Source organism: Columba livia, chromosome 1 (genome assembly GCF_036013475.1).
Source record: "Columba livia isolate bColLiv1 breed racing homer chromosome 1, bColLiv1.pat.W.v2, whole genome shotgun sequence".
NCBI classification, from domain to species: Eukaryota; Metazoa; Chordata; class Aves; order Columbiformes; family Columbidae; genus Columba; species Columba livia.
Genome location: NC_088602.1, coordinates 148,625,664 through 148,769,842, shown reverse-complemented (window position 1 = coordinate 148,769,842; position 144,179 = coordinate 148,625,664). Strand labels below are relative to the sequence as shown.

At 42.8% G+C, this 144,179-nt stretch overlaps 3 protein-coding genes and 1 long non-coding RNA gene across 6 annotated transcripts; 2 read left to right on the top strand and 2 right to left on the bottom strand.

Moving 5' to 3' along the window:
• Positions 1-37,827: 37,827 nt before the first annotated feature.
• LOC135575924 (uncharacterized) lies at positions 37,828-97,206 on the top strand. Of its 2 annotated transcripts, none has more exons than XR_010467375.1 (3): positions 37,828-38,063; positions 46,168-46,252; positions 94,933-97,206. It is a non-coding gene; the product is annotated as an uncharacterized LOC135575924 (long non-coding RNA). The 2 variants fall into 2 exon arrangements; XR_010467376.1 differs by lacking the exon at positions 94,933-97,206 and adding an exon at positions 69,622-69,820.
• LOC102087146 (tyrosine 3-monooxygenase) lies at positions 40,867-70,232 on the bottom strand. The gene is made up of 11 exons (XM_065037278.1): positions 69,604-70,232; positions 66,101-66,189; positions 63,895-63,962; positions 62,951-63,001; positions 58,883-59,028; positions 53,937-54,072; positions 53,216-53,285; positions 51,462-51,518; positions 48,297-48,392; positions 42,672-42,805; positions 40,867-41,085 (listed from the first exon to the last, which is right to left on the bottom strand). Exons 1-11 carry the CDS (start codon positions 69,776-69,778, stop codon positions 40,926-40,928), a joined length of 1,182 nt encoding a protein of 393 aa, XP_064893350.1. The 5' UTR covers positions 69,779-70,232; the 3' UTR covers positions 40,867-40,925.
• On the bottom strand, positions 76,034-131,668 carry PAH (phenylalanine hydroxylase). 2 transcript variants are annotated; one of them, XM_065037262.1, is made up of 14 exons: positions 131,493-131,668; positions 121,088-121,765; positions 116,551-116,658; positions 101,700-101,883; positions 93,213-93,301; positions 90,883-90,950; positions 87,870-88,066; positions 87,365-87,500; positions 86,002-86,071; positions 84,764-84,820; positions 83,666-83,761; positions 83,219-83,352; positions 80,083-80,198; positions 76,034-79,460 (listed from the first exon to the last, which is right to left on the bottom strand). In XM_065037262.1, the coding sequence occupies exons 2-14, from the start codon at positions 121,127-121,129 to the stop codon at positions 79,417-79,419; spliced, it is 1,341 nt and encodes a 446-aa protein (XP_064893334.1). In that variant the 5' UTR covers positions 121,130-121,765; positions 131,493-131,668; the 3' UTR covers positions 76,034-79,416. The 2 variants fall into 2 exon arrangements, with proteins under 2 accessions (XP_064893334.1, XP_064893323.1); XM_065037251.1 differs by having other exon boundaries at positions 121,088-121,214; positions 131,493-131,661.
• ASCL1 (achaete-scute family bHLH transcription factor 1) lies at positions 130,170-132,839 on the top strand. Its single transcript, XM_065037292.1, has 2 exons — positions 130,170-131,375; positions 131,566-132,839. The coding sequence occupies exon 1, from the start codon at positions 130,703-130,705 to the stop codon at positions 131,351-131,353; it is 651 nt and encodes a 216-aa protein (XP_064893364.1). The 5' UTR covers positions 130,170-130,702; the 3' UTR covers positions 131,354-131,375; positions 131,566-132,839.
• Positions 132,840-144,179: the final 11,340 nt, after the last annotated feature.

The following is a 144,179-nucleotide window of genomic DNA, read 5'->3' as shown; positions in this document are numbered from 1 at the left end:
TCTTATGTCAGTTAGGAACGTTTACAGCAAAGACTAGTTCTTATCTGATTTATGGTGTGGGCCTGCATTTTTCAAGGCAAAAATGGCTGGGCATAGAAAGAAATAAAGGATCAGGAGCTCCTTAATTTAGAGGGGGGGAAGCAGCATGAAACACTGGCCTCAGAAATACAGTCTGGTTTAGAATTGTAGAAGTTGTTACTTTTTTATTTTTTTAAATAGTTACTTGGGGCTGGAGGGGGGAGGTTCAGTGGTTGAACCCAAAATAAATATGTACTTGAGGTCAGCCCAAAATCAAATTTTTGTGTGAGTTGAAACAAATAGTCATTGCCAGTAGGAATGTCCAAACCCATATGGAGAAAACGCAGTTTCTAGGGTCTGATCTCAACAGCAGAGGTTCCCAACAAATATTCACCTTTTGCACCATATGCTTTCATGACCCATTGTAACCCCACATCCTGTTGCTGTGAATAGGAATAAAGGCTTTCCTATACATGTTTTCATTTTTCCTGTTTCTGAAAGAAATGAGACTTTGTTTAACAGCAAATCTAATTTGGATGTGATTATTACTGTTGAGAGAATAACTGCTGGCTGGCTGGGTAGGGAGCCAAGAAAGGTTTCTAGCCACAAGCAAAGAAAACAGCAAGATGGGTCTCAACAACTCCATGCCCTTGCCAAAAGGGTAACACCAAGTTTGAGGGAAGGTCATTGCATATTGAGTATTGGAGTATGCCACTGATTAATTACAGTCTTAAAAGACCTGTAAGCAAAGTAGAAAGACCACATAAGCATCTGGTATTTATGATGAGAAGATAGATGGCAAAGGCACAGGACTGTTGTTACTCATATTTTTTTTTTCTGAGGAAGACTTGCTCCATTCACTAATACCATCTTGATTGTGTGTATTTTGAAGTAACTGGGCAAAAAGGGCTGAGCCACTGTGTTTCCTCCACCCCCACTAATATGACACCTGTATACAACTCCAGGCTAAAATAGCCCTGTATGAGAAAAGTAAATAACTATACGATATCTGTAGTGGTAGGGTGGGAGAGATAGTGGGGAAGAGAGGGAGGAAATCAGGATATAGGTTTACCTCCCCCCTCCCCTAGCCATCCTGGTAGAGGACCACATTGGTAAGAATGGCAAGCAAACTATAAGATCTTAGACCCTGGCAAGCAAGATACTGAACTCCACCCTAAAATTCCTTAGATTGCACACAGTCCCCAGGCTCCTTGGAAATTTTCTTTGGCAAAATTTTTAATGACAGTGGACAACAAGTGCAAGACAAAGTGAATGTAAGAGAAGACTGCTGAAAATTAGTGTCTAGTGTATGTACTCAATAGGTTGTGTGAAACTACATACAAGATTCCAAAAGCTTTGTTTCACTTTAGATGGTGGGCTTGCTCAGAGTTAGTTACAATCTCTTCTCTAATGCTTATACTTCCATTGCATGCTTGTATCACCGCAGCTGCAAACTACAGTTTGTGCTAAAGAAGTAGCTGTTGCCCTGCATGCCTGGACTAGTAACAAGACTGAGAACTATCCCCCAGTTAAGCCGAATGGACAGTATTCAGTAGTTCACTGTGGGATTGTTACTTATGATAATAGAAAGCATTACTTACAACAAAAATTGTCATTGCCTATACACTTCCATTAACTTATAAAGGTTATGAAGAACTCACCATTGAAATTATTTAAATAATTCAGTTGGAAATGCTTTTCCATAAGAAAATGCAGCAGGAAGTGAAAACTGGATGTATTTTTTAATAGTTTTATTTGTTTATTTTTAAGAAAACATTAAAAAATCCCCTACAGAAAGCAAGTATTGTTTGTGGGGGTTTTTTTGTTGTTGTTTTTGGGGTTTGTTTTTGACAAATCCCCCATTTTCTGTCACACAGTTTCAACAAAATTTTTCAAATAGCACAAAGAACAAGAAAGATCAAATGAAATCTGTGAAGTGCTCTTAAAATTGAGAAGAGGGGTAAAATCCTACAAAGAAAAAAAAAAATGTTAAGCTGTTTGTATCACAGAGGAATATTCAGGGAATGATACCTAAAATCAGCAATTAGTAATAAAATAAGTCTATACAAATAAGGGTCATAGATTTTAGCCATTTACTAGGTTAATAAGAATAAGGTTAACAGATGTTAGGTGTTAGACAGCTGTTAAGTCCCAAGAATGGTATTTGTTAAGTAGGAGAAGACTAGGAGACAATGACCTTGCTCTCAGAAGATAAGGTGGTGACACCAGCACAAACTGGTTACAGCTGAATAACACAGGGTTGTAATGCATATGCAAAGCATTTCTTGAAAATGTAATTAATGTGAATGGTCTGGATGGATATAACCTGTGCCTGGAGCTTCTTCCACGGCTCCCCACCCCTGGAGGATGGATCCCCTGGGCTTGGTGGTGTGGCAATAAAAGGATGCTTGCTTTTAAATCCTCAAATTTGGGTTTTAAAAGTTTATTTAATTGGACTATTTGCAGTATCAGGAGTGTGCTAAACACTAAATTCAGGAGTTTGCCCTGAAACTGCTAAACAGCTAATGAAGAAAAAGTTAAATTCAAAGAGTTTAACCTAGACCTGACTGAAAAAATACCTGGAGAAAAACATCTCAATATCAAATGGCTTTTTGCAAAACCAGAACTTTCAGGAAAAGCTTTCAGATTCTTCTAAACTTCCACATTTTTTTTTTTAAATTGGAACCAAATATTTTGGTCTTCAACTCCTCTCTTTTTTCCTTTTTCCCTTTTTTTCCTTTTTTTTTTTTTTCCTTCCTCCCTGCACCCTGTTTTCTTTTGCCACTGAATACAATGTAAAGACTAATGTCTATTAATTCCCAAAATATTCTTTAAGTTTGTTTGTTTGTTGTTTTTTCATTTGTGACCTTCCAAAACATTCACAACTTTGGAAAGGTTGGGGACTAACAAAAGGGGGCTGAAGAGGAAATATGTGTCTCTTTGTAACCTGTAACTTTTCCAAAATAGAGAAAACTTTGAAAAGTTGCAGGATAGCAGATTTTCTGCTGAATAAAATTAATTATTTTCACAAAAAAGGAATGGGCTCAAAACCAGAAATTTAATTTAAAATTTGGAAAAACTCCATATGTCAAGTCACATATGAAATAGCAATATCAATATCTTCTGTAAATATATTTTTTCCAGAGTCATAGATTTCAGTGTCAGGAAGGACCATCAGATTACCCAGGTTTCCTGTGAAGTACAGGCCATAGTGTATCACCAGCTCTTTCTGTGTGAATTTATTAACTGTGCCAGATTAATGTGGGGTTTTTGGAATTGCTAGTGGACCTTCATTTTCTTCATTAGCTTTCCAAGGTTGGCAGGTGTTGTTGACCACCACTTGAAACTTGCCTAATAATTTGACCAGCAAAGAGAGCTATAGGCATGCTGTGTATTTCCCTCAAATCTTACAATGCATTCACAATAATGCCTGAATTTCAGTATAGATGTGCCTGGGGTCATTCAGAAACAGCTAGATTTGGTACCAGGATTTGTGGCTGCAAAGCAAACCTGAGGACCTGGATAAATGCTTAGACACTTGGTCTGCACTGAGCTCCAGCCTGATGCAGATAAACTCCTGCTGAGACACCTCAGGTCTTTCTGTACAGTCGTTCTTACTGCTGAACAGAGATAACTTTAGACACAAGATTAAATATTTTACTAAGTCTAGACCTTAGTTAATATAAAATATCAGTCAGAAGAGCAATTGAGACTTTGGGAAAACAATAAACTGGCATAATCTATGGTCAGAGTGCAAATGAAACATGGATGCTAATAACAAAGTCACACTGAAACATCTGAAACAGATCCTGAAAGGACAGCAAATTTCTGCTGAAGGTCCTTCAGTGATAGTCAGGTGACAGGCTGTGAATATGCCAGGCTCTCATTGAAGTCTCACTACAAATTTCAAGGTTTTCCAAGTTTTCCAACCTGCCAGTTGGCAATCAACAACTGCATGGTACCACTGCCATGGAAACCATCTGACATTGATGAAAATACTTTCTTCTACTTGCCTTGGTTGTGAACAACTTTGGTGTTAACTGTTACTTTTGTTTTATTTGAAAATGGATAGTGGAGAGTCTGAGAGAAGAGTTAAGGGGCACAGACACAACAGACAATAGAATGGGGCTATGATTATTATATAAACGGGAAAGATTTTTGCAGTATACAGAATTTTAAAGAATAGGTGCAGAAAAAGCATGTCAAGAGAAGGCAACAGTTAACTGTGAGACTAGGAAGAAGTCCAAGAATGATTCTAGATTTTAAACAATATCTGATCAAGATTAAAGGCTAAAGGAAGAAAACAATCTCAAAGGAGTAAGAGAATCAAACAGAAGAGCTTTTTGTAGTTGTGAGGAAGGAGGAAAAATATGTAGAAGAGAATTTAAAGTAGAGAAACATAGCATAGGAAAGAAAAGTAATGATTTGAGAAATGTGTGTCAAAGTTGATGCAGAAATAATAGCTTTGAGTAGGTGTGAAGGGAAGGAAAAAGATCACAGAGGAAGTGGCAGGGGATACAGAAAACACGTGAGGATGAGAAACGAGTCAGGACCTCAGAGAAAAACAAAAAAAAAGAATTGTGAGGAGAATATTTTTTTTCTTTTTGGTTTCTCCCCTCCTCTCCCCCTTATATGTTCTCTGCTGTTTGCTTATCATAGAATAGTTTGGGTTGGAAGGGACCTTCAAAGTTCATCTAGTCCAATCCCCCTGAAATTAGCAGGAACATAGAGTCATAGAATCATTTCAGCTGGAAGAGACCCTAAGGATCATCAAGTCCAACCATAACCTAACCTAACTCTAGCACTGAACAGTATCCCTAAGAACCTCATCTAAACATCTTCAACTAGATGTCATTCCTCAGAGCCCTGTTCAGCCCAGTTTGAACATTTCCAGGGGTGGGGCACCTACCACTTCTGTGGGCAACCTGTGCTGGTGTTCCAGAGTTTTACCACCCTCATTGTAAAAAAATTTCTTCCTTATCTAACTGAGGACAGTGGGATCTTTCGCTCTCTGACAATGCTGCTCATGTTACCTCTAGCTTTGCTGGTTTAATAACCATACCCATCACTGAAGGATTTGGTATGCAGAAGCTAGAAAATGACTGTACATCCTGTCAACCATGTGTGCTTAGCTAACAGCATGGGAATCGAGCCTACCCTGTCTCTAGCAAATTAAGCAATGACAGAGAATGTTCCTGGGAGTTGAAGACCACTTTTTTCTGTTAAATTGTTAGCACGGATGCTGGCAACACTCCGATCCAGGTCAGATAGCACTCTCCTAGACAATTCCCAAAGATGGCTCGAGAGTTAGTGCATGTCAAGGACAGTTCCCAGTAGGCAGTTTGGATGCACTCACCCCAGTTTGGCGGGTAAGGGAAGTGAATGGGATTGAGGCAGCCTGTTTTGTTCCAGATGCACTGTGGGCCAGGGAACATTCCTTAACACTTCTAGTTTACTAGTATGGATGCAGCCAAAGAGTGCATTGTTTCCTGTCTTTGAAAGAGAGGATGCAGTTACTCCTTAGCTTAGAACAAGGTCAGCTTCCTTTAGATAGGAAAAGGCAAAGAGAAAGGTGCTGGAAGAGCAGCCCCGAGTCCTTGAAGGGTAAGAGATGAGCTGCACACAGAAGGGCAGAAACACCTCCAGGCAATGAAAGAATGGGGGACTGTGGAATTACAGGTGCTTCTATAAATCTTGGGTGGAGGGAAAGCAGGGAACTAAAATGAAACCATCGCCTGCCATGCTGAAAAGTATGAGTGTTGCATTTGTACAGGTGATAATGTATGGGGTCTTGTCCATGTCCACACTCATAGGCACAAGGGGAGAATATTACACATCAAAGTGGGTGATGTTACTTGTTTAGCGTCTTCTGTAATGGTCTGTGCTCATGAAAGTACATGTAGTGAGTTGTGGTGCTGTAGGCAGGACACACAGTCAAGAAGCAACATGCATCTTGTGTCAAATGACCAAATGTTGAACCTGCAAATTGGCAGATGATCTTGTGGAGGAACTTGGAGGTTAGGTACAACTAGATCTGAAAGTAAGTACACAGCATTTGTTAATGTCCACATGTTGAAGATGAAAGATGCTTTATAAACTTATAATTAATGAATTAAAAAAAAAAAATAGCTTACTGGTTTACGTCATTTGTGCCTTTGTGCCTGGATCCAATCAGCCATCTGAAATAAAATACTGAGTAAAAACAACTTTTAAGGTGAATACCATGTCAATTAATACAGCCTTCTGTTGTGCCAAAGTGTTGCTCTTGTGTGTTAGCAAGCAGAGTCTGCAGGAAGATTCTGCACTTTTGCAGGACACTGGAGAGTTTAACAATGGATCTCAGTGCTGTGATCTTGTCAAACAAAATCCTCTGGACTTCTACTCTCTGTTTCCAGTTGGGTCAAGTGCACATGCTTTTCCTTTATTACTGTCTGTCATTGTGTAACAAAAACAAGCCCCACCTGAAATCAGCTCCTGCCCATCCTAGATACCATATAGAGACTCATACTAATACACAGCCCTTAACTCAGAGTTTATAGTCCAAATGGCTATGACAGAAAAAAACCAAATGAAGTAAAATGGCTTTACAAGGAAGATCAAAAGCTACAGTGCTAGCAGATTAAGTTGAAATCCTGGCTTCCTGGCCTCATGACAACAAGAGTTTTGTCATTCATTTACATGTGACCTGGATTTTTTTCCTGTCTGACTTGTCCAGAACTACAGGGGAAGTCTGCATAAGAGACAGGAATTGAACTCTGAGTCCCCATCCAGTGACACTGCCCTTCCTGTCAAAGGGCTAGGATGATTCAGATGAGCTCCATGCATGGTGTGTTCAACAAAATTAACGGAAATTGTGTATGTTGAAGGCCTACAGCAGGGCTGTCAAACTCATTTTCACCAGAGCCCACATCAGCTTTGTGGTTGCCTTCAAAGGGCTGAATGTAATTTTAGGACTCTGTAAATCTAACTACTGATGCATTTACACAGTCTTAAAATTACATTTGGCCCTTTGAAAGCAACCGTGAGGCTGATGTGGTCCCTGGAGAAAATGAGTTTGATGCCTCTGGCCTACAGGCTTGGGCCATTCATCCCTTGTACATCTTTTCCTTTCACCTCTTGGTAGAACCTCCGAGTTCTGGTTGTGAGAGATGAGTAACTCAGCAGGTTCACAAAGAAGACACATGCAAACCTTTTGCAGCCTGAGTGTGAGCTTAAGGTTGGAAGGAATCCAAAACCTCAAAAGGAAATTCAGCTGAAATGACCAAGATTTTGCCTGGTTTGGGGTCAAAACCTAGTGAAAACAACTCTTCAGATGGTTTCCATATGAAAAACCATGAAGCCACCCAGGTTTATAGAAAACCACCTCAAAATTTCTTACTACACAGCCAGGTTCGGAAAGAAGGTATGGAAAAATGAGTAATACTGCTCAAGTTCCAGGTTGATGGCAAAGATTCAAAATATTTTAAACCAGCTCCACTCTAGGCTCATTTCACTTCTAAGGCTTGGCATAAATCCAGCAGCTACCTAAAATGGTATAGTACCAAGATACTTACCAGACATTTGTAGTCTTGTCTATCAAGCCATTTGCTAAGTTTGGTTGGTTGGTTTTTCGTTAGTTTTTTTTGTTTGTTTGGTTTGGGTTTTTTTTGACATTTATATTTAAAACTCCTTCTTCAGGCACTTACGTTGATCCTGTCAAAATCTCATTACTTCCAGTGTTCCCTGGAATTTTATTCTCAAGAATTTTGATTCCAGATGGGTCCACGCCAGTGAAGGGTATAAAATACTAAGGTCTAAATTAAGTATATTCCAAGAGTTCTCCTTAATGATAAGTCACCAGCCTGTGCCTGTAAAAAGACAAGGCTACAGGAATGCAGCAAACCAGGTAATTTGGTAGAACTAGAGCTCATGAAGTCTTGTTCTTGCAGCAGTAGACAGCTGTCAGCTTCAGCTTAGGTATTCTATGAGGCCTTTGTTTTCTTGGTGGAACGTTAGAAAACACACGTGTTTGCTGAAGCTTCATGGTGTTAGATAAAGATCTGTGAACAGTGATATATCAACAGTGATAAGCACAGCAAGATACACGTAAAAGAATAAATTTACCTCTAAGGGAAATGGTCCTGGTTCAAATCTGACTGAAAATATGTGCGCTAGTTTCTTCATAGAATACAAGTACTCTACTTGAGTCCAAACTAGATAGTCACTAGCATGTAATTAAGAGAAAAAAAAAATCACTATGATTTTTATGAGGTCTTTCTTCTTTGAAAACTCTACTAGTGGTGCCACTCAATTGAAGTAGTTGAAAAGGTAAGAATTTGAATTCACTAAATGTGATTTAAACCTCTTCTCTGAACAAAAAGGTGTATGCACAGACATACATGAGAAGAATTCTGGGTAGAAGTTCTAGTATCTCTGCTTTCTGTGCTGTCTGTTACCCATAATGAGTTAAGAAATACTGCCCGTCGTGGCATTTGAACAATGTTCTTATCACAAATGTGAATCAGGGTATTACCTTTAGTTCAGGAATAAAACACAAAAGCAGATAATACACAGAAGAAAAGTAGCTTCTACATGAAGCAGCACATTAGTTGCTGTGTATGTGTGTTTTTAGTAGTCTTCTGGTTGTCTTTAGTCTTCTCTGGACCAAGAATAAGTTTTTCCCAGGAAAAACAACACTGCGTTTTCAGTTTTACGTAATTTAAAGCCTTACTAAAGTTAGCCATAGCAGTCACTTTATATGAATACCATTCCTTCTCTTTTATAACGATGGGAAACAAGATTAAGATAGATGAGAGAGAAATAAGGGGGATATAAATTGCAAGTGAACTGGGTGACACTTAAGCTATGAAAAAGAGGGCCTATCTTAAATTATTTTACCTATTTTTCTTTTGTGTTTGCTGTCAGATAACGCAGTAGCTGCTAGGATACAGGTGACCTAGGGAATTACCTGCAATTAGATTCTACAAATATTACAAATGAGGAATTTTGTCCAACCTATGAGACTGATAAGTGCTTTGATAAGAAAACTTCTGATTTCATTTCAGTGCTACCATCTGGTGGGCAAAATGCAGACAGCAAAACTCACATTGTTATAACACTGGAACATTCTGACACAGTGAGTTTTTGTTTTATTTTGCGAAGGAAACATAAGATATTATTAAAACAACTTGAACATCTGGTTTGGGGATAAAGTCATTTTGCAGTGTTGCTGCCAAGCCTCAGGGCCAAGCACAAAGAGAACAACCTTCCCTTCCAGCCTCTCCATAATGCATAACTCCAAACTGTAAAATTTCATCTCCAACACAATGAGGAACAAAATATACCAGAGCTATAGCTGTACACATCTAGAGAAATTCACCTGATGACTTGAAAGCCACGGAACTGTATGAGATTAAAGCTGCAGAATTTTAAAAGCCAATAGCAGGGAAGAGGAATCATGTTTATTTTAGTAAGTTAAAGACAGTTACATCAGGCATTCTGAAGAAAATAAGCGGAAAGGAAAATCACTAGGAAATCTTGGTAATTAGTTCTTGAAAGGCTCTATTAAGATGCCATAACGAAGAGCAGTGCTGTTTTCTTTGGTATACTTAGAACTTAGAATGTGAAGGTAGAAACAAGGATCAGATCTGATCTTCTCCGACTACTGCCTGAACTTTTGGGATCTGGAAGCAAAGGGACTAATTGTTCCAATTTTGTATTACTTTTAAATTAGTCTGGCCCAAACCTCAAACATTTATGCAAACTTCTTGCCTGTTAAAATGTGCGTAACTGTCATAACCACATGACTTTATGTTTTACAAAAACTTGGGAGAGATTTTACTGAAAACACTTCTTCGGGGTTGAATTCTGGTATCATTAACCTTAGTGTGGCTGACATTTTACCACAGCATTCTACATCTTTCCTGTACTGTAATTTTCTCAGATGTAAATAAGAACTAGCCTCTGATGTTTCAAATGCTTCCAGTTCCTTGCTCTCTTTGGCCTTCTGCCTGCACCCAATAATGCACTGTCTTTTAAAATGTGATTGAAGTTGTATTATACCATCTAGGATCACTGTGACCTTTATCCTGGCATAAATCTATGAAAACTAAATCCAGCTTAGCAAAATTTAATCAGTAATGGGGGTTTTTTTGGAGCAGGTGTGAATACACCGTTACTGGTGTCTGAGACTGATACATTAAATCCTTTGATTTAACTCAGCAGGCTTTATATAACAATCTTCTGTGTTCAAGTGCTGATAGTGGTATTTTTTGAGTCTTGGGTGATGTAAATCTTCTACTCCAGAAGGTCAGCCAGTAGGTGACTTAATGTCTCTATGAACTTCCACTAATGAGTACAACAGTAATTCATGATAATTTCAACCTTGGTAATAAGGTTCACAGAGATCTGGTCAAGCATTCCAAAACTCCAGCTTCATCAGGAAGTCTGTACTGTGGTTGAATGAGAACAAATAAGCGTTTTCTGAGATTTGTCTCATATATTGCTCTTCTGAGTTCCTGCCAGCCTGTCAACTAGAACAAATATCCATTCTTCCAATATAGATTAAAGTGACTTCTTTTTTCCCTACTACAGTCTTGGCCCTTGACTTACAACTGATAGTGATCAGATGCAAGAAAGACTGAGATGAGTTACTATGTTATATGTAGAGAAATGGAAACAATTTTTTGACTTCTGATGAAATATGTTTCTGAGGTTTGAGCCCCTCTACACATTTTATGTTGAAAAGATGAACAAATATTACAAATTCTCAGATTTTAGTGCCAGAAGAGCAGAAAAAACAACTGCTGTTTATTTAATCTGGTTTCCTACAGCAAGTATTTCGAGGGCATATGTAAGTTTGGGTTGTATTTTGGTTTGTCTTTTTTTTTTTTTTTTTTAATGCAAGTGTATTATTGTTATCTGTGGAAAGATCTCTTTTTGCAGTACCCCAGAAATTCAATTATAGCTCCTATAGCTCCTAGACCTTCGGTAGATAGGAAATGACACATACTGGCTCAAAGATGCTGCTTCACCCATATACAGTGTTCTGTATTTTTTGAGGGGCAATACTGATTGAAACAACTTTTGCCAAATGCTGAGCTTGAAAGGACCTCAGCATGTACCTGGGACTTTAATACCATGTGCTTTCCCTTGCCTTAAATGGTTAATTAGACATCTCTTGCCAGAGACAGGCTACTGGGCCAGGCAGAGCTTCTCTGAGCCTGTACAGGTGTCCTCATGTGTTTTAGTATGCTTATGTGAGACCCGGTCACCTGGGGGGCAATGATTTGCTTTCCTTTGCAGCAAAATAATTTCAAAACCCCCAAGTCCAAAAGAAGAGGTGCTGTAATCCAATATGGTATGGTCCTCCCACTGTGGGAAGCACGCCTGCCTGTCTCCCTGGACTATGATCTCAGAGGAATCTGGGGACTAGGAGCAGCTGCCTCATGCCAGAGGCCATATTCTGGCTCTGTGGTACTGGCTTTCAGTTCCAGCTGAATTGAAAGTTTACCATATGCCCTAACTCCCGTAGGGATGGAGTCTTCTCTGTGTGAAAAGCAAATGATTTTGGCTCCCCCTTATACTGAACTATACTGAATTCCTATCTTCCCCACTTCACTTCAGGCCTCTCCTGTATGAGGCCAGCCATAAATTATTCCCTAGGAATCCCTTTTTTAACATATTTCTTCTTTTCGATTGCTATGGTATATTTTAGACAGAGATCCAGTTCCAATTTGAAGACTTGATCTGATAAATATTTCTTCCACTCCTCAGCATTCAGTAACCCGACTACATATGTGTGTATGCATTTATTTATTCCTTGGCTTTGAGATGGGATACTACATGGCCAGGGAAAAGATGTAAATAACGTGCCCAGAGGAAAAGCATGAAAAGAAAACCATAAGGATTCCTTACTCAGGTTTTAGTGCCTTTTGAAGAAAAATTGGTTTTGACATTTTTCACAATTTTTGGCTTGCTTTTCGTGGTAGTTTACAAAAAACATTTTGAGCTAAGTATTTCTTGTAGAGCAGGACTGAAAACAACATCTCTACATCAGGATAAGGTGCTGGTAGTACTGTAGGAACAATATGCCGTTGAGATTATCCAGGGGATCTGCTAGGTTTTTCCCTTTCATCCCACCAGTTTTTTGATGAGCCACATAGATAAGTACATGAAAACTATCTTGGGCTCTGGTCTTCCATAGGCAGCATAATTTTCACCATCAGAATTACCTGCTCTATATGAAGCTAGTCTGACCTCATAATTTTCTTCATTACAAACCACAGAAATATCAGTCTTGATGCTAGTGTCTGTGTCATTAAGTGCACTCACAGATATTAAAAAAATAAGCAAATAGAGTTGTTTGCTTCCTCCACAGGGAATCCAAGTTGATTTTTAAACTGAGAGTAGTGGAGATGGAGTCCTGCAAAGACTATGTATTTTTTGATATGTCTAGCAATACCAGATTTGAGAGAGGCAATTTCCTGTATTTAATGTTTTAGCATGCTGAGTGGCGAAGTAATGACTATTTTCAATAACAGCACTTTTTTTTTTTTTTCCAGTGGCAGCTCTTTCCCTTTTCATACAGCAGCTGCTTCCTACAGGACTACTTTAAGGCTACACATGTTACAAAGAGATATTAAAAGCCACAATGGCTGGATGCTCTTCAACTATGTCAGAAGAGAAGCCTACAGGCCTTCAAAGTGCCTGGGATGGATGGCATAGGATCAGAAAGTGCAGACTGGTACACCTATTAGATCTGAAGCTGCAAGAGTCCATCATCTCTAGGCTTTTGTTATTATTCTGTGCATTAGCAATAATTTCACATACATTCTGCCAATTCCCCAGGTTTCTTTGCTAGTAGGGTTCATTCCGCCAGATTTTTCGGCCTTCCTTCTGGACCCCTTCTCTTGGGGATCACTCCCACCTCCTTTATGTCAGAATGGATAACAAGGCACTTACCTCAGTAAGCCAGCAAAGTTTATGCAACATTTCCCAGCAGGCTTCACTTTGGATAACAAAGCAGGTTGTGTCTGGCAAGGACTAGTGGTCTGTGATATAGTCCTTTTAAAAGCTATGGTAAAACAGCATTTACAGTGATACTGACTATTGAGAGTTTGGTTTCTCTGGTGCTGTTAACAGAGTTTTATTCTCCTTCAGTTTTTTTGTCTCTTAGCAATAGTATCCATTCATTTCATGAACTTATGAATACTCTTATGATCCTTCTGTGGCCAGCAACAATGTCTGGCACTAGAACGTTTGATTATGGACAGCAGAAGAGAAAGTGAAAATGTAACCTCCCTATAGAAATTGTAGAGTTTTCAGGGGAGAAGATGTATTAAATATACAGGTTACCTTCCTGTGTAACTAGCTGGCTTCCCAAGCTTTTGCTATCAGTGTAGTATATAATAAATAACATTATATCACCATTTACCTTCTTTCTGCTGATTTTTCTGAACAGTACCACAGCATAATGATTGAAATTCTTGGATTCCTGCACTAGCTTTTTCAGGACCCGGTAGACTCTAGTGAAATTCCTTCTTTTTTTTTTTTTTTTTCTTTTCACTTTTCTATGCTGTCAAGCATTTCAGCAGACCTATGGAACACATTTTAATGGCTTTCTTTCTTGAGTTTTCCATTACATTTCATAGATGAAAGAAAAAAAAGGGTGTTTTTAAAACACTAATCCCAGTCTTGAGGCAGAACTGGTTATGCCTGTTGACATTTTCAAATGTGGAGGTGCCCAAAGTTTAAGAGTTGCTTCCTGCCCTACTATCTGTGATAGGACTCGGCAAACATGAGATTGTTATGCTTGTTTAATTAAACATCATTCTAATAAATCCCAAAGTATCAGTGATATAAAGGCTGTGTATATTCTTATTCTTATAGGTGATTTTGTTTGCATGTGGTCAGTAGGTACTAAACTGTGTCATTTTACACACTTCTAGCTAGATCCCCTTTTTATGGCAAGAGAACAAGCTCAGGTTTTTGATTCATGGGAAAGTTAATGAACAGTTTGGGGCAAACCTTAAAAGAGTGCCTGGAGATTAAGCTAATCCTGTACATTGGAAGACTTAAAGCTAATCTCCACTGATCAAATATATGCTTAGGGGGTGACATGGTAAGTTTTCCCTGTACTACTTCCTGATAATGATCAAGCTTGGAGAAAATGTCCCATATTCCCTAACTTAGCAGATGCAGATGATCTCAGTGAAATGAGAGAGTCTCCTGGCCTTCTTAACCAGGTAGGTAGGAGCAGGGCCTTGTGCATTAAAATCCAGTTGAAACACAGAAGGTTAAATTATGTAAAGGACTAAAGAAGAGCAAATGGTATCATGTCCAAAAAATGTTATTTTTTGGACCTCTCACAAAAAGTTTCACTACCATTTAAGTCAACTATTGTCACTTGAGGGTCCTGAGAGACAACATTTGCAAGTTGTATTTATATGGGCCTCTGTTAAGACTAATAATTACACACAAGCTTCCTGGTACTGCATTTGCAATCACATACACCTTTCCTGTGCTTCTCTGTGTTGAAACCAGTTAAAGTCTGATTTGGGGGCAGAATAATTGCCTTTCTTTGAATGTCAACACAATAGTTTGATTATTCATTTTTCATGACTAATTAATTCAGAGCTGTAAGGATTTCCTTTTTTTCTTTTTCCTTTTTCTTTTATTTTTCCTTGGAAATTCCTAATCTGGAATAAAAAGAAGGAATTATGTAACGTTACATATGATCTTGTATATTTGTGAGTTCTTCCTCAGTTGCAGCACCATTCTTTGCCCCATAGGTAGTGTGTGGCCTAAATGAAGCCTTCAAATGAGAGATCCTACAGAAGATGAACTTCATGCCTAAGGCTAGTCTCTTTTAAAAGTCTTAGTTAAAAGTCAATGGAGTGGTTAAAACTGCCTCTGATTTCACTGTACTTGGGATCCGGATGATGAATATACATTTCCATTGTAAATCCTTTCATATACCTGTGTTTGTAGATATAGTGTCTTTGTAACACAGGAATACTCAAGTCACAGACATCTGTAACACAGACAGTAGACAAAACTACAAGCAAGCAACTAAACAAAACAAAAAACAAACAAACAAGAAAACCCACCAAAAAAACCCCACCAAAACCACATAGACAATACATTTCCATAAAGGCAAGATAAAGTTCAAAGGGAAGCTGGGCTCAGACATTCAGTTATAAGAGAGATTTATGACTGTACTGGAGAAATATTTAAATATGACAGTTCCTATGTTTATGACCAAAATGCCAACTTCTCAATGCAGATAAATAGAATGCATTTCAATATTTTTATGCTAGTTTATATGAGTTTATGCCAGAATTCAGACTAATGAGAAGGATTTGCTACTGCAAATAACTGAAGATTAATCCAGATGTTCATGTTGGTTCTTAGAGAAGTACAAAGCAGATGGATTGAAAGCAGTGAAGCTGCTGTTGACGGTTTCTTATCTTTAGTATTACATTTTGTGACATGTGGTAGGGATGAAAGCAGTTCATAGAATGGATGAAAGCAGTTCATAGAACAGTTGAATGATATTTCAATGGGTATGGAGCAGTTAGCAAGAAACAAACTTTGTGCTGGATGGTGGATTATCATAAAGCATCCAGTCTTTCTTCAGTGCTTTTGTAGAATACTGTTTTTATTAAAAATCTGATTCTCCTTGTGTCTTTTTTGTTGTTATAAGGGAAAACATGGTGGCTTTGCTGTTAAGTCTTGTTTTTTTACCATATCTGAAAAAAAAAAAAAAACAACAAAAATCTGTTGTTTTGCTTTGGGAACTTAAATGTCTTGTTACAGAGTAGGATGGAATGTGATCCCTTCAACTCTACTATGGATTACAGGATAATGTAGGGCAAAAAGTACTCTTAGTGCACAGAAGGATGACTACTGCTCACGAAATGTAACTTCCTGGGAACCATGGAAGCAGGGGTCACCACTCAGTCTGATAACCAGTTTGTACTGCTGGATCAGATTTGCATGAGAAAAATACCAACAGCAACTAGAGGAGAAGATGAAGGACAGAGAGCAGGAAATGCAGAGAGAGGAGCACCAAAGCTTCACTCATTCTTCCAAAAGTTCCAAACCTCCTACTTTCCAACGTAAATTTAGTCCCAGCCAACTTACAAACACTGATACTGTTATTGTCTTTAGATTTTCAATTTTCTTCTCTGTATTTACTTTCATACGTTCCCTTATGTCTGCTGAACTTACAATTATTGGAACATCCAGCAGCTTTTGTTTTGCTAGGCTAAACAACCTATTGGTTTAGGTCCTCTTCTGTGGGGCAGGCTGTGATCAGCTGTGTGACCACCCTCTGTACCTGCTTCATTTTCAGTACATCTTTGTTGCAAATGGGTGGTCAGAATTGTATTGTATTCACAATGGAGGCTTGCCAAAGCTTTTTTGCAATGGCATTAATACTTCCCTTTCTTCAGCAAGACATGCTAGAGTCATAGCTGTCATCTTTGTTGATATATCTCATTAATGACTAATCATCAACCTTTTCCCTCTTCTCCTGTCCTGTTAGAGATGTCCTTATAAAATCTATAACTGTGTGCTGTGCCTAATAAGATGGATTTTGCTGCACGGTTATGCTTGAATATTGTAATAAAAGTTTCAAAGGAGAAGTTCCGTCTGTTTGTATTTTTCTGGCAAAATTCACTGCTTGCTCTGACCTCAGGAGCCAAAAGATTATTTTAATAGGTGTGGTGTTTATGGGTAAAGACTCAAACAAGTGGGGTTGGTTTTGTAGGGTTTTTCCCCCTGTTTTCATCCTTTCCTTTGATTATAACAAAAGATCCAGGAGTAAGGTGAGTAGAGTCAGCCCATGGCAGATGGTCCCACTTCCCCTCAGTTTGTAGAGCAGAAAGAATTCATCAGCTAGAGTAGCAGGACCACATTGTTTAGGTGACCTACCTAGGTCCTCACCTAGTGCCGTAGTGCCACTTGGCAACTGTGCACATGGTCATGGCTGGTGCTTGCTCAACCCTGCCTGCCTTCCCTCACTCCTACCTAGAGGAGCTGCCTGGGTCAGCGGCATTATTTTTAAACAGGCAACTGTGCTGTTCTTAAGGAATACACAAAAAATCACAGGCATGATGGAACATAAAAGCAGAATTTCAGTAGGGGTCTCCTCATTCTCTCACTAGCACACGTCTTGATGCTCCCTGCTATTTCAAAACACCATCTGCTCCCTAATGGGTCAAAATGCCCATCTCTCAAATTTACAGCTCCAGAATGCCTGTGCAACAGCAGAGACCATAGAATCATAGAATGGTTGGGATTGGAAGGGACCTTTAAAGGTCATCTGTCCCTCTTCCAGTGTCTGACTGAAAAGTCAGAGAAAATAAGCCCTAGTTGATGTTCTCAGAATGAATTACATGGAATCCATTAGGACTCACTAGAATTCCATCAGGAATTCATTAGGAATAGAGTTTATCTCTTCAAAGCCTATTGATATATTAATGCTGCTACTATTACTACCATAAACATCACAGCTTATACAGTATCTGAAGGACACTTAAGGCTGATATAAAACACCTTGTATATTTTGGATAACACTTTATTCAACATTTCATGTAATGCATGTTCAATTTCCTTGGACATTTGTTGTAGACATTGGTTATTTTTTTCACTGTATCCAAAGTTGTTCTTCAAGGTGTGATCCTCTGCCTTTCTCTCATGATTACTTTGTTTTGCCTTCCAAGTTTTTTTTCCTATGGGTGGAAAATTCAGCCATCAACAGCATCTGACTCTTTTTCATTTAAAGCACAGGGCTCTCTTTAATAGTAAGAACACTGTGTTTGTGCAAAAGTAGTTTTACTGTGATGCTCACACTCCCATCATCCTACAGCACTTGAGATCAAGTCTCCCAGTGGTTTCTCTGCCACTGGAAGGTTCCTGTATTACACCGCTCATAGCTCCCAAAGGGCTGTTTCTCTAGCTGAGGAGCAATAAAAGTATTAGGTCTTTCCAGTTAAAACATCATTATCTCACTACCCTGTCCAAGGCAGGGAGGTGAGCAGAGTGCTACTATATTCCAAAATTACCATCCTCCAAATCAGAGAAATTGTCCCAAAGGCTGTGAAGCCAGGTGTGAGGCATGTTTATGCCACTGGCCTGCTGCACGGTAGTCTTGTTGGAGCTGGCAGGCTGGCCTGGACCATAAGTGTATTCTGAGAGGCAGGCAATTCAGAAACTCAGGAGCCACTTCTCTGTGCTGGCCACAATTCCTGCTTCCCCTGCCAATAAGCTTATGGTTTGGCATTTGTAGACACACCGCAGCTGTCCGGTTGATAAACTGACACACTCTGGGTGGCCCTCATCTCTTGAGATGTTACAACTGCTGTTTGCTCCACCAGACATGAATTGAAGTCTTCCAAACTCTCCCACAGAGACTTTCCTGGTACTCTGGTGTCAAGTTCAGAACAAGAATCTGGAGCAGACATTTTATTACTAATAACACTTGTTTTCCTACACTGTTGATCTCCTTCAGCCAACTGGTGCCTGTAATGAACCCACACTTCTGTCCACTGGTTTGACCTGCTCAGCAGTAGTCAGGAGATATTTACAGTACCCTCCAAACCAGTAGCCCTCTGCACTTGAAGGAGAAAGGATTGTGTATGCTCTACAGTCAAACTCAGGATTACAGATCAAATGTATTGCTGGGCATGTACATTTATATGATCCTTGGGCCTCTTCCTGGTGTTTTCTGCGTGCTCACTGTCCAGGTTAAAGAATCAGCTATCACCCACTTACATACAGTAAAACAGTGCTGAAAAATGCAATGTCCTCAGCAGAGATCTTGAGAAACATAGCTGCTGGACTGTCTGCATTTAAGATGAATTTTGTAGTAGCTTATAGTGACTTATATGTGTCTTCGATCTCTCATTCAATTCTTGCTTTACTCACGCATTACTCATGGAATACATAGCTACTTCATCTAGTAGAAAAAGAGAAAAGAAATTTGACGCCCATAGGTGATGATGTTTCAAGCACAAGGAACTGAAATAGTTTCAGTTTTTAGTGGCCGCTATCAAAATATTGTCAGTATTGTTCTTTTCTGTCTCCCACACCATGGCATTCAGGTAACAGTGAATATAGATTTACGGCTAACTCTAATTTTATGCCAAATTGATACCATAGTAGAGCAACTGTTGGGTCGCGGACACAAGGAGAGGTATTCATTTCCGTTTGCTTCTGCAGTGGATTCATTGAAATGTGTTAGCTCAGCTGTGTGCATATATGCTGATGTAATCAAGCCAGGTGCATGCACAGGATTTTCTAACAGGAGGTGGAGATGAGTCTGGATCACGTAAAGAGGAGATGGAGAGCTGTGCAGGATGTTTAAAGGTCACAAGGATGCTTCACATTTTGTACCAGACATGTGAGGCGGGAAAATAGCACAGGGGCACACATTCCTTAGTACATTGAATGGCAAGAGAGGTACAAGTTTGGCATTTAAAGGTCCAGAGTTCCAGATCATTTATGGTGCAAGGGAGACCGGAGGAGACTCTGCCACTTTGTGAGTTTAGATAGAAAAGATTAGGGAACATGGGTTGCTTATAGGAAAGGCAGGGAACAGAGGCAGGGAAAGGAAAGGCAGGGAACATTTTACTATGCCACTTGAACCCAACTAGAGTTTTTAGTAGGCAAATGTTTGCTTCTAGCAAAATGGACTCAGAAGCAGATCTCATAAAATGTAGAAGGCTTTTTTCAGCTGGCCAAATAATACATTCTAGTTCAGTATGTTATTTTTCAAGGGAATGTGGTTTTTCTTTGCCCTCACAGAAGCATAGAGAGATGTGGGACAAGGGTGTACAGGAGGACACATGGATAAACAAGGCTGAGCTTGTAGAGAAAGCTCTCCAGCTTGAATCTTGCCACCAGAGACTTGTATACCACTAAACTTCCTAGATAGCCTCTCAGATTGTATAAGTGAAAAAGACATTACATAAACTGCCAGCATTTTTCTCTTATTCACTTTGAGAACCACCCTTGTGGGACAGTTGTAAGGAATTTAGTAGGGTTGGCTCTAATAAGTTTCTGGGGGTAGTGCTCTAAAAATGCAGACAGAAAAGGAAGCAATGCCTTTTTTTCTGGTTTTGTTTTTAAACAGTTATATAATTCTACGAAAGAGATAATTATTTCAAAAGTTTTACAGGATACTGTGTGAAACCTTTCCATTTTCATTTTGTCCTATTACACTTTCAGTATAGAGCAGGTGCCATCAGGTATTTTCAGTGGAAGTGAATATGTGCTTTCAGGTCTCACCAAAAACTAATTAGACTATGTGCTTAATCCCAAGCCTTCCCCAGCTCCCTATGTTCACCTTTTCTTCTAGGTAACAACTGCTGTCTCTTAATACTGGCATCTCATGAATGGCTTCAGTTCCAATCCCAATGGCAATAGTCTGGGATAGAAGAAATCCTTTTTTTCTTTTATAGTTTCAGTAAAAGTTTCATGACCCATGAATACTTGCATGAAATCCAAACCTACTTAGTTTAGTTTTCATGTTATATGGAGGCCTGAGATCAGCTTCTCCCAAAGAACTGTAGTTTGACATAGCAAGTAATGGGCATGAAAAGCACCACCCTTGCCTATTTCAACCTAGAAGCTGCCACGCTAGTGCCTGCCACTGACCTCTGTGGGATGCAGGGCAATGCATAACCTCCCACAGAGCTCTGCCACCAGGTCACGTGGAAAAGCTTTGGCTCTTACCTGTCCCACATAATTTCTCCTTCTTGTTGCCTCATGGGGTTGCTCAAAATGAACTGAATTATGCAAAGAAAGCTGACAGAGGTCTCTTTTGGTAAATCCAGTCTTACAGGCCTTTGCACAATAACTCCAGGATCAGACTTTCCATCTTCCAAGAAATTTGATAGCTAAAGATTATGACAACTTCGCAGAGTAACTTTTCCAGATCAGTGACCATTCCCTACGAAGGTTTCATCTGTCACTGAATGTTCACGGTGACTTCAGAAGGAATTTCTTGTATCCCTTTTTACCCATATCATTTTGGAATGACCAGTGTTTCTTCCAAGGTCAAATCTATACCCACATTCATTTTCATGAGAATCACTAGTTACCTCTCAAAAAAAATGACCTCACAAATGACAATATTTGTCAAAGGCATTTAGAGGAGAATGGTACCATAGACAGACATACACTCAGCGGCTGGGAAAAAAGAAAAAAGGCTCTTCTCAGAACTTCTCTTCATGTATATTTTTTGTAGCCAAAAACTAGAGTGGGAAAGGAAAAGATAACATCTGAGTTGGGATGACCAAAGAACATAGAGAGAACAATTTAGTCTCTTAAAACAATGCAAGAAGTTAGATTCCAGTAGTAATTCAAGTGAAGGCAGGGGGTTGGGCCATATCCAAATATCTATGCTGTCCCAGTGACCCGAACGATCACATGCAATATACCTCACTTTTTTATTTGCTTGTTTATTCTGAATGACTACAAGGGCACTTGATGTGATAAAATGTGGACAATGTCCTGAGTTCAGCTGGAGAGAGTTAGGATATTATCTTTCTGGAGCTTCTCCCTGCAGTAATGACGATACCTGTTTTGGGGTTAATTTTCTGTTGAATAAGCACGTCAGGTTTTAAGGCACTGGTCCAGACTGTAAACAAGTCAGTCTCTTTGGAGCCTGCCTTGGCAGCTCAGCTGAGGTTACTATTTGTATTAAAATATTTGCTAACCTATTCTTCATAAAGCCAGGTATGTTTCCATGAAAAGGAGAGGCAAGGTTGACATCTGTCCTCTTGCCAGCATAAGTAATCATGTTTCCTTGTTATCTCAGCTAGCACCCCCCCATGCTGATGCACTAACTAAGAGACTATTGAAATTCTGGGCTGGAGCTGATTACATTTCTGCTCCATACACAACTCTGACTATCTGTGCAAAAGGCAAGAGAAATTCAGTCCCCTCATTCCAGTGGCACCGAGATCAGAAAAAACCTTACTGCTGAGAGAAATCAGTGATAGAGAGATCTGGAATGTAAATTTTAAATTAGGTAGAGATTTTTCACATGTGGCTGACAAGCAATTTAAAGCACTAAGGAGAGTTCAAGAGGGAGTTAAGTGGTCCATGTAGATATACAGCTATTAGAATAATTTGGATGCATTTAGGATGCAGGATAGACAAAGAATTCATCTCATCCCCAAGCTGTTTGGAGCTGTGACTACATTTTGGTTTTCTCAGCTTGTAGAGTTTTCTATAGCAAGACTGGTCCCAACTATAATAGATCATTGTAATAGCTCTGTTCTTATTATGAGGTTGGGGAGTGGAAAGCAAACAATCTAAACAATGTAAGACCACTGCAATTGCTTCAATTGTTTTTATAGGTTACCCATAAAATTGTGGCCACTTTTCAGGCATAGAAAAAGGCATAGGCTCAGACTTAGATCTTCTAGCCCAAAGCACAATCCTTGAACTTTCAGAACTGCCATTGACTGTGGATAAAATTATCTACAATCATCTAGATCAACTACCATTGACCTAGGATAAAATGCAGGAAGTTCAGGATGATTATTTATGCTCCAAAATTAAATTAGGTGTTTGCAAGAAGAAAAAGGACTAGCTCTGGGGGACAGAAGGTTGCTGTCCCTTTTGTATAAATGTGCAGTCTTAAGGCACAGGAGTTTTTATCAGGTTGGGATTATTTGCGTTTTGATACTTCAGTTTGCCATTGGATAGAGTAGGCCGCAATTACTTTGCTTAGACTTGCTGTTCTCCATTTCTTTGCATTTGATATACAGTTCAAAATCTGATAAAGAAATGTTAAAAATAATTGGTGTTTTTCCCACAAACAAGGAGTTAAATCAGACACTCTATTTTCTGATTTTTAAATGATGGGAGATTTACACCTCTAAGGCAGAGAATTTTTTTCTTTGAAATAGGCAAGATTTTTCAAAGCACCTGGGGCTGGCCTCATCCCTCTCCCATCAAAGTGAAAGGTCAATGCTTCCACTCACTTCAGTTGGAGCAAAGGTGGGCAAACGATGAGAACATTTGGGAGCATTCCATGTAAAGCAATTAGAACTAAGCATGCTGCTGCCTAGATTCTGGAGTGATTTATCAACTAATAAAAACTGATATGCATTCGCTTTACTCAGTGTAGCTGGATCAACTTATATCTGACACTCTGTTCTGGGAATTCCTAGTGATGGTATCGATATAGCTATGATGGGCTAAGTATACAGGCAAAATAAATTTTGTGGGAAGAGGTGGTACATTTGTTACTCTGTCTCATATTGCTGGAATATCAGAAAAACTTCAAGGCATACAAAGTCTTTTTCTACTTCATACTTAAAAGTTGGCTGATATTTCTGAAGGCATGTTTGCTTTTTTTCTAATAGTATTTGTTGGACCGATGGGAGGTGCTATCTTTCTCTGCAAGCTTCAATATGGAAATTTCTTCAAGACACGACTGTGTTGCAGCTCTTTCTCAGGTATCTATCTAACACAAAGCAGCCTCTTTTTTTTACTCACTGTTCACTACTATCAATTACTTCACTTTTTCTTCTCTTCTTCACGCTTCTGTCCATTCCCATCCATTATGGTTCCCTTCTTGTAATCATCATGTTGAACTCCTATTTAACTTTTTCCCTTATTTGGTGGTATGGATGGGCTTGCTCCACAAAAGACAAAACACTCCATAGTATCTTTATTATTGTGTTTTGACATTTTTCAATTTTCATGTAATTATAGGCTGAGTTACTTCGATATGGACCCAGTCCAACATCTGAGTATTTTTTTGGTTTGCATACAGTCAGTGTTAAAAATTACTTTTTTCTTTTAAAGTGACAAACTTCCTTTATTTTTCCCATTTGTTTTCATTAACTTTGCTTGATGGTAGGTCAGGTTAGGTTCTTTGCCATCTCTGCTGCTTCTGTCATCTCCTAATGTTGTAACTGCCTTTTACAGAGGCTGTTTTTCTTATCTTTGAGCTTTCAGAGCAATGTTTGTATGTGGGGTAGATTTTTTTTTCTCTCTCTGTCATCTTTGCTGTCTCTGCTCCTTGTCTTTTTGGTTTGTCTTTGGCTTTTGTCTTTCTGTTTTTTTGGCTCAGCTGTTCAGTAGCAGAGGCAAAGTTATTGTTAGCTCTGGCTGAAGGAAAATACAGGATGGAGAGATGCTTCTTTCTTCCACAGTTCAGTTTGATGCAATTCTTCCATTATAAGCTTGATTTTGAATCCCACCCTGAGTTTTTCAAGCTAAAATTAATCTACCTGAAATTTCACAGGCAAACTTTTATGTCAGACTACAATTTTTCAGGAAAATTTGGCTGATACTAGGCAAAATATTTGGGAGATAAGAAGATAGTTATAAAAGTGGATTGATGTCACTTTCTGGATAATTTACTAACTTTTATTTTAAAGAAATGTCATGACTTAAAACTATCTTGACCAAGAAACTCCAAATTTGGGTTACTTTATTGTCCCTGGCAAGGATAGGTGCTTTGGACTCAGTATGGGCATGCGGGTATAATTTAGATATTAGTAACAACAGTGTATCCATACATTAGAAACACATCAGCTTTCTGAATACCACATTCTGGCTTGTTCATTGTTTATAAACCACATACCAGCAGCCTTTGTGCTCTTTAAGCAGCATGCAGTACTACACACACTTTAGGACGCACATAGCCAAAGGCTACCAGATGCCTGAGCAGTTGCTGTTATATCCATCAAGCAAGATGTAAGAAACACTCAGTTTGAAGCATCTTCTGATCTCCACTGGAGTTTCTACAGTGTCTGTCAACTTCATGGGCATTCTCAGGGTTGTGCATGCTGACAAGACCCCTCAGTGCCTCTCTGGGTATATCCCAAAAGCAGGGTCTCAATGCACTCTGTTCCTAGCCTAACACTTCGTTGTGTGTAGCTCCCTGCATTAACTATGGCTTTTACGGAAGCACTTACACATTTCTCTTAAGCCCCAGAATGCTGAAATGTGGCAGTTCCTTAACCTAGAATTAAGTCTAAGGAAAAAACAGTAGTTAAAAGGTCAAATGAGGATGTGGAGGTACTTGTGGATAAAAGGGTAATCCTGAAATAATGCCATTACCTGAACTCAATTACTGGCAAATAAACATATGGAAAGTACAGACTTAGGGTAAACTGCCCCTAAACATCTTGAAAGAGAAAATGACTCTGTTATGCCCGATCTTAGTACATTCAAAGGCAACCTGGTCTACCATGAAAGCTCTGCACAGTGTATATAAAATCTTATTATTATACATTTATTATTTATAAACAATATGTTGATATAATAAATATATAAAATTATTGTTATATATAATAAATATAAATATTCGGGTTTGTAATTCCTGAAGTCCCACGTCTGTTGTTTTGGGGTTCTCCACTGTTAATCATAACTGATGTAGGTCAGGCAAACACTTTATGAACTGGCATTACTATGGCACATCGTAGGATATCTTAAGAGTGAGCTTTGAGTGAGCTTTGATTCCATCAAAACATCAAGGTGGCAGACTTGGCTTCCAGCTGCAGATGAGTGCCAGCAGGGAGAGTCTGGGCATGGGAGCAGAGAATTCAGCAGAGGCTGCAGAACTCTCCCAAGATGGCTAAAGCAGCCCTTACTAAGCTCCTTGCTGGCACAGTGAGACAGCTACCAGTGGACAAGAAAGGCGGCTTGGGTTAGGTAAGTTTACATTACAGAACGTTTCTGTCTGCCATATAGAGAAATGCTGAAACATTTTGAAATTCCTCTAATGGCAGTACCTTTATTCATAATGAGTCTGGGATAATATACCACCTTGTAAAATCATAGTCCAGAACTTACTCAGAGTTTAAATACTTACAGTAATTAAAACAAACTATTGAAATGTAATCTACTTCCAAAAAAGGAGACCAACACTTCTCCAAGATACCACTTCAAATGCTTCTCTTTTGAACATCCCAGTTGTCGTGGGGAAAGTAGTGAAACTGGATATGAAATACTGTTTCTGAAATACTCCACAGAGCAGTGAACTTATGAGGAAGGTCTTCTTGTTGTGAAATGCATGTGTTTCACTATTTTGGCCCCAAGACCTCTGTTCCACTCTGTAGAAATGAGAAACAAATTTACTAGACTAGTGAAATGGGCAAATGGGTATGTCTCCAGCAGAGACCTTCTGTACTCCAAGGATTAGATTTGACAAAAGTAAATGAAGCTTCAGGCAAAAAGTAAATGAAGTTAACAAATGTAAGCACATCCTCTGAGAAGCACTAACTATCTTTTACCTTTGGGAAGGTGAATTTTTTGACAGGTTAGGATTTTCTAGAACACAGAACATGTAATTCCTCCAAAATCAGTCTCAACTGTGCTTGCTGTCTCTTTCAAGCATCATCAGAAACACTTTGGGGATAAAGGATAATTTTCTAGAGAATACTTTGTTAAGATGAAGGGTCTCTAGCCAAATATGACAACAGTCAACATAGTTCCTTGTGTACTTCACCGTTAAGAAATCTTATTGAAAGTTCAAAGGATTGGATTAAATTCTGCTTGGATTTCCTGTGATAATCTCAGTTGGATCATCTGCTCTTACATCTTAGAGCTCAGCAATGTCTGACTCTGTTAAGGAAAAATGACATTTATTAGAAACAACTTTCCTTAACAAACTTTTCTTATCTGGCTGGGACAATTCATGCTATTTAAAGGACTGTCTTGCATCTAACAAGAGTTTTGTATAGAAAACCAATAAATATCAGATGGGAAAGAATGAACTGCATTAGCCCTTTACCTGAAAAAAAAAAAAAAAAAAAGAAAAAAAGAAAAAAAAAATATTTTGGACTTGGTTTCTCACCCTCTGTTTATCTGTTTAATGTATACTGCAATTTCAGTTTCTGTTAGCAAAGACTGAATTCATCCTGCTTTGCATTGCTTTAGGACCTGGTTTTAAACCCTCATGTCATCCATATTCTTTAGCAGCATACGAGAAGTAGTTGCACGGAATGATCATTTTCAACATTTGCGTGCCAGTCCGAAGGTCCAAAAGGAGGTTCACAACAAGTAATTTGGTGAACATTCACAGAATCACAGAATGTTAGGGATTGGCAGTGTCAGAGCCTTTGGATATAGATTTGTATTTCAGGACATGTGGTTTGTGGTTATTGAAAGACAGAACATGAACCAAATGGGAAGTTTTATGCAGAAGATGTACTCTTTGCGTTTGCCCGTCTTGTCTTTATTGGTATCCTCCATTAGCTATTTTTAAGGGCATCTATACTTTGGGAAGGATAACTTTTATGTTTGCTCTGTTAAAATCTATGCAGGCAAGTACTAAATGTTCATCTAATATAAATCAAGCTAGCCCCACTGATATTACATTTACTCAGCTAAGCTTCTGTTTTGCTCTGTGTGAAGCCACTGGAAGTTTTGCTGTCAACTTTACAGGGCCAGATTTCACTCACTGTTTCAAATATTTGAATAACAATATTTAGGAATTGCGACCTTCATGAGTGTTTTGAATACACCTGATAAAGGAAATAAGTTTGTGATGTGTTGTAGCACGTGCTGAGAATGCATACGTTGTTTTTTTGTTTAGTTTAGTCTATTTTTATAAAGGAGAGAATCAGTAAATTTAGATTCCTGAGGAAAAATCCATAAGTTTGAATAGTTTAGTCTACTGGTTAAGTAAGCATAGTGATCTCTGTTGGGCCAGAGTATTTTGCTTCCTTTATTTCTAATGTAGGAGTTCTCTTGTAAAGATTTAGCTATATGACAGAGGCAAAGTTACTAATTCTGTTTATTAGCAGATGCAGATTTTGCTAGAGCAAGATTAAGTGACTGATAGTGATCCATGTCATGACTCAAACACAAGTAGGGAAGAAAGTTTGTGCTGGCTTCCCTGAAATAAGACCTTTGCTGATTTTTATAGGCTTCATCCAAAACCCAATAAGAGAACTTTTCAGTGCCATTAGAGAGGCAGAAGCATTTCCAAGAAAAAGGAAAATTTTAAAATCTGCATTTTCAGCAGTGACTAGTATTGGTTATTCCTCAGTTTCAAAGTTCACAAGCAGAGAATTCAAAGGAAAATTTGGAAGGAAATCCAAAATGGAAAGGGGCCCTAGTTTCAGGTTGTTGGTACTTTCTGCTTTTCAGACTTCTCTTTTGAAGTGTCTCCAGTCAGGCATCTGAATTGCTAGTCATTTTAGAACTTTCAGGCTCATTCTTTTCTTTTTTCCTCATCTTTTTCTCTTTTCCTCTTCTCTTTTCTGTTAAGGTCAAATCCTGCTTCTCATGATGCCAATAATAAAACTCCCATTGATTTCAACATGAGCAGGAAATATGCAGTTTGCTATTTACCACAACCACCACAATGAATCTCTGGGAAGAATTCATTTATATTCATTCCAACAATGCCATGAAAAATGGGTTCTTGCTATTTTATCACATCCAAACTGTTGCTCTAACTCTAACATCCTAGCTGTTGCTAACAAGTCAGTGATGATTTGTAAACCAACAATTTATGGTAACCACATTCCATCCCCATTATGATGTGTGGTTTGGAAATGGAAAAGTAATCAAGACCTCCTGTTAAGAGACTATTTCAGTTGAATGTTTCTGTAAATAAAGGCATTTTGAAAGGAGCATTGCTATATGTTTCTAACTCGAAACTGTTCATTTGATCTAGACCTCATCTATGCTCCAAATTCCTGCCAGGCTCTGTCTGTCAGGAGCGTGAGATCCCCAACGGTGGCAGAAGCATATTGGCAAAGCTGTTTCCATCAGTACAAGTATTTTCAGTCAACTGGATAGTTTCACTAGGCTGGAACGGCAGTTCCATTTCTTGGAGACAGCTACATCCATTCCCTGGAATACTTCATAATATTTTATCAGCACACTATAAGGGTATTCTGACATAAATAAAGGCCTCCTACTACAGTTACGGTAACAGATGAAGAATTATAGTCAGATCCATGGTATGCAGTAATGCCCTTGGGAACTAAGAGCCTGCGTAGTTTGTGCAACACTTTGTCTTGGTTGTGAGGATTGTGGGCAGTCACTGTGAAACTAAGGAGGATTTTCCAGCACTTCGGTGGAAGACCACCTAGAATTACTGGTAAATAGACTCAAACAAGGGAATTTTGTTCCAGTGCTAGGTTCTGATACGAACTAGGTTCAAAACCTTCTTTTGATCTCTTTGACACTAATACATTCTGTCCCTTCAACCCTGCATAAAGAATCTAGCAGCCAGGGTTTGAGATTAGAGCCACTTTGTCTGGTAACCTGCTGAAGGAGATATCAAATTAGGCAGTCTAGAGAGTGACCTGGTTAATCAACACTAACTATAATGTGATATGAAGATAGAGACCACACTGATTAGGAGATAAAGCTCTCTTCCTACGCCTTCCTCTTCAGTAAAAAATCACTACTTGATTAGTTTACATATCCCAGGACTGAGCACAATCGCTGGGGTAGAATGTCACCTCAAAGGGTTTATATGAATGCCCTAATTTTCTGTTGAACAAAAGACTGACTACTAAAAGTCACTCTCAAACTAGTATTAAGAGGTTTTTAGCATATATAAATCCCCATGAGGTGTTAATTAGCTTGTCTATGTTGTAATAAAATTACAAAAAATTAACAAGTATTTTGTTGTTAAGTAACATTAAAAGTAGTGATCTCTATAACATTAGTGTGAAATATGTATTTTAAAGGACATTTTACCTCATTTGGTACAACGTACTGAAAAATAAGATGTGAATACTGGCAAGATTGCTCATTCACCATGGGGAACTTCAGCCACAGCTCCATGATGAAAAGTGTTCATGGGCTTAACTTCAGTTTAATTTGTTCCTTCCCACTCCTGACCCTCTGACCCTCTGCAAGCACAATGCATTTTTGTTAACGACAGCACAACCATTCACGAGCCTGTGTTATGAGTTAGACCTCTGAAATTTGATTGAAAAAAAAAGAAGTATATGTAAGGGGGAAACTAATAATGTTGAAGTAGTTTCCTTGTCTGTCATTGTCATGCTGCCAGGTGTAGTGGGCAGTAATGAGCAGTAGAAAGTGGAAGGAGGTTGGTAGATGGGACTGTCTGAAGCCCATAGTAGTGTTGCCAAAGGCAAAACTATACCCTAAATCAGCTTTAGAAAACAGATTTGTTATTTCACCAAAGAGGTGACCAACACAGGATCCTACAAGATATGGGTTCTGGTGGGCCTTGAAAAAAGTCTGTCTGCTATGACACACTTTCCAGCCAGAAAGCCAGTCAAGTATGATGTTAGGGGCCATTGCAGCCCAGCCAGTTTCATTCCCCTTGAGCAGAATTTGATCATATCTGTCCTCAGCAGTTCTGGAAGCAAGACAAAATCTCAAAGCTAGGTTACATGATTTTATCCCTATCACTCATTCTTTCCAAACAGACCTTTTAGGCACGGAATATATTTCTGTTTCCTTTATTTTCAGAAGTGTTTACTATCCCGATGTATATGTCTTTGGTCTAACATATCAAGCTATTGTCTAATTAGAAAGTTAACAAAAAGAAGCAGCTTGTCAACATTTGTCCAGTAGTAGGAGCCTCTCAGGTAACCGGGCAAGAGTTAAGCGAGCCACCATGTTTACAGTAATGCTAATGCTGCGCTACCACCTGGTGGACAAAAGGTAAATAGCACAAAGCTGTTCCACACGCAAACACACTAGCCTTATGAAATAAATACAGCAGTGGTTGGAAAGGTGACAGTGGACTGACATGGACGGTATAGTTCGAATCCTCCAGATTGTGCCAGTTCAGAATCTGAGCAGCCAGCAGAAGCCAAACAGATTTTGAAAATCCACTGGAGTTTTCAAGTGTGATAGCAGGTGAAGGGTACCCCTCAAAGGGATATGACCATCTCATTCTCCTCTAGGATACAGAGAGAAGCAAGTAGGAATTAAATAATATTCCTATGATACTAGACTATCTATGCCTTTAAATAAGCAACTCCTCTGACCTGTTTCCTCTCAACAGCAATCCTCAGAGCTACTTGCAGCATCCTTGACTGTCTTCTACCTGCTAGCTCAAATGACAAGTCCTTTGGCAGTTGATTACCTTGAAGTCTTGACTTCTCCATGGTCTTCTTTCCACATGTTGGGATCACAGCAGCTCTCTTTCCTTTCAATGCTGTGCTTCAGGGAAGAAAAGAAATCAAAACACCACCTAAAATTTCAGTTACTGTATATGTTATTAATAAGAATATTTTTGGTAACCTCTTCATCCCATCAGGATGAAGTGCCCTATGGCACTTAACAGATTCTCAGAGAAGAAGGTGTGTTCAAAACTTAATCTTCCTTTTCCCTAAAACAGAAGGAATCCCCCTGCAGGTCTGAAACTCTGCACAATCAGGAGATGTACTGTGTGACATGCCTCTTCACACATGAACTACAGAGGGATTAGAAAAACAAGTATTACACAGACATCTCAAGTACATGTCAAAGACGATTAGCATGGTCTGATTTGGGTCTTACATGGCTGAAGGTAAAAGCTTTTGGGGGACTTTCCTTCTCGTTAGTTAATCAGCTAGAGATCCAGATTTATACTGATGTCAGATTCTCTCTATGGTCTGATGTGACACAAAATCAAACTGAGGCTTTCCATATCCAGAGAACATGTCCAAAACTGCACTTTATTTGATTCCACAGAGCAAGCCTTCCTCTGCTTTTGCCAAGAAAGCTTGGACCAAATGATGCTTGTGGTCCCTTCCAACCTGGTATTCTATGATTCTATGATGTTTTTTGCATGGTTAATTAGATATCTACTGGAGCGAGCACATGAACTTGGGTCTCTAACATGACTACAGATTGCCTTAATGGTAGGCAGTAAAATTCTTTCTGCATTCCTTCTGCCTTACCTCCCTCATCCTCTACAATTTTGTAAGACAGTTTGAGAATTTTTTCCAGGATTGCCTCCTCCAAGCTCAAGAACGGTCCATCCTGACATACAGGAAGCCAAGGAGAGTTGGCAGCAGGCCTGCATGGATGAAACAAAGAGCTCCAGACAAACCTGAAACATAAAAAAGAAACATGCAAGAGGTGGAATCAGTTTCAAATCTCCCATAAAGAATGCAGACACATTATATCATGCAGGGATTAGGTTAGGAAATCCAAAGTCCAGGTGGAGCTGAATCTGGTGAGGGCAACAAGAAGGGCTTCTACGAGTATATCTGCAGGAAAAAAAACAACCAACCAACCAACCAACCAAACCCCACCACACACTGGGGGAAATGTAGGCATGTTTCTGAATGGGGTCATGGAAAAGGCTGAGGAACAAATTGATTTCTTGGATGGAGAAATGTGACAAGAGGAATCTCAGGAAACTCAGTTATGGGCAATATCCTGCACCCAAGAATGATTAGCCCCATGCACTAGTGCAACCTAGGGGGATCCATCAGCTGAAAAAAAAAAGCTTGGCAGAAGAGGTCTGCTGGCCTGGGTGTACTGGTAGACAACAGGTTGACTGTAAAACAGGAATCTGCCCTTGAGGCAAAGATGGGCAACAGCATCTTGGGCTTCATTAGAGAGACCATTGCAGGCAGGTGGAGGAAGGTTATCCTTACTTACTGATCATCACTGGTGAAACCCCATCTGGAATGCTGCAGCCAGTGCTGGGCTCCTCAGTACAAGGACATAGACATACTGTGGCAAGTCTAACAAAGGATCATGAAAATTATTTAGGTATCAGAGCATGTGACATACAGGGAAATGCTTGGAGAACTAGGACTGTTCAGCCTGGAAAAGAGAAGGCTCAGTGGTATCTTCTCAATGTGTATAAATACCTGACAGGGAGAGTAAAGGTAGAGACAGACTCCTTGCAGCAGTAGCCTGTGAAAGGAAAAGAGGCAATGGGCACAAATTCAAATACAGAAATTTCCATTTAAACATAAAAAACTCTATTTTACTGTCAGAGTGGTCAAACACTAGAACAGGCTGTCCAGAGAAGTTGTGGAGTCTCTGTCCTTGGAGATATTCCAAGCCTGACTGAACACAATACTGAGCAACCTGCTCTAGTTGACCCGGCTCTGATTAGAGTGTTGCACTAGACAGTCTCCAGAGGTCCTGTTCAACCTCTGTGATTCTGTTCAGTACCATGTTCATTATTCCAGACACAGTTCTGACAGGAACAATGCTCCTGTGTACAGCTTCTTTTTCCGTTTTTGGCAAAGAGAGGAAAAACATTTCTATCTTTTGATTCTGCTTTCAGGATAACATTCAGCCCGCAGGTATTGTGGGACATGAGTGACTCCTTGTGCTTACTTCAGCACTTTTTCCTGCCCTAATTCTCCTGTTGCCCAAATAAACTTATTGAAGCATCACAGCCCTCTTCTGGTTCCAGGTCCTGTCTTACAAGGAAAGACTAAAGTATATATACTATTTTTTGGTGTGGCAGAAGCACAGGGTAAGCTTAGGACATGAGGGGCGGTAAATGCACTGCAGAAGTTTTTCCACTCTAGTCCTATGGAAGAGCAGTCCTTTAACTCAGGATTAGATCCCTCACCCCTTGCTCTGCCTCAAGCACAGCAAAATTGCTATATAGGAATACTATGGATCTAGGACTCTCTCTCATTTATGCTCGCATGCCTTCCTTTTGCTTCTCTCTTCCACTGACCAGTACTGAGCAATAGCAGAGGAGCAATGGAGAAACGGGTTATATACCATAGACCTTAATGTTAAAGATGTGTTTATTTCATCTTCTAAGATCTTCCTAGTGAAAGATCTTCATGTCATGCCAAAAATAACAACTTCTTTACTTAGGATGGAAATCTGGTAATGTGACAAATGCTGAATCTGTTTCTCTGGAAAGAAGTTGTGAGCAGAAGACTGTTACGGTATTATAGGAGGAATTCAGAGCAAAACAGTTCTTGCTGGGTTTGGTTGGTGCCCTCAGCTAGAAGAGTACATTCTTCCTCAGTTCTGTGACTTGGGTTCCTTATGCGAAATCTATTTCTCTGTGCCTCATGTTTCCTAAATGATATAATTTATATTATTCTGTCTTGCACACAAATATGAAGAGGATGCCATAATCTAAAAAGCACAAAAGCTAAACTTCCTTTCCTGAATTCTCAGGCAACATGTAGCCTAGCCTAAGACAGCTCTTCTGAAACTGGTGGCATAATAGCATTTTATATCAGGTTAGGATACATAATTAAGTCATCAGTGGGAATCATGCTGGGCCCAAAAGTCCTCTGTAATAACTTCAGTTTCCTCAGCTGTTTGTCAGCACTTAAAGTTTTTCATAAAGAGCTGGAATGTGAAGAACAATTTGCAAAAAATAATCAGGAAAGTCGTTGTACAACCCATCTTTGCCATTCAAGTAGTAAAGAGTGAGGTGCTCTCTAGCTTTCTGCATAATGACATCATTGCTTCTTTGCTTCTTGTTTTTGGTCTGGTTCCTGGGCAGAGATGCCAAGGCAATAGAAAAGTCAGTTTTCTCCACCCATTTTTTTTTTTTAAATCTTCTTTAACTCCAGTTAACCAAGAAAGATAGCAATGTGGAAACTAATGATGTATTACAAAGTACCGAGAAAATGTCCTTGAGTGGTTTGCCCACAATCCAAACAAGCAATATCATAATGAATTTATTACCACTGTAGTGATGGGGTAGAAGTACAATAAAACTGTGTTCACACTTAATAGCGCTATTGGATGATACATTTGTAATAGAAAGTCTATTCTGGTAACCTTTGACTTGTTTCCTGCCTAGGGATAAAGATTGGTAATTGGAAGAAAGTTACAACAAGCAACAGTGACCAGCAATTTTCATTTACGAAACTCCTTCCTCCTCAAGCTCCCTGCAGTTAAAACAAAGTTTCACAAAGAGGGATAAAATTCAGATTCAGTTACAGATTCTGCCTTTGTAGGCCACTAGAGACATAAGAATCGAATGAAATCATTTTGTTTACTCAGATTTAAACCAAGAAATGTGAACTAACGCAAGAGTCAGAACCAAATTGAAATATCTGAAGAACAAGACTTAAACACTGTACAAAATTTGTATCATCATCCAACACACATTCCATTTCTAACCCATCAGTTTTGGGATTCATTCAGGAAATACTTAAAAACAGGCTTCTTTTTTTTTTTTTTTTTTCCCTTCCCCTTTTTATGGGTTCTATTGAGAATGTTTCTAACACCCTTGTGCAAAATATAATGATGATCATCTGTGTCATCTTGTGAGATGTTCTTGAAAGACAGCATTTGTTAATTAACAAATTAATAGATATTTTCCTTCTATGAGTTCATTTTAATTGTCTATTTATGTCAGAATATTTAAAGTGTGCCAGTCTACCACTTCAAGGAATATTTCTGTAATACTGATAGTTGGGGTTTTTTCTCTATCATTAAGTACAAGAGCAAAGTACTAAATGCTGCACAGTGATATGACTGTAAATTGATCCTTTATTTTTACTTCCTCACTTTAGCTATTAGCCTGTTCAACAGAAATTTTGCTGTTGATTCAGAGTCTGTAAGTGGGATCAGAAAAACTGGCTTCACTAAATTCAACAGCATATCCTGCTTTATTGCCCATCGTGTTCAGACTCCAAAATTTCAGCAACAGCTGAAATGGGCCACATAATTGCAAATGGTATCCAAAATTTTTACAAAGCAGCCAGTTCAGACACTGAACTTCCAAACTGGAGGATTTTTCTAGTTACTGTACCTGACAGGTGTTATGTGCTCTATGTTACATTTAGTAGTTTATGTTTAAATCTCCTCTGTGTAATTTTGTGCAAGATGCACCTTGAAGGCAAACACTACTTGTTGTGGGCAGGAGTAGAGATTTGATTTGCATATATCAAGTGGTAGTTGTCACCTCTTTTATCCAAGTGTAACCATTTTGCCAGGTCTTGATTGCCTTCACCAAGGGTCCAGTTTAAGTTCAAAAGAGCCCATTTCTTGTTCAAGTTCTACCCAAAAACCTGGGAAAAATGATATTGAACTTTCTCACATTCAGTGAGCTAATTTTCCCTGTTTGCAAGCACAAGTCACAGAGATCAATAAATAACACGTTAAATAAAGGGGAAAATAAATCTCTTAACGAAATAGTTGAGCAGGGTAAAACACAGCACCTAGCATACAGTTATAACACAAGCAATATTACAGTCTTCTGTGGAGGGACAGTGTTTGGCCAGCTATTTGCTTTCCACTCCTAAGGTAGCCTTCACTCAAAATTTAGGACTTTTGTGTCTTGCAGGGCAGCAAGGCCTGGTCAGCTCCAGCTTTCCCACACACCACATAAAAAACTCTTTTCTACTTTCTAACCTTTGTACTCCATGCTGAAAGTAAATGCTTTAGATAAGGCTAACATTTCTCATGCACAGTTAAAAAGTCTGAACCGACCTCAACTCCTCTACACTTACAGGTACACACTTTCCTGCTTTATGCTAAAAAGCTCCTTGACAAACACAAATGTTTCTCAAATATAATGAAACAACATAGACAAACCAAACATGTTTTAGGCCTGTCTACCAGTCCTTTCCATTCCTTGTTCCCATGCTTTGCCAGTTGTCAGCCAGACTCCTTTTCTAGTCTGATTTCCTTTCCCCCTGAGGAATTCTTGTAGTGGGAGACAGTGCCAGAGATTTTCTTTCACTGCAGGCCTCAAACACCAGCGTTACCCAAAGTTAATGTATATTTAATATAATGCAGCCAGTATCACTTTCTGCCAACCTCTGATCACGTGCCAGCTGAGGAATGCTGCAAAATAATGTCCTCTAACTAAATCTCAAAGCCCATGTATAAACTCCTGATTAGTGGTGGGTGAGATTACTAGGGATATATGTATGTACCCCTCTGTTTCTTTGCCAGCTGGAATTTCTCCATGCTGTAGGATATCTATGGAAGCAGGCTCCAGAGAACCTTCTGTTTTTGCAGTATGTGTGTAAGGCAAAGCTACCAGAGGGTTTTTCTTCATTTCCTGTCTCAAGCAGTCATGTAACACTTCTGTGTATGATTAATAGACAGTCATGATTTACTGGGTAAGTTATGGCATTTCAGTGATGAGTGTAAGGACATCTTCATGTGTATAGTTGTACATGGAACAATTTCATCTTTTTGGTTTCTTCAGGAAGACACTACCATTTCCATTGAAGTTTGATTTTTGTTGTCGCTTGCTTCTTCCTTCTTGGGTCAGCAGAGTCAAGGAAGAACGAGTGTAATGAAGCTTTCTTTCTTGGAAGGGTTGTTTTTAAATTATTTTTTTCCTCTCTGGTATTTCTTAAATTGTGTAAGTAAGGTTCATGTTCACCAGGTAGTATAAAGGTCAAAATATTACAGGAACCCGAGGGAAGTGAGTGAGAAGGTCTTTCTGAGGATGACAGCTCTGCCTTGTAATACAATACTATTTCTCATGGGAGTGGGTGGGAGGCCTGCCTAAATTTCGTCTTCCTGTCCTGCCAAATTCCCCAAATTGCACAACTGTGTATTCTCCTTACACAGTGGTACCCTTGGCATCTCTAGTAAATCTGCAGGGAAGCAGTGAAGCAGCTGGAGGCTTGAAGGAAGACCAAAATTGGTAGAGGACAGACTTGGTTAGCCAAAAACCAAAACAAACCCAAAGCCATGAACAGAATTTACTAACTCTCCCATGTATAACAGAACAACACAATACAGATTTAATAACATACACTATTTTCTTCTAAATACACTCCATCTAGGAAAAATAAGTTTATCGGGATAAGCGAAGGACCCATGGGGAGTTCATCAGTTCAGTTTCAAGTCACAAGATGTGTTTTACTTGGCTTCGCAGCCTTCTTGTGCAAGAGTAATATGAAACTGCTGAAGTGCAAACTGACAAAAAGACATATTTTTACTGGTTGGTGCTTTTTCCTGTGTGCCATTATTTTCATCAATAGGCCCCATGACTGCCTTCCTCATCACCCCTGCCTCAGACTGGCTTCTGTGAGGAAAAGAAAGAACAACTATTGGAAGAGCAGCATGACCACTGTACCTCATAGGGATGTAGCCCTGAAGGCCTTTGATTTGTCACTACCTGGAAGCAGAAGAGAAGAATTTGGACGTCCTTAGAGGGGAGTGTCAAACATGGCTATCCAGGGGTAGGTTTTGCCTGAGCAAGGCGGGAAAGGTATGCCTCCTTTGGGAAAAATATTTGTGGTTTTTAAAATTCAAGTAACTGAATTCACTACTTTTGAAGCTTTGGTAAGCTCCACTGGGGCCTACTCTAGCTGATTATGCTGGCTGACTGTCATTAAGACAATAAAAAAGCAAGTACACTCACAGAGGTTTTGATAATCCTGCTCTTATTTTCTGTGTACAGCACCTTAAATAGGCTCAGCACTTTGGCTGGGATTGCTCGAGAGATTGGGTACTACTCAGTCTGTGTAAGGGTGGGAGAATCTGGCTCCAAATGGTTTCTTTTTCTCTCCTTGCTACAGGAACTGGAAAAGACAAGGGTGTGTGGGCGGGCCTGGAGTCCCTCCAAGGAAAGTGTGAGGCCTTGGGCAAAACAAATCCATCAGGTCTCTCATTTCTTCCAAATATAGGTCTGTTCTGAGCAATAGCCAAACTCAAGTCTAAACTCCACATTCAACTGTTTCAGAGGGAATACATGAAAAAGACCCTATGGCCTACAGAGTCTGTCTATAGAAAATATTTTGATAGCTCTTCCTCTCTGGCATTATCTTCCACTTAAAAGAAAGAAAAAGAAAACACACAAAAGTGGAGCACACAGTTCAATTTTCACTGTAAAACAACTGACTGATGAAAATAATACTTCTGAAAACAATCTGTTGTGAGCTATCGAGAGTTTTTGCCTATGCACCAGTTGGCAGGAAGCAGACAGATAAATTATTACAATATGTAACAAAACAAATTACTCTGAAGAGAAATGGTATTTCTCTGTGTGTGTATGAGCAGGATAAGTAGAATTAAATCCATGAAAGTATGCTGAGAAATCATCCTCCATCACAGCAATAATATACTGGAAGCAAGGAACTCATTTCAGATCTATCCCTGTCCCTGAATCACTGGCAAAAAAAAAAGGTTTATGATATGCAAATTTTCTCATGGAGTAGAGTAGAAGAATCATGGACCTAAATGAAGAAGAAGAAAAGGGGAAAAAAAAAAAAAAAAAGAACTAACGAAACTGGATATTCTTGCTGTTCAGGGGAAGGGGTCTCACAGCCATTTTTCCCAAGATACTTCCAAATTTTTCAGGCACCACCACATTTTAATGAAATGGATCAGTTACAGCAGCTCCTCAGATCTTGAATACTCTATTACTGCCCATGGGAAAATTTTCTGAAATGCCTTTAGACATGAAGATTTAAGAGACAAAATCCCATTAACTTTCAATAAGACAGTTTCTTTAGAACCTGGCATGTGGACAAATTACAGTGAGATAAGCTCTGAATGAAGTAACATCATGTGAATTGCTCTGTTGTGACTTTCTGTGTACATGCTCCTATCCCACAGTGACCAGTTAAGGCAGAAATGATGACTCTTTTTCTATCAAGAGCCAAACCACCTCACATTCACCTCAGAGCTCAGACCATGTACACTGGAAGTTAGTGGATAGCAGTGGACAAACTTGCTGTTTGCCACGTGCTAAATATGCTTTTGAAAAAATAAGTAGAGCTTCTAAGTTGCATAGAATAAATCTACCTTGACATTTGTGGATCACTGTCACCCATCTTGAGCCATGAGATCCATATTATTCCTGCTTATGACATACCTATAACATGCACTGACTCCATCTGTTCGTACTGCTGCTAGGAGGAGAAGGAATCCTTCTAGGCATGAGCCTCGTCTTCTTTTCCTGAACTATTTTCTACTTGTGGATCGTAGAGGAAGGAGGGGGACACAAAGTGTGTGAAAGTCTAGAAAAGAAAATTATGGGTTTGTTTCTGGGAAATATGACCTATAAAGTGTAGAGAAATTTCAGACCCATCTCAGATAGAAACTGGAGAAGGAGGCAAGAGGAGTCTCGTGCACATATCTGATATTGTTTCCATAGCAAGACAATATGGCTGCTAGTAATTACCTTAGGTTTTACACTAAATGTTCCACAGATTTGGCCTTTTAGTTATTACTACAATCATCATTACATCAATATGAAACAAAGATTTTTAAAGGTCTCCAGCAGTATCCAAATCCCATGAAAAACCAATATGGTTCTCTTTCTTAAAGGCTTCTTTGAAAATCCTTGCCTACACCCAAATTTCTTTCCCAGAATTCAAATTTCCCTTTAAAATTATGTATCCTTGTATGTGAGAGAGACAGAGTGTCATGGGCCTATTATTTCCTGCCTTTATTTTAGCCAAGGGACAAATATTATGTGATCTCAAATATGACAGGAAATTATTTCGCCATGTTTGAAGGCTACAGAATGAGACGAGTATCTAAAAAATAAATAAGCAGAAGTAAAATGCTCCTCTTGCAAAGTCTTGCATTTGCACATTGTAAGGGAACCATTCATAATTTGTGAGCACAATAGCTGATAGTAATTTCTAGCAGAAATGAGCTAGCTGCAAGGACTTCTAACTGTAGGCAGCTAGACAACCTAGAAGATTGTGATCATGTCATTTAAGCAGCCAGTAAAAGACTGTGCAGCTGAAGAGTTATTGTGCTATTTACTGACAACTTGAAAAGGTGGCAGGTGACAAAAAAAACCCTGTAAGAGTCCAATAATAACAGATAAATACACTCCAGAGAGCTGTAGCTCCTATCACCTACCAAAAATTGGAGTAATTTGGTCTTTTTGTCATCGAAACATACTCAATAGGAACTCATTAACATGGCTAAGTCAGCAGCATAAATTACAGTGGAAAGATTAGCTTGACAGATCTATTTTGTGTCTTGAAGATTTTTGCATGCAACTACAACTTAATCACTAAATCTGCAAATGCTGGAACCATCTACAAATATCCCAGTGCTAGGTTAGAAGTACTACTGTAGTTTCAAGAGAGGTTTTCAAGGGCCAAGCAGAGGTTTTTCAGTTCCTCTTTCATTTGATGGAGTGCCCTCTTGACTTTCTGAGGTGTGTTCATAACCTCTATGCTGCTGGTGAACGGGTTGTAGTGTAGAGAAAAAGGTTTCTTGATCTTCATTGCGTAGTTTCTGTGGGTGAAGAAGACAGAGCTGCTAGCTCAGAAGCTAGTTCCCTAAGTGTAAAAGCTGCAGGACCTAATTTCTCAGTACGTAGACATGGACTTATCAGGGTGCAGAGGTTGCTGTGACATCTCCTCCCTGTTGCTCCTTAACTTTGTCTGGTACAGTACATCCCCCCCACGGCTGAACTACCTGCAGCCCAGGAGATCTGCAGTGTCTTGCTTTTCAGCGTGGCTGGCTCAGACCTGTCTGTGCTCTTAGAGATCTAACACAATTCAGAGTTATTACAACCACAAGCTGAGGAATGCAGGAACACAGCATGTCTGCTGCCTTCACTTCCAAGAAATAACCTAGAGTAGCTCTTTCTACATAAAATTCTAAAAGCCTGTTGATACTCAGCATCCTGGGCTATTTTGCTGTCTCTATTAAAAGAAAAAACATGGTTGCTTGCCATTTTAGACAAAGTTTCCGTTAAGTACATACTGATAGGAACCCCCTGTACTGATGGTGTACTGATCTGTTCTGACAGATTCTTTTGCCTTTGATTATTCTCAGCAGCTTTGGCTGCGCAACTATCTTGAACAAAATGTATGAAAAAAATTAGAATCTGAGCATGGTGTATTCCTTGTCCTTGTAAGTTCTTTTCAGGTTTGCCTGAATCTAATGCTCTTGAAAATCCTCTCTTCTGCCAGTGATTTCTCAATCACGTTTTTACACACAGTAATAATTTAATGTGAACCTTCATATTTAAGATGAGGGGCCCAATTTGCCATTGTTATGACCCCAGCAGACGATACTGCTGGGGAAGGGGTGGGGGGAGTAGGGAAGAAGTCTGGCCCAGGTTCTCTTCCTCTAATAAATTATTCATTTCAGCTCCTACATGCTCCCCAGTAGCTCCACAACCAGCCTTCTGCCTCCAGCCAGAATTGGTCATGTTGTTCTAACTGTTGGAGATGACAGTTGGAATTTAAACTCTGCTTACTTTAAAAAGAAATAAATTTTAAAAATCTCCTTACTGCATAACATAACACAGTCAAAGAAATGCATTTAGAAACAACTTGAGCTAATTTGAAGTAATGTTATTTAGATTGCAGTCAGCTACTTTGTAGAAATTAGATTGCCTGTGAATGCTGACTCTGCATTTTATGTACAGATATAATCAGAGGAGAAAGACAATATTGTTTTTAAGCCCCCTGCAGATCCATGTTAATTCCTGAGTCTGCTAAAAAATTTCCATATGGCCTTGAGTAAATCAGTTCTTCATGACCTGCTATCTGTATGGACTAACGCACAGGCACCCCAACTGTGGAATTGTGCTCTACTTGGTTACAGAATTTACTGCAGAAATTGCTAAAATGAGGCATTGCTGAGATGAAGCATGGGGCAGGGCATAGCAATATATAGTTATGATTTTTTATGAAGCTTTTCTGAGATAATCTCATATTTAGCCTTGTTGTCAAAAATCCCGCTGTGCAGACGAAGTGTGCAGTGAGATAACTTGCATGGTAACTGCAGTAGTGGTAGATGTGTTTGAGATTAGGATTCAAGCTGGTGTGCCCCCACTTAGTGAAAACACCCACAAACACTTTACTTACTGAAGCTTGGCCTTGGCATCTTCCAGATTTTCTGCTATGAAATAGACAGGCTGGAAATCTTGATCTTGATAAGGGTGAACTGCAGTCACTTCTGGATCAAAAGGCTTGTACTCTGGCTTGTTTGATAAAGCGTACTTTGTAAGGAGAACAACACAGGTTAGAGCAGGTGAATGAACATAGCAAGAACTAGTGCCTACTGGGCCTTGAAATGCCCTTTGTGGTATAGTTAAAGGTAATATCAAGTTCTGTTCTTTCAGAGGTGAAACCTGCTTTTCATAATCAGCAGTCAATAAACCAGCAGTCAATAAATCAGCAGTCAATAATAAATAATTTTTTAAAAGAGGAAAAAAAGAAAAAGAAAAATCTATTTCCTGTATTAGAGTGACATATGATTTGGTACCATAGCTAAGTTCTCAGACAGGGAGGGGAAAGTCTATGCCACCTCCCAAAATCTGAATATCTAAAAGAAAAAATAATATCATGCTGCTTTTTTCAACCAGTATCAGAAAAGATTCACAGCCCTATGCAACACTGTTTCTGAGTTCTCAGCCCAGGTCACCAATCTCACATTTCCTGCTGCACTGAAGAACAGATAGAACACTCCTGGTATTTTCTGCACAGCTCCCATGCCAGTTAAGCAGCCTAAAAGCTTCCCTGAAACCCAAGATGTAAATATGTACTATACCCAGAGTGTGCATGTTTGTGTTTTGGGCCCACAGAGGTTCTTCTATATGTTTTGCTCAGGTTCTTCTACCTTGTTCCCTGAGGCAGACAGGAGAATTATGGAAGTCGTTTATGTCAGCTCATCTATCATTTGTTTACACATACTGGAGATACCTTTAAACAATCCAGTAGCAGAGCTGGTGACAGTGTGATTGTATAGGTATTGGTGTTGGTTGTTTAGTACTTGCACAGGGTCCTGTCAGGCTTAAAGCAAGTTCCTGTACAGTTTGTCTGTCCCTGAAACCCAAATGAGATAGTTTAAAACTATCAGTTTAAAACTCAGCTCCCATGATGTCTGAACTGCACCACAGATGTGCTTAAAATCTGGTTTGGCCTCCAACTGGCCAGGTTGGTGAGTGCCATGGCCACTTTGGTGAAGTGTCCTGGGTACAAACAAAAAGGAAAAAGGTAGTCCATCCCAGTCAGTGCTGAAAACTTTCTTCCCACCTTCTGCCTGGACAGTTGGCACCGTCCACCTAGAGACAGTGTTCCAGCACCCACCGCTTCTTTGAGACCTGTCTGTCTTTCTCTCTTCTTCCCCAGTCTTCAGAAGGCTCCTTTCACTATCTTATGATCCAAAATGCCAACTCCCATGGTACTTGTAAATAACTGGTAAGACACTAGTAAGAGCGGGTGACACTGCACAAGACTTTCAGCTCAGTCTGCTAACTGGAAAGAACTCAGACAGTACCCTTAGGCAGACTGTAGACATTTCACTGAACTGAGGCTGAATTCTCCACCACTAGAGGCCTGCCTTAACCAGCAGGCCAATTTGCTGCAGAAGTGGTGCAGAATTTTTTTTTATTATTTTTTTTAATGGAAAATGAACAAGATATAAAATGCTAAAAGATAGTGTTTTTCCAGTTCTTCATTTGCAGTGTGTAATTGAAGAATAAACCTTGGAGAGTACTCATACAGTCTAAGATGGATGATATACACAATCATGAGGCTGCTTTTATAATCTTAGAAGCTCTGGGGACTAATGGGAAAAGATTTCAGAAACTCAAAACCTGACAGGGGTCCTGCTATGCTGTCAGTATTCAAGCATAACTGAAATCCCATTGATTTCAGTGGAAGTTCAGCTTGAAACCGGATGGCCTTAAAGGCCTCTACAAGTTAAGTACTTGTGCTGCAAGAACAGCATATGTAGCACTGAGTTCTGCCAGAAGTGTGGTATGAGCCATAGATTTTACTGTATGTAGGACAGAGTCCAGCTGGGTGTTAACAGGAGAAGCATTTTGGATAATGTAGAACAGCTGACAGAATATAATGAAATAAATAGTGGAATACCAATAGCTGTTGGGGAGGAATTCTTACAGTTCAGAGGAGGCAAGTTTGGCCAGCAGTCAGACCCATTACAACTGTTCAGTTTAGACTTAGGTATGGTTATCCTGTTCCTTCTGATACCTAGCTGCTGCCACTAAATGATTTGTTAGATAACATGGATTCAAGTGCAAGTCTCATGCAGAAGATGTCTAGCCCTGCCTTTCTGCCTTTCTCCCAAGTTATGCCCTGAGTTTAGGCAGGATCAGTTCATCCACAGAAAATAGTTATCTGAAGCTGAGTTCGAACTTGTCAGACTGCATGCTATGGAGAAGAGGAAAACATTTTGAAGATTTCATAATCAGGTTGTGGTTCCCTGGGTTACAATCACACCCCCACGGACTATCGGTCCAGGCTGCAGCTCAGGGATGTTCCCAGACTCCTTGCTGATGCTAAGTTTTCACTTAACATCAGTTGCACGTATCGCTGCTGACCCTTTCCAGCTGGTTAGATGTTGTCTTCTCGTAGACAACCACTAGCCTTAGTAACTCACGCTTTTTTTGCCTCCTCAGTGACCAAATCATCCTGCTATTCCTGGTTCAGAAACCTTCCGTGATGAGCAAACTCCTCCTTTGCATGGGTGGTTGTAACATGTCGCCTCTGTCACATGAGCTGCAGTGAACCTGTCCGTGCCAAATATGCCAATCAGTTAAATTATATGGAATCAAGTTTGGGGCCTCCATGCACAATCCAACATCTGGACCCATACTGAGAAGACTAGCAGATCATTATCAGGATGGACAATGGCTTTCTCCTAAGCAGTAGCAAAGCTTATCCAGAGCTTTCTCAAGAGCCAGTCTAAGAATGCAAAATGAGCTTTGCAAGAAACTGAAGGCTATCATGCGCCTCACTATCTTCCAGTCTTCATCTTCTCTAACAAAACTGTCTAGCCACTGCTATATTTCTAAAAAAATCCCTTCTTCAAAATAGACATTTCACCACATATTTTTCCTCTCTTCAGCTGTGAAAGAAACAGTTGGTATACATTTTCAAGTTGCTAGCAGGTGCTTAGGACCTCGGCACTTTACTCACACTGCCACTGCCTGTACAGAAGTTAGAATCAGATGCTTACGCAGACTAGAATGATTAAATGGAAACATTTCTGTATTTCATTTTCATTCCAATTAAAAACCTGTGACATAATCAGTCAGCTGTAAAAGGAAACTTCAGCAATGAAGGCCATGGTTATAATTAATTTGTGTATGAGAAGTTTCTGATTCTCAAGGTGAAGTGCACAGAACTCACTGAGCTGCTGCCCCAAAAGCTACACAGTGATGAACTTGTTGAGCTCACATAGGGATTGTACAGAGCACATAGCAGCATTGCTGGTGAACTACTTCCCATCTTCAGATTATCTTAGGTGTTAAGTGAAAGATGGACACACTTTTGGAAGGGAGATAATCCTTTTTCGTTACTTACTGTATGCTACCACTTCCGCATGTAATTTCAGGAATATGATGGATGAAGACCTAGGTGGACCCAGCTGTACCAAAAGTTTATCCTGCAGCATTACCGAACAACAACTGATGATAAAGGTAATGACAAGAATCTACCCTTTATCAACTTGAAGATAGTTACTACTTCCATTTTCAACCTTAGAGGTAGGGAATTTGAGATGCAGTTATAATTTTGTGTTATATAGCACAGTTTTGTGAAAAAGCAGTTCTTGCCTACAACTTTAATCAAAAGCAGAAGAGCTTGCTGATGCTTGGTGAATAAATGTGTAGAAAGAAAAGAGAGAAAGAACAAGCCTGGTACACTCAACTCTAGCCACCAAAAGCAAGCATTCTGATACAATTTTCACCTTTATCTTTGTTGAAATTAAACAGAAGGAGGAGATAACACCATGTGGATAGATTCTGTGGTGCATATTACTATGAAAGCTATTAATACATAGGTATTGGAGACATGATTACATCTGCCCTTCAGTACCCTGATTTAAAATTATAAAGTATTCAGGCAGGTAGAGTAGAATAAAAGTTGCCTTGAACTGTACTTTGATATAGGACATTTTCAGTTTTACCAGGTAAATAAAAGCAAGCCTAGGTTTCCTGTTTGTTGTCTGTGAATATAGAAAGTATTGAAGGATTTTCAGAAAAACAGTTGCTTCAGCCTTGACCTAGAACAGATAGACATAAAGCAAACACATTGCACTGGAGTGTAATTTGTAGGGGAGCTCACTGATTTGCTGTTTCAAAACAATACTTTCCACTGTTCTACAGATGAGTGCTGCAATAGTGCTAGCAGACTTCTGCTTCTGTCCATTAGCAGTCAGGCACAAGATGTGGTTGTTATGTAGAAAGGAAGACACATTTATTTTTCTAGAGGACCAATGCATGTGCAGATCTCCCAGCTTATCGATAAAGAAACCTTTACAAATCATATACCTCAGAGTTTCCTCCCAAAAGTCTCCAAATTGCAAGTGTTGGGAGAAAACCAATGCTAAACTAGGCAGGTGGTAAAATGAAGGTTGTTGTCTGGGAAGATTCTCCTTTCTATATGTTAAATCTCAACTACTCCTCTGTTGGGACTCCTGTTATAAACGTCTTGTGATATGTTAACATGCTGTTGCTTCCCTCTGTCAATCGACTGGGGAGCAGGCTGACCTGTATGCCATTAGGAGAGTTTTGTAGTACATTTATCATCATGATGATCCAACTCTTTCCAGTTACGAGAGTCCAAACTGTGCTAATCCAGCAATGGTTCCATGTAAATGCATCGTGTAGCTGGCTGTTAAGCTGTTGTGTCTATGTGTTAAGCTTAAACTATATCTCACATGAAAAAAACTATTTATATTTTATAAAAATGCATGAAAAGAGTGCTTTTTATTTTCCTATGCCTCTTACTAATCCAAATAAATCATCCAATATCTGCACAAACTGAAGCTCTTGAGAGCTACTGGTATCAGTTTAGGGGTTTTGCTGTCAGCTGGTTGTCCAAAGAAGGGGAAACCCGTAAGCTTTCTGTAAAGGTGCACAGTCCCTCTTTCCACAGTTAATCCGTGCAGGAATGGCAGTATCAAACCTGCGTACGCAGATTTTCATCTACATAAAACTTGGGCTGGGATTAGTTTTGAAACTTATTTAAGAATGTAAAACTCTAAAGGATTTTCTTTTTGTCAGTGTCCATGCTATTTACAGTTTCTTCACACTTTATTTGCTCCAGTCAGTCAGTGCCTTTCTGAGTCGTATGTAAATGAATGTCAACGGCATGGATAAAGTAGCAGAGTTCATAACAGGCATGATATTGCCCTCTAGTGAGTAACTCAGAAAGGTGCAAGAGTTTTATGTTAAAGTCAACTGTATTGCTACTGGCCAGGAGCTGTAAGAAGCAAATCTATTTCTTTACAAGATGGTTGCTTTTGTTGCATTTCTTTTCTTTAGGTGAAAGACAGGTACAATCCTACATAGTTTTTCCTCTACTCAGTAGCTTCTGGGAAAGGAAAATGAATTTCTTTGCAAGAGATAAATAAGTATTTTAAATTATGTTGTTATGTGAGGAAACAATATTTTGCTTTTACCAAAGAGTTCAGAAAATTTGATTATAGAACTCTTTCAATACCATACGTTTTACACATACCATAAGCTCCCCGTAAGACGAAAGCAGTCCTGCCCCATAAGCTTTGATCGATCCATTTTGCTTGCAGAGACCAAACTCCACAGTGAACCAATAAAGCTGGTAATAAGAACAACTTGTGAAAAACAGTTTCAATGGGCAGTTCATTTTTAAGCTGCTCATTTTCCCTTTAATTTTCTTTTATCCTTATTGCTTAATGTCTTTGTATCTTTAAATTTTGTAGTTGTATATTTTAAGAAAATTATTTTTTCTTTCAAACACGTAACACACACATAACACACATGAATTATAACATCTTTTTTCAAAACTTGCCATCCTTCTTATTCTCACTCCCCTCACCAAAAAAAACCAAAATCAAAAACAAAACACAACCACAAACAAACAAACAAACAACAATGCTAATGATAATTACATGGATAAATAAAGCCATAAAGTCCTATGACCTTCTTTCTTTGGAAAATGCTACATATTACCTTGCAACCTCTTAGCCCTGAGCTTCATTTCAGTCAGTGGAAGCTGACAGATATCAACCTGTAGTCCCTAGAAGGACAGGTAGACCCCTGTAGAGGATTCAAGACCCTAGGAAAGGTCCTTGAAAGGACATTTCCCTCCATCTTTGTCTGTGTGATAGCATTCAGAAGAATTGAAGAATGCCTTATCATTTAGCAGCAATGTGCCCTTTAAGATTATTCCAATTACATCTTCAGCATGCTCCTGTAGAAAATAAAGATACACCTCTCTGGGCTTTTCTTGCAATTAAGCATGCTTGGGACAATACTTTCTTTACCTGCTGGACAACAGTGGGATAAAAGCAACTCTTGGCTCTGTTAACCTGTTAGTCCTTCCCTAATTATAGCATCTAAGGAAATGAACAGTGAAGGAGCAATTTTGGACACAGCCTGACACCTGAGCAAATGGATAGGTGTTGTGCAAAAGAAAACCATGGATAACATGGGGCATTTCAAGAATATGGCTTTGTGTCTCAACTCTTCAAGGTTCCTTTAGGGACATACAGCTGTTTGTTGCCTCATAGGTAGGGCTGGACCTTGGCTTTGGTTTAGCCATAAGTATTGCGTTCTCAGCACCCTTCTCAAAGAACTGAAGGCAGTTTGTAAAACAATGTGAAACTATGTTATTCTGTCTATCCTGCCTTTTACCTTCTCTTTCTTTCTCCCACCCTATCTCACATGTCTTGTGATATTCACAGCTTGGTTCTAGTGTGCAAATTCACCTCTGAAGAAACAACATGCCAGGATCTTTATTTCTGCAAAATCCTGAGCTGTTTCCTCTGAAGTTCATCTAATAATTCTGCATTCTTGTTGTGCTAATAATCTTGATTCTTACGATTTCACAGTGAAAAGTCTTTCCAGTATCTCCCCATTTACCAGACAGTCTTTTGGACTGGAGAATGAGACTTGGGAGGAGGAGGAATTTTTTTCAGTGTTTCCTTAGATATCTTGTATTTGGCTTAACAGAGTACAAGACACAGTACTAGTGGCACTCTGTGGACAGCATGAATACTATCAATTTCCCATTTCTTGTGCACAGACCCACCTACTTGGAGAAGTCCAGGAACTGGATGAAGTAATGGCATTTTGAAGTTTGTCTTACACATGTTATAGACCATAGCAACCAGCAAAGTTAAGGTTCTTTAAATAATCTTTTAGTTTGCTTAAATGTTGCCAAATAATATAATCTAGTTACCTACATTCTCTTTATAATGGATAGAGAATGACAGGAACTTCCAGAGAGAAAAAAGAATTTATGTTAGACATTTATGTCAGGATAGAAAATACATTACAAGTTCTTCTCTACCTTCACTTTCTAGTGAAGGAACCTAATTAATAAGACTAAATCAGATGTTTAACTTTTAAACAATTGAAGACTGAGAATCCAGAATCCAGAATATGTTTACTGTTTAGAATACTTGAATGGCTCTTACAAAATTGTGTTCTCACAGATCCTTAACTGCAGGTAGTCCTTTCAAAAAGGTGCCCTTATTCTGTCTCTCCAAACCCTAGATGATGCTGTGACAATTTCAGGTATGAGACCTATCATTCTTCTAATCTTAACCCTACTTCTAATCTAGTCCTAGGCAGTCCAGGCTCAGAGAGAGGTGCTTGCAGAGAAATGCTATGTGAGCCACTGGCCTTCACCCAGTCCCAACAAGACCTGTGTAATGATGCAATACAGCTCTCCAGGATGCCTACTTCTTTAAATCTTAGCAAAAGCATGGATCTTAATCTTACTCTAGCCTCTCTAGACCCAGAGAGGGCAAACTGCAGGGGAAATGTGTGCGTGTCACTGCATAGTTCCCTCACATCACCAGCCCAGGACCTGGATGATGCTATGAAAAATTCAGCACTGGTACCTTTTGCTCTCCAAACTCTAAAAATACTGCTAGTCTTATCTAGTCCTTACCCACAGACAGATATGTGCAGGTAGATTTTAGGTGAGCCATGATGTCCTTCACACAGTGCCTTGTTCCACTTCACCATGAGTGGGGCTGTAGGCTGGGTGAGGAATTTAAGGAGTGACACTCTCCTCCCATCCACCCCCTTTCTTGGATGAGCCTTACTCATCTGGGTGAGGGTAAGGCTCCTCTCTTCCCCTGAGAAAATCATCAAGACTGGGAAATGGCTGTCATTATCAGGAAAAAAAAAATAATCATTTTGATAGATGTTATACAGACTAGTCATTCAGAACTGAAGGACAGTACCTGCTGTCAAATTGCTTTAAAAGCTTCACCTATTCTGTGAGATTAATGAATACAGGGTGCACCAAATTCTGATGGTCCCTTGTCATTTTCATAGGAGAAAATGTGGGAATCACTTTGGGTGTCTAGCCGATTAGGTGAATCTGGAGAGTGAGCTGGGACCCTGCTGTGGCTAAGTTGTAGAAAATCAGCTTCAGCAATATATTCTCATAGAAGCAAAAACTATAAGTATTTTCTCGGTTGGAATCACATGCTTCTAGGCTCCCCCAGAGGGACTCCAGTCCCTGCTCCAGCATGTCCCTAACCTGTGGATGAGAAGACACAATCCTGCTGATGCTCCCACATTTGTGGCTAATCTCAGACACTAGAGAAGACCTTTCCCTGCACAGTAAGGGATATGCAGTGAATCGTTTGGGTTTTGCCTCGGATATTAAACTGCCATCTGCACTTACTGTGGCCAGTTTCTCAATCTCCGCTTCAGATGATCCAAGAGAAGCCAGTCCAATATCCTAAAGCAAGTAAGCAAGCAGGCAGTGTTACACTAGTGTGATTATTCAGCCCAAGGGAGAGAAAGAGGGGAAGAGGGAGGACCACATCATTTCTAGCATGAATAGCATGAACTATTCATTGTTTTTGTCACCCAAAATGACCTTCCGTGGCTTCCAGGATGCCTACCTCTCCCTGGCTCCCAGCTACATAGCACTGGGAGCCACATTAGATGAGCCTTTAATCCTCGGCATTCTCTGTGTAAAGTTAACCATGTCTTGGCTTAATGCTTGACTGTCCGTGGCAGAGATTTATAGGGAGGCATGAGAAAGAAGAACAGCAAGGTGGGTTTTATCTTTGACATTACCTTTCTGTCTCTCACTCTCTTTCTGACAGCTCTTACAAGTGGGTCAGATCTATGCAGGGAGGATTCTGTTTACTCTCGTCTGTGCTCCCTGTTAATTGTTATTCTCACAATAGGAATCTCTAGATGTCTCTTCTTAGCTATCCCAGGAGCCATATCATGCAGCAAACAAACAGAACCAGGGGATTTTCACCATTCATTGTCTTATGTTGAATGGAACAAAAAACAGTTTTCATGGGATGAATTTCAACTGTGAAAATACTTTGGGGGAAAAAGAAAAGTGAAATGTGAAAATTCATTTAATGTGATCCCATTCCGTATAGTCTGTGTTATAGATGGGAAAATAGGAAAGCTGAAAATTTTGAAATTGCTATAACTCTTATTTCTAATGAGCATTCAGTTCTGGTATTGAACTAAACTGAAGAGATTTCTCCCTGAATAAATTATAGACCACTAGGACATTTTAAGTACTAGTCAACTGAATCAAATAATAACCAGTATTTATGACCAAAATAGAAATTGGCATTTATTCAAGTCAACACAACTGGAAACCACATTATATGGGGTGAACTGGCATTCTTTTAAAGATATTCTGACAAGGACCTGCATCATGTAACCCCTCTGATCTTATTACCAGTTTCCATACTGACCACTGACCGATAAGCCTAGAATATGAGTTATCTTCTTTCCTCTGCTATGGTTTTGAGGCACATTGATAGTTCTGAAGTCTTTCATTATATGAGGTCATTGAGTTCACTTCGGTTTGACACTGACTGATCATACTAAATAGCCCTTTATTGTACAAAGAAGCTCTGTTTGCTTTTTGGAGCCTTCTCACCAGTGTGAGCAATACTGTGATAATCTGGTGAGCTGCAAAAGGAAAAACATCTTTAATGAAAGACATGGTGATGGACACAACTAAAGCATCATGTGAGATAAAAATGTACATCTAGAGACAGAATCATCCTGGGCGCTCAATGGCTGTTGCTGGTTGGGTTCTTGTGGTGTAGGAACAGAAGTCAGGGGAACAGCGTGGTGGGTACAACTCAAACATGCAGCACCACAGAGGCTCCACTGGCATCCTTCTGCAGACTGACATGGCCCTCCCACAGAGAAGTCTCACAAGCACTGTCTGCCCTTTCTTCTACATCACGTCCATAGGGACAGTGCTACCACTCCCTTGGAGTAAAAGTCTCCTGTGGCCCTTCTAGCCCGCCCCACTAGAGGTTGTGACTCAGGCATAATCAAGTCTTACTTAAAGCAGAATTTGAAATATGCTGAGCTGCACACCTTTGAGGCACTTCTGGTCTGCTATCTGGAGCAGTTGATTGACAAGCAGCAGAACAAGCTTCTTACCTGTGAGAACTGGGCAAACTCCTTGTCAGCTAACATGGGAACATGACCCAATAACTCATGGCAGCAGTCTCTGGAAAACAAGTGACCTTTGTGTTTAAGAAATGTCTCTCTTCCTGCCCTACGTGAACTTCCCATGAAGGACTTTAGCCAATAGACCCCTAAGTGGAGCGAGTGTGAGTGCTGATCCACGGTAGCTGCCTCCATACCTGGCCTGGCTCTGGGGGGAGCAGGACAGAGCATTCCCTTTTGCCTGCCATAGGGAGCCAGCAGCCCCCCACTACCCTGGCTATTGTCTCACTTGGGATGGCACGGGCACTAGTCTCCTATGTCACAACAACTTTGAAAGGCCCCTGTTTTGTTACAGCATACAACAAAAACGTCTCTGTGAACTTGTAATTTCTCATGAAATGTAATTGCTGTTGTCTGGCCAGCACTTACTGGGAGAGTTTCACAGCAGGGAATCAAACCCCAGCAGATGGTAACTGAAGGCAGGATGAAAAGATTAAACCAGATATTCTCCAGTCTTTTCCTTCCCCAGACAACTTTGCAAGAGAGACAGAGACCCACACCCTCTCATGCATGACTTCCCCTTCTAACTCTCCAGCTACCAGCTTCTCAAATTGTTTCATTCTGTGGACTACTGGATAGAGCTCCAGAGCTGTTCCCAAGAGAATCATCCCCAACACATTAAGGATGGATTTTGCCAAAGCATCAAACTTACGGTTCTGGGGAATGCATAGGAGAAGAGAAATGCCTTATATACTGTGTGCTCTGGAAGACACGAAATGCCAGGCTGGCAAGGAAGTCACGAGCAGACAGCAGTCCTGCAGCTGGTCTCAGCTGAAAACCTGTTCTCTCTGCAAAGGGAAGTGAGACCGAATTCAGATGTTTCTAGGGTAAACTACATGGCACACTTACTTCAGGTAAGCAGTTTTGGAGGACCTTCATGCTCTGTTGCAGTAGCTCCCTCCATCTAAGCGTAGCAGGAAGGCCCTGGCTCACTGGCTTATCATTACCAATGTGCCTCTGTAATGCTGAGTCCAGTTACTACAATATCAAATCACCTAGCCCTTCATCCTATGTGTATTCACACAGCAATTATATGAGATATGGGAGTGTTGCCTACTCCAGTTTACATTTTTAGCACATTTACACAAAACCACTATGTTTGTCTAGAACTACACAACATCCCAGTGATGTGATCATATGTGTTTTGCTTTGCATGTATCTATAGAACAGGACAGAATAATGCAATACTTTTGCACTGTGATCTCAGCTTGTGCTATCACTGTTATCCCAGGACTCCCTGCATTACTACGAAAGGTCTGTGAGGGACAACTAATAAAATAACCAGTCCTATGTTCAGCAGAACACAAAAATCTACATTTCCATGGGAAACATGTTGGTGGTCTGTAAAGCTAAGAGAATTGAAGATCACTGCTTTAAAAGAGAGACAATAATAATCTTTTTGAAGTCCTATATTCAAAATCTGTGTTGCATTCTCAGCTCCCATAAATGACATGCCATCTTCTTTAAAGTATAAAACTACATTTAAAAAAAATCAGAAATGGCTTTATTCTGCCTTCTTTATCCATATTCTATTGTGTCGTGAAGCCTGGAATCCAATTTATTTTATGTAAACAAACAAAAAAATCCCACCCAGAAACCAAGCAATTTACAAGATTTGTTTTGTTTTGGTTTTTAATGTTCCTTCCAGCATTTCTTGTCTTGCTCTGTCTGGCTATTAGCACTTTTCCCATTATTCAAAAAAAAAAAAAAAAAAAAAAAAAGAATAAAAAAAAGGGCTTCAAAGAATTTGAAGTGACAAAAAAACATCTGAAGCCATACAGTACAAAAGAAGAGTGGACAGCAAGTAATGCTTCTCTCTGACAATATGAGGGACTAGATGGTTAGTATTTGCCATGGTTATCTTCTATTGCTCCACTGAATTCAATGGTAATGGATACAGGACTGCCTCAAAACTGAACAACAGCAAAAGCCTATGGAGATTATGTCTTTATGTTTGTCCATATCCTGAGCAACGACATTAGAGTTAACCAGGAAACCAGAAGAGATAGTAAATCAGCTTACTGTTCTCCCCCATCCTCAGTTAAGAAAGCAGGGAATTTGCAGGAATAGCCAGACCATCAGCTATGCCTCCTTAGGCAGCAGCCAGGAGCTGGCACAAGAACTCCCTTGCTACTAAGACAATCCAGAGGAACATGAAAAACTGAGAATCTGGTCATCTTTGGGCTAAATTCTGAGTCTGAGTGAAGTGAAAACTGCACCAGCTGAAAAATATATCAGGCAAGCACCAAGCCCTAAGTAATTCAGTTTTGGAAGGACTATGAAAAAGTCTAGGGAAATTTATATTGCTTTAGCGTCCACATTGGAGGAGCAGAAGGGAAAATGAAAATTACAACTTATGTTCCCTGAGATGCCCTTTTAAATATAGGCCAGTGAATCAGACAGTCTGCTGGTGGAACAGACTTGGCCAGTTGCCTTGAAAAGCCATAGGAAAAAGTTATCTGCTGAAGGTAATATCTGCAAAATCTGAACTTCTATTTCATTACTGCAAAAAAAGCAGCAATCAGAAGAGAAGTGGGGGTGTGTCTGATTGGACCTGCTGCCCAAAGATCTCTTAAATTAAAGTGTCTTGAAGAGAATGTCTTGAGCATTTGACCTAAAGTGATCTGCAAGGCTTAGTTCTTGGCCTAAAAACCTCATGTATACAGGCCTGTGTGTTGTAGTGTGAGCTTGCTTGAGTTCACTGGCTGTAATTTCTTCCAGCTGTGAAGGACAATGAATGCCTAAATCCAAACATCTTTCCTAGAAAGAAAAATGTGCCTAGGTCCATCTAGTTAACCCTTTAGGAAAACACTCATCATGGTAAACAATTAAGTCACCCTCTAAGCAATCATGAAATACTCATGATATAGAGTTCATTTCTGTTCAAACCAGCCTCACTAGTAGGCCAGGTGACACTAGACAGATCAATTGTATTAAAGTCAAAAGGAATTTCTTGCCTCAGTTCACAGACCTGACTGAGTAAAAGAGAAGATGGAAGTTTATCTGTCTGTGTGGGCTGGTTATAACATGATGACTTTCCAGGATATTCCTCTCTTTCTCTTTCTGCATCCCTACAGTTGATTAAATAAAGACTTTATCATCATGTATGCTAAAGAATGATCCAGTCCTTAGAGGCAGTATTTAGCAAAGATAAATTTGAGTCCTATCTGGGAGAATGGGACAGTTCAGGGCTCACTCAGAGCTAACCAGTGAGAGATGGAGCTGTGCTATGCATCTCCACATAGGTTGTAGTAGCTGAAACACATCCGCTGTATGCCAAGGAATCTTGGGAGACACACCACAGTCTATAGTTTGGCTGAGGTTTGTTTGGCTGAGCACTGCACACCTGTAACACAGGAAAGAACCTAAACACAGAGTTGATTAATGAGTTGTAATGACCAAAATTTCTGGCCTTGCTGATGCTGGTGGTAAAGCCACCCAAATTGATTTTAAATCAGAATTCCTTATAAATCTTACCTCTCATCCTGTGAATGCTTGGCATGTGATTTAATACAGATTTTACAGACCTTGCAGATGCTTCTGAGTTAGACTGAGTTTGTTACAAAAGGACCTTGCAATAATGTCAATCTTCATGCTATTCTGCAAAGTAATATGGATAGTGAAACTACCTTATTAGAGGTAATTATTGAAGATAAGTAAGATATCAGCTCAAAGCCCCACATAACTAAAAGGCTAAAATATCTTACTCACTCTTAATTGTGTCTAGCTGTATACACAGTTCTTTTTAACAAACTTTATTCTGTCTATGCATAATCTTTTACAAAGCCTTTAGGCCAAAATAATCTGGGTTTTTGTCTACAGTTTAAGGAGGGTAAGACCATCACTCCCAAGAGCCATTATTTCAGTTTTGCTTAGACACCCATTCCAGGACAGAATAAAATGCCTCTGAATTGCCTGTTTCTCATTCCCGGTTAGAATAGTTTGGACAGTTGGCTTACAATAGACACCCCACGTTTACGGTAGGTGCATTGAAACTCACTGTGAAGATCTTCCCAACCCTTACTAGCAGAATTTTAAGAATGACCATTTTTATTGCTATTTAATTTTTTTTTTCTTGGGGCAATTTGTATGGGATAGAGAATATTTACAACCAGAGCCCACAAAAGAGGCCCAGACTCCAGGCAGTCAAATCCTGTCCACCAATATGAGTAATAGAAATAGTATTATGATAGGATATTCTTACGTTATCCTAAATCCCCACGCTCCCTGGCCCTCCCCTTTAAAATCACCTGATTCACTTAAGGAGTAGGAACATTTGGGGTAATCAAATCAGCTTCACATGATTTCTGGAGCTCCCTGCTGTCAGCTACTGTGTAAATGAGAGAAGATGAGAATAGCTACTTCATGAGAAAAAATATTTATAAGCTCAGTTACCATAGGAGAGAAGATGGATAGCTGAATAGAAAGGAAAATACATGAGAAAATGCGGAATGCATACATGGAAAAAATCCTACATCTGGATGTGAAGGCGCTTGAGAGATGCTTTTCACATGCCAAACCTCCATTCCCTCATACTAAAGGTGCAATAAAAACTTTGCCATCGAACAGCTTAATCTTCCCTAAAAATGGCAATGTCTTAGAAAACTCTTCAGCAACAGAAAACTTATTCAAGGTTACTAAAATCACCTGCTGATACACGCAGCAGGTCACGTGATTTTCTGAATATTGAGCTTAATTTAATTTATTTAAAGTTAAACCATACTTTTTGTTATTTATTTCAGCATAGTACTGAGCTGTCCTCCACTCCCTGGTACATCTCCTTGTTACTGAGAAGAAGCAAGGGCTCTTTAAAGACCGTCATTCTGGATAACAGTAGGAAATCAGCTGTTTGACACAAAGCACCTGGCCTTGGGAACAAATGCAGCCTGTGGCCTCATAAAAATAATGCAGGTTCCCTTCCCCTCCTGCCTCTTGCTAGTCAGCTCCCAGCTAACAGTAGGTGGGCCAGTCTAACAGTCTTATGTGTCCTTTCATCTAAGGCCACATTTTTGTGCATTTACAGGCCAGCATTTCAGTCTTTCTGCTCTCCTATCAGCCATGTGACAGGTATCAAAGAGTTTAGTCTAGCAAGTGGGGCCATGGAGAGTGAGAAGTGTATTTTCCAGGTAGCTGCTGATTGACTAGCAGGACCTCCTGGAAATAATTTCTTTTAAGAGACATTGCCATCCTGTCTCATGCATCAGACTTGAGAGGTATGTACCTTTATTTGTGTCTGGGTGTTACTAGCAGCATAGCTTTAGATGCTCAAATTACAGCCAAACCCATAGAAAACCTGCATGTGGCAGTCATGCTGTGTGGTGTGCTGCTGTGGCTGTACTGCTGCTGGTACTGGAATTGGCTGGTCAGTGCTACACCAACTGCAGCCACTCACAGAGCAAACACAAGTGTAGTTACAGCTTGGTCCCTAGATATGTCTGTTATTAATGCCCAATGCTACAGATCATCTTGCACAAGGGAACTCTACAGCTAATCAACTCTGTTCACCAGCTTGGGCCCTATGCGATGCTTTGTGTGTGTATGTGATACTCAAACATACCCAGGAAAGCCTAGAATAAACCATGGTTCATAATGACTGACCTTTTAAAAATCTGGAGACATCCTGAAGTTGAGGTATGTGATCCTCTTGGTAGCCACAGTATTTCTCCAGCTGCCGAAAGGCATCCAGGTACTGCATACAGGCGTGAGTAGGGTAAAGGCTGTTCAGTTTCCTGTAGACTTCTCTCCTGAAAACCAAAAACCATAGAGCATGACCCACCTCAATAAGGCAGTACTTATCTGCCCTGTCTACAGATCCGCAGAGAGTCATAAACCCCTTGCATAGGCAATGGTCTTAAAGTCTGAACTCAGTACAGCTGGTGCTTGGAAGCTGCTGCCTGGGTGGATGTAGCAAAACGTAAGGGATTTTGTTTCACTTTTCCTATAGAAGGTGGGCTATCTTCAGCAAATCTGGTTTATCCCTTCCAATACCCTCCTTTAATGTAACAGGACTATAATCCTGATTCAGAAGTGTTTATTGCTTGGGCATAAGGGTGTCATAGGTACCAGGGAAATCCTAGGGAAAAGCTAAAGCTGTGACCCTCTCTATGTTGCCTGACTTGAAATGCCAATCCCTTCATCTCCATGCTGAAGCCTAGAGTGTGTTCGACTCGTATCAGCCTCCTCCAAAAAAAAGCACATTTTCTGATACTAAAAAGTAATATCAGGACAGGCAAAGAGGTTCATACTTTTGCATTTCAAAATGTCTGGCATGGGCTGTGTATTTGAAAGACATGCCAACTTCCTGAAGCATTTAGCCCATTATACAAAAAGAGATCAGCTGAGGAAAAATATATATAACCAGATTTGGGCACAAGTTTCAAGCTTCCCCTAGACTTAATGGTGCTTGGATTTAGAGCTGTGGTTTGGAATATATTTAGCTGTTGCAAAATAAACAAGTAGTAATAGGATGGCAAAGAACCTTATAGAAATGGTTATTTTTGTTCAAACATGGCCCTAGGGTGTTAAAAATTTTATAAACATTAGTTTATGAAAATTGAGATCATTCTTGGAAATGCTGGCTACAGAAATGACCTTTTGTTGTTTTTGTATTGTATTTTTTTGTGTGATGCTGTTGTTGCTATGGAAGTGATTGCCAGTCCCTGGTAATGGCTCTTTTCATTTGTACGAGTGTATTACACAATGTAGGAGCAAAGAACCAGAATGAAGGGGGGCAGGAAGACCTTAGGAGGAAAAAAAAAAACTAAAAGAATCAAGTGAAACAGTGACTGCTGTCATTATTGCTGAAGTCACAGAAGACAGGGCCATTTCCACAGAAGAATTAGGAAAAAATGAGTAGAACTGCAGTTCAAGTGTTGCCCTGGCTTATTTCTCTGTAGAATACTGGTGACTTCAGTGGGATTGCATAGGATCTTAGCCAGAACAGAGTTCATCCCCAAACCAGAGTCTAGAGAGAGCAGGCTTGTTTATGCTTCTGCACATATGGTCTCTTTTATCGAAGTATTAATATCATTCTACTGTGTGTCCGAACATTGACTACCACAGAAATATAGGCAGCCTCAGAGACTAGTGATGAATTATTCAAAGCTGAGTCCCTCCTTTCTAAATACCTCTAAGGCGATCACCTAAGTTCACTCTGAAGTCAGCAGAGCAGCAGATATTTGCAGACAAACATTAAGCTTACCCTAGTGTAGTGTCTCAAATAGGTGTAATGTCTCACTGTAGGACCATTAAGCTGCTGCTTGATGGTGCTTCAGTCCAGAGGTGGAAAGAGAAACTGCTGAAAGCACAGTCCATGAAATATTCTAGAAAGGAACCTCATAATGAAGGATAGAGACAGCCACTTGAAAGACTTTAAAGGCAATGAGCTTGTTTTATACAAATGTCATTATTCTTTTAGGAGAAAAAAAAAAAAAAAGTAGCAATATTGAGCTTTATTATGAAGATGTGACAGATGCATCCCCAGAATTATTTTGGTTGGAAGAGACCCTCAAGATCAAGTCCAAATATTAACCTAACTGGCACTCTGGCAACCATGTCCCTAAAAACTTCATCTATACATCTTGTAAACACCTCCAGGAATGGTGCTTCAACCACTTCCCTGGGCAGCCTGTTACAGTGCCTGACAACCCTTTCCGTGAGGAAATTTTTCTTAATATCCAATCTAAACCTCCACTGGCACAACTTGAGGCCATTTCCTCTTGTCCTGTCACTTGCTACTTGGGAGAAAATTTTGTCCTAGATTCTCCTTTTTTCTTATATAGCCTTTACCCATAAGACATCTTTTGTGACCACTTAGTTTCAGGGCCTTCCAATAACCCTTCTTGAAAACAGAAACTCAGGTCATCTGTACCTTCTGTTTACTGAAAATTGTATTTCTTCACTTGATTACTTTTCATTTTTATAAGCATGTTGCTACAAACTGAAGGCATCCAACAGCTCTTCAGAGTGAACACCAAGGGAATTTAGTCTCCGCTACAAATTTCTGGTTCAATTGCACAGCGCTCAATTAAATTGTGCTGTAATGCAGCTGACCTCAGGGCATAGCCCCCAGGGGTTGTGATAACCATTATGAGGTCTAATTTTGGAAACAGTTTTACATAACAAGAAAACCTGGGTTGCTGGGACTGGCTGTTTGGGGAAATGGGCAGATACTCCTTTAAAGGTCTATTCCGTTACCACAGTGGGACTAATTCTAGGTGGAGAAGAGCTGGAATGACAGATATTGGCAACAAAAGGGAAAAACAGGAAAGAACACAAAATTAAATTTTCTTAAATATGACATTCCCACACATCATCCCATGCCAAGATTATTGGCTGGTGGTAGCAATCATGAGCGTGACACTGACCATCAGCCTTTGTCAATTGAAAGATGCTGTAAAAAACTATGTGAGGTTAATATAATTGCGACTGCCTGGATAAGTTGGATGCAGGGTTTCTGTGTGATTGTGGGCAATGCCTCTCAAGCTTTCTATGACATAGTAGATTTTATTTAAAAGAAAACGATCACCAAAAAATATGGGATGGCCCTGTGGTTGAGGTTCTGGAATTAAGTGACATCTAGTGTATGGATTTAATTCCTGGCATTGGCGTAGACTTTCTGTATAATTTTGGGCAAATCACTTAAGCTCTAGCTTTTCCAGTTGCAGTTATTAAATGTTGTCATCGTTGTTCTTCTTTCCCACCTTTAGGCTGTATTTCAATTTCAATTGTAAACTTTTCTAAACAAAGACTCTCGTTATGTGCACATGTAGAACTTTGCACAATCCTGGGACTCTGTTCTTAGTTGGGACATTGGGACGTATTTATGTTTGTAGTATCATACAAACATGTAATTATTGCTGCTTACTGAGATTTGGTAAAGTTAGTGGGACAAAGTGGGAACAGGGGTATAAGAAATAAGAACCCTGCTTTCTTTCAGATCTGCTATGTATTTCACATAAAGTCTGCAGACATACTTTGAGTTGAACTAATTTTGTTTGGTCGTTTGTTGTTCTTGTTGGTTTTGGTTTGGTTTTGGTTTTGGTTGTTTGTTTTGAGTGGCAAATCTTCAGGACAAATGAAGCTCCGGTGAAGAAATGCTGCATCCATGTAAAAGCAACTTGGCACTATTTTGTATAATATCTAAGGCTTTTTTTTTACAGCGTAAACAATGTATCCTGGAAGGTCACTCCAAAATTTCCTTTATCTTACTTTGAGAGAATGATATATATTCATATTAACAGCAATAAATGCATGCAGAACAAGCAAGGCTCATCTGTCCTATGAACATTGAATTAGCCACATCCTATGAGTAAATTTCCATCCTGTGAGTGGGCATTTTCTTCTGGTAACAGATTTGGAAAGATGATATTTCTGTCACCACATTAGCTATGGTTAGTCAAAGGTCAGTTAGAATAAGTTATACTGTAGGCTCTAGGTGTTTTCTGGTTTTTGATATCTTGATGCGATTGCCAGGCAGAGTCATGGTCAGGAAAATGAATTTTGCTGTAGAAAGTGCTGAGTTAAGACCGGCCACTATGGATGGCTTTCTGCAAAACAAGTTACCAGAAGGTGACACTTAACCAAGGAGTAAAATTTGAGATTGCCAGTCTTTCCTGGGACTGCAATGGAATGGCCCAGGAGTTGGAGTATAAGTAACAGACTCACCAAGTTGCAGTCTCCTGTGCTGTGTACTCGATGTGAGGCAAAGGATCTCCTCTGTAATGAAAAGAGGAAATAATGTATGTGCCTGAAGTAGATTTCAAGTTCAGTTTCCAAGTATTATTTTCTTTGCCTGCACCATAAATATTTGCTGTAATGAAGACAGAAACAGCAAAATAGCACATAATTAACAACTTCTTTGTCTCCGTAGTCTCTAATGCATGCATTTTCATCTTTTTTCCAGTGTGCGAAGGAAAAGGGATATGGTAAGAAAGGGAGGGACATTCTGCTTTGTAGAAGACAAAAGAAGCCTTTAGGCTTACCCTTACCTCTGCTAAGGCAGTCTAGCAACCAAAATGCAGTGTATGCCTGGAGGGTCCATCCCTGAAGGATGTGATCAGCACAGCATCATTTCAGAGAAACATTCATAAACTCATCAGCAGAGAGATGCCCAGGTATACATTGCGTGGTTATCACTAGTTTCTCTGATGGGCCATCTCCTCTTCCTTATTGTTGCTTCTTCAGGAGCTCTGAGTCAGTTCAGTGTGTGCTTTTGTGCTATTTTGCACCGCATTAACTGTGATATATGGTTGCAGTGAGAAAGCTGTCCTCAAATAGAGATCGCTCAACACTTGGGAGATTTCACCTGTTCTTGGACACCGTGAAGCCCATAAACCACAACCAGCTCTACCTGTACATCTGGTTGACTCTGTCAGACAGCAGTGTGATTCTGGTGAAGTTTTACACCTAAGACAGAAGCATTTCTTATCATCCATATGAGACATGACAGGGTTTTAGGAGTGAAAGCTTTTGTGGCTGAACTCTCTTTTCTAAAAGATAGCCGCATTCATACATCAACAAAAGATCAAGGCTCTGGTATGTCTTGCACGCAAAGATGTCTGAAAGCACATATGGACCACTGAAGTCTCCTCCAGCAGCCTTGTACTTACGCTCTGTAATTAAAGGCAAGGTCAGCAAAGAATGCCCTCCGTTTCTTATACTGCAGGTCAGCATATCCCTGAGTTGGAAAATAATTAAAAAAAAAAAAAAAAAAAAGTTTTACATTAAGAGAGGTTTGTGAACATATGTAAATTTGCTAACAGAAGCATTCAGAAAACCTAGGCCTCAAACATGTAGTTTTCTCTGAGGCAATGGATCTTGAGCTTTATGAACAGGGTAAGACAAAGGCTTTCGGCAGCTACATCTCTGACGTTTTGATGAAAACTTTCGGAGCTGTTCAGAAACACTGTATCAGAGATTATTACACTTACAGTCAAATTTAAATGCAAATCACATTGAAAATGGAATTGTAATTTGGGTGTCACTTCTGCTGGGGAAGAGATGAATCTCTGAATCAATTATTTTTTGGGCTAAGCATAAAGACTGCAATATAGGGCTGCGTTGGACACAATGGTACCAAGCCTAGTACCGCCTCACCAGGGACAGCATAATATAGCTGCACAATACCCTGCACTTTGGCTGAAGAAGGGGTCCTCATTGGTTAGAAATCATTAGAGCCATCACTATCTGCAGAAAGGAGAGGCTTTCAGCTCAGTCACCTTGCCCATTTATATTACCAAGTTATGATACAGACAGATTCAGTGGTATCTGTTTAAAGGGGCAGTTTACTTATTTATTAAATACCAGAGTTTTCTTTTTGCCCCTTCAGTGTGTACTAGAAGTTGAGCTTCAGGCAGGCCTCTCCAACTATTAAATACAAATAGAGATGTGGAATTAAATTCCTTTGAATTTTACATCATTCACAATAGGAATAAAATCTGAAATCTGGCACTGTGTTACTAATATAACTCATAAAGCAGCGTTGATCAGCATCACTGTACAAATATTTATTATTCTAAAATATTCAGAATTTACTGGAACCACTTTGGATACTACAAGCCAAATTTTTCCCTTAGGTTTATTCACATAATTTTCAGTGTAGCAATAATACCAGTAATACTGCAGTTAATGAGTATTGTGTGCGTGAATCTGAGGAAAGAACTGGATCCCAAGAGCATGTTTATTTTTGTCATGTGTTATGGATAACATGTTCATTCGGATGCCACCCTTGCTTGTCAGTAGTTGTAACAAGTCCATGTGAAAAGACATGGGTCCAGACTAGCATCAATGCTGTGACCTGTCAGCTTTGTCCCTGCTTTCCCAGGGCTCTGTATCCACCACCAGAGCAGCAGGAGCCTCCTTAGGTGATCACTACAGCCAGGGACAGGATGCCCCAGAGACTGGTGTCACAGTGTGATCGATTTGCTTTTCTGGCCATTAAAGTCACAGTAAAGAACAAAGTGAAGCTGTTGAGATGGACAGCCTGAATTGCCTATTTGGTAGTAAAAATATATGCAAAATCTCTGCTGAGCTACCTGCTCATCAGCCTCCTTGGTACTTTCCTCCAACCTGTCAATTTTTTAGCCGTGCTTAGAAACACAGTAAATGAGCCCATGTTGTGCTCCCTCCTGCCACAGACAAATGATTTTCAGTGCCTGAGCTAACTTGTTTCAAGCTAGTTTAGGTGTTTCTATGTCACACTGCATCATTCTGCAGTGTGGATTTATCCCCACTCTGTACTTTGGTAGCTCTGCACTGTTGGTGCTGTCTCTCATCCTCTTCAGTGCTCATATCTCCTATTTGGCAAAGTAGAAGAGGAACTTAGCCCAGTTCAAAGAATTCTTAATGTGCGTTTGTTTATCTAACGAAAAATAGTTTCAGGGCTAGCTCTGGAGAATGACAAATACTTAGACTGTTGCTATCAGAAAGATATGAGGAAGAATGAAAGATGTCCTACTTAAGGAATATATGAAGCTCTTCAAGAGCACTGTAGTTTAATAAGTGATTCTTAAAAACAGAAGATAGACTTGGAAAGTTTTTGTACCACACAGAGCTGTACATAGAAAACAACATTAATTACTTCAGCATGTGTCTGATGTTAATCATATGTAGCTTGATGAATCAGGACCCATAAGCTTTTATCATTAAATTATTCATTCTATACTTCCTAATATTGCTAAAGACCAGCCTTTATCTGATCCCTTACTTTTTCTGTCCTTTTATGAGTATTTCCTTCCTCCTGAAATTTTCCTTACAAAAAATTCTCTACAGAGAGTTTCTCTTTTAAAAATGAAATAACAGTGACATCAAACTTACCGGATGACCATGATCTAAACTGGGTTCATACTTAGTGATCAGATGATGACACTTGTCCAGATCTTGAATTTTTCTGGGGAACCAGGGCACTGCAGAGAAAGTAGCAGGAGTTAGATAAGAAAGGATCAAATAATTTTCAAAAGACACAGAAAATAAAAGTTGCGCGAAAGATTACAAGCTTTCTTTACATCAATATCTAAGAATATTCACATCCATGTGTTACCATGTCAGTAATTGAATTCATTTGCCAGCCAAACCGGCAGATTGGATGAAAAATTATCTGAAAGTAACTTGCAATTATAATCTCTCAGTTTTAATTACTAGAAACAATTTTTAAAGGCAAAGTCTTTTCCTATTAGGCCAAATGAGATGTTCTGTATAACACAGTACAACACATTTATTTCTATATTTTGGATTTAAGAAAATATTTTGATCATTACTAAAAAGTAGTCTTAAATTTTCATATCTTTAAAAGTGAAAACAACATTTTAAAAGGAAAATGGGAAATATGTTGTCTTTGAGATTTTTTCTTTCTGGCTCTTTTTTTTTTTCTTTTTCCTCAGCAAATTTTTTCTAGCATTAGCCGAATTTCCAAATGATTTTCTTTCCCTGAAGTGGGGACCTTGCTAGTAACTAAAATAAAATTAAATTATGCTCATTTTAATTTAAGTGCTAGCATTTACAATCCATGAATCTAAAAAATACTGAAAAAAAACCAAAGTTGATACTGCTATCTGAGGTCTGACTGATGTTATGATCAGACTTAGTGTGTTACAGCTCAGAAAAGATCCATTTGGGGTCACCTTAATCTCATACTTGACAAAAGACCAGGCATCTTTGTACTGAATGGCAAATCTAGCTTTAGCCCTGTTATATTATATCCAGACGCAGCCAGTTCACAAAGGTACAAGGCTACACATACACACCAATGTTGGGAAATTCCAGTTCTTTCATGCAGTTATGGCCAATTCTGTGTTAAGAAGGAAGAAGTACTAGTCTGACAGATGTCTTCCATCACCCCAGATTACTTTTGTTGAGCCTTTGTCTTTGGCTGTACTGATGGTTCTGCTTGGAAGATGCCTGCCCTACCATCTATGGCCATATCTCCTTAAAACCTGTACCTGATCATCAGTCTTCCAGTGTATGTCCCCATACACATCCTGCCTATCCCTTACCAAGTCCTTGGAGAGGACAGACAGGTTAAAGGGGAGGAGAGGAAGGACCATGGCAGAATCCTTGGTCTGGTCACAGAAATAGATGCAGCCAATAAAACAGGGATAGTGCTGACGGATGTAATTTTTGCTGCATCTGTCTCTGCTGCATGGAAGCAGAGAAAACCACTGCTTTTCTCAACTGTACCAAATTAATTTGGGTTAAAGCCTCTATGGCCAGGGCATTGTCTCTTCTCTGTCCTTTAGCAAACTGCCTGGGAAGGCCTATATGGCTCACCTGAATAAAAAGTCCAAAAAAATAAATTAATCTAGGAACTGGAGCCTCAGATGATGGGTGTAGCCAGAACACACATGTTTGCCTCTTCCCAGAATAATAGTTGCTGACCAGTAAGCATGTCTATACAACTCAGATATCTCCTAGTTACCAATATGCTCTGACTGGCATCTGCAAACCTCACTAGAAAGTGAAGCTTCAGCTAGCCTCTTTCAATAAGATTCACCACCACTTTCAATAAGGTATATCAGTAAAATGGGCCACTAGCCGATCTTAGACCTAGGGGATAGCTGAACTGAAAGTCCCCTGACACTTTAGCACCCCTGAATTCACCTACATAGGTCCAAAACCACAAAAACTTTAAAGCTAAAACCTCCAAATCCACAGTTCTTCCTGGTGCCCATACCTAAGGTGTCTCTGTGCACCACAAATACCAACTCTCAGACCCTTTCATCTTAAAATCAAATGAACTGCTTAGGGAACTATTCAATTCTGGGTTTCAAATACCCAGAAAAGACTCCTTACAAACTGAGGAGTGCTGTGTGTAAGTCCGAGCTAACTTAGAAACAGACTTTGTCCGTTTTCATGCCAAGTATATTAATTCTAGCATTATTACCTCCAAACCAAGCCTGATTATTTTTGTGATTATTGTTCAAATCCATAAGAAAAAGGGAAATGTGAAGAAAACTGTGTCCCTAATATTCCTCTGCTTTAACCATAAACACACCCTCTTTTAGCAGTCCCTTACTTTTGTTGTAGGTCCCAGTTCCAGCACACATGTAACTAGTTGCTACTTCTTAACACAAAACTCTCAAGTGCCAAGAAAAACCTAAAGAAATGCCTCTTCAGCTTCAATACCCTCTTTGGTTTTCCAATTTCCCTGATGACAGCAATATCCTTTTGATATCCCCACAGTTCCTGAGAACATCTTGCCTGTCATCACTAGCCTGAAGGTGAATTTCAAGCAACACCCAAAGGTTTTCAAACAGGACTGTATTAGCTAAAAGGGTCCTGGGGATTTCTGCCTGGCCTTGTCAAGGGTGGCAAACCTCTTGACAATTATGTATTTAGATAACTCAATCTGTGAGCTGGACCCTCAGCCTTCTCATCTATAGGGGCACCTCTGCCATCTTCAGGATTATACTGAAGGTCTCTAACAGCTTATTGTACTCATTGATTTCCTACCTGTCTGTAAATGGGAAAAATACCCATCTACCTCTGTCAAACTCGTTTTCCTTCCCAATGACTGGTAGGGATGGTGACTCAAATACAATGGAGGCAGAGGAGTAGCTACTTGAAGCACTTTGCCAAGTGAAATACTGTTCCTGCAGTACAAACTCTGAAGCTGCACAATCTCCAAAGAAGCTTTTCAGGTGCCTGGGAAAATGCCTGATGCTCTGTTACTCTAAATTTGGTAGTGGGTCTGTGCTCTACAAAAAGCTCTTCCCCTGTTTCTACCAGCCTGCCCTTCAAGGCTTTCTGCTGACCCTCTCTCTCTTGCCCTCTGGAAGCTTCTTTGAGCTGGTTGTATCTAGTTCTTTTCAGTGAAGGAGCAATCTACCTACGGACTAGACTACTTGACTTAGATGGCAGTGGACACCTTAAACAGACAGCTACTGCTTCTTTTAACAAAACAAACACAATACACTACAAGCAAATGAAACATTCAGACCGTCTGCTGTATCATGTATTCCTATCAACTATCTGTGTTCACCTCAGAGCAGTCAGTTCTCTGCCCACCTCTCAGCCCACAATCTTCCTGTCATTGAGAAGTTCCCGGTTACTCCTCAGCTTCCTGTTTTGCTGGTTTAACCTTCTCATCTCCCTTTTCACTGGAATGCTTTTCTCACTTCAATTCCACCAGCTATGGTGAATTGCCTCTGTTTCCACACCAATGGTAATGGTTTCAATTCAGGGAAAACTGTCATGCAGTGAAGAAAAACTAATGCATGCTCACTTGCTTTCCAGACTAATTAAATTACTGTTATGGTGCTAATGGTAAAAAAGTTACTGCACAAAGAAACAAAACAGCACTATCAGGTGCATACTTTTCTTACCTTCTTCTTCTCTGATAGTTTTCACATCCTCTGCTACTCTCCTTAAGGAGGTGATAATGACAGCAACATCAGCACTTCGAACTTCACATTCAACAAAAATGTCAAGATCATCAGCAGAGTTCTTGGTCTTTTTGGCTTGTCTGGTTTCAAAGTGGTGGATCTGAGTTTCAAACATCTGCAAGAGATGTTCATATGAAGAAGCTTCTCCAAAGACTGACAATCCAGGTAAGTCTAGGTACACTTCTACAGTGTCTTTAAAAAGTGGCTAAAAGAGATCTTAACAAGAAGTGCATGTTAAGCAATGAAGCCTAATAATGCCCAGATTAGAATGAGCTAAAAAACAGGCAGAGCTAAAGATTAAACATTGTACAATAAGGTAGAGATAGGTGGAGATGAAAGATGAGATACTGTTGACTGTAGCATTTAATCTGTGCTGGAATAACAAAGGAGTGGCTGGGTAGCTCTTATGACGCTGGCAGAATAAAAGAAGATCTATTGATGTGTAATAACACCCTAATCATTAAATAATTGCAAACAGTTAAAAATAAGTAACAAATATAAGACTTTTGTTTTGAATTATTCATTTTCACAGATGAGACTGAGCACCTGGTATGGACACTTCAAGTGCCCAGAAGATACAATGCCTGTATGGTTTACAGCTCTTGTGTTCTCTGTATCTCCTGCCAAATATGCGGAGAAAATTCATTGGCTTCTAATATTCCCCCCAATCTGAGTGTTTGATATGCTGGCCTGTTGTTTAGTCACGACTGGCCACCATAACTGCTAGAAAGAAATAATAGATTGGTATCTGCTCTAAACAGCCCTTATATAAAATTATTATGCTTCTAAATGACTGTGTCCAGCTGCTCCCTCCCTCCAGAGCACTCTCCTCCTTCACCTAGAGAGGTTAGCCAGCCTCTCAGGGTACCTGTAGCAAAGCAGGGACAGTGAGAAGGGGGGAAGGCAGGTGGAGGCACAAATCAGGCAGGGAGCAAGAGAAGGGTGAGAGAGAGTGAGATGCAAAGTGGGGGATGTTGAGGCAATAGGGACAGAAGAGGTCTCAGTGAAGGAAGCAAAGGGTGATGTCTGTACCTCAAAGACTTTGGCTGCCTTAGAGAGCTCAGTCTTCCTCACATTGGAAAGGGTGAGGGTCAGGATGAGACTGGCTCTGCCATCCTCCCTGTTGGAGTCCATGTTTCCTTGCCTGTTCAATGACTCCATGCCACACATCTCCTTCTCCTTGCTGGCCTCTTCCTTTTGGCCTGAATCCCCCACTAAGTTGGTCTTCATTGGGAGACAGAGGAGTGGATTGCAATTGACAGATGTTGAGTGGAAACTGCCTGAGGATGTGAGTGTTTCTCCCAGAGAAATGGATGGGGGTGTGGTGAGACTGGAGATGCAGTCTGTATATGTGTGTGGTGAGATCAGCACCACCAGACAGCAGCAAAGTAAGTTGATTGTTACTGTGATAGGTGTAGGGACATTTATGCTGGCCATGCCAGACGCATCAAGGGAAACCGCCTGCGTAGGATATGCGCAAAAGCCCAAGAGAACCCTCCTCCTCTGGGTAACTTCAAAGCATGACCCTCCTGCTCTGTTTGAAGGTGTCTGCAAGCTGTTCAACCCTGAAGATGGGCTCCTTTGTGGAGAGGCAATTAAAGTGAGCCCCATTTAAATCGCCCAGTCTGGACTGCCCTGTATGATATTGCCCTTCCTCTTCCCCACTCTCTCTTACCTCACTGGGCTCCTCTCTGCATTGACCTGAGGAACCAAAAAGGCTCTTCCCCCAAACCCTAGACCAATCCAAATGGTGTCCCCTCTGCACAGGCACAATTTTGGGAGTGCCAGAGAGACCCGAGCGAGTGACGAAGTTTATTGCCTACTTCTGAGCTTTTCCTACCCATGGGATCTGACCTGTTCTACCCTAGCCCTACAGGAGCTGAATACTGCCTCCAGGCTAAGTACCTCTGTTAAAATTATGACAGAAACAAGTTCTATCTCCAGTGAAGTAGACTCTCAAAAAGACCAGGGTCACATCTTTCTCACAGCTGGCAGGACAAGCTCAGGAAGGGTTCAACTCTACCTCTGTCAGGGCATGGCATCCCTTGACATCCACAAATGTGTTTCTGGGTTTGAACAATGGTATCTTCTTACCCCAAGTTATAGTGTACTGGAGCCTCTGTGAAAGTCATCTTGCTGGCCTACAGAGAAGACCACCTCTCTGTCCTCCCTTTGCAGATGGAGCCATTACTAATGTGCCCCTTAGGTGATCCTGTCTGGGTCATACACCCCAGTGCTGTGTTGCTCTTACCTCCTCCCTGGCCAAGGAAGATAAGACAGTGCAACCAAATCATGTTTTCCAGAGACCATAACAGTGCAGTGTTTGCCCTTGGCTCAAGACAGAGCACTGGGAAGGTCTTGATTTCCCCATCTATTACCTGGCTGAGACACAAAATTCACGGTGAGTTTTGAACCACTAAGACCGGGCAGCAGGTCTCAATGTCCTGAGGAACATCATCCCATCCAGACCGCGGGCACTGCGGGATTTGCACAGCTTGGTAAGTGCCAGCCCTGGGAGAGGTCTCCACGGGCTGTACCCAAACCGTGCCCCGACCCGGGCAGGGCAGGCTGCTGTCCGCGGTGCTGAACCTGGCCTGGCTCCGGGCTGCGGTACCCTTCGCTCCGTGGGCTGCCCTGGGGCCCCTGCCTCTGGCCCATTTCATCTTCTGGGGGAAACCGGGAGGGCAAGGTGGCACTGCAGAGGTGGGTGAATTGCAGCTGCAAAGTGAATGGGACAGGGGAGAAGAAGTGGGCTTTAACCTGGGGGGGAAAGGCTCCTTCCACTCCCACATTCCCCCAGCACTGGTGGCAAGTGGAGTGGAGAGCAAGCTGAGCTGAGCCTGACTGAGTCCATACTGGACCTTTCCCATGAAGAGTGGGGGCATGCATCTCCATATCCTTGGAGGGACTAGGTTAATGATTGGACTCGATGATCTTAAAGGTGTTAAACAATTCTATCATTACATTCTACTATTCTATTTTGGCCACAAGCATGGAACAAACAACAATCATGGAATCATAGAATAATTTTAGTTGGAAAAGACTCTCAGAGTCCAGTCATAACCTAACTCTAGTACTAAACCATGTCACTAAGGACCTCATCTATACTTCTTTTAAACACCCTCAGGGGTGGTGACTCAGTCATTTCCCTGGACAGCCTGTTCCAATGCCTGACAACCCTTTCTGTGAAGAAATTTTTCCTGATATCCAATCTGAACCATCGCCGGCACAACCTGAGGCCTTTTCCTCTTGTCCTTTCTCTTGTTACCTGGGAGAACAGACCAACATCTTCCATGCTACAGCCTCCTTTCAGGTAGTTGTAAAGAGCAATAAGGTCTCCCCTCAGCCTCCTCTTCTCCAGGCTAAACAGCCCCAGTTCCCTCGGCAGCCTCTCACAAGGTGTGTTCTCTAGACTCCTCACCATCTTCATTGCCCTTCTTTCAACTCACTCCAGCACCTCAATGTCATTCTTGTAGTGAAGGACTCAAAGCTCGACACAGCATTTGAGGTGTGGCCTCACTAGCACTGAGTATAGGGGGACAATCACTTCCCTCGTCCTGCTGGTCACACTATTCCTGACACAAGCCAGGATGCTGTTGGCCTTTTTGGCCATTTGGGCACATGGCTGGCTCATGTTCACAGAATCACAGAATTTTAGGCATTGGAAGGGACCTCAAAAGATCATCTAGTCCAATCCGCCTGCTGGAGCAGGAACACTTAGATGAGGCTACACAGGGATATGTTCAGGCAGGCTTTGAATGTCTCCAGAGCAGGAGACTCCACAACCTCCCTGGGCAGCCTGTTCCAGTGCTCTGGCACCCTTACTGTGAAGAAGCTTCTTCCCAAATTTCAGTGGAACCTCTTGTGTTCCAGTCTGAACTCATTACTGCTTGTCCTACCATTGGTTGTCAGCGAGAAGAACCTGGCTCCATCCTTGTGACACTCACCCTTTATATATTTGTAAACATTAATAAAGTCACCCCTCAGTCTCCTCCAAGCTAAAGAGACCCAGGTCCCTCAGCCTTTCCTCATAAGGGAGATGCTCCACTCCCTTCATCATCTTTGTTGCCCTGCACTGGACTCTCTCCAGCAGTTCCCTGTCCCGAACTGAGGGGCCCAGAACTGGACACAATATTCCAGATGTGGTCTCACCAGGGCAGAGTAGAGGGGAAGGAGAACCTCTCTCGACCTACTAACCACCCCCCTTCTAATACACCCCAGGATGCCATTGGCCTTCTTGGCCACAAGGGCACAGTGCTGGCTCATGGTCATCCTGCTGTCCACTAGGATCCACAGGCCCCTTTCCCCTACGCTGCTCTCTAATAAGTCATTCCCCAATTTATACTGGAACCTGGAGTTGTTCCTACCCAGATGTAAGACTCTACACTTGCCCTTGTTATATTTCATTAATTTTTTCCTTGCCCAATTCTCCAGCCTGTCCAGGTCTTTCTGGACAGCAGCATAGCCTTCCTATTCCTTCATCCAAAACATTGATGAATATATTGAATAATGCCAGCCCCAGTATTGACCCTTGAGGCACTCCACTAGATTCATGTTGATCAAGACACCCAGATCCTTTTCCACCAAGCAGATTTTCAGACACTGCTCTCCAATCCTGTAGCATTGCCTGGGGTTATTGTGACCAAGTGCAGGACCTGGCACTTGGTCTTGTTGAACCTCATACAATTGGCCTCAGCCCAGTGATCCAGATGGTCCAGATCCCTCTGGAGAGCCTTCATACCCTTCAGCACATCAACACTCCCACCCAACTTGGTGTCATCTGCAAACTTACTGAGGGTGCACTCAATTCCTTCATCCAGGTTGTTGATAAAAATATTAAACAGAACTGACCCAAATACTGAGCCCTGGGGGATCACCACTTGTGACCAGCCACCAAGTGGATTTGACTCCATTCACCACAACAATTTGGGCCCAGCCATCCAGGCAGTTCTTTACCCAGGGAAGATTATGCCAGTCCATGCCATGAGCTGCCAGCCTTTCCAGGAGAATGCTGTGGGAAACAGTGTCAAAGGCTTTATTGAAGTCCAAGTACACAACATCCACAGCCTTTTCCTCATCCACTAAGTGGTTCACCTTGTCATAGAAGGAGATCAGCCTGGTCAAGCAGGACTTGCCTTTCATAAACCCATGCTGACAGGGCCTGATTGCTTGGTTGAAAAGTGGCTTGATGAGCACCTTCGCCAGCTCCCTCAGTAGCATTGGATGGATCCATATGGCCCCATAGACTTGTGTGTGTCTAAGTGGTGTATTGGGTTGACAACCATTTCCCCTTGGATTATCAGGGTTTCATTTTGCTCCCTGTCTTCCAACTCAGGAGGCTGAGTACCTGGAGCACAACTTGTCTTACTATTAAAGACTAAGGCAAAGACATAATTTATTACCTCAGCTTTTCTCTTGTCCTCTTTCACTATGTTCCCCCAACACATTCACCAGAGGGTGGAGATTCTCCTTAGCTTTTCTTTTGTTGCTGATATATTCATAGAAGCATTTTTGTTGTTTCCTTTTACAGCAGTAGCCAGGCTCAGCTCTAGTTGGGCTTTGTCCCTTCTGATTTTCACCCTGTATAACTTCACATCATCCTTGTATGTCACAAGGTCTCCTACTCCAGCTATGTGTGGATGTGCAGATGAAAGCCCTAGAGCTCAAGATGCTTGTTTAAGGCATTGGTCGCAAATACTGGCAGACCAGGTCACCAGGGTCCTATGGCTGTCTTTATGCCCTGGTGTCAGAGTCCCATCTCTGTCTGCTGTACAGCACTAATCATGGTTCTGTGTACAAATTGAGGCTTCTCTATAGAGCCAAACTGGACTCATCAGTCAAGATAACAGTTGAAGCAATACAGACAGAGCTTACAGCACAACTTTGTAGCCCACTGCAAAACCAGCACAGAGAGCCTTGTTTTTCCAGTTGGTGACAGGCCCATTCCCAGCCAGTGGACACTCTAATACTACCTTGAATCCATGTTTGGGGCAGGCCCAGGAAGGCCTTACTCATGCTGTCATAGTGTAAGTCAGCTCTGCTGAGACATCCAAAGTCCTGCTTTCAGCACTTCTGGTGACCTCTAGGAGTGCAGGAGGAGAGTTTTGAGTCTGGGTGCTACAGCTTAAAGGGCTATGCAAGGGCTGGAGCACAGTGTGCCATCCTTTCTCATGGGACAGACAAATTCTCCCTGCATAAGGTGGGGAGACCCCACACCAAGAGTAGACTCACCCCCTCTCATGCAGCCCCTGAGGTGGGTGTTTTAAAAGGCCATGGCTGGTTGGTACAAACAACCTGCCCATTTCTGATCTCTTCCCATGCAAATATCTCCACCCTGTATGAGCACAGTGTTATTCATTTGAGATGGATGCAGCATTAATATTTCTGTTTATTTAGGTTAGTTTATATGGTTACATTTGAATATGAAAAAAGTCTTCTCTGCCAGCTGCCAGACTGGTTTGAAGCAGTGAAAAGACAAGCTTTAAAATAATGCACTCTTGTTGAGTCCTTTTGTGCTTAATCCCTCTTTGAACAATTTCTGCATCTTTGGGGAATAATGCATCCTTACTCCAAGGCTGCCACTGTATCTAGGTATCTTAGGAAATTCAGAGGACACCACCTTTCTGTACAAGCTGTGCTGACAACTCCCTGCTCCATCACCATCACTGACCTTGGCCAAGGTCACTGCAAAGGAAGAGGGCCTCATGAGTGTTCTTCTTTGGTCACCTAAAACAGGCCTGGAGATGAGGACATCAAGAAATGTGATCATAGTGGGACAGAAGAGATGAAGGTTATATAGAAGAGTAGTTTGGGATAGGTTAGTCAGAGTAGCATACAAACATGTCCAGAGTATGCAAAGGTATAGCAATCAAGGCTTTGCTCTATATTTCTAGGTAATCACATAAATCAAGAATTTTTTTATATATATCTAATTTTCATGATCTTGTCTGGATGAGTGATACTCAACCAGTGCAAGACAGCCTTTTTTGAGCTGGAACCCACCTCAAATGGGCATGCCACCTACCTGGGTATTTAATACTGATAGACCTGTGTGGTTACCTAGCAAAGAGAAATTACACTGGCCAGATAACTGGCCAGTTTGCTACACTACTTATATTTTTTTAGCATGGAAATAAGAAGTCACACATTAAGAAGCACTATTTAAAATGCAACTTATTAAAGCACATATGCACAGGCTAATTTGTTCTGCGAGAAAATCTGCTTTCAGTATACTTCCTCTGTTTTTAAAATACCGAGCATTTAAACTTTTCCTCTTCTCTCAGTCTTGCTGAACAGCTGTGTTAAGCTGCTTTGGCTGGAGTTATTGCTCATTTAAACCTGCATTAAGGGACACAGAATTGGATATGTGACATCAATACTCTTAAACCATTCCACTTGCACAAAAAAGACAACCATAAATCCTGGGTTCTCAATATCACTATAGATTTGCTGCTGCTGTCACTCATAACAACAAGCATAAGCAGAGGAGCTTGGAAAGCTGTCTGAGGATTAGTCTGAAAGACTTCACCCTTGAGATGAATTTGTTTCTTTGTGATACACAGTTGCCTTATGAGTCCTATTATATTAAGAGAGAAAAATATGGGCTCCTTTCACACTGAAAATACGTGCCAAGCAGGACTGAAAGATCTACACAGACATTGTCATGAGAAAGAAAAAAAAAAAGAAAAAGAAAAAGGATAGAGAGATAAAAAAGCTTACTTCAAAGCACCAAAATGATACCATTTTGCATAAGTATATGTCTTTTGAAAAGGGTTCCAGCTGGTATGCTTAGATTAATGTTATTACCCACCATAAATATAATGGAAACAGATGTACTTTCTGTCTTCCTAAAGGATGATGCTTACATTAAAGCTTCATTGATTTTCAAACTATAAATACGAGAGTAATACAATAGTAGGTACAAGACCTGTGGACATTCAAATCCCTCTCCATGTTTGGATCTCCTAACAGGAACATGACTCCTGAATCATGTTAGTATCATGACACAGAATTGTTTCAAATGCTGTTCTGCTTTGCTTTGCTCCGTTCTGTTCCAATGTAGCAGTGCTGATCTCCTTCCTCCTTCAACTAAAGAGCTACAGGGAGGCATTATACAATGTGGACTAGTCCAAGAGGGCATTTAGCTGCTTTCAGTGAAAGTTGTTGGATAAAATACTGAAATAGCTCTTTGAACAGACAAGCTCTTCTGTCTCTATGACTCAGCCATTGAGTTAAGCTGGATTCATCCTTGCTTCCATTTGCTGCCTCGGTCAAGTTGTACTCCAGAAAGAATAAAACTGCTTTAAATGAAAAAGGGAGAGTAGAGCTCAAGTGGGAGAAGGAAGGAGACTCCAAAAAGTATTATGACTTAGGACCTGTCTCGAAATATATCAGGTTTGGGTTCAAATGCACTTAGACTGGGACACAGCTAACCCAGGTCTTCCGTAGCTTTGGTGGGGACTCTGGCCACAGATACAGTGAGTTAGGAGTTGGAAGGCTCTGAGACCTTCAGATGCATTGTAAGAACCACTTCTCCATGTACAAGGTGTTGGTATCCACCTCCTGGATTGTGAGTCCAGAAAGTTAGAAGACAGCTTGTAGAAGTTCTGAATAAAACACTCTCAGAGAAGGACAGACACAACACAAAGTAGACTTCACTCATCAGCCTTCCACAGTGAGTAGCTGATTATATATATTAAGAGAAGTGTCCCCCTTCTGTAAGCTAGCTGGTCCTGAATCAGCTCTGAATCTATGATGTTACACAATATTGCAGCCAGCACAGCCCTGAGACTGGACTATTAATAATAAGGCCTTGATGTTATGTTAAAACATCTGCATGGTTTCTTGCTTGCATGAGGTATTGACAAACTGACCTCACATCCAACCACAAAAAAACACACAGCCTTGCCTTTATGTAACTCTCCTCTGAAGGGTTTTTTTATGGGTGCTGTATTGAGGCACAGACTCCTTGCTCTGGATAGGCAGCGTCAGTGCCTTGCTCAGGAACTCTGCTCTGCAAACTAATGTCACACCACAGCATACAATGTTCTTGACCTGCAAAGACCCTTTCAGGATTGGTGCTTGTGCAAGTACAGTGTGTTTATTCATGGTGATAAATCTTTGTTAGTGAGGCTGCAGCATACTTGCAGTCTCTTCCGTTGGCATCTGTGCTTTGGATCAATGGCAATATCTTATTTTTAGGAAAAAAAAAAATCAGGATAGAAGTGCTTGTGTGCAGAAGTAGAGCTACAGAGGGCCAAGTGGTATATGTATACCCCCTGATAGGTGTAGAATTTGGGAGTCCATGGGAACCTTGCACAAAGGTGAGGAACTGGAGGGAGAACAACTGTGAAAAAAAATCAAGGTGGATTAGTCTGTTAGTCATTACTATCCCATCCCTGGCCCCAGGGTGGTAATGCAACTTCACAGCTGCAGCAGACTATAGCTCTGCAGGGTGGAGGTCTTATTCTGTTAACCTTTGGCATAAGAGACATGGAGACTTTCCCCAGATTCCCAGTATTAAGGTCATTTTTATGCATTAGTGATAAAAATTGGATTAGTGTCTGAAGGCCAAAAGATTCAAGGGTAGCATGCAGGTGTCTCTTTCTCTGCTAATCTATAGTAATTAAGATACATAACATAAGCATTCATGCAGTACACAGGAAGATAATAGACTGAAACTAGATGAAGACTGGCATTTGCACATGGCAGCTTCTAGCCAGTAGCCAGCAATTAGCAAGTTATAGCAAATCTTCACTTTATCTTCTGCAGGGCATTGCAAAGGATCCCCATCTCACCTGAAAAGAAAATAATCAGAGCAGTTAATCCTAAAGCTGGCCCATTTCTAACACTCTTGCATGTATTCACCCTTTATATCCATTCTCTGAAAGAATAAGGTGAAAAAATAAATGCTGGATTGGACACGTTTATTAGGCTCTTAGTGGAGTAAGGTCTGCAGAGTCAGCCCTTTGCCTCCATCAGCCATACAATGATGGCTCACAGGATCAGAGGTGCTGGCTTTTAGCAGGCTAGACGATGTTAAGGGGTAAATGAATTAGGAAAAAGGCTAGAATGGCAAAATGAAATATGATTAAAGCCAAGCTTTTCTTTTTCCTCCTTATTGAGAACAGGTAAAGCACACATCAGAATCCATCATAAGGTCCTCTGGCCTTTCCTAGCATCTCCACTAAAGCATTCTTACTGGATATTTCAGACGTAACCAACTCCAGTCAAGTGGAAAAACTATTTTGAATCTTGGCTAGAATCAGGAAGCAATTTTTCCAACAGAAAAGAGATGTGTATGGCTTGAACTTGGTCACGCTGAGAACATTAAATGCAACCAGATGAAATCTGCTTTGTGGCTGCTATTTCTGATCCAAGTTTTGAGGAATTCAAGGTAACAAATCTGTAGTTCCTTACTATTGATAGTGTCAGCTAAGTTCTTCAGCTGCTTTGCATTGTCCAAGACTTCAATCCTTTGGGTGTAGGGATTGTACCGAACAGAGAAAGGACGAGGGATCATTTGAGCAAATTTCCTGAGGCAAAAAAAACCACAAAAACATAAACAAACTTGAAAAGCTTATTTTTGCGGTAAGTCACGTTTTTATTGGTATGTGCATTTGATGAGGAGAATAAGAAAACCCGTGAGAGGAAATAAATTAAATTCCTGCTAAGTGATCTGAGACCTACAGCATTCTGTAACACTCTTGAATCTGAATTTGCCCTTACTACACTTTTTTTTTTTCCAAACAGGATTAATTATGTAATTGGCATGGCAACACTGCTCCTGGTATAGGCCAACTACGCAGCTATTTGGATTTGAACTTGAAAACCTCATTTTCCTTTCAGTAATGCAAAATATAAGAATCCTTATCCAAGTCTGCAATTTCTGGGAAAGTAAGGTCAAGTACCTATGCCATGCTGACATATTAAGGAACAAGCAGAATGCTAACATCTGGCATGGTTGGTAGTGGCTTTCAGGCCATTGCAAAGATAGGAGATAGTCAATGGAGTAAAGCAGTATTCTTGTCAACCCTTATCTGAAGCCTTCCTTTCTGCAAAATAGTTAATTCCATGGCAGACTCTGAATGGGATGACATGGTCAGAGCTATTGTTCCAGGCTCCTTGTAGACCCCAGCAGGATACTGGTTTATATATCTGTTTTGGATTACTGAAGTTATTGCTGAAAGAGGAAGGAAATCACGCAGGAGTTGATTATGGAGCCCCTGATTGTGAGTCAGTATGGCAAATCCCATATACCCAGAACAATGGAGTACACTGGATGCCACCTCCACATTTCTCTTTCAGTTTATTCCTAATTAGCATCAGCTAAGGCCATTGTCTCAAACTGCAGTGTGAGCAGGACACAAGGTGTGACAGTGGGGTAAAAAAAAGGTTAGCTAGGATGGAAAATTGTTTAGTGGTATCAGTCCAGTTTTTCTAAGGGGAGAGATGCACATTAGAAGACAATCTTCCCAAATCTCAGCTGAAGGTAAGATCCTAATCAGAAGATGAATGCCTTAAGATAAAAAATATTTTAGTCAGCCTCAGTATAATTTTTCAGGGATGTTTTCCACTGCATACAAACACACATGGCCAGGTGCATGCCACAAACACAGGCACTGGATTAACCCCCAGACACTAATTCAATTTAATCAATTTTCCAGTTTGGTCATTGAAACAATTAAAGAAGTTCCAAGATTGTTTTTATAGGCAGCATCTTCTGTTTTCTCAAAGAATTTGCTACTGAGTTAGAGTGTACAGAGAAGAAAGGAACCATGTGTAGGATATTAATAGCACAACACAGAAAAGAAGGCCACCTTTCTCAGGTATTACCCCAAAGAAAATGGCAAAAGGAGAAGCTACAGGCTTATGACAACTGAAGAAGCAACAAGGGAGGTAGCTAGGAAGACTTTGGAATTGGGGAATGTGGGGGCAGCAGAATATCCTGGATCTCTTTATGTGTTTATCTGTGAATGGGAGAGAGGGAGAGAGAAGAGACTGCAGGTCTGGGGCAAGTCCCTGTATGGCATCTCCAAGTGAAATATTTGTTAAGTGTGTACCAAAGCTAACCCCTAGTGGCTTGACTAATATCCAGAAACATAGTGGTGCTTTTTTAAAGAGAAACAGAAACATTGTTGTGAGGTGGAACCCAAGCTGAACAACACAGTCTGAGCCATTTCTGTTTCAAAAACCAGAACTGAACCTGGACTGTTATTTCAAAGTCTTGTTGAACTGGACCTGAGTCTGTATTTCAGTCACAGATGACTGAAAGATTTACTGTGTAGCCCTGTAGTCTTGTAAACACACTGCTGGTAGCAAGCTGGAGGCTCTCTATTAAGCTAACCACACAAGCCTTAGGATTGGGGTTATTAGGATTGCTTGGAGTTTTGTTTAGTTGTAATAGCAATTGTCTAATGACCATGTGGCTATTACCTCATTTGTCTTAGTTTTGCTTAATTCTGAATAATTGTGTGCTATTATGCCTGTTGTTAATAGTTTTTATATAGGCAAGAATAGCAAGTAGTTACACTGTACATAGTATTAATAAACTAAATCTGACCCTAAAGTAATCACAGAACCATAGAATGGTTGTGGTTGGAAGGGATCTCTGGAGATCATGTATTCCAACCCACAATAATGTAGCATAACAAAGCATCAGCATGGGCTGATACAAGAGGCCTTGAAGGTGTGAGCACAGGATGAAGCTGGGGTTCCCCAGGCTATCAACAACTCCCCACTGGACAGTTATTTATAGTAAAGCAAACTTAGGAACTGAGAGGGAAAACAAAACAAAACCACCAACAACAACAACCACAACCAGTTTTAGAGGAAACAAAGGGACAAATATTTTACATAAATTGTGAAGTGAGAAGCAACACAGATTTGCAGATCAATGTAGAGAAAGAGCAAGATGTAAAGCATGTTAGAAAACATAAAAATGGCCCTGAGGAAATCTTGGGCTGAGGAAGAAGAAAGGAAGCATCAACACCACCTGCCTCCTCAAAAAAGAGAGGAAGAAACCCCCTTCATTAACATCACAGCCCTGCTCTGAAGACCTCAAACTTCTGATCACTTGACAACTCTACCCCACACCATCAGACAGAAACTGTTGGCTTAAGACTCAAAAGAAAGTGTTAGGGTGAGCATAACTTCAGAGGAAAAGGAATAGATACTAGGAGATTTTTTATATTAGAACTTTCAACTATAGCATTGTTAAAGAGACTTGTTTTGCATTAATTAGCTAGCTTTGACCCTAAGTGTTAGTATCATTGCAACTGGACTAATAATTTTTTGCTGCATTTTGGTTATACAGATGAAACTAACAAAAAACAAACTCTAACAAAAAACTCTTGACTTCATGTATAAGGTATCTTCCCTCCATTGTCCTTAACAACATTTTGAGTGCAACAACTACTCAGTCTCTTTAACCAATGCACATTTTTTGTAGTGTCTCTGAAAATATTACTGTCAATCCAAGACCCATTACAGCAATGAGATCCAGCGCATTGTCAATGGACAACAAACTGGTTCTTCTGTGGAATGACTGGATTACCTTAGCTTTTCTTTTGCGTCTTTAAAACTTTCAGCAACATAGTAGACAGGCTGGAACTCAGTAACACGGTACTTCTGCACAGAAATCTTCTCCAGGACAAGAGGCTGAATCTCAGGCTTACTTGATAAACAATACTATGACAAAAGGGTAAGAAATTTATTTCAGTTAAAAAGTGCTTGAATTTGCTGTGAAAGAAAGAGCTCTCAATGCCACCCAATTTCAGACAGGAAACAGCCGTTCCTGTGGAATATAATGATAACGTCACCTACAAGGAAAGAAGCAAGTATGTACACTGTGTACACTGACACATTTACTAGAGCTCTTCCATGAAGTATGACATTTCATGCTACTTCTATGCGCAAAATATGAAGCAAAATAAGAGTCTGAAGGCATTCAGAAATTTGAGCAACCATAAACTTATTTGAAATGCTGTTTTACAGAACATACCTGCAGTTCCCCAAATGAAGACAGCAGTCCTGCGCCATATGCCTTGAGTGAATCACCTTCCTTACATAGTCCAAACTCCACTGTAAACCAATAAACCTAGCAAGAAAATTATACAGAAGCAAACAATTAATGCATCATAAAGAGCAGGCACACATCATTGATTTGAATATATTTGCACTTTTCATTTCTAATTAAAATGTTTCCATGTGTCAAATATCAACTGCATAAATACAAAAAATATCCCCACAGACTGAAATTCTCCTGGAAGGGGCACAGTGCTAGACTTAGTGTGCCTGTGAATCAGTTCAGTTCCCTGACAAACACAGTTGTGTTTTACTTGCTTACATTTGTCAGCAGAGCAGAAACAATGAAACTATAGTAAGAAAATTTCATTTTGGCTGGCCAGCCCAGTTGAAGTCAGAACCTTAGCTGATAGAAGTTTGTGTCCTGTTTCACACAGAAGTTGTCCAGCAAGAGAGGGAATAAGCTGTTAGTGCAATATTGAAGGAAGATGATCTGTGGCTTAGTATGATATCCTGGTCTGTCATTTTGAAGGGAAACCTGCTCAGGCTCAGAAGAACTACGTCATCTGTCAGAAACAGTACAGATGGTGCAATGGTTTGCCCAGGCACTGAGGATGCTGATCTCATAGGCAAATCCCTGTTTTTAGTTGAAGCTTGCGACTCTGGGTCTCAGTAGTCTCAGAGTAGGATTAAGGGTAGGCACACTGACTGCAGAGTGCATCATCTGCCTGGGAAAGTGGAAAAGAAAGGACATTCACAGGTAGGACTGCTACCAAAGCTGCCTCCTGAGATTTCCTGTGGGGATGTAGTAACACATAATATCTTCTTGCCCAATATGTTTGTGCTGGAGGAAATCTTGTCTAGGCTTCTGTGTTTAATCACAACTGTCACTTTGAATAAGGGGTGCCAAAGTTATTTTCCTTTAATGCAACTGTTTCAGGGTGGGGTTTTCCAATCATGGACTTCACTCCATTCCCATTCAACTCTATGGGAGTTCTATCAGTGCTTTCAGTGGCAGAAGAATTAAGACAACGCAGGGTGCTTTGGAAAACTGAGCTCTCATTTATTAAATTACCGTAGCGAGTTTCTCGATGAAATCATCTGGAGCTCCCAGAGATGCCAGTCCAATTTCCTGTAACAATAAACCATTATTCTTCAAGCTGTTTATTGCAAACATTCTTCCTGTCTCATCTTATGTAATTTCTCACATTTTAAATGTTACCATTGCTTACTACCACACACAAATGTTTACAGGACATGTTCCTATCATGCAACATCAATTTTAAACCAGAAATCTCTCCAGAAATGAACAAAAGGTCCTGTCCAAATGTCATTTACAAGGCATGATCCTTTGTGTCTGGTACAAAGCCCACTGAGGTCAAATAAAATTCTCTTTTTGCTTTGACAGGCTTTTGATCAAGCCTACAATGCACACCCAAGAGAATGATACAGTCAAAAGGAAGTAAATCAATCACACCTACACACCTGAAATATTTCTCTTTGTTTGAACAGGCCCTGATTGCAGGAGTTTTCCTGGACCTTTGAATGAGTTATTTTTTCTGAAGGACAGGGCATGATTTGAAAGAGCTTGTTCATTCTTGGCAGCTAATGGAGACTTTCCTGGGAGGCTTGCAACAGCTGGATTCAGAAGACAGCCACCCAAGACTGTATATAACCAGACACCTTTCCCAGTTTGTTCCGATGAGGACTGCACAATGCAAAAATCAGAGCACCTCACACACACACCAAGAGCATGGGAGCAGCCATCACCATGACAAATCCTAATACGCCAAGATGCAGTAGGGCTTATCTTAGAGGAAATCCTCCATTCCAGGAAAGGACAGAGCCTGAGTGCAATACTGAGTGCTTATTAACTACATGAAATTGACTTTTGTCTTGTGAGCTGGATGTTACATAGCTCATTTAGCCTTCTTTCCCTCTGTCCTTTTTTCCTTCCTCTCTCTCTTTCTGTGTCTGTCTGCCCTTCTGATTCTTTCTGAATTTCTCTCTTTCTATCTTTTCATGTTTTCTCATAAGATACAAACAAAAGTTTACTCCTTCACTTCTTTAGCTTTGCAAAAAGTTTGCCTGTAAAAAACCACCTCACACAAGACACGTTTCATGTTTGGATGTATAAGTTCACCTAAGTGATTTGTGTCAAGATTTCAAGCAATAAATAAATCAGCCTCAACCGCTCTTAATACGCTTGAAGGTGAATCCACACCACTTCTCATAGCTCTTGGCTCATCCTCTGAATAAACTAGTCTCTTGTGTGATCAATTATAAAAACAGTATAACCACTGAGTAACTTACCTGGGAAAACTGAGCAAAACTGGGATCAGCAAAAAGAGGCACATGTCCTAGAAGCTCGTGGCAAATATCACTGCAAGAAAACATGACATCTGAATAACTTTAATTTAGGAAAAGTTCAGCAATGCTGGATGAATGCCCTAGAGTCAGAACATAGTCAGGAGTGCAGTGCCTTTGCTCCTATCAGCAAATAATGTTCAGGACTCACAGGAAAACATTTTGCTCTAAAATGATTCTTGTGTTGAAAAGGGTCGCACACTCCAGGGTTTTCAGTGCTTTCATCATCATACATCCCTCAGAGGAAGGATGATATATTATTCATTTTTCCTTATGGAAGAAAACCATTCATTCAACTGCCCACCTAGCTCAATAAAGCTCATAAAGAAATCCCCCAACTGAAGGGAAAATGGACTTTACAGTCACAATGACAAGAAGCCTCTTTAGATCAAGTCCAAGATACTAAGACACCATGGTGTCAATGTGTACCACAAGAGCTCAACTCCAGTTCCTGTTCAGACCCACAGCCTCCCACTGAGAGGTGGAAGCTTGCCCTTCCTCTGGTAGGACTTCTTTCATTGCAAGTTGAAGCTGGCAGCTGGGCAGGCATGTTTGAGGATGGACTCACCTAGGGGCTTCTAGATTTTTCAAAGACAGAGAAGTGGTTTGATGAGAAGGAAAGGGGAGAGGTATAAGATGCTCTCAGGAGGGCAAGTCTATGGAAGACATTTCAGCCTGGCTTTGTGCATGATGAGAAGGGGTAAGGAGAAGCAAGGAGGAAAATCAGAAGTATGAGTGATGGAAAAATGGAGGGGAAAAGGAGGCTGTGGAAAGGACTAGGAAGCAAAGAAACAGTAAGGGAGAGGAGAAAGAATTACAACAATATGAAGCAGAGGAAGAAAATTGTTTTGAAAATAGCAAGTGGAAAAGGACAATGGACAGGGACAGAGAGAAACATTGCAATATAAAACCGAAAAAGAGAAGGAAACAATGATCTGAGTTTCCTCTGTCTTGCTGCCAGAAACTTGCTTGCAACATGTTGAGTCATTCCTGCACAAGATTTCACACCACTGTTTGGGTGTTAATAGCCTTTGTACACTGCTCTCTTGCTTCCCAGCCACCATGCAAGCATGCCTTCAGTAGCAAAACTGTCTGATCAGTCCCATAAGAATTTGCAGAAGAGGATGCAGCTTGTTAAAAAGAGTAGAAATCTTCTGAAAATGTTTTCAGAAGAGAGCAGTTGCTTGGCCGCTCTCCATTAGCTCTGTTCCCAGGAGCACTCCAGAGTCCCACATGGTTATTATCAGTTGGGCTGACCCTGCTGTTAGTCTGCTGCAACTTTACACACTTTCTGTGTCAAAGTACTTACGGCTCTGGTGTGTACATGGGTTTGGACGCGTGGCGAATATACTGCGTAGAGTGAAATACTCGGAATGCCAGCCCAGCCAAGAAGTCCCGAGAGGAGAGCAAGCCTGCAACAGGACGCAGGCGAAATCCAGTGCAGGCTGAAGGGACAAAAAATGGAATCTTAAAAAACAGCTAGTGTGCTTGATTTTTCTTTGTCTAGACTGCTCACAGTGGAAGACATTTGTTAGTTGTTTTCTTTGCTCTCCCCATGCCAAACAGAGCTTAGTTGTGAGAGAGTAGGGAATGTTCTACCCATGTGTACCACCATCACAGTACCTGAGCATCTGTACCATCATACCCCTGGAAGTTTTAAAGAGGGACCTGGGACACATGGATGTAGTGATGTGCCCAAGCACCACAGGGAGCCTGTGATAAAGCAGGGACACTTTTCCGTCTCTGGAAGCACCACCCCCACTGACAGTTGAGGCCTTTCATTTGATTTCAGTTTTTATATGCTTCAAACTTACTTTGCAAAAATTTTGAAACATCCTCAAGTTGTGGAATGTTATCCTCCTGGTAGCCACAGTACTTCTCCAGCAGTGGGAACACGTGGTTGTGCTCATAACAAGCATGAGTTGGATAGAGACTCTTCAGCTCCCTGAAGACAGTGCCCCATGTTTTCTTTTCTTCTTCTGTGTAGGTGACTCGAGGAATAGGTTGGCCACTGAAAAGAAAATAGATACCCTTGATAGGAGCAACAGAGAAAATGTTCTATACCAGCAGCATTATACTCAGGAGTTTTACATTGGCTGGCCAGGAGCTGCTGGTGCAGAGGGAGAGTTGCCTTTTGTCTGAGAAACAGGTGCAAAAGGAGACTCACTTGCCCCTAGGCACAAGCTTGGAAGTACCCTACTGACCTCAGCTGAGATACTGGCCTTTAGACAACTCCTTTTATTAATGTGGTAAAAATAATGTATTTCTTATTTGTGTTATCAAGATGTTATTCTAAAAATATTTGCTGGCTGATGGTTTCAATTTATTTGCATTTCTAGATATGGAGCGTCCATTGTATTTCTTGCTCTAATACACATAACATTGATTGTTTTGTTACAACAGGGAAATCATCAGCTCCAGAAACCTGTTTCATGGAGATGCGGAGGAATTCTGAGCTGTGCTTCATGCTTTAACACATGCAGACTTAAGCCACTTTGATGCTATTTAATAATAAAAAAAAGAGTAATTTTGAGTCAAATCCCACCCTCAAGCCTCTATGTCTTTAGCTCATGTTGAACCTAGCAGGAATTAGAAAATCACAAGCAATATAGTTTGGCCTCCTGTGAATAGTCAATTCCTTAGCAATAATGATAGGGCCATAGGTGAATCCAGCAGCTTTGAAAAATCAAAGGGGTTTAAGGAACTTAATAGGGTTAACATCACTGCTGGAATAATGCTGGAGCCTTCTAAGCCCCAGAGATCCATTGTTAAACTCTTGATGATACCCCACCATCTCCCACCCCCTCATTTTTTCCTTGAGCCTCAGGGCAGCTCCTCTGGAGCACCATAATTTTCTATCTCCCTGTGCCAGCCCTCCTTGATCTGTGGAGCTTTAAACAGCATGTTGAATTATGAGGATTGCTGGGGAACTGTTGGCACTGGGGGATTGTTGGGCACTCCTAGTAATCTTCAGCCACTTTTAAGGGCTACAGGGAGAAGCTATGGCTTAAAAACCTTTCAAATTTCAATTAAAAATTTCAGGGAACAACAGGGCCAGAAGCAAAGGAAAGCAGAAGGAAGAGGCAAGCTAAAAGCGAAAAAACAGAGAAGTCAGGGAAATGAGGCATACAACAAAAATGACCAGTAAATATGTCAGAAGACAACAGAGCAAAGACAGAATAGAGAAGCAAACAGCAGGAGGCAAGAGGACAAAACAGGTGCAAGAGAAGGGACACAGAAGTGGATGAAATTGAAGGTAGGAAAAACAGTACGAGACAAACAACCACAGAGCCACCTCACCTTTGTAGCTGACTTCACAAGCTAAGTATATTTGCCATTTCAGATATTTCCCATGAAGCCTGATAACTTTGGTTGTCCCTTTCCTCCTGCCTAGTCTCTGCATCTCTGTTCCCCCAGCTGGAGACACCCCTTCAACCTCTCCTCCCCACTGTAGACCCTGAAAGGCATATCTGCCATGTGTAGCACCCAGGGGCAAGGATATCACACATCCATCTGGGCCTTCCCAGATCAACACCCAAAGTCACAAAAAACATGTGCTTTCTTTCCACAAGTCCCAGAAGCCCAGATGTGGCCTTTCACAACCTGTTACTGGAAGACCTTATTGGAAAGTCCAAGAACTTCACACAGAAGGTGCATTTGGGACTTAAGTCCAGGTTGGTATAGGCCCTGTTTCCAATGTATCTGAGGATCTGGATAGAAGACTAAATATCACTTAGATACATCTTGGATTATAATGGCTTCATCTTCCTAAGATGGTTTCAGTTTGAATCTTGGGGGGAGGAGTCAGTTAACATGGGTTTTTTTGCTTTATTTCTACATAGGATTTGATGAAAGCCTGAAAACTAGAGATCAGAATTTGCTATTCATTATGTAGGAAAGGTAAATTTTCTGGGGGATACCTATAAACAGACACTAGGTCCACCCACATGTAGCCACAAAGTTTCATCCAAATTTTTTAACTATAAACTGGGGTCCTGACTTTTTTTTTTTTTTTTTGCTTTCCATCAATCAGTCAAATTTTGTCTCTCATTTTGTGATTAGATTATTAGCTCTTTGGCTCAGGGACTACCTTTTCATTGCAGTCCTGTGCAAAGTGAAGCCCTAAATGTACAACATATGTTACTTTATTCTTTACAATCACAATTTTTGGCAGTCTCAGCAAGAATAAGGCCCAGTAGTATTGATGTAAATGCGTGAGTGGCTCTGGAAACAGAATTTTATCTCTTCCAGATCTGATCACTGAAAGCAATCAAGCAAGCCTTTTCTAACTGAGTTTATCATCTCCATTTATTTTTCTTGGGAAATGAGAGCTCAAATTGCTGATTGCAGCTGGGTCAGACATGATAAAATTAGAGTATCAGGAACTGGATTAGCATCAGAACCATAAGTTATTAATTATTTTAATAGTGTACACAGCTCCTGCTTTAATGTTAATGTAAATGATAGGCACTCCTCCCTTAGCTCTGGTTTAATGGAGAGAATACCAGAAGCAGATTTATTCAACACTCAGGTCTTTGTAGTAGCAGTGGAGTCTACTGCTCAATTAGACAACAAAGCCAGGGAAGAGGGGCATTGTGAGGAAAGAAGGGAGGCGATGTTACCTTCTGAACGTGTGCCTGGAACAATTTACTTTTGTTTTACTGTGATTTGGGATAAATACATGAAAAGGAAGATTTAAACACATGGCAGAGAAAAGAAAACGGCAAGAGGATGCTTATGGAAAACCAGGGATTGCCAGCAGCATGAGAGCTTTAGGAAAGGGCAAGAGATGTGAGGTTGCTTTCTGTCCACACTCTCAGCACTCACTGCCGGTAGTTGTAGGCGATATCTGCAAACTCCTTCCTCCGGGCCCGGTACACAGGATCTTTGAACCCCTAAAGAGAAACAACAATGGTCAGTTCCTCTGTAAATGCAGGTGGTGAACAGCGTTCCTCTCACTGAGCACCCTTGGGCATGGCTGGTGCAGTCAAAGAAGTGCAGGAGGACAAGTGGGGAAGCTGCCTTCATCCTGCCCAGCTCAGGTGCACCCTGCTTGCACAGGGAACTGCTCCTTCCCCATCTGCAAGGCCAACAGGTCAATCATTCAGCCACAGCCTCCAAGCACCTCTCGCCCCCCCAAGTTCTTTCATTTTCTTATTTCCACGTGCTACAAAAAAGGCAAACATGCTCCTTTACATAGTCAGCAAGGTGCTCCCACAGGAGCAATACACCTCATTAATGGCACTCAGATAACCAGGTCCTTTTGGTTTCTCAGGAAGCTTGTTGCAGTTCCTAGCAGGGCCAGGCTGGTCTAGCAAAACAGAGTTAAACCACATTAGGAAACACACTGATCAACTCAGTCAGACATTTTAGGTGGATTTTCAGCATAAATTGTGCTTAAAGGTGTGCATTTTCAAACTTTTAGAAGAACAGCAGGCACTTTGCTGGCCAAAAAGCTCTATTTGGTCTACAAATTCAACCATTTGAAGGGATTCAATTACTACCAAGAACTTCTAATAGACTTTGTGGTTTGGAGCTTGACCTTTGCAGCTAATTAGCAATAAAACCAGGGATAAGGAATGTAATATCTAAATCTTCATCTAGGATAGCCATCTTCCTGCTATTTCCTGTGCCTACTATTTAGACTGAGGGTTCCTCAGGGCTAGGAGTGTCTTCACCACCTAAAGTGGAGAAATGTCCTTCCAAGCTAGGACATAGTTCTGCAGGACAAACAGCAACTACCCACTGGACACTGCGGCTGCTCACAAATGCATCTTTTAGCGGTGCACGGCACATCTGGACCAAAGGGCCATGAAACACAATGAAGTACAGGAGACAGCTGAAGTAGAGTGCAGATCTAAGAGTGTTGGTCAAAAAGAGGCACCCAAGTGTCTAAAATGTGTGCTGTTCAAGATTAACCTGGCATAGAGGTATTTGTGATCAAATCCCATATCACTTTATTAAAACCACTAGCTCCTTTATTTTCTCTTTTTCTACACTCTGTGTACTGTCACACCTATTTACTCCAGCAGCTGGGTTTCCTTTTTAAGGCTTAACCTGCTCACTAACTAATTCTAGGAACTGGAGCAGAGATGCTTAATTCCTTTCAGTATCTTTTGTTGTTGTTTTCCTTTTTCAAATACGATCTTGGTCTTTTCCCACATGACACACAAGGGGGCCATTGACTCAGTGTATCTCCTTTCATTCTGTCTTTCATATGTGACCACACTGAACATCATGAATCATTGTACATGATACATAACACATCTCAAATTAAGCAATGGGTAGTGAATGACTAATCACCCCATCTCAATTAAACTAATAGCAGCAATTTTTGTTGCACTGCATGTAATTTATTTATAATCACCCTATCCCAATTAAACTAATAGCAGCAATTTCTGTTGCACTGCATGGAACTCAGTGTGTTTTGACAAATGAAAATAAGTTGTTGTTTGCTTGGAGAGGGAATAGAGGCAGAAATTATTCTTGTATCTGGAAGAGCTGTAAAACCACTGAACAAGTTGTTTTTATCAGCTAACCCGATGAACAGAACTTTCTGACTCTACCATTTAAACCACAAACTTTTCAAAACAGAGACATTTTCTTTTGTTCTGTCTCAACATACAAGAATCATGTCAGATTTAAAAACCACATAACAAGGCACCAAGCTCAATCGTGTGTATGTGATCAGACATGAAAAAAAACAATCTTCCTATTACATCTCTGGTCTATGATACGCTTCTTCCAAAGTTTTTGTTGCTACTGATTCACAAAATGAGTCTGAAGTCATCACATCAGAGCCACTTGGGAAAACCAGAGGTGTCCTGTGGTGGTTCTGTGCTCTGATGATCACTATGACTTTTAAGGTCTCCTATTGTTTGCTTAAATTAAAGCAACCTTTGGTCTGATTTACTTCATACTAGGGATTGGGCTGATTCTAACCCTGTAGACATGGTACCTTTCTGGTCCTAAACCACATGAGACTCAGGCTACTAAACTTGTCTTAAAGCAAAGCATATGTAAATAAAAGAAACATCTGTCCCAATAACTAGAAACATGTTAAAACAACAACAACAAAACGAAAAGCCAAACCAACAAACAAACAAAACAAAGCAAAACCAAAAACAAACATACAAACAAAAAACTTTGTTACTCACAGGATGGTCGGCATCCAATTCCGCTCCATAGCTTAGGATCTGATTAGCAAATCTGTCCAGCTCCTGAATACTTCTTGGGAACCATGGCACTGCAAAACAAAAAAAGAAATAGAGACTGCTATTCTTCTTCATTACTTGGTTTGGAACCTTCTCCTGGTTTTTCTATTTTTTCATCATAAATATAAAGAAACATATGCAAGGGGCTAAATTCTTTGGGCAGCAAAGGCCTTTCCCTGTGGTAGGGGGCAAGAACAAACCCTGCAAATTGTCTTGAATTTGTGGCTATTTTGCACTGTTGGAAGAACACAGAGCATCAGGAATGTCTAGCCCTTGGCGAAGAGTTGGCTTGTGATATTTATGATTTTCTGTTTATTATTCTGGTGTCTTGGCTTACCAAAATGTAGCAATTTTTTCCAGAGTATCCTTGCTTTCACAGTTGCTAGAATGAGCCATTTCAAAGGAACAGCACAAAACCCCACAGCAAGAAGGATACAGGATTATTTGACCCTCTGAAAATCTCTTTCTAAGACTTACTTGGTGGCCTCACTTAAGCTAGGATGCTGAAATGAAATGATAAATGGCACCCTAATACCTCAGACTAGCATAGTATTACTGCAGTCATTTTACAATAATGCACTAATTTAATTAACATTCTGGTTCTGGTTTTCTATTGGGTTGTAGCTCACATACTATATACACTTCTACGGCACAGTCAGGATATGAAATGGGACCACACAGCATGTAATGCCCCTTTACACAAGTACATAAGGTGGAGGGCAAAGAAGACTCACAGGGCTTTCCAGATGTGGCGTTCAGATGGGGGAAAGCAGATATCAAGTGTCTGCATAGCAACTGCACTACAAGGAGTGGCTCTTTGCAGCTCGTGAGGTGCATGAAGCAGCCATCCCAGGTTGGACCTCCTTCCTGGAGTGATGGACACAGGTGTATTCACTCACTGGTCCAGTCAGTCCCCTGGCATGTGTCCCCTCACCAGCCAGAGGCCTGATGCACACGCACACAGTTGCTGTACCAGGCTGGAGTCTCCTCTTCCATCTTGTCTAGGAGGATCCGATTGCATACCAAACCAAGAATTCCCCTGTCGGTCACCACTGTGCCTGGCCACCCCAGGTCTCTGCCATGCTGATACAGGGAAGCTTGATGGAGGGAGCAGAGGGGCCATGGGCCCTTTCCTCTCCCTTGGCCCATAATCGCTTATGAAGCATATCTGTAGGTACCACTGCTAGGTACCACTGGAAGCTGGGCACATTCTGGGAGCTGCTGGTGCTGCTGGATATGGCTTACTTGGCTTGCCCTTCTGCTGCTCCTTTCTTACATTTTTCGGCCCTTTGATCCTGGTTTCTTGCCTCTTTTTCCCTTCCACTCCCTCCTGCCTGAGTCAGAAGTTAAAGCCATACCTCAAGTTAATAGCCTCTGATGAACTTTTTACGAATACATTAATTGCTCTTTTAGCCCATGTACACTTCTGCCTCCAAGACACTGCAGCACTGAGCTCTATTGTTTCTTTACATGCGATATGAAAAATAACTCCTTTTTGGTTTAGACTTGATTGTTTCATATGATGTTTATTAGTTTCTGCATACAAACAGCATTTGCTACTATTCACCTTCTCCAGGCCACCTAGGATTTTATAGCTCGATGACAGATCCTCCATCTACCATGCATCATACTGACTGGCACCTTACTTCTGTATCTGTTTCAGGCACAAAAATCGTGGGCTACCTTTGAGCCCTCTCATCACTTCTCTCTGCATGACTTCCAGTTCTGCCATACTTTTTCTGAAGAAAGGGCACAAGACCTCCATCTGAGGAAGTACCCCATAATCAGACCCTGCAATCATGTCCTGTATGCTCTCCATGTTGAGTACAAATCAGATTCATGGACTCTGAGGTTAACATCACCCAAAGGTCTGCTGGTCCAAGCCCAGGGGCTCTGAGCAATCTCTCTATCAATTAAATGTTGCAGTTCATTAATGACTTTCTTGCATGAATGGGTGTCACTGGTTGAGTCAGTGCTTGGAAAACTGTTCATTCTCCTGTGTGGCTCTTTGCTCGGCTGGGAGTGCTGTCACTCAGCCATACATTCCCAATTGATTTTGGGTTTTGTGCCAAATGAACCTGATCCCCAACCACAGCTGCCGCACGACCTCCCTGCAGCTCCTGGCTGATGGGGCTGATCCCAGACCTGGATGGACCACCTACAGGATAAGAGGATCACTCTGTTTCCAGGACTATTCAGCCTTGTTTTTTTTCTGAGCCTAACAACACAGAGGGCACTTGCGTTGTGGGATTTCTGCAAGACATCTGCAGAGAGGAGCCAAGGCAACAACAGCAGATCCACAGGACACATTTTGGGCGGTTGCAGCTCAGCCCCATGTAGGGTGCTTCCTCCCCCTGACCTGCTGTCCCACCACCAGCCTGTCTTCGCCCAGCGCTCCCACTGGGAGCCCTCAGATGTGTTCCAGGCAGGACAGGGAAAGCAGGCAGGAGAGGTCCCGGGCTGCCCGGGCTCACCGGGCTGCTCCCGGCAGTGCCTCCCCTTCTCCCGAGCAACATAAGTGGGTTTTCGTCCCCTCCCTTTCTGAGCTGCACACCCTTCCGCTTTGCCCTAAAAACCACACCTGAATAAGTCACTAGATGGCAGCAGCAGTCCCAGGAAGATCTTCCCGAAACGCCTTGATTTGCTGGGTGTACCTATCACTAGCTCTCCAGTTTCTCCAAAAATACTCTCCCACCTTGCAGTTAGCAACATTCCTGCACTTCCAGTCCCTTGAGTTAAACCAGTCAGAGGGAGTGAATAGAAAAAGACGTGTTTGAGTCCTAGAGAGGAGTCACTACTCACACTGCATGAAGCGTAAGCACAACAAATCTTCCTGATTCTGTTTTCTATATGGGCAGCTGAGCACCAGGTTTATCTTCTAGCTCTGCCACTGAGCTTTGTGTGATGATGGGGGAATCACTTCACTGTTTCGTGCTTCAGACTCTCCCTGTCAGGTTGGTGTAAGGCACACCGATAGAGGTTTTGGGATTGGGCACTGGACAAAAAGCTGTCTGGCAGCACCACAGCAAAGGATTTGTCAGTGAATAACCACTATTTTCAGAGACACACCATGACCTGAAGGATCCAGGTTGTGCAGACAGACTGATGAGGCTGAAGTCTGCAGTGGATTTCAGCAGCAATGTGTATAGGGTTTTGCTGCCCTGAATCAGAAATGTGGGCAGGGTTTGAATCATTGCAACTTCAAGAAGGGATAAAATGTATATATAATACCAACTTACTTTCATTAAATACATTTTATTCTCAAGATCCCCACCGTACTTGCTGCAGAGCTCATTATAAACTCTGGGATATACTGACTTCCAGGCTGGTGCAGTGTCAATCCCAGGCATGGAGGTGGGCGGCTGGTTTATCCCCTACACAGGAGAAGCACCTTATATTTTAGGCATGCAGCCCCTATAGGTACCTAACCTATTTTCAGCAGATTTCTGCCCTGCACCCAGGTTCCCCCAGACACCAGCGGTAGCTAAGAGAGAGGAGCTCTGATCCGCAGAGCTGGATAAAAGGAGCAGGCTGTGAAAGGGAAATCCTCAGGATGTTTAGTACTATTTGCACAAGCATAGTGGATGTTAAGTCGGGTTCTGGAAAGTCCTGAGCCTATTCAGCATTTGTGGAAACAAGAAATGAAGGTGCAGAGCACCGTCCCAGAGCAGTCACATTGCACCTCATGCTAGGGACTAGAGTGCAAAGAGGCTACTGGGTCTTCTGCCTAGCTGTGCTGTGCCAGGACGCTGTCCCCAGTCCTCCCAGCAACTATTTAAAAGATCAAATCAAATTACCCCCTGGCTGAATCTATCCCATATATCGTTCGTAACATCCTCCTCCAGCCCCATTTGCCAGACTCACTGTCTCTCTGCACGGCCATTAATGAATTGCCAGAGCAAGCTGCTGCAACACTGGGCCTCTGTGAAGGTCTGAGGAGCAAACGTGGGCTGATCAGTAATAAATATTGATTTGTCTGTAAATGAAACAGCAGCATTTATGGGATTGTGCCGAACACCCAAGTGGTGACCAAATTACCATGAGGTCAAATGCTTAGCAGAATGCTAATAAGCCATTTATATGAGGGGCAGCAAAGCAGGGGCAGCAAGGACTTCTGCAGAACTCTTCCATTTGGACCATTGTGAGGAGGGTCAAAGACAGGTCTATGCAATTTATAGCAGTTCGAGGCCCAGGTTTAGCCCTTTTTTAAACAGTCCCAAATGCTTTGGCCAGCCTCGGGGTTTAGAAAACAAGGCCCCTACAGAACCTCAGCCTCCAGCCTGTCTCAGAAATGCAATAAATTTTCTGCATTTCCCTAATGCTGCAACAGAATAATATTTAATTATTTTTATTCATGGGCTCTGAGTGCTCTGCAGATACCCAGCTTGTTTCCAAAAAGAGCCATGAAGAGATGTACTGTGTTTTTACAACAAATCTTTCCATCTCTACAGAGGGGTTTTGGCCCAGTGACTGCTAGCCCATCTCATCTGAAGCTCTAAAACTACCTTTGTGTGTAGAACATTTTGCTGGTCTGCCCTCAGCTAAAATTACACTGTTGATCCAAACTTCATATTTGTAACTATTTTGATGTGCACATGGGAAACCAAAATTACATTTTGCTTTTAAGAGGGGAAAGACCCTACAAACAGCTATAGTGATCAGACCAAGAAAAAAATAAATAAATAAATAAAAAGGGTGCTGTTCATTTATACCTTGCCCAATATACCAAATAAAGCACACACACATGTGTTTAGTGCTAAGCTATACAGAAAGGGCAAGGCAAGAAATCTTTCTGACTGCCCGCAGGACACTGTCCCAAGAATGGCACTGTGTGCTTCCTAGAAGAAACAGTAAAATAGGGATATTTTTCTCAAATCATGAACATAAGCAAAGTGAAGCCTTAGCAAAGAAAGGCTGAGAGTATCTAAAGCAGCAATGAAAGAATCAGTCCAATGGATGTTGGGGCTGTCTTCAGGAGAAAACTTTTCCAGCCTTTACCTGCCAACTGAGAAAAGTGTGACAATGTCCCCATAAACCATAGTCCTGAGATTTTGCTCCCTGGAGACATATTGCTCTCATTCTGTGTTTTATGAATAAAATATCACAAAATCACATCTGTGGATTATGACCAGATTTGCCAGGGCTCCGCCAGTGTAGCTGCCTCATCCCAGAATTTGCCACCCACAGTTCATCATTTAAGCAGGGTTTATTTGACCTTTTAAAATATGGCTCTTTGGGAATTTCAGTTTGACTGGACCTTCACTACTCATGAAAGAAGCTGAAATTGAAAAAGAAAAAAAAAAGGAAAGGGAAAAAGAAATATCCATCTTCTCCTCTCTTCTTCTCTTTCCTTGGCAGTAACTTGCTCCCACTTTATACTATTTATGTATTACTGAAACTAACAAACATAGGTTATCTTCTGAGACAGAAGGATATCGAGTCCTTTTTTGCAGCACTGACAGGATAATCTAGCTCAAAAAATCCTTTGATCAACACGGTAACATGCAGTGAAATCCTAATCCTACAGCTGGCCAATGGAGTTTTGACTTCTGTGAGGTCAGACTTTCACTCATTGGTCTTTCTTTGCTGACATTTAGAGCTATAGCTCTATGCAACTCTGGTCCATGCTTATACACAACTTTATTATTTAATAGTTTATTATTAAATTCTTAATAATAATTAGAAAAACAAAATAATGTCAACCCCTGCTAGGCCCTGTATCTTTCTTCTGGAAATGCAAAAGCCCCTAAAAGAGAATATCCTTAATTTGATGTGATCATAAATTACCTAATCAACCTTTTGTCCCTCTGACTCATGAATGGAGAGAACTGACTCCAAAGAGTATCTGCTTTATTCTTTTTCATCTTCAAATGTAATGTCATGGGTAGGACACAAAGGAAATGGTAAAAGGATTACCAGCACTGATCTCAAGAAGGTATTAATGTCCTTTCATGTTGTTCCTAGGAAGGAAAAGGAAGGTCTAGGCCTAAAGAATTTAAAGTCTGAAATCCTATTAAAATCACATCTGTTATCTCAAGAGGCATTTAAGTGTGTCTCAGACTGGATGTTGGGCAGCCACCCCTGTACTGAGCAGCCTCAGCTCCTGCAAAAATCTCTGAGAATTAGAAGCATGAACAACTTACAAAATCTTTTCTTATTGCCCTCTAAAGGCAGAATTACAACTGACCTCCCTGAGATTTCTTCCAGGAACCAAGTTAGTCCTGCTCCCACCAAAGTGGGTGGCAGACCCTTCCCAGTTTCAACAGCAGAAGTGAGGGGCATCCACAAGCCCAAAAAGTGGAGAGGCAGATGGATGATGTTGGACTTGTATACACCTGTGTGAGGGACAGGTGGCTAGCGGGGGGGATGGTCACTCTGGGGGATTTTTCCTCCCCTCCTCCCATCTCATCTCATCTCAGCCCAGAGGTGCAAGGTGTCCTGCAAGGACAGGGCTGCAGCAGCCAGCAGCAGCAGTCCATGATATCAAAATCAGAAAGTAAATCCAGGTGTTCAAAAGGGTGTGCCAGCCCAGGAGCTCAGGAGGGCACTTCCTCCTCCTGCCCCATGAGGATAACACAACTTCATACCAGGCTCTTAGCACATCAGCTACACCACAAGCTTTGTGCAAACTTGGTTTGTGAGGTCCCAGAGATATTTGGCAAGGGGGAAGGCACTACAACAGCACGTCACTGCCACTTTTTTTTTGTTTTTTTTGTTATGCTACCCTTTACCAGCAGTTCCTGCCTGAATTAATAGAATCTGGAAGACAGCTGGAATTTGTGTAAAGAATCCACTGAATAAACAGTTTAGAAAGAGTCAGCAAGTGAGCAACAACTGGTTTAATAACTAGTTAATTAATTGCTCAGCAGAGCAATAGAACCCTTATCTCCTGTAGTTACACATAGGTTTTATCTAATCTACTGGAGACACCCTAGAAAAGAGCAACAAGTCTGGCCACAAACCTAGAAACCAGGTTCCCTGAGAAGAGAAGGCTGAGATTGGACAGGATACAACACCAGACACCAAAAAGGCTGGTCTAAAGAGGAAGAGTATCTTCTGTTCCAGGTGTCAAAGGCAGGCAGGAGGAGAAGTCATCAGCTCTCAGTGCAGCATGTGAGACTGGGCCAGAACAGGGCAGCCCCGCAGTGCAGAGACATGGAGGTCAAGTAATCTCCAGTGCTCAGGACACACAGTGGTTTAGCTAGTCCTGCCTTTTGCCAGGGGACAGACAACATAACCCCTTGCAGAGCTTTCCTTCCCGTCTTCTGATTTAAAAATTTATGTCTATTTTTAAGATGGCCTATCACAATTTTAACATACTCACCTATCAGTGCTGGCTATGTATGAACTGACTCTGAATGGACTCACTGTACAAGACAGCAAAGTTTAACTGGGTTCACAGAGTCTATGTATCACTTAGAAATTAAAAAAAAACACAGCTTCTTTTCACCTGAGGCAGGCCCTGAGCTGGGATGCACAATGCACAGGCAGTGTCTTCAGGACACCCTTTTGGTGACCTTCCTTGGGACTCCAGGGAGGCATCCTTCTTTAGGAGTGTGAAAGGCAGTCTTCAACAGGTAACATTTTTCCACAAAATGGGACTGTATAGGCTCAAATCTGCTGGGTACTGAACAGGTATGGATTTATTATGAGGACGGGGCGGGACAGAAAAGAAAGCAGATCAGTGCCTGAATTTCTCAGAAGAATTGATCTACAAGCCAAGTCCATGCATAAGCCCGAAGATTTTGCTGGAACTGTTCGCCCTTTTAAATTGTGATTGAGTTTATGTGGATTTTTTGTCTCAGCAACTGGACAGATGTAGTGCATCCCTCATGGAGATCTTTGTTGTTTCTCTTCTTCTGTTTTAAGTTCTCATGTGGGCAGAGTTATTCCTTCGACCTACAGGTGTGTGTCAAGAACAAAAGTTGACATCCTGCGTGGCTTATCAAAAGCTGTGTATCTAAATGCCACCTGTTTGAACACTGGGCAGAGACTGCAAGCAGAAAATAGATGTACCCACGACTTCCTGCAACCATTGCTTAGGGATTTGCAAATTGAGCCCTTAACCTGTGATCAAATCATCTTTTGATCCCTGTTAACTTCTGCATGTAGTGTAACGAGCTACTGCAGCAAAGCTGTCTTTAAGAGACCATGAGTGCTGCCAACCAACCAGACAGATGACAACATAACGCCTTAACACCAGTTCCTAGGAGACCTAGTCAGAAGCATGACAAAAGATGAAGCATGCCAGTTCACACCAAGAGAAAATCTTCATATGAAAAAGCTTACAACACAGGCAAAACGGGTAGAAAGAGGCAAATGCAGCCATACAGATCCAAGAGGAACTCCTTTGCTACCGGAAAAAGAAGTAATTTAAATATGTGAAGTAAATATTCCTTGTTAATATTACCCTTGTCAGTGTATCCTTACCAGTGTCCTTCTTCTTTGTTCGTGAAAGCTCATGGACGGTTGCTCCAATATAATTTCTCAAGGACCTGATGATCTCATCCAGTGCTGGAACGTTCTTGCCTTCCAAGTTAATGAAGAATTCATATTCATCTTTGTTGAGACGGGAAGGTCGAGACTCAATGTGGGTCAGGTTTATACCTTTTTCCTATGAGAAAGATAGATTTTGGTCACACGGGGTTTGGGGAAAGAAATATGATGTAAAAACTAACTAAAATTCATGTGTTAGTCAACAACCCATACTGTACAATCCAAATAACTCAAAAGTAGAGACTTGGCTCTGGTGGTCACTGGACGGAGGGCTTTCACAACAGGGAGAAAGACAAAAAGGAAGAATGAGAAGGATGTGAGATTCACCCTTGTGCAGAACTCCAACATAAAGACTATGCACTGCATAAACTTTGAAACAGGTGGAAGCAGGATACAAATAGAAACAGGCTTTGTGTTGTAAATGGTGACTCCAGTATGGCAAGTACATAATGAAAGCTTGTCTGTGTGGACAAGAGTATTTCCCCAGGATCAACATGGTAAGTAGGCATTTCACCTGTAGAGAACCCTCTTGTGAGAAACTGAATGCTATATTTATGAGCATCTTGAAAGGAGGTTGGAAAAGGAAGCAGCTGGGCCCTCTGTGAGATAAGTGTCTGCCAAGCCACTAAGCAGTCACCTGCAAAGCCACCTGCAACAGTTTCCAGGGCTGTGAACAGGTGTTGGGCAGAGATCCAATGGGAAACATGGATCTGGACCAAAAAGGCAGCCCAAGTTTGTGCAAATAAAAAAATGGGTGTTTTAAATCATAGAATCGCAAAATCACATCATGGCAGAGTTGCTGAGGCTGGACAAGGCCTCTGGCTCAGGCATGGTCTGCTAGACCAGATTAGTCAGGACTGTTTCTATTCAGTTTTTGAGTATCTCCAAAGATGAAGACTCCACAAGCTCTCTGGGCAACTGATCCAGAGTATGATCACTCTTAAAGCAAAGAAGTCTTTTCCTTAGCGCAGAAATTCAAATTCCATCTCACCAAATATCTTCTGACCAGCAGCGGTTCTTCCTAACTCTGAAGAAAGGGATCGTTGGCAACTAACAGCCTTGATGACTATGGCCAGTGGGTACCTGACCTTAGACATGCCACCATGTCAATGTGTAAAGCAAAAAGTAGCTAAAAATCCTGGGGCTTTGGTCACTGAAACACAAGTCTAGGAAAATCTGCCTTGGTTTATGAAAATATCACTTTATCTTTTTTTGATAAAAGCCTTTTGATCAGATTTCCATTGATGCTGACTTAACCATCTGACCTTCCTGCCAAGCTCACACTGGACTGCATCCACGGCACACTGAGACCAGGTCTGGGTTTCTGTTCACTGGAAAGAATAGACAAACCCCTGGAGGAAATTTGAACCTGAAGATCAAGCACAGAAGAGTCAGAGGAGCTCACAGACAGTGCTCAGCAGCCCCAGAGAAGCTACTGGTCTGCTGCTTTCAGGCTTAAGAAGACCTCAAACTACATGGGGTGAAATGATGGCCCTACTGGTGTCAGTGACAAACCCCCTGCTGCAGTGGGATCAGGATTTCATCCATGAAGAAATGCTGCGAGGATCTACTTGTGACCTAGAGGAAAGAAAGAGGGAAGGTTTTTTTCTATACTTCCCTCTAGTCTGAGCTTCTCAAGCCCTTTAAGATTTTCTTTGCTCCTCTCAGTGCTTGCATAGTGCAGGAGGGCATCTGGCCATCAGTGGCAACGGCCTCATTCACTCCAGCACAAAGGGCAGTTTATTACTTGGTAGGAAAGAGCACACATGTCATTCCTCTGTTTCCTGAGTGTTGCACGCTACAAATGAACTTAAATTGTTTGGCTAAATACCAACACAATAAGTTGAAAAGGTCAAAAGCTCATTTGCCAACTGCTGCATTTGAGAGATGCTGTCCTGGCGGGGACATCTTGGGGAGAGAATGGCGGCCAGTGTCCTCAGCCCCGAGGACAATTTGTTTTAGGCCTCTAAAGCCTCATTTCATAAACAGAGTGCCCATTGTACCCTCTGCTTGGTGAGGAACAGGGGGGTGGGGCAGCCCAAAAATGGAAGTTCAGATGACTTGGGGCTGGAACGACTTTGAAAGAGAGCAGGAGGAGAGGGCTGCAGTCCCCTTTGCCACGGCCATGTCATGTGGAACAGTGCGCCAATATGAAGGGAGTGGAGCATCTCCCTTATGAGAAAAGGCTGAGGGAGCTGGGTCTCTTTAGTTTGGAGGAGACTGAGGGGTGACCTTATTAACGCTTACAAATATATAAAAGGTGAGTGTCATGAGGATGAAGCCAGGCTCTTCTTGGTGACAACCAATGGTAAGACAAGGGGTAATGGGTTCAAACTGGAACACAAAAGGTTCTACTTAAATGTGAGAAGAAACTTCTTCTCAGTGTGGGTAACAGAACACCGGAACAGGCTGCCCAGGAGGGTTGTGGAGTCTCCTACTCTGGAGACATTCAAAACCCACCTGGACACATCCCTTTGTAAGCTCATCTAGGTGTTCCTGCGCCAGCAGGGGCGTTGGATTAGATGGATTAGATCTTTCGAGGTCCCTTCCAATCCCTAACATTCTGTGATTCTGTGATGCTGTGAAGCTGGCACCTGGAGCCCAGGGCCATTCAGCTGCTCTGTAGAGCCACTCAGAAAGGTAGAGAGTGAGTGTAAAACATCCCTCAGCCCAAGTCTCACCTCAGGCACACTGAGCTGTTGCTTTACTTTTGCCTTGCACTGATGTGTTGGACTGATACGTCAGGGCTTTGTATTCTGTCTCTGTGTAGATTCACAGACCCTGTTTGGGCTTTCCATGTCTTGCAGAGGCTGTGATAAAATGGACCACTCCTCAGTGGCCATTATCCCCTGCTTGAGTCCCCCTCTCACAAATGTCCATCCCTGCCTCAGCATCCTTCCCCTGGAGATAGCAGAACTGTTGGAGAGATCACACAGGTACCTTGACTACAAGACTTTTTTTTTTGGCCAGGTGACTTTTCTGTTGTATCAGCTCTGCAACCTGGCTCAGGGAGCAGCTGCACAGAATGGAGGGAATGATGCAGGAGTTGGGAATGAAGAGGCAAGCTGTGGGGTGGGCACAAAGCATGCTTAAGGTAGCAGGAACATCAATGCCTCCCAAAGTATTGTCACAACCAAAGAGAGTGGAAAAATGGAAAGGAAAATAAAAAAAAAAAAAAGAAGACAGGGAGGAGGGAGCATCACCTCCCACTGAGTGTGAAGCTGGTTTTCTGTTTATTTGAGAAGTGCCTGTAGCTCTGTGATGTGCAGAGCCAACACATTACCACCTTGTGATGAGGCTTCAGGACCTCACAACAGAGAAGCTGAAGGGAGAACCCTCTGGTGTGTGTTTTTGAAGCAAGAATTCAGCAGCATACATCCAAACAGCTGAACTGGCGCTCCTGTAGAAACATGCTTTCATATGCTGTGACTTGCTACTAAGCTCCCGATTTCAAAATATTTACAATGGCTCTGTTACTAGAGCTGTTATTCGAATCTTGATTTCATTCTAGTACAACTACTCCACCTAGTGTTTAATCTTCATAGTTTCATACTGTTCGAAACATTTTTGTACTCCCAGTATCGCCAAATCTTGCAATTGCTTGAGAATTCTCATAGTAGTTGATGTTTTATTTAAAGCTCCAACTTTTGGAGACAAATAGATACCTGAGAAAGGAGAATGGGTACAGTTTTTGGTTTAGTTTATTTTAAGTTGTTTTCGATCTCTGTGTTTATCAGTAAAGCTTGAAATCTTGACAATGTATGCCCTCAAAAAATTTTTTTGTTGATTTTATGCAACTTCATGATTTCTCAGCTATTTTTTGTTGACAGAACCTAGCTCCTAATCTAACTGGTTTTGGAAGATTTGGACTGTCACATGTTTGAGGCTGGATTCATGCCTGAACTATTAACATTGGTATCTTCTGTTCTTCCTATTTTAGAGCTGGTAGGAATCAGATGAGCCCATGGCTTGAGATCAGATATGTTTTTGCTGGATTCTCCCCACCATTCATCAGCTTCAAAGAATTTGCAGCAGGTTCCTCCTCTCCTACTTCCCCTCAGGATTATGACCACCACAGAAGTTGAGTCTTTCCTACATGAACACATCCAATCATACAACCACATATCTGCTAGAGTGCTTCTGTATCAGTAGAGGAAGGCATAGCTGTTCACCTAGACTTTATATCAAAAGAGTGTACTAGGCCATTTCTAATGTACTTTTTAGCAAGTATTAACAATTCAGAACAGATTTTGCCTTGAGGACTGAAGGCAGCATTAAGTGTAACTCCTAAGAATGCCACAGGGGCACAGTATTGCCAGATGCCTTGGAGTTAGCAGAAGTCATTGTAAATTTCTTGCTTTTTTTCTTAAAACCTCCACTCCTGGGGGTGAAAGATTTCAGCTTTAATATCTAAGTTAACTGTATCTCTATCACTCCGCTTTAGAGAAAGAGGTCTCAAGACATTCTCAGAGCCCAAAAAGCAAGTTAGAATCTAAGTCCGTTTTGTGTAAGTCATGATTTTTGAATGACAAGGGTTAGCAATGCAGATACCAGTTTACAACAGAGGCAATGAGGGATGCAGAAGGAGATTACCCATCTCCCTGTCTGCCTTTCCCCACAGTGCTGGATCTCAGCCTTGGCTCCCTCTCAGAGGCTGTGAAGCAGCTCCAGCCCCCTCCTCAGGTTATTCCACTTATGCCATCCTAACCAAGCACCTCTCATGCTGCAGCTGCCCCACACCAGCAGGATCAAACCAGCCTGGTGTTACACTAAGTCAGCAGGATTGTAGAGGTCACCACCAAGAGAATTTAGTCCTACCCTCAGAGACTTTAATGACCTGATCATTGGAAAATAGAAGTTATGTTCTCATAGCCACATGGGGAAGCTTTCGGTGCAGATGGATACTTTGTGCTTTCAGAAACACAAGAAGAAACTAAGTACCTAATTTTCATAGGAGATGAGAAAGTTACAATGATGCCTTCAGCCATGGTTTCCCAACATGAAGGAAAAGCAGCCACCTGACTCAGATTTATTGCCCAAAGGCCTGTTTCTCAGCTGCAGACGGTGCTTCCCCATCTTTTCCTTCACATTTCCTAGGGTCTTCCTTACATGACAAGCTCGTGGAGACAAAGGGACCCAGACCTGGTCCCTGCCAGCAAATAGCTCCAACAGGCAGCCAGTCCAGGAGCTGCCCCTGATGTCCATCACTCCACGGTTCTGCTACAAACCTAAAGTTTGGTATGAGGCATTTAGCATAATCAAGCCACAAAACCCATGGAGTAGGACAAACCAAAAAGCTTATGTGACAGCATGTGGCACTGCACAAATACCTAGCAAGAAGGCACTCCTTCCTTTAAATTCATGTTGGTTTAGCAGATCAAGGTGTCCTGCTCTCCTGGCCCCATAAAGAGGAGAGATCAGACCGAAGATGATTGTAGCTGTGCATGTGCATACTGTGATGGAAAAACAAGCATCACAGGACAGGCACGCCTGGCCTTCTCACCTATCACTGCAGACACCTCCAACACACCCCCTGGCCAAAGTGACCGTTCACTTCTCCTGATTTGGAAACAACCCAAAACACTGCAGAGCCAATACCTTCACAAGGGACAAAGAGATAACAGCCGTTTTAGACTTTCTGTTCAATAATGTGAACTCCTAAACAGAAAAAGAGCAGAGTCATTTTCATTGGCTCTGAAAGCAACAGGGTTTCATATGGCACAGCTTGTTACTGTCATTCAGTCCTCCCATGGAGCAGTAACTTGCTCCAGAAGCAGGAATACTACTCAGTGCAAATCAATGGGGCTGCTTTTGAGCTAAAGCCCTACCCACTGTAAGTAACACCACTGACAGCTGGACCTTGTACTGAAGTCCCGCTCTATATTTGGTAAGGTCACATCAGTGAAAAGAAAATGGAAGGCTCCTCTCCAAGAACAGGTTGAGCAAACTTGTTATGTATTCCAATCCCATGTTTGCCACATACCACAGCTAACATGTCTTCTACTTTGTGTAAATTCATCAGGAAAAGGACTTTGGAGGAGCTAATTGTATTCACAAACTCATGTGGAAAAATTTCAATTAAAATTTTTGCATGTTAAAATGTCTAGTTCTGATTTCTTTTAATGATTAATTTGATTTTTGAAATTACGGTCTTTGAGAGGGGACAACTTCTTTTTTCTTTCCATTTTATTTCTTTCAGAATGGACTTTGTTGTCATTTTAAAAAGCAATCTCAATTCCAATAGGCTTTTATCCTTACAGAAAAAATAAACATTCCCATAATGTGTAACATTTGGTTTAACCCAAAATGATCTGCTTTGCTTTTTCAGTTTTGATAAGACACCTGCAAGATTTCTGTCTTTTTCTGACCTGGACTGCTACTCTGTAACTTCTTCATTTGGCTTCTTCAGGGATCTGCTTGGTACAGTACCATGGGACAAAGCCTTGGAAGGAAGAGGGGCCCAAGAAAGCTGCTTAATATTCAGGGATCATCTCCTCCAAGGCCAGGAGGGATGCATCCCAACAAAGAGGAAGTCAGGTAAAAATCACCTTCATGGATGAACAAGTTGCTCCTGGGCAAACTCAGACACAAATACGAAGTCTACAGAGGGTGGAAGCAAGGATGGGTAACCAATACAGAGAAATTGTCTGAGCAGCCAGGGATCATGCTAGGAAAGCTGAAACCTTGATAGAGTTAAATCTCACCAGGGACATCAAGGGCAATAAGAAAAGCTTCTGTAGGTATTTCAGTGATGAAAGAAAGACTAGGGAATTTGGCCTTTTCAAGCAATTGCTAGAGAAAATCCCATGGGCAAGGCTGCTTAAAGGTAAAGGGGCCCAAGACAGTTGGTTAATATTCAGAGATTTCTTCTACCACGCTCAAGATCGGAGCATCCCGACATGTAGGAAGTCAAGGAAGGGAGCCAGGAGACCTGCATTGGCTAAACAGGGAACTGCTGGGTAAGCTCAGGTGGAAGAGGAGAGTTTACAGATCATGGAAGGTGGGGCCGGCCACTTGGGAAGAATGTAAGGCTGTTGTCAGGGAATATAGGGAGGCAACTAGGAAAGCTAAGGCCTTGTTAGAATTAAAGCTGGCATGAGGGGTCAAGGACAACAGAAAGAGCTTTTTCAAATACGTGGCAGATAAAACTAACACCAGAGGCAATGTAGGCCCACTGATGAATGAGGTGGGTGCCCTGGTGACAGAAGATACAAAGAAGGCAGAGTTACTGAATGCCTTCTTTGTTTCTGTCTACTCTGCCGGAGGCTGTCCTGAGGAGTTCCATTCCCCTGAGGCCCTAGAGGAAGTCAGGACAGTGCAGAATTTGCCTTGTTTGATGAGGACTGGGTTAAGGAACAATTAGACAATCTGGACATCCACAAATCCATGGGCCCAGATGGTATGCACCCACGGGTGCTGAGGGATCTGGCTGACATCATTGCTGGACCACTCTCCATCATCTTTGCTAAGTCTTGGGAGACGGGAGAGGTGCCTGAGGACTGGAGGAAAGCTAATATCACCCCAGTCTTCAAAAAGGGCAAGAAGGAAGACCCGGGTAATTATAGACCAGTCAGCCTCACCTCCATCCCTGGGAAAGTAATGGAATGACTTATCCTTGGTGCCATCTCAAGGCATATCAAGGATAAGAGATTAGGGGCTTCACTGAGGGGAAGTCATGCTTAACCAACCTCATAGACTTTTATGGAGATATAACGAGGTGGATAGATGATGGCAGGGCAGTGGATGTGGTCTACCTTCAGTAAAGCATTTGACACAGTCCCCCACAGCATTCTCATAGCTAAACTGAGGAAGTGTGGTCTGGACGATCGGGTAGTGAGGTGGACTGTGAACTGACTGAAGGAAAGAAGCCAGAGAGTCGTGGTCAATGGAACAGAGTCCGGCTGGAGGCCTGTATCTAGTGGAGTGCCTCAAGGGCCAGTGCTGGGGCCAGTACTGTTCAATATATTCATCAATGACTTGGATGAGGGACTAGAGTGTACGATCAGCAAGTTTGCTGATGACACCAAGCTAAGAGGAGTGGCTGATGCGCCAGAAGGCTGTGCTGCCATCCAGCATGACCTGGACAGGCTGGAGAGCTGGGCGGGGAAAAAATTAATGAAATATAACGAGGGCATATGTAGAGTATTGCATCTGGGCAGGAACAACCCCAGGTTCCAGTATAAGTTGGGGAATGATCCATTAGAGACCAGTGTGGGGGAGAGGGACCTGGGGATCCTGGTGGACAGCAGGATGACCATGAGCCAGCACTGTACCCTTGTGGCCAAGAGGGCCAATGGCATCCTGGGGTATATTAGAAGGGGAGTGGTTAGTAGGTCGAGACAGGTTCTCCTTCCTCTCTACTCTGCCCTAGTGAGACCACACCTGGAATATTGTGTCCAGTTCTGGGCCCCTCAGTTCAGGACAGGGAACTGCTGGAGAGAGTCCAGCGTAGGGCAACCAAGATGATTAAGGGAGTGGAGCACCTCCCTTATGAGGAAAGACTGAGGGAGCTGGGTCTCTTTAGTCTGGAGAAGAGGAGACTGAGGGGTGACCTTATTAATCTTTATAAATATACAAAGGGTGAGTATCATGAGGATGGAGCCAGGCTCTTCTTGGTGACAAACAATGGTAGTACAAGGGGTAATGGGTTTAAGCTGGAATATAAGAGGTTCCACTTAAACTTAAGAAACTTCTTCTCAGTGAGAGTAACAGACCACTGGAACAGGCTGCCCAGGGAGGTTGTGGAGTCTCCTACTCTGGAGACATTCAAAACCCACCTGGACACATTCCTGTGTAGCCTCATCTAGGCGTTCCTGCTCCGGCAGGGGGATTGGACTAGATGATCTTTCGAGGTCCCTTCCTATTCCTAGCATTCTATGATTCTATGAAACACAACCCCTATTTGTAAAAAAGGAAAAAAAGGAAGACCTGAAGAACTACAGGCCAGTCAGTCTCACCTCTATGCCTGGCAAGATCATGGAGCAGATCCTTCTGGAAGCTACACTAAGGCAGAAGGAAAAGAAGGAGGTGATTTGCGACAGCTAACATGGCTTCACTAAGGGCAAATCATGCCAGATAAATTTGGCAGCCTTCTACAATGGAGTTACAGCATTGATGGATAAGGGAAGAGCAACTGACATCATCTACTTGGACTTGTGCAAAGCACTTAACACTGTCCTGCATGACATTCTTGTCTCTAAAGTGGAGAGACATGAGTTTGATGGATGGACCACTTGGGAGATAAGGAATTGGCTGGATGGTCACAGTCAAAGAGCTGTGGTCAATGGCTTGACATCCAAGTGGAAACCAGTCAAAAGTGACGTTCCAAGCTGCGTGGTGCAGTCAACATGCTGGAGGGAAGGGATGCCATCCAGAGGGACCTTGACAGGTTTGAGAGGTGGGCCAGTGTGAACCTCATGAAGTCCAACAAAGCCAAGTGCAAGGTCCTGCACATGAGTCAAGGCAATCCCAAGCATACATACAGGCTGGTCAGAGAATGGATTGAGAGCAGCCCTGAGGAGAAGGACTTGGAAGTGTTTGTTGATGAGAAGCTCAACATGACCCTTCAATGTGCACTTGCAGCCCAGAAAGCCAACTGCATCCTGGGCTGCATTAAAAGAAGCTTCTCCTCCTCTACTCTGTTCTCATGAAACCCCACCTGGAGTAGTGTGTTCATCTCCAGGTCCTCCAACATAAGAATCATATGGACTTGTTTGAGTGAGTTCAGAGGAGGGCCTTGAATATGAACAGAGGACTGGTGTACTTCTCCTGTGAAGACAGGAGAGAGATGGGGTTGTTCAACCTGAAGAAGAGAAGGCTCTGGGAAGATCTTATAGAAGCTTTGTAGTACCTAAAGGGGACCTACAAGAAAGCTGGCGAGGGACTTTTTACAAGGGCATGTAGTGACAGGACAAAGGGTAATGGCTTTAAACTGAAAGAGAATAGGTTTAGATTAGTTACAAGGAAGAAATTATTCACCATGAGGATGGTGAGGCACTGGAAGAGGTTGCCCAGAGGTGATGTGAATGTTCCATCCCTAAAAGTGTTCAAGGTCAGGTTAGATGGGCTTTGAGCGACCTGGTCTAGTGGAAGATGTCCCTGCCTATGGCAGGGAGGTTGAAACTAGATGATCTCTAAGGTCCCTTCCAACCCAAATTATTCTATTATTCTATGATTTGTCCAGTAAATTAAAAACAAAAACCAAACCAAACCAAAACAAACCATAGTTCACAATGACTGTTCTGTTTTCCTGATTTTAAGCATGATATTTTCCTTATGTGTGATACTGTCTTTCAGACTAAGGTATTTATTCAAGTTTTGGGTTCCTAGCTATATCTTCTGTAATAGAATTAGACAAATGAACAGCATACCGTTGCACTAAGTAGTACCTTAGGGTATGGTGGGTCTTAATAAAATGAAGTTGAAGTAAAGACTCTGCTGGCAGGTTCGTGCTGCCTCTATGGCAACCCTCAAGCCTGCAGGGAGGAAAAAGGTGTTCTCCAAGAATAACCCATAAGGAAGTTGTATGCACACTAGGATGGATAAAGTTTATGGCCAAATAGGCTATTCAAATGCAGAATAGTTGGGTCTGATAAGCAGAAAGTGAGTTTTTACCACATCCCAATATATACACAGAGCATCTAGTATGGAAGCAAAGTGGATTCAGTTTTAACAATCTGCTTATTGCTGAGCATGATTGAGCTGCTATTACATTACAGCATGTCAGAGTGTGAGTCTGGTCCTGTGGATGTTGCCTCTCTGCAAGGAAGGTGGAGAAGGGACTCAGGCAGTCAACCGTGGCATAGGGCACCCTGGGTGCAGAACAGTCCAGGAGGAGCAGATTCACACAACCAGGCAAGGATTTGCAAAACAGAGGGAAGGCAAGAGTCAGGGGCCAGAAGAGCTTAGGAGGCTGCTGGTGTCTGGTGTTTGGGGATGCCTTCCTCAATGCTGCTTATTTTTGTGTGAGAGCCAGGGAAAAGATTCTTCTCCTATCCAAAGTGGATGTTGAAACCTTCCATAGACATGGTTTGGGTTTGTTTTTAAAGACAGAAATGCTTTCAGCTTAAAAAGCCATATAGTCTTTCTTTAAATATGTGCCTGCCCTTCTGAGGGTCCAGCCCTTCTTCCATGCTTGTTCTTTTTGGACATTGTGCATTGGCCTGACACTAAAATGCTTTAGAGATAAGATGAATCGAGGGTAAACATAAGAGAAAAGTGGATATAATCAAGCACATTTTGGACATAAAGGCAGCAGACATAAGGAACTTGAGTACATAGAGGGAATTCATTAGAAAAAAGAAGGCTTCAAGCTATATCGGAAAAACAATATTTGTCACTGTAGCCACACACTTATGTGCAAATGGGACCTGAACAGAAACCAAGAGTTTAGATCTCCGAAAAAAAAAAAAACAAATGTGAGAGTATGCAGCCCCCTGTCAACTGCATAAGTAACCTTGAGGGATGTTTGAGTAGGACAAATGTTAATAGACTAGTCCCCAAAACACATTGAAATTCTATTAAACTTGGTGTCTCAGTTAACAGGATGTAATTCTGCACCATGAGCGCTCTCTCTGTAGAGACTGGACTTGTGCCTTCAACTGCCTGGCTACAAGGCTCCCTTACCTTCAGGCCATCCTGGCCCACAGCAGGGGCTTACCCAGTTCATCTGGCCTGTGTTTGGGCACTGTTTCCCTCCTTGGGAGGTTTATCTCCTGGGCGAGTACAGATGACGGCTAGACTGGGGAGCAGCGATGGTGTTTGGTTGGCCATCAGTCCTGGATCTCCTGTTATCTGCACACAAAGCCAAACTGGAGCACACTGCAGCTCCCTTTGGACTCTTTCACCCCGTGGACATCAGGCTGCAGTGAGGGCTAACACCTGGCCTAGTTTCACCTCAGCATGAAGATGACACAGATGGGATGTGTACCTGTGAGTGAGGAGGTGCTCCTGTGTTGAGCAGGAACATAAGAGTGACTGAACAGTCCTCCCAGAGTAACAGAATTTTTTTCTCCAGCTCTTCATCCAAGGAGAGATGAACCTCCCAAGGCCCACACAGACACCTCTTTTACAGAAAGACAGCCTGGCTGATGATGACATGGTGTGATCACTCATTGTTTTTAGGTACCCCCTCAATTCCCTGTGTCTCAGTCTGGATCATGTCTCCACGCTTTCTTCCCTGTCCTGAAAGAGGATTTATTTTCCAAGAGTTTCATATTTACAGCTCTCTCAACCCTCCTCCTCCATCCTTCATTTCCCAGAGTAATTTTATAAATTGGCTAGAGAAGAGGCAAAATCCTCAAAGCCAGTGCTGGAGGCACTGTCCCTTAATAATTCCCAAGTGCAAGCTGGGAGGAGTAGAGGGTTGAGCTGTGCTCTTCTCCTGTGTTCCCACGCAAGAATGCTGAGAGAGACTGGTGGCCTGGGCAACCCCCAGCCTCAGCAAGGATCACAGGGGCTACAAATGTGCCATGCATGGCCATCAGCACCAATGGCCACACAAGGTCTGGCCCTCAGTGGGAGTCAACGTTCACCCTGGGGAGCAGTTTGATCATAGTTTGTGGCTTTTGTGTTTTCCTTTTTCCTACTTCTTGTGGTTGCTTAAGGCAACGACAGCCAGAGCAGCCATCCCCACATCTCCTCCCTGTTCTGTTCCTCTGAGATACATCTGCTGGGCTTCTCCAGGCCAGTGCCAAGCTGGTGGCAGAAACCATGGGGACAAGGTGAGGGATGTCCCTGCCCAGAGGTGCCCAGCAAGAGAGTCTGAACTAACTCCTGTAGCTAACCTGCATCTCAGAATTGATTTTTTTTAAGCAGGGAATGGATAAAGATAAAAAAATCCTCTCAAGATCTTCCTCCTTGTCCCCACCCTTCCCCTGCATAACACCACCTTTCTCATATCTGCTGCAGATGTCACTGAGCACTGAGTCTGTGTCTCTGGGGCACCATGGTCATGGCCCAAGTGGGAAAAGGTGGAGGTTACCTCAGCTGTGTGTGCACATGGGTTTTACACTGCTGTTCTCAGGACGAGGTCCTTTGCACTGAGTTAGAACAGCCCAAGGGCTGCTCTTGCTGACATACCCCTGTGCTCATGAATTCCCTAATGACAACCCTGAGGAGCTGAAGCTGCAGCTGAAGGCTTGCACCCTTAAATCCCTTTCCTCCAGCCACCCATGCATTTCCCCACTACATTGCAAACAGCATGCAAAACTAATATAAGAACATCTATGCCAGGTCTCTTGTCAAGCCTTGGTGCCGAGGGAGACTGCCAGTTTGCACAAAAAGAATTGGCTTCATTGGGATGGGAAACCACCCAGCCACCAGTACAGACAGCTTTAGCTGAGCTCCATTCCCTCAGTTGCCATCAGGGTCACTGGGGAAAACTATGACTCGGATGGTCTAGTTTAGGTACCTGCTTTGGGGCAAAGAGGGTCACATCCAAGAAGTGGCTACTTCTCTCCTTCCTATACTAGCTCCCATGCAGATTTTCCTCTAGACCTGACAGCTATTTGATTAATAGACAGCAATGCATTTATATAGAGAATGTCAGCAGCCTCCTTAATTCACTTACATGCCACCGACATATGGACATTTTGCAGGACTGTATTACTGTGGTCAGTCCACAGATTTGGACTAGCTCTGCTGTTGTTGGTATGAATTTCCCTTCATCTTAATGAATCAAGTATGTCTTATAACTCATAATCAGTTTTCATTTGTACTAATACCACACAAACCTTTCATTTCCTAGTCAGTTTGGTTTATGAATGGAAAGTATGTAGGCCACAACTTTTTACAGTGTTCTACAGAAAGAGCAGCTGCTTTGAGGCACAACTGTTACATGATGGTGTTCTAAAAAAGAAGAAGTCACAAAACCAACATAACAGTGTATTTGCTTGGGAGCACAAAGTACAGAGCTGTGTGAGTTGTAACACAGCCATCTTGAATTGCAAGGATTTTGTGCTTTTTAAATGGCATCCATGACATCTGGGAATAATTTCTGGAAGAATAAATAGGCACACAATGTACTGAAAGGTAAATGGCTCCTTATTTCCCCAAAAGTTTTCCAAATCAGTCAGTAAAAGCTGCTGAGTTCCTTTGGATTGAACAAAGTGCAAAATGCTGCCATTCTTGGGCTTTATTGTAGGTAGACTCTACTCTCTCTGTAGAAGTGCCAACAGTGGGAAATGGTAGGTTTATTTACATCAGATTTATTGAGGTAAGCAAGGATTAAGAGGGCAGTGGCTGTCTCGAGTAGAAATACTTCATGGAACATGGAACACAGCTCATATTCAGGTTATATTTGCCTAAATAAATATAAATATAAATATAAATATAAATATAAATATAAATATAAATATAAATATAAATATAAATATAAATATAAATATAAATATAAATATAAATATAAATATAAATATAAATATAAATATAAATATAAACTCAGATGTCAACCTCAGGCTATGGCACAATTCACTTCTACCTGTTACTCCAGCAGTTGCAGTGAAATATCTCCTTCTTAAATGGAGAAAATGCATTTTTTCCACCCTCATATGAGTTTAAAGTAGAGGTTTTAATTTAAAAGTTTGAAGTCAAATTTCAAGTTTAAAATGCCACTTCTGTTCCAGGACTTTCAGTTATTTTAGCCCCAGAAAAGAACCTCATGCTAGTTTCCCCCACTATGGCAAAGAAATGGAATTACAAACATGACCACAAATATCCTGAGAGTATGTTGCTGCATTGCAAAAATGAAAAGACATGGTCAGATCTCCTGAAGGAAAATATTTACCTCAAATGTGCGCAGAACTTTAGCCAATGCCCCAACTTCTTCCTTCAGAGAGAAAATCAAGGAAATCACACCATTTTTATTTGAGGACTCTTCAATGTACATAGATTCCTGAAAGAAAACAAACAAACAAACAAAAAAGATCTATAGTCACACTAGACGTCAGTTTTGATTTACTCCATTTCCCTTTTGCACAGCATCAGCGGTGTAAAGAGGATATAAAGTTGCTTTAAGTGAGAATTAAGGCCAGTATTGCTGCCTGAAATAGAGCAGTTCTGGGGCTGCTGTGATTTAAGATGGTACAGTCACAAATCCCTTCTCTCCAGGGAGAGGGAGGTGATCAAAAAGGATATGAAAATACTCTAATATCATCTCTACCTTGCTTCACCTCTCAAGTGCATCAAACTCAGGGAAGACTGGAAACATTACTGCACTTTGGGTTTCAGCTATGGTGAGATCTTCCCTCATGCTTTCTTTTCATTAACACTCAAGATTATGTAGGTGAGCTCTGTGTAGAGCTGCAGGCCATGATCTGTGTTTCCCTTCAGTTCTGCTTGTACCTTCCAAGTAGCACCAGGAGAGGTGTATTCACAAGACGGATATGGAAGGTAGTTTAAAAACAGAATACAAACAACAACAACAAAAAAAGGGAACAACATTGGAGCAAATGTTCATTCATATCCTTCCTAAATCCTACAGTGAGTAAAGACACAGTTAGGGAGAGATATGTTTTCATTTTTGTTTGTTCTCTTTCTCTTATTGATTTTCTGCTCATTTCCAGAATGTCTTGGTAAGTTCCAGTACATGTATTTCTGTTTTAAAAAGCTATGTTGAGTAGAGAAGAGCTATTTCACTGCTTTAGAAACAGGAAACGGAGTCCTGGAGTTGGATCAGATTTTCAAAATTATCTGGGTACCTGCAATGGCAGGTAAGTGCCTGCTGAGATTTCCAGAATCACTTATGGAGGTTTTAATGTTAAATTTGATGTGCAACCATCACAAACTTTCAAAAGTCACGTTAAGGCCTTATTTGTGCTTTTTTACTACTGGCCTTGGGCAAACAACTCCTGGCTGGTATTTCAAAGATCATACCAGACATCTGCAATACACACAGGTCCTGATGTAATAAGTCCTGGGCTAAAACCTGACTTAAGGTATCCATCATTTCAATTTTTCTTCATTACGGTCTGGATTTTCAGTCAGAATCTGTCTCCATTACAGCTATTGCATAATTTAACATATAAATCAGATCATAAGGAGTCTCAGTTCCCAAATATTGTCCTCAGAAATAGCAAAGGCAGACTTTGTAGCTGAAGGATTAATAATTAAATCCAGCTGCCCCTGAAGCCACAAAGCTCTTGGTGGGGCTACATTTTCTGAGACAGCGTTTTAAGGATCTGCTTTATTTTGTAAAGTAAATAATTGCCAATTCTTCAAGGTGTCTCTGAGGCTGCTGCTAACCTGAGAATTCTTTGCCGGAGACTGGCAACACATTTTTCTACCTGGCTTTATTTCCAGAGGTTGCAAAATTTATCCAAGTGTTTTCCATCTTTATGGGGAGTCTCTATTGTAACTGTATTAGAAATACTGGTTTTATGCACCAGAGGGAAGTTTGTCACCTGCTGAACTGTGACACTTCAAGCAGCATTTCTGTGTTTCCTGGTTCCTCACCCAGCCGGGGAGCCATCCCAGCTCTTAGCTGGTGGGAACCAAGAGGAAAAGCAGTCAGGAGTGGTGTGGCAGCTGGCTAATGAAACTCATTCACACCTGAAGCAACATGAGGGGAAACAATGACAGGACTCTGTCAAAAGGCAAACCAAAATGTCAGTCATCAGGAAATCTTATGTGAGTTAGTGTAACCAAAACCATCATCTGAAATGCCATCCCTGCATGGCTTTGACATTCTGTTTTCCCCCACTGCAACCAAAACTGATCTTAAGGACAGAGCTGTGTTACACCAGTGTCTGCCCAATGGACCAAAAATTTGGTTTTCATGGTCTGCACTGGAACTGTTTTAAAAGCCATGTGTTTCTGCATTTAAAATACTCTTGACAAAAGATGCCTCAAGGACTAACTTCTATGGCAGGTTGACTTGAATCTGTGTGACAGTCACTTGGTTTGTTCAGCCTGGAGGAGACTAAGAGGAGACCTCATGGCAGCTACAGATTCCTCACAAGGGGAGGAGGAGGGGCAGGCACCAAACTCTTCTCTTTAGTGGCCAGTGACAGAACCCGTGGGAATGGCAGGAAGATGTGTCAGGAGAGGTTTGGGTTGGACATTAGGAAAAGCTTCTTCACCCAGAGGGTGGTGGAGCACTGGAACAGGCTCCCCAGGGAGGTGTCACAGCCCCAAGCCTGACAGTGTTCAGGAAGAGACTGGACAAGCCCTCAGACACATGGTGTGAACTGTGGGGTTGTCCTGTGCAGGGACAGGAGTTGGACTCAACAATCCCTGTGTGTCCCTTCCAACTCATGACATTCTATGATTCTATGACAAAGAAGTTGTTGTTTGGACACCTGCATGGGATACAATGCAAGGTTCAAGCCCTGCAAGGTAATTTTGATGTTAATTGTTCTCTTTATACCATAAAATAATCCGAAAAAACCTTAAAAACATTATTTCCAACCCAAATGGATTCTCATTTGTCACTAGCCTTGATGTGTTGAGATCAGCCACTCTCAAGCTGCCCTCACTCATTTTTCCAATCTTGTAAATTGATTTATGTTACTGCTTAAAAGTAAGACCCATTGCAAACAGGGTGATACTTGCTTAACTTCTTGCACATCTGCATGTGCACGCATTTCACTTGACAAAAGTTAGTTCCTACCCACAGAGACAACAGCTTTCACTGCAAGAGGAAAGAAAAGAAAAATGTTTGTTTTCCTGGTACCCAGTTCTTATCAATATATATGGAAGTGATATAAATCAATACACTGGAGACAATGTACATCAACATATCGACTGGGGTTTATATACATCAACAGATACACATGCACTCACATTTGTTGTTGAGCTTTTTTTACTACTTATATAGAGTTTTAAGTGTTGATCACAGTTTATCCATTTTCAATTCTGATTCTAATTTCTTGGTTTTCAACCTCTTATATTGAGAGGAATTGCAACTTTGGGACAGTTCTACTGTTCTGTTACTACTGTGATTATGATTAAGAATTGAACAATAATTTCATTGTCATTGAAACACTGCCTATATGACCTGTATATGTGATTTATAAATGTAGTGTGGAACAAATTAAGTACTCATTTTCTTCTGGCATTTTTTTTTTTCCAAAAGTAAAACAAGAAATAGTGGATCAACATGAACATCCATTCCTGAACATAGTACAGTCTCACAGATAGGTGACGTGTAGATGCAAGGACAGGTTTAATCTGAGTGCAATGCAAATCTGTATTTTTAGTTAACCACTTCTTACATAGACTGATATTGCCTTCCTGGCACATGTGGCACTACTGGAGGTCAATAACACAGACCTGTCCACCTTCTAATCCATTTTGAGCTGGTTAGATAAAGCCCTTCAGAGCGAATTCCAACCCTGTTAAAGCCAGAGGAAGTTGTGCTTGCTGTTTCAGTGAGAAAAAAATCCCACCTCTGTGTTATAAATTCTAGAGTTACTGGATATACAAAATAGTAGGAAAAAAATGGGGAAAAGTATCTCAAAGGCAATAAAATTTCTGAGTTACTTCTGAAAATTGAACTAGTTTCCAAGTCAGATTTTTTAAGGCACTTAGATGCTGAGCTGCCACAGATCTCATTGGGACCAAGCGGGACTTGGAAAAGTAGCATGGTGAAACCATAGAGAATGGTTGTGGTTATTTCAGCTTCAGCACACAAGGCTTCCTTGGCTGCTCCACTCTTAAAAAGGCTTGTAGAAACTAAAGCCCCCTTTTTACTACCTTCTACAGCTTTTTTCTAGCTTCAGCGGCATTGCATAGGACACATGCACAAGGGATTTTGTCCTAATAATTAACCGTGCTGGCCTCAGGTTACATCACTTGCCCCTGCAGTAACTATAGTGCCTGTAATCGAAAGGTGGGGCTTCAGGACTTTCCTGATTTTTTGAAAGCAAAGGGTTCAAAGTAAATAGGTAAATACTAAAAAGGGTGATATCAAAGTCACAAAATTTAACAAATAGCTCCACTAGAAGAGCTGTTTTTCTTTAACAGAAGAAGACAACTTACATTTCCTCGCACATGTTTAAGACCTCTAATTATCTGTTGGTCTTTTCTGCTTCTTCTTCTATTTGTCAGATCCGCAAGGATACTGCTGCAGTGTTCTTTTTTGTTCTCACTGCAGTTTTGTGAGCACAAGTAACAACAGACAAGTACTTCAGCTGCCAAAAGGGAGAACGGTGGCAAACAGGCACGGCAAAGCACCAAGACAGGCAAGCTGTTTCCTCCCATCTCGGGTCACACTGCTTCTCAGAGAGCGGGGAATAAGATTTGCAAGCATGGGGGAAGTGGGCAGGAGGGACACAGCTACAGCCCCTTCTGTGAAGAGTGGGCATGCAGATCCCATCACTTACCTGGAAAGGGTCACCATTCATTTTGCAGTGCTGCGTGTCCATGTTGCAGAGGCAGCGGTGCCTACTCAGGGAGGTCCCTTTGCCACTCCAGGTGAAGCCTTCTGATCTTATGACAGTAGCCAGAGCTCTGTGCAAAGGTATTTAAAGTGGAGCAAGCCAGGCAAAGCCATCCCCTTTCCCTCCCTTCTCCAGCTCCCTCCCCTGGACACAGTGCCAAGGGGGCGTTCTCCCCACATGCCTCTTCCACCCACCCCCGGCGCATGGACAAGCGAGTCCCACCCCAGAGCACAGTGGCACTCCAGCATATTGTTTCTATCTTCAACCAACGTGGACGAGTAGCATGCTTTGAATTAACAGCCTTCCTCCTCCTGATCAACATCAGCTGCTGTTTTCATTTTTGCACATCAACACATCATCTTCAGTTCATCCTTCCCCCCATCCATTCCCACTGCCCCATGTGTGTTCTGTCTCAGGTGGGTTTCCTATTGAGGCTCGCTCCGCCTGACCAGAGATCAGATGTTCTCCAGGATCTGCTCTTTGGATGCCAAACGTGAGCCGGGGAGGGCCATAGAGCAGCAGCTGGGGGATTTGTCCTTTAGTAGGACCTCCTGGGCTGCATCTAAGATGTCAGAGGGCAGGAGACACCACTCCACACAACAGACGTTGGAGAGAAACAGCCTGTGCAAAGGAAGCATGAGACAGGAGTTAGCTGCATGAACCTCACAGTGGGATATGAGTGTGGACACAGAGGAAGGGAAGAAGATATAGGAAGAAAAAGAGCAGGAAAAAGCACATCAGAGCTTGAGGGCAGGGCAGGATAATTCAGAAGAACTGCAGATCTTTGTCTGCTTCTGTGTAGTGTCCATTGTGGAGAACTACAAGAGGAAGAGAGTTGGAGGCATAAATGATTTCAGAAAATGTAGGTAAAGGCTTAGTATAAAAGATCCCAGATTTGGTTTAGAGGCACCCAAGGAGTTGAGGAAAAAAATGGAAAGCTGTAGCCCAATACCAGAGGGCAGATTAAAAAAAAAAAAAAAAAAAAAATCAAGTATCTGACTTGTTACATGGAATTATGAAGTCTGTACTGACAAACTATGTCAAGGCAGGTAATCTTGTCATGTTTTTGTGATGGAGATAAACTCTGTGAGCTTTCAGGGAAGCTCTAATGCATGCACCACAGCAGATCAAGATTGGTAAATGCTAACAAAGCCTTACCATGAATCAGCTGTACTCAACAAATCTAATAGCTGCTAAACAGAATGGGTTTCGCAGAAGGGAAACCGGGTGGAGCCATTTTCAGGGATCTCAGTCCAAACCCCTGTTGAACTCTATGATCATGGAGTCAGAATCCAGCCCACTGAAATTATCTACCTGATAATGTGCATTTGAAGTAGCTCAGTGTTTTGGCATGAATACCTTTTTCAGAAGAGCTGCTTGTTTGTGCATCTTGTGGCTATACACAGGGGTAGAAAGTTACTTTCTGAGGTGACCAATAAACCTGTGGTATGGGCTGGCAGGTCAAAGTAGGCAGCCAAGTGTAATGCACGCATAAAACACTGAGCTCTACTGACACCATGGCAGCAGGTGGAGGCAAGGAGAGATGAAGCAGTAAGAAAAAGGGAGGTTGACCTTGGTAATTGCCAGCAGTACAAAATCTAATATATTTTAACTCCTCAGCCAATAAATCCACAACTAGCCTCTTTTTTAATTCTCTGTGGCTTTTACATGCATTTAGTCCTTTTCTTTCCTTTCTTCCATCCCTTTACTTATGTATTACGCTCTCTGTTCGCTCTACCCTCACAGTAATGTCAAAGCAAAGAGAAATATTTGGTACGCAAAATACCGCTCATGCCAAATCCTCATAATTATCTATTCTGACTCTTCCTGTTGCCAGTTTTATCTGTTTATATTGCAATCTTATGTCTTACTCTTATTGCTACATAACCATAATAATATCACCACTGTACTGCCACCAGTTCCCTGTTTAATCAGCTCAGACTGTCAGAGGTTGCCTGGTAGCACAAGGCACTGGCTGAGGGAAGCAAATGTCCTCTTTGCCAAGAGAAATTTCCAAATTCTCTCGTCCTGGAGCAAAGAGGGTGTGTGATTGGGAGGCGGGTGGGCAGTTGGTGGTGGGGGGACAGTGTGAAACTGCATACATATGTGTGTCCAGTGCCATTACAGTATAAGCACACAATTGCATCACTGCTGGTTACCTTGGACCATTTCAGAGTCCAAACTGTCTGACCTTCCCTGTCTTCTTTGAAGTACTAGTTCAGTGTACAAGTTCATTCCCCTGCAGTGACATCGCTAACTGAGATTTACTACTTGTGTTTCAAGTTGCCCCATGTGTCTGGTTCCCTGTGCTCTGGGTGCGCATCTGAACTTCATGTCCGTTAGTCCTGCTCTGAGCTCCTTCTGCAGCACTGTGCAACCCTATGCCTTTCGACCATATGCAAAGATGCACTGATGTCCTACATTGCCTCCATCTAAAAACAACTTTTTGCCCTCAGAAATGCATACCTTCTTGGAGTACACATATGTGCACAACACGCATCCATTCCTGGCTATGCTGCTCAGGCACTACTAAGAGAGCTCTTTGCACTCCAAGTTGGCTCATTCCCCTGGTCGGCATGATGCAAGTTCAAATGGCCACGGACTTTGGCTGCTTTTCAGACTGCTCTTTCCTGTCTCTGCCTGTAGCCAGTACTTACAGAGTGGCAGCTTCCTCAGAGCTGTGTGTTTTCGGGTTTGGGCAGGGATGTCCCTTCCCATGCACAGACACTGGGACTATCCTTGGCCCGCAGCTTTCTGCCCTCCCTGCTGCTTCAGGAGGTCCCAGTCAATTTGAGGCAGCAGTGAGCAATGGAAGGGGGCTTTTCTAGTGAAACCAGAAGCTCCTGAAAATTTTCCAGATGGGGACTGAGTGAGTATCTCAAGGGGTTTGTGTGTGTCTGTATGGCAGGGGGGAGTCACAGTATCACAGTATCACAGTATGTTTGGGATTGGAAGGGACCTCAAAAGATCATCTAGTCCAATCCCCCTGCTGGAGCAGGAACGCCTAAGTGAGGTCACACAGGAACATGTCCAGGTGGGTTTTGAATGTCTCCAGAGAAGGAGACTCCACAGCCGCCCTGGGCAGCCTGTTCCAGTGCTCTGTCACCCTTACTGAGAAGAAGTTTTTTCTCAAATTTAAGTAGAACCTCTTGTGTTCCAGCTTGATCCCATTACCCCTTGTCCTATAATTGTTTGCCACTGAGAAGAGCCTGTCTTCATCCTCATGGCACTCACCCTTTATATATTTATAAATATATAAATATAAATATATATTTATAAACATTAATAAGGTCCCCCCTTAGTCTCCTCTTCTCCAAACTAAAAAGACCCAGCTCCCTCAGCCTTTCTTCATAAGGGAGGTGCTCCACTCCCTTAATCATCTCCGTTGCCCTACGCTGGACCCTCTCCAGCAGTTCCCTGTCCTTCTTGAACTGAGGGGCCCAGAACTGGACACAATATTCCAGATGGGGTCTCACCAGAGCAGAGGGAAAGGAGGACCTCTCTCGCATTTACTAGAGGTCTCCGGCTGCTGCGGCTCTTCATAACATGCTGGCCAGTCTGCCCTTCCTCACACTCCGGTCTACATCGTGGTTGCAAAACCTCGCAACCACATCCCCTGTCCTTGCAGAGCCGTGTTTCCCGACACCTCCTGCAGTCCGCCGCTTAAATGCTTTTTGCCGCACACCGTCCCCTCCCCAAATGAATTTCCCCGTCTCCTTCTCCACGGAGCGCGGCGTTGCCGGGAGGTGGCGCTGTGTCCTCACGGCAGCGCCCCGAGAAGCAGGGGCGGGTGTGGGCTACGACGACACCCGGTTGTCCCCGCCGCCAGCCCCCGGCTTGGGGGGCTCCACCTCCCAGGCTGTGGTAGGCAGCACCCAGACCCCCCTCTCACCCCCCCTGCCAGGGGACTACCGCTGCGGAGGCGCCGGGAAACCTCCAAACTTTAGTTCTCAAAAAAAGTCGGGATGGGGTAAGGTGGGGGGCAGCCCGGTGTGATTTATCCCCTGGGGCTGTGATGGACGCGAGACGCGTGGCCCCACAATGGGGCCACACGGCGGGGCCGACGGGCGAAGGGCCCCACTCCGCGGGCGCGGAGGGCCGGGGAAGCCGCGCAGCGCGGTGGGACCCGCGGGAGCAGCGAAGGGGCGAGCGGGCCGGGGCTGGGGCCGGGGCTGGGGCCGGGGGGAGGGCGACTGCCGCGGCTGCTGCTTTTCTTTTTTTTCCCTTTTTTTTTTTTCGTTTTTTTGCAGCCCTATATGCAAACTGTCACTTCAGGTTAGCACAAGACCTGATGTAGCTCATTAGCATGAGCTGTATCTAATATGCTTAAAACCTCTAATTATTTATTATGCCCTAATTGGCAGCCCAAGAAATGTCTGCAAAGTGAGGAGTGTTCATCCCAAAACGCCTTTCGAGAAGAATTCAGCAGTGTCCCTGGTCAAACGTCGTTTTTAATTCTTCATTTAGGGCACGGGCTTTATTCCTCTTGTAGACGATACAACGCTAAGAAAACTCGTACAACTCGCTATCCCAAGAACTAGTCTCCCTCACTCTGGGCAGGATAGGCAACAATTACTCACGAACACGGTTTAATGCTGAAAGTCCTTCTTTCTGTGAAGGGATGCTTAGGAAGAGACATTACAGTTCATCGAGTATGCAAAAGTGTAGGCGGATGCTCCTTGAAAATTACTTGAAGGAACTAGTCGTCAGGGAAAAATCACTTTCCTGCCTTCTGAAAGTAGCAAAGTTTTGAAAATTATATTCTCATAGAAACTGTTTCAAAATAAGTTTACCTCTCTGAGGTCGCCCTCCCCTCTCTCCTAATTGCCTTTTTTTTCCTCACAAGTCCGTATTATGTTTCTTCAGGTTGCGCCAACTATTTATTTATCTTTATTCTTTTTCTTTCCATTCATTATTCTCTCTCCCCTTCTTTTTTTCTTTTTTTTTCTTCCTTGTGTGTGTGGCTTCTCGGTCTGATCTGTAGCTTGTTACCACCCACTGCACGCTCTCTCCTGCAGCCGAGGTGTTTCTATACAAACTTCAGCGTCCAGTTGTCATATTAATTATTACACTGAGTAATGACTGAAATAGTCAAAATAAGGGGAGACTCAAGAGAGCTTTTTCTTGCTGCTCAAAGATTCAGCAAAGAAGCCTTGCAACAAAGCACTAATTGGTCCCCAGAAATACTCTGACAAGGCATGGAAGATAGGTTTCATAAAGCCCGGCAATTGTGAAGGGGGAAAAGATCCTTGAATAGACCCCACGCTTCTTTTCTAAACTCTCTTGCTGAGCAAAAAATGGACTGCTTCTTGAATACTGGACTGATCTTGAATGCTATACCCAGCAGAGAAAAAAATGCACCATTTATTGTAAGTTTTTTTTTCCAGCTATTCATGTGTTCTATGTGGAGAATAAGCTGGTTTTGTTTACCATGAAAGACCTTTTACTTTATTTTCACTCTTGGGGGGGAAGCTGGAAAGGGGAGGGGGAGGGCGAGGGGAGGGAAACACATGTGCCCAAATCCAGACGAGCTGCCTACTGTAACAAAATGGAGTGTAACAAATCCTACAGAACTCCAGAATGTATCGATTCTTTGAAGATCCATATAGATTAACGACTTTCGTTCTGCTTTTCTAAGACGGCATTTAATCATAACGTAAATGGCCTTTAAAAAAGAAAAGGGCATTTAAAAAAAGAAAAAAAAAAAAAGCATAGCAAAGTTGTTTCGTTTGGGGGTTTTGTTTGTTTGTTTGTTGTTGGGGTTTTTAAGGAAAAAGAAAAAAAAAGGAAAAAAGAAAAGCAAGGACTTCAAAAGACCTCATGAGTGTGGCTACAATTTAGGTACACAAAAAGCCACTATAAAATAATGACGGTTCAAGATTAAAAAAAAAAACAAAAAAAAACCCACCAAAACAAAAAAAAAAAAGAAAAAAGAAAAAGGAGGTGGGGAGGAAGCCCAATGAAAAGGGCAAGGGCTATTTATCATTATGTTAGAATTAAGAATTTCGAAGTGCAGGTGCAGGACTGTGCATGTGAGTGGGTGGAGGTGGGGGACCTTGAAACAATATTCATTATTTGTAAACCTGGAAGCCCCAGACCCCTCACTCTGTGCAGGGAGAGGACAGGGGAGCTGGCAAGATGGGCCAACACGAGGGCTGAGTTTTCTCCCCAGCGGCAGCGGATGGTGGAGGACGTGCTGGGCGAAGGGAGGAAAAGGTTCTGCCCTCCTCCTTCACCCCCCCAGTCCCCGGAGCCAGGGGAGCTGAGAGCGGACAGGGCCACAGAGGCAAAATTACATGGGAGTTACACTCAGTGACCTCTGGGACTGGCGTCTTTTGCCTTTTTAAGAGCCCTTTGAGACTGAAGAAAGAGGGACCCAGACATTCCAGTCTCACTCTGCCATTTTGGGGGAAAAGGGCAGGAATTTCCCTACGTGGTGTTTCCATGCCAGTTCTGGTAGTGGGTTGCTACAGAATTACTCTGTTTACGTACATATATATTTTACAAAGCTGCAATTATTTAATATTTCTGTTGTCACTTCCCTAAGCACTGGGATGTGAATCACGGCGCTGGTTCATTACTGTTCTCTCACTCCAGTGATGTGACATCACAATGCAGAGCTAATGATGCAACAACTATTTCCAGTGCAGAGGATTCTGATGTCAGACAAGGGATGTTGAACAAACCATCCAGAAGACTTGGACCTGAAGAGGGAAAGCTCCTATACAGAAAATAAAAATGAGTGTTGGTTGTCCTGCCCAAAAGAGAATAAAATAATTTAATACCTTTCACATGCAATGAGACAGTAGGTTAAAAATCAGAAAAAAACTCAGGGACCAGTGAAGAGGGCCCTGAAATAAATATGATAGAGGTTAGACCACAACTACTTCACCTTTTTCATCATGCAGGTGTATTGAAAGCTACCACGTTAAAAATTATTAAAAGACTATCCAGCAGGTGCACATTAAAGTTTTGCTGAATGACATTGTGCTTTTCACTATTTAAACTCACATATCCAGCCAGGGTCAGGCATCGAGCAGCAGATGAGAAGTGATCTCTATAGCTCCAGGCTGCTGTAATTGAGGGCCACAGCAGAGCAGGGCTTATTTTTGCACTCGTTTATACTGAAACCTGAACACAGACTTCACAGGTTCACTCCCTCCATGCTGTAGGGCTGGTGTGAGCATGAGGGATGAAAGCCACTTGCAGGACATTCTACAGCCATAATCTCACTCCATGGCAAGACTGTCATACCATGGCTCTGCCTTTTTTAGGGGCTTAGACAGCACAAACCTCAGTTTTCAGAGTGGAAAGGCACAAAGTGTGGTGGAGATGGGCCAGAGCTGAAGGCAGGAGGGCACGGAGGGGCCAAGCTGGGGTCCTCACTGCTGCTTGTGCCAAGAGCAGGGCCACCAGCATCCCCCAGTGCTAAACCTTGCCAAGTTTTCCAGGCTGCTCAGACCCATGCAGCCCCAAGGGTCAGTGTGATCACTAAGTCATGCCAGCCTCAGGTTCTCAGCACCGTTTTTCCACATTTTGTCCTAAGTCACAAGGGTGACTTCACCTGGCAGCAGGGATAATTTCCCCTGTATTGCTTGGATCTGTCCTGACTCCCCTAATTACAAGCAGTCGCCACCACCTGCTTGGAAAGGTAATGACTCGCTCCCACTTTGTAGCGTGATATGGGAGGAAGCAGGGGCTCTGTGGATTCCCCAGGACCAGTAAGAGGACTGCATCACCTGGGAAATGGGCTCTGTCAGCGAAGAGAGAGCTGACCCCACATCTGCTTGCTCTGCTTAGCACACCCACACTTTATAATGCCCTCTGACACAAACCGCTTCCCCCCGTGTCGGTGGCAGTACCGTGGCACTCAGACCTTCCAAGTAACCGTCCACTTCGGACGCACCCAAGAGGGGTTTATTCATTCTCCAGACAGGCTCGCCCCTTGGAACGCAGCATTTCAAAGGGGTAACTCAAGGCGGCTTCTCCCGAGGTTATGCACGCAGCTGCTCTCAGCAGTGCTCCTCGGAACACCCGCACCGGTTCCCTCGCCGTCGTCGCAAGCTAATGGAGCCATCAGGCCGAGCACACGCGGCTGCAGCCGCTGTGAAGGGAGCAGCCCCCCGGCAGCAGGTCGCGGACACTCGAGAAACTCAGACTCGCAGCACTTGATGAGCGAAGGAAGTGGCAGCGGGCAGCCCTGTGGTTCCCAGGGACAAGGACAAACCCGCCTTTTCGCGGTTCCGCACACGGGAAGTTTCAGTTCGCGACTGCCTGTGCACATGCACGGGCCGCGTCACGGCGCTGTCACGGGAGCTTTTCCCGCGGGCATGCACCGGCCGCGGGACCCGCCGTGCCGTGCCCGCCGCGCCGCGGCTTCTTCCCTCCAAACCCTGGCAGGTGCCGCTAAGGTCGCCCCCAGCCCGCGAGCGCCCCGGCGGCACGCGCCGCAGAGGACACCCCGCACCCCGCACCTCCCGGGGCTGTCCACACCTGCCTGCGCCCCGCGAACCACCCCCTCCTCCCCCTCGCCCTTATCCCTCCGCAGCAGCGTCCCGGCGCGCACGCCACCTCCGCGGAGAGCGGGAGGACGTGGCAGCAAACGCCGCTTAGGCACCCCCATCCCCGGGCAGGGCTCCCCTCTTTCCCTTTCGCCTGCATCCCCCGCCCTGCTCTCCCGGAGCCGCGACTGCACCCCCCTCAGCCCCCTCCCCGCGGCGGCCCACGCGCGCCGCCTCCCGCCCCGCCGGGGCGCGGCCGCCGCCGCCCGCCCCGCGCGGCGCCCCGGCGCGGGTGTTTGCTCAGGGCCGGGAGCGCGGCACGCGCCGGGCGCACGCACTTGCAACAACAAACCCGCGAGGGGTGGGGGCGGCGGGGCGGGGGCGGGGGAGCGGGCACCGGGGGGCGGCGGAGGGGGGCGGGGGAAGGCGGGGCCGCGCGCCGGCCAGCGCGTGTGCGCCGGGGGCGCGGGGGGGCGCGCGTGTGTGTGTGTGTGTGTGTGTGTGCGTGTACCCCCCCCCCCCCCTTCCGCCCACGGCGCTGAAAAGACGGCGGCGCTCCGCGGCCGGCAAAGCTGGGGAGCGTGGAAGGCGCAAGGTGCAGAGTGTGTGTGAGTGTGTGTGAGCGCGGGGGGGCGGCGGGGGGAGAGTGCGTGTGCATGTGCGTGTGTGTGTAGGAAGGGGGGGGCGGGCGAGCCCCGTCCGCCCCTTATAAGAGACACAATCCCCAGCCACTTTTTTGCAAAAGGGGCTTTGCAAAGCAGTCTGCGCACACGCGAGCGCCACGAGCCTCCCCGCGGCCGCCGCACGGAGGGCGAGAGGGAGGGGGGCGGGCAGAGCCTCCCGCCATCCCCGGCCGCCCGCCCGCCCGCCCGTCTCCACAGCCCGCTCCCTTTGGTCGCCGCTGCCCCTTTCCCCCCGCTCTCCATCGCCTATCTCATTTTTTTGAAGCGAACGCAGCCAATTTTTTTTTCCTCTTTTTAAATTTCTTTTTGGTGGTGGGGGGACCGCGTTCGGCCGCCGCTCGGGCGCCCCCGCCTCACAGGACGCCCCTGCGCCCATGGCCAGCGGCAGCCCCGCCAGAATGGCCAGCGGCGCCGGGCAGCCGCCCTTCCTGCAGCCAGCGTGCTTCTTCGCCGCGGCGGTGGCCGCCGCCGCCGCCCCGCCGGGGCCGCCACCGGGGGCGCCGCCGCAGCAGCTAAGCCCGGCGGGCGGGCAGCCCTCGCCGGCCGGCAAGCCCTCGGCGCCGCGGGCCGCCAAGCGGCAGCGCTCGGCCTCGCCTGAGCTGATGCGCTGCAAGCGGCGGCTCAACTTCAGCGGCTTCGGGTACAGCCTGCCGCAGCAGCAGCCGGCGGCCGTGGCGCGGCGCAACGAGCGGGAGCGCAACCGGGTGAAGCTGGTGAACCTGGGCTTCGCCACCCTGCGGGAGCACGTCCCCAACGGCGCCGCCAACAAGAAGATGAGCAAAGTGGAGACGCTCCGCTCCGCCGTCGAGTACATCCGCGCCCTGCAGCAGCTGCTCGACGAGCACGACGCCGTCAGCGCCGCCTTCCAGGCCGGTGTCCTCTCGCCCACCATCTCGCCCAGCTACTCCCACGACATGAACTCCATGGCGGGCTCCCCCGTCTCCTCCTACTCCTCCGACGAGGGCTCTTACGACCCGCTCAGCCCCGAGGAGCAGGAGCTGCTCGACTTCACCAGCTGGTTCTGAGCGCCGGCGGCCCCCGCGGCAGGTGGGTGCGCGCCTACGGTGGGCCGGGGCGCCGTGGGCCGAGGGAGGCAGAGGGTGGGGGGACACGGAGCGGCACGGGGTTGCAGCCGCCGAGGTACTCCCGTCCCGCGGTACTTACGAGCGGCTCCGGCAGCCCGGCGCTGCGCTAGTTCCGGCGCGGCTCTGATCTCCTCTTTCTTTTATTGTTACAGGACAGTTGCAAAAGGGGAAAAAAACCCCACAGAAGTATATATGTCACACTGAAAGACAAGACAAACATCCACACAGAAAAGGAACCTGTTGCATTTCCCTCTTCCCCGCCGTCGGAGGGCGGTGCGGGCACGTCTCTCGGCGGGCGGGCACAGCGCTGCGCGCCGCGGGGGCGGTCGGGGCGGTCGCCCCCAGCTCCGGAGCTCGGCCGGCCTTTGCGCCTCGTCGCGCCGCCACAGACTGCGCGCCGGCGGAGTGGATGTCCCGCGGGGGAGCCACGGCGGCCCCGGCCGGGCGGAGGAGCTCTTCCTCCTCCTCAGCAGAAAGGCACCCCCCTCCGCACCCCGGCCTCGCCGCTGCGGCCCTTCAGAGACTCGCGTTTATCACTCTGTGGACAAAGTTAGTCCCCCGATGTTTGTGGAGATGTTGAAATGAAGCTATGCTCTACTCAAAGACGACCCTGGAGCTCCGTCTACCCCGCTCCCCGCGTCTCTCCTTCCCCTCGCTCCGAGCTTTTCCTCTCGTTTCCATCATAGAATGCTTCCAATCTTTTTTTGTGAATTTTTTTATTATAAGAAAATCTATTTGTATCTATCCTAACCCCTTTGGGGATATATTAAGCTATTTTTGTACATAAGAGAGAGAGATTTATAGAGGTTTTGTACAAATGGTTTAAAATGTGTATATCTTGATACTTTTTTTAATATGTAATGCTTATTACCTCTTCATGTTTAGACTTGTAGTCGGCGTTACCTTACAACTGCCATTTTTGTATGTGGTTTTGTAAAGGACTTGGATTTCCTCCAGATGTACTTTAGCACCAACGTGTCTTACTTTATAGAAACTTTGTTAATGTATTAATAATGTTATTAAACAATGTTCAAAGTGAACAAAGTTTATGCAGCTATTGCCCAAACGCAAATGGTAGCCATTTGTCCATTTGTTTTTATATGCTGCCTTTTGAAAAAAAAAATACACAAGCAAACAAACAAACAAAACCCATGCCACTGCCTTTTCTTACTGTTTTATTACAGACGTACAAAGGTCCTGTATAACCTTGTTTTATACAAATTAGTTTCGTAATAAAACTTCCTTTTTAATTAAAATGATCGGCTGCCCACTGCATGCAATTTTTTTCTTTCTGCCATTGACAACGATGAATGTAAGGACAAAATGTTAAATGCTGTCATGCCTGAGATAAGCTGCATATGAAGTGCTTGTATCTGATGGATGTAACATATATATCTCTATATAAATATGCAAAGATCTAGCGGTATCACCATTGTTTTCTTGCCCTTCTGTGTTGCGAATGTGTATCCAAATCGAAAGGCGAGGGGATGATTAATGATTGCATTGTCCTTCCTGAAATCACTGCACATTAAATAATTCCTCCCAAAGCCCAAGTTCTAAAAAAGAGGGCGCTCCATCCCGCATTTCGGCGGTGTGACACTGTCCTCCGCGGCCCTGACCCAACGGGGCAGAAAAACGCGGGGGAAAGCACAGCCGCCGCCACCGAAAACACGGGCTACTGTGTGGCCTCTGCAAAGACAGTGGCTGGGTAAATAAAACCGTCGGGGGAAGACGGGAAGCGAGAGACGAAGGGAGATAAAATTAAATAAATAAAGTGCTAGAAATGGGTGGCAGCTTAGAGACACTGGTCTTTCTAAGCTTGTTATTCTACCCAAATAGCGTGATCTGCCTGTAAAAGTACCCAATTACCAAGACTCAAAAAGAAATTGGACTCTTCCCCCCCGCTACGATTTTTTTTTTTTTTGGCTAGCCTGCTTGTTGTCAGTTAGCAAGGACGTGATCAGAATTCGCCTTCTCCTTTTCGCCTGGCTCTTGCATCACTTGCAAATTCAGTTTGCGTGCACCAAGTCAAGCGGAAAGCAAAGCGCAAAATGCATCTTACAAAAAAAAAAAAAAAACAAAACAAAAAAAAAAAAACACACCAAACCCCAAAACAACAAAGACTGGGGAGAGACAGCGTATCGTACAGAGTTAAAAAAATCTATCCCGCTCCGAGCCGAGTACTGAGGGATGCGATATTTAAAAAACATAGGAGGGAAAAACTTTGGTAGAGGACCCTGGAGTTTTCTGTGTGTGTGTGTGTGTATGTATGTGTACCTGTATACATGCACACACGTATATGCATATGTGGACATATATACATGTGCATATCAACGTATCGTCCTTTCTGTATTGCTGGATTTTTGCCCCTTCGCCTCCTCCCCCACGCCCTGAAATGATCAATATGTGATTTAATCGAGGGGGGAAGGGACGAGGGACGGGGACGGGACACGCTGGGGTCATGAAATCCCTCATTACTTCAGCACAAACACTCATTGTTTTAACCGCTCGTGGAACTAATGTTTAGTTATGAAAATAATAACCGTTATATGCCTCCATCCGCTCTCTCTTTACAGCATCTCCTTTTTTATTTACCCACTTTTGCAAATGTACAGATAAGGTATGCAAAGAGAGTGTAGCGACTAATTTATAGCTATGAATATAACATTAGGATAATGTTTCATTCTGTTACAAAGGCGAAATTTCTCTTCCTTGTGTAGACAGGTGTTCTTTTTTGCTCACTTCTGAATAGTAAATATCCAGACTCATTAAACTAAAGGCAAAGTTACGCTGTTGTTCGCTACAATGTATAAGGCAGGCTCAGAAATTCACCACCTCCTCCCTCCCTTTTCCCTTCAGCCCCCTCCCTAAAGAAAGGAAGAAAGAAAACACACACACACAATTTTACTGAAGATAGGGAAAGGGCAAAGCAGGATTGGGGTAAATCTCATTACATCTGCTCTAATCGCTTAGCAACACAAAGCCTTTTCTTGTATTAGTGCGGAGAGCCTTTCAGCGCTGCCTGACAGACAGTATTCAGTTAGCATTAGTAAACTCCATAAATCAGGGACTTCTTTGGGCGCAGTATAAGTTTTAGAGCTACTCAGGGCTGGGGGGGTACGGAGAGGGGGAGCGATGCAGATGGAGGTTGCTGGGCCACGGTTTTATCAATTTCTTTACCTGTGTATTTATTTCTCTTAATGCTGGGAAAGTGTCCCGTTAAAAAAAATGCCTGTTCCTGAGTCCGTCGCTCGCCCCCCGCCCCGCAAATGAAGACTCTCGGGCAGCGACGGAGAAGTACGACGAGACCCCCGCCGTTAGGCCGCGGAGGTGGGCTGCGCTGCCTCCCCGCCCCTCGACGTGCGCGGCGACCCGCTGAGGTCCGCGCCTGCGGAGCCAGGGGGGAGCCGGAGGGAGCCTTCCCGCGGCGTGGGCCTTCTCCTCCCTGCTTCTGCCACTGCCCCCTCCCCACGGGCCACTCCGCTGCCCAAACTTTTTTTCTGCGGCCGGGACCAGCGCCGGCCCCGCGGAGCCTCCGCGCACTGCCCCGCCCCCGCGCTGAGGGTGCTCAGGTAAGAGCGGAGGGGGAGGCGTCCCCGGCCCTGCTTCGGGAAAGGGGCGCAGGCACCCTGCAGACCCTCCCTTTGTCCCCAGCCTGCCTCTCCCACCCTCCCCTCGGGGAGAGGCTTCGACACGCACCCAACTCCACAAGCACTGCGCTTTGGGGAGGCTGGGGCACTTTCCTCCTTTTTAAAAACTTTTTCCCTTCCTTTTCCTCCTTCTGGATTAAAAAAAAAAAAAAAAAAAAAAGAAGTGTGTTTGTTTGTTTGTTTTTTCCCCTTCTTTTTCTTCCCCTTCTCCCCCCCCCCCGCTTTTTTTCCCTCCCCCTCCTCCCCGCGGTGCAAGTCCTGCCTTTTGTGTGCGGGCTCCCAGGGGCACAAAGTGTGGGGGCTATGGGGGCCAGGCAGGCAGCGGGCAGCGCTGCCCCCGCGCGTGTCCCGCCTCAGCTTTTATTCCGCCGGCGGCGGCGCGGCGGGGACCCGGCGGGCTCGGGGCGGGGGGCGGGGGCCGTGCGCCCGCCGCAGCTGCCGCCCGCCCCGCTCCGCGTCCGCACTGCGCGTCCCCCTGTCCGGGGCGCGGGTAGGGGTGGCCGGCAGGCAGGCAGCACGCGAGGAGGGCGGGCACCTGCCCAAAGAGCGGCCACGGCCAGGGGGACTCCCTGGCTCGCCGCTGCTCGCCGCTCCATAATGCAGCGCGTATAACTCAGCGCATTCAGGGATTAGCTCGCCTTGAAGTGCAGGGGGGATTCTGTGTCTCCCCCCTCCTCGCCTCTTGGAAAGGGGAGCAGGGAGAAGCGGCCCCCCGCCCTCGGCCGCCACCCCGGTCCGTCCCAGCGCACAGCAACTTCTTGCTCCCAAGCGAGCTCGCTTTTAGCGTGTCAGCCCGCACAATGCAGGGCTAATTCCTGCTGCAAAAGGCAAGTGGTGAGGAATCAATCGCAGGCTTTATGCAATCAAAAGGGATGATGGGTTTGGGATTTTTTTTCTTTTTAAAGTTCCCTGCCCCAGACTGAATTTCTCCTGCTCCTTACCCCTGTCCTATTAATAATCCCATGCAGGCAATTGCAGACCGAGGTAAAGCTATCATTTGTATGCGCCTGAAGATTAATTTCCCCCATGTACCAACTCAACGGCATAGTTATCTCTTTAACAGGGAAAACAGTTTGGCTCCATTGTCGGGTTGCCAAGACCGCCTTTTGAGAAAGGGAGCCCGGCTATCCTCTGATCAAACTCAAAGGTTAGTTAAAAGACAAAAACAGCTGAAAATCTTCATGAATAATGCTGTTTCCCCGAGCCCAGTGTAGTGCAAGCGCACATTTCAATGCCAGAGCATTTTGTTATGCTGCTCGCCTAAGTCAGAATTTCACAGAAAAGGCAGAGAAGAAAAGCTCCAACAATTAGAGGGGGCCTGTCAGAAAACATTAACGCCTTCCTCGCCCAGCCTGTCAAGCGTGCTGGAAATAAAAAACTGGCATAGCGAATCGCACCTCCACCCTCTGGAGCTGTGAGAGGGGAGAGGGAGGGGGATTTAGAGATGGAGAAGTAGAGAGAGAGACAAATGGATAGTCCCAGGATGTTAACAGTCCTCCTCGGCTTTGCAGTTCATCCAAAAGCTGGAAAAAGAAGGGGAAAGGACCTGCAGCTGGATATTCGCTCTTGATATTTCTCCCTCCATTTCATTCTCCAAAATTACATTTTCTCTCGGGACCATCACACGCACTCACACTGTCTCTCTGCAGCTTTAACCCTTTCCTGCATCAGTCCTGCAAAGCACAAGTGAGGTGTCTGGTCAAACAGCAGCATAGCAGATCTGTTGACACCTTTTGCTTTCTGCTCACTCAAATGTACAGATTTAACCACCCAGACACACATGCTCGAGTCCTTTCCCCTAGTGAAATACCTACTGTTAAGGACACCAAACCAAAGCCTCCCTTGCACTGCCTGTAAGTGAACATTTATTCTTTGACTTTCCTGGCCACAGCATGGATTTTTCCCGAGTATCTAAATTACAAGAGAGCTCTGCTCCTTTTCTTACTGTAAGCAAAACCTCAGACCACCACTTGAATGCCTTTTTGTTTGCCCTTGTTGCTTTTGTTGTATTATACCATTGCAAATATACATATATGTGCAGTCTACTCTGGGTGAACCTGCTTTAGCAGGTGGGTTGGACTAGGTGATCTCCACAGGTCCCTTCCAAACCTAACCATTCTGTGATGCTGTGATATGCTGATATCTGATAAGGACCAAATCACTACTCTGCAGCTTTTATGGCCAGCCTTTTGTTGAGTGAAATCAGGGAGATGAGTGGAGAAGAGTGCTGCTGTGTGTTGTAATATTCGTGTGTGGGTTTCAAAAATAGAATTACCACAAAATATGGGGTGACTGAAGAAAAAGGAGGAGTATCTCCAAACCTCATCCCAGGTGTTCTAGGGGGTTACACCAGTAAAGGAACACAGCAACACAGCTCAGATGACGTGTGAAAATAAGACAAGTCAGACTTTGCCCATAGTCCTCAGGGACAGCAGCCCCAGCCCTCTATCCCACACACACTCTGGAGCAGTACAATGCATTCAGGCAATATGGTGCTTGCTTTCCCCCTTCAGAGGAGACAGGCATTTCCTGTGGCTTTGGAGCCAGATGTGTCTCCAGAAGGATGTAAGCAAAGGAAGAGCCCCCCTGAGAGCTGGTACTTTCATTGGCTCTGACACTTTTGTCCTGTGCAAACACAGGCAACCAGCAGGAGAGGGGAGAAGTTTCATGAGATCCATTTTCTCTCTTTACCCAGATGCATGGTACTTACTATACTAGGTGCAAAGGGAGAGGTTGGGTAAAAATGCAGGGAAGGGTAACTAAGGGACAGCTGCTTTTAGTGACAGGGCATTGACCTTGGACTGAAGCTATCTAGATTCATTGCTGGGTATGATTTGTCCATGTCTCTATTTTAGTCTGATATCCATTAATTTTAAACAGAGACCATGAGTAGTTCCTCACAGGTGTCCAGGGATACACCTCACTGGGAGAAGGTGAGGAAGCTGGCAAGACTAAGCTGCTCCAGACTCTGTTCTTGTGGAGAGTGCTGTGGGAAGACCCAGTGCATATTAATAGTCTGGCTTGTCTTTTTGAGGGTTGGACAATCCGTGTTGCCTTTCATCCTACTGTGAACAGGATTCAATCCGGTTTGTGCTCTTCACCTACCAGTCCAGAAAGGGACAGTTAAGTGTTTTTCACAGAAAGCTTTGCTTCCTCTAAAACATCAGAGCAAACATCTGTATGTTGATGTGTATATTACCTGGAAGCTGCTTGGGAGCAAAATTCCTCTGAAAATGTCACCCACCAGGCTATGTATTTCAGGCCTCTCTTAGACCCTGTAAACAACTGCAGCAGTCAAGTTGCCCAATTTTTCTGCTGGTCACTCTTAATTTGCAGCAACATGTTGCTTTCTTGTTTTCTGCTTTTATAAACTCCTGATGGAGGTTCCCCATAGCACTGGGGAAAGAAAGGTAAAATTGACAAAGAACCCTAAATCCATCCCCAGGCTTTTGTGATAGGGGTGGTGATTGTCTTCTGAAGTGGAGCCCAAATTTGTTTGGTTCAATTTCACAGGAGCAGGTCACAGAAAGAGCACGTGTTCCCATTTTGGGATGGGGTCCTCCTCCCTCCCCCCAGCCACACCACTCTCTCTCCCCTCCTGCTGCTGGCTGAGCTGTGAGCTATTTTAATTTGCACTTGCTGCACCGGCAGGGCTATATTATTCTGGAACAGGAAAGGAAAAGCCCCATATTAGTAAAGTGCGAAATGCAGTTTTGACTGAAAAAGGAAGCCATTTCAACAGGATTATACCATGACAATGCAGATTAAAACCCTGCCATATGGCCTAAGCTAGCCTTGCTTTTGCTTTCAGGTAACAATGCATTGCTAATTAAATGGTGATGACATTTCTAAATGAAAAAAAAAAAAAGGAAAAAAATAAGAAAAAATAAAAAAAGCCACCTGTATGTGAAATAAAGACAGTCAAGTGAAGGGAAGACATTAATTGGTGTTAATGATACTGGAAATCAGCCCTCTTTTATCACTGCGGTTTGCTTTGAATAGGAGAGAGAATTTGTTTGATTTGTTATTGAGTAAACAATAATTCACGTATGCACTTGGAGGAGTGAACACAGTGCTTCTGAAAGGTGCCTAACTGACAGCATGGGACAGCAAAGTCCTGCATCATAACCAGGACAAACACTGCCTGGGCAACAGGACAGAGCAGTTCATTCCCCAACCTGTTTTGCCAAGGGCCTGCAAGAGAGTGATGGAGGGTTTCCCTGAGCAAGGCAGGAAGCCAGCCTGCCTTCCTAAGTGTCAGTAACGTTTATGCACGTGCTTAAGTGCCAGACTGTACTGGAGACCTTTGCTTTTCCATCTCTAAGGATACACCAGCAAATGATGGTATAACCAGTCAACATAAAACCTACAGTCTCTCCCACATGTACTACTGTGTCACTGTGGGACAGCAAGAGCTTTCAGATAATATATGGGATAATGTCAGACTGTTGATCTACAAGCAAAGGGTCACTGGTTATTAATAACTCCCTGAGTCTTTCAGATGACGGGTGTTGTTCAAAGACATGAGACTTTTACTAAGTTTCTAATCAGCATCTGTGCATCTTCCTTCATGCCATGCAAACTGTATTTGGAGCTGCTGACCCAAGAGGCTGAAGAACAGGCTGTGGTACACACTTTGCTTAATTCACTTTTAACTTTCATGGCAAACCACATTTTTGGGTTTCTATAGTGCACATCATGTTGATCTGCCCAGCTATGGTCCCTGACCTAGCAAAGAGACATACAGTGTTTCATACCCTCTCAAACTTGAGGTACTGCCAAAAAAAAGCTCAGCTTATCGTTCACATCTCTCACTGACTATGCTGCCACTCAGATGAACCCCAGTCTAGGATGGTTCTGGATTGTATGGAAGAAAATTTCCTGACACAGCTTGTCAGTGAGTGAACTAGGGAAGGATGTGTATGGAGCAATGCTGGTGCAGCGCTGTGCTTCACACGGCTTGCCTTTTGCAGCCCCAGTGTTACTGGAGCTTTAGGCTTAGTGGCTCTCACAACCCTAACCATAACCATAATGGCAACTTGGTCCTTGGCCTCAGGTTCCCACATGCATGGGTGGCCCAGATGAGAAAGGTGTGGAGTGAACCATGTTGGTGCAGTGCCGTGCTCCCCTTGGCATGCCTTTTGCAGCCCCAGTGTCCCTGGTACTGTTGTTTGCTAACAGACAAGGACTCATGGGTAATGTGACAGTCTGAGCTCACCTAGGGCATAGTGATCATGAAATGATCGAGTTTCCTATTCTTGGAGACGTAAGGAGGGCCATCAGCAGAACTGCTGTCTTGTACTTCCGAAGTGCAGACTTTGACCTGTTGAGGAGGCTGGTTAGCAGAGTCCCTTGGGAGACAGTCCTGAAGGGCAAAGTAGTCCAGGAAGGCTGGTCATGCTTCAAGAAGGAAATCTTACAGGTGCAAAAGCAGTGTGCCAAAAGATGAGCCGGCAGGGAAGAAGACCAGTCTGGCTAAATAGAGACCTTCGACTGGAACTCTGGAATAAAAGGAGAATGCATAACCTTTGGAAGAAGGGGCATACTACTCAGGAGGACTGCAAGGGTGCCATGAAGTTATGCAGGTAAAAAATTAGAAGGGTCAAAGCCCAACTAGAGCTGTTAATTATCCATTAACAACAAAAGGAGGGCTAAGGAGAATCTCCACCCTTTGGTGGGTATGGAGGGAAACATAGTGACAGGGGATGAGGCAAAAGTTCAGGTCCTAAATGCCTTCTTTGCCTCAGTCTTTAATTGGAAGACTAATTGAGCTCTACCTAGCCCCCTGAGCTGGAAGACAGAAACAGGCAGCAGAAAGAAGCACAAATAATCCAAGGAAAAATGGTTGGAAATCTGCTACACAACTTAGACATGCACAAGACTATTCAGCCAGATGGGATCCACCTAAAGGTCCTGAAGGAGCTGGCGGTGATGCTCACCAAGCCAGTTTCCATAATTTATCAGCAGTCGTGGCTGACTGGGGAGTTCCCAGTTGACTGGAAGTTGGCAAATGTGATGCCCATCTACAGGAAGAGCTAGAAGGAGGACCTGGGGAATTACAGGTCTGTCAGTCTGACCTTGGTGCCAGGAAAGGTTATGGAGCAGATCATCTTGAATACCATCGTGTGGCAAGTATGGGACAGCCAGGCGATCAGCCCCACCCAGCATGGGTATATGAAAAGTAGGTCCTGCTTGACCAGACTGATCTGCTTCTATGACAAGGTGACCAACTTAGTAGATGAGGGAAAGGCTGTGGATGTTGTGTACTTAGACTGCAATAAAACCTTTGACACTGTTTCCCACAGCATTCTCCTGGAGAAGCTGGCAGCTGATGGTCTGGACAGGCATATTCTTTGCTGGCTAAAGAACTGGCTGGTTGGCAGGCCCCAAAGAGTTCTGGTGAATGGAGTCAAATCCAGTTAGTGGCTGGTCACAAGTGGTGTTCCCCAGGGCTCAGTGTTGGACCCAGTTCTATTTAATATCATTATTAATGATCTGGACAAGGGGATTGTCTCAGTAAGTTTGCAGATGACACGAAGTTGGGTGGGAGTGTTGATCTGCTGGAGGGTAGGAAGGCTCTACAAAGGGATCTGGACTGACTGGATTGATGGGCTGAGGCCAGTTGTATGGGGTTCAACAAGGCCAGGTGCTGGGTCCTGCATTTGAGTCAAAACAACCCCAGGCAGCGCTACAGGCTCAGGGAAGAGTGGCTGGAAAGCTGCCTGGAGGAAAAGAACCTGGGGTTGTTGATCAACAACTGGCTGAACATGAGCAAGCTGTGTGCCCAGGTGGCCAAAAAGGCCAACAGCATCCTGGCATGCATCAAGAATAGTGGGACCAGTAGCACCGAGGAAGTGATCATCCCCCTGTACTCAGTGCTGGTGAGCCTGGAAGTACTTCACACTTTCTGCTGTCAAATTTTTGCTTCCTTCTCCTCCACTACTTTGGTCTCATCTTTAGGCTCCATTGTTTCTTATACCTTGGGCCATAGGAGGTCTAGTGTTGCACCATGAACCCTCTTGCAGGGCGATTACTCGGTTGCATGTGTCTTCATCCAGGCATTGTTCATCAGCGTGGTATACCCAGAACAACTGTGGGTGAGAGGAAACCAACAAGCCAAGGAGAAAGCACAGACATGACTTTCAGAAGCATCTCATTGCTATTACTACCCATCTGAATCCCAAATTCCACCGGGCTTCACCAAAGGTTTTGGTTCTGCCTCTTAGGGACCCACTGGTGGGGATGGTGGCCAACTGCTCCTGCCTCTGAGGCCAGGCAGCCTGTACGAGATGAGGAAAGATGCTGGCCATTTCACTTACCTGTGCAGAAAGGAGGATAGTGTGGACCTGCAGTATCACAGGATGCTATACAAGGTGCTATGGCAGAAATTCACAGTAATCATGAGATAGAGAGAGGCACCCTCCCAAACAGCCATGCCGTGTACTGCTGGGCAGGATGACAGCACAGAGAAGGGATGCTGATGAGCAAAATGGGAACATATAGAAAGAGCAGTGCTGGGCAGACACCTCCAAGACCTGGGCAGTGCCAGCCCTAGGAGATGATCCCAGAGCAGCAAGTAGCACCTCAGGGCTCCCACAGCTCCCTCTCCTTGTGCCTGTGTCAGAAGAGGGATGTGCTTGTGCAAGTGGCTTGCAGAGGAGGCTGGTGGCAGTGTGAGCAGCACACAGGAGGATTATCTTCCCTCGGGCTGTGCAGCATCTCAGCTTCCTGTAGTTGGGCACTGGTTTGGAGGCTGCACCTGCCCATTTTTAAAACCCACTGATGACTCTGTCCTCCATTCACCTACCTGTTCCTTTTCTGAACCCAGATATATTTTAGCCTTCTACAACACTCTGTGGTAATCACTATAAAGAAATTATGATGTACAGACAAACAGAAATAAAACAGCTTCTGGCAGAAGTAGTGAGCAAACCTCATCCCTCCCTCCCCTGCTCCAAAGCTTCTTGTCATAAGACCACCACGGCTGCAGGGGCAGGTGATGAGGACAATGACAGGTCCATGAAGGGCACTTTACTCAGTCTGGGTTGTCCTTTGGCTTCTCTGCATGGACAAATTGTGTCTTCTTGGCACATCTCTTATAGTTACCACTACCCCGTCTCACTCTCTGTGTGTGGAACTGCTACTGACCAATGGAGCATTTATAAATAGAACAATGTTTAATTAACACAACAGTAGGACAGACTTGTTGAAATACTTCCCAGACAGCAGGCAAGAGTCCTGACAAGGAGACTATTATGGGAATTTTAATGAATCCTTCCAGAGTGGGACAGCTTCCATACACCTACATTGCAATGACTAATTTTGTTTGTGAAAATTGTATTGGTAAATGATGGAGGTTGACAATAACGTTGAGGACTAGTGAACTGAATAAAGTCACTGGGTGACTCTGTGAAATACTGCCTACAGGACAGAGCAGAGTGCTTACTAAATACAGTGCAGTCAAGAGTCCAAGTGCCCAAAAGCCCACGTCAAACCCAGCTACAAATGTAGTTTGCATAAGGCAGGCAAAGAAGCAATTGAATAACCCAAACAAGGATCTGGCTGTGCCAGATGCCACCACAGCATGAAAAGAAGCAAGGGCTGCATGATTGCACAACTACTTCTGGGAGACACAACCAGGAGCATGTGCCTTATTAACACCACTTTTAAATGCGTGCCTGCTGCTACTGCTGTAATTGAGACAATGCACACATATCCTTGCCATCTCCCTATCTAAGAAAACAGGAAATTAAAATTGGCTACCTCAGTGATGGGCCTGTGTGGTGTTCCCATCTACCATGCACCAGCCCACTTCTTCTAGCAGGGATGTGTGAAATGTGAATCAAGGAGCACAGAAAGGATGAGGTTTACAATGCTGGTGGATTCCCTCAAGTCCACCTCCTCCAAGCTCTGTAAACTGTTTTTTATCCTTTAGCAGATAAATTGCACACCATCAGTAACCCAGGGGCCATAACCAATGAGTCCTAATAAGCTCAGAAGTTCAGAAATAGCCTCTTATCCTTCAAGATTTATGAAGCCCCTAGGAAGACAGTCTGCGATGACAGATATCCTTGAATTTGCCAGTTCAGCTGCCCACTGCTGTGCTGCAGGGACAG

Bases quoted from the DNA above. Each gene is read 5' to 3' on its own strand.
- LOC102087146 (XM_065037278.1), bottom strand. From the start codon at position 69,778: ATGTTTGAAACTCAGATCCACCACTTTGAAACCAGACAAGCCAAAAAG. The intron at 66,190-69,603 runs GTAAGAAAAGTA...CTTTCTCTGCAG, and splicing joins AACTATCAGAGAAGAAGAAG to TGCCCTGGTTCCCCAGAAAA. The intron at 63,002-63,894 runs GTAAGTACAAGG...TTTTCATTACAG, and splicing joins CTTGCCTTTAATTACAGAGC to AGGAGATCCTTTGCCTCACA.
- PAH (XM_065037262.1), bottom strand. From the start codon at position 121,129: ATGGACACGCAGCACTGCAAAATGAATGGTGACCCTTTCCAG. The intron at 116,659-121,087 runs GTAAGTGATGGG...GTTTTCTTTCAG, and splicing joins TGAATGGTGACCCTTTCCAG to GAATCTATGTACATTGAAGA. The intron at 83,762-84,763 runs GTAATTTAATAA...TTTTCTTGCTAG, and splicing joins TCATCGAGAAACTCGCTACG to GTTTATTGGTTTACAGTGGA.
- ASCL1 (XM_065037292.1), top strand. From the start codon at position 130,703: ATGGCCAGCGGCAGCCCCGCCAGAATGGCCAGCGGCGCCGGGCAGCCG.